At 45.3% G+C, this 121,896-nt stretch overlaps 3 protein-coding genes across 3 annotated transcripts; 2 read left to right on the forward strand and 1 right to left on the reverse strand.

The window, feature by feature from the left end:
- Positions 1-23,231: 23,231 nt before the first annotated feature.
- On the forward strand, positions 23,232-24,881 carry LOC125760103 (neprilysin-like). Its single transcript, XM_049419779.1, has 2 exons — positions 23,232-23,447; positions 23,509-24,881. The coding sequence occupies exon 2, from the start codon at positions 23,527-23,529 to the stop codon at positions 24,808-24,810; it is 1,284 nt and encodes a 427-aa protein (XP_049275736.1). The 5' UTR covers positions 23,232-23,447; positions 23,509-23,526; the 3' UTR covers positions 24,811-24,881.
- Positions 24,882-47,600: 22,719 nt separating this feature from the next.
- Positions 47,601-48,985, reverse strand: LOC119373130 (elongation factor 1-gamma). Its single transcript, XM_037643185.2, has one exon. It carries the CDS (start codon positions 48,951-48,953, stop codon positions 47,667-47,669), a length of 1,287 nt encoding a protein of 428 aa, XP_037499113.1. The 5' UTR covers positions 48,954-48,985; the 3' UTR covers positions 47,601-47,666.
- Positions 48,986-49,203: 218 nt separating this feature from the next.
- LOC119373146 (pyruvate dehydrogenase phosphatase regulatory subunit, mitochondrial) lies at positions 49,204-119,955 on the forward strand. The gene is made up of 19 exons (XM_037643186.1): positions 49,204-49,385; positions 55,442-55,683; positions 58,141-58,271; positions 61,766-61,847; positions 66,375-66,456; positions 67,265-67,346; positions 69,136-69,260; positions 71,282-71,396; positions 75,975-76,124; positions 77,178-77,302; positions 81,989-82,181; positions 85,979-86,146; positions 87,930-88,066; positions 92,000-92,148; positions 98,824-99,031; positions 103,196-103,285; positions 104,878-105,057; positions 105,777-105,971; positions 114,461-119,955. The coding sequence occupies exons 1-19, from the start codon at positions 49,377-49,379 to the stop codon at positions 114,650-114,652; spliced, it is 2,655 nt and encodes an 884-aa protein (XP_037499114.1). The 5' UTR covers positions 49,204-49,376; the 3' UTR covers positions 114,653-119,955.
- The last annotated feature ends 1,941 nt before the right edge of the window (positions 119,956-121,896 follow it).

A 121,896-nucleotide genomic window follows, 5' to 3' on the forward strand; every position in this document is an offset into this window, starting at 1 on the left:
AGGGGTGTTTGTCGGACCCGCGATGACGACGAGAAACAGTCCTTGTATTGCAAGAGCAGGGTTTTGAGCTGGTCTTGTTTGGCCTTCGGAAGGCTTGGGTTGACGTCAAAATCCGGTTCGGGACCTCTATTCGTCGAAGCAGGTTCGGCAGCATCGAAGAGGGCGAAAGCATCGCTGGCGGCTACACATTCGTCGATGTAGGCAACCGTCGTACCGAAGTTGAGGTGCCTATATTCGTGGCTGAAGTTTGTCAGCACTACTTTTGCTTTACCGTCACGCAGCTCGCCTATACCTCGTGCGACGCAAATTTGACGGTTCAGGAGTAGGTGCTGATCGCCCTCGATGACGCCTTCAAGGTTCGCAGGTTTTTCGATGCCGACGGAAATAATGACGCTGGAGCGCGGCGGAATGGTCACCTGCTCTTCTATCACATTCAATGCATGGTTGCCTGGCATCGCGTGGGGCGGGAGCGCTTTGTCTGAGTTCAGTGTTATCGACTCAGACCTCAGGTCGATGACGGCGCCGTGGTCACTTAGGAAGTCCATTCCCAGTATCACATCCCTGGAGCAGTTTTGTAGAATTACAAAGCTCGCAGGATAAGTCCGGTTATTGATGGTGACTCGTGCCGTGCAGACACCAATCGGCGTTATCAGATGGCCTCCAGCGGTCCGGATCACGGGGCCTTCCCAAGCAGTCCTAACTTTCTTCAACTGTGCTGCGAACGGCCCACTGATGACGGAATAGTCGGCTCCAGTATCGACGAGAGCGGTGACGCTGTGGCCGTCGATCAGAACGTCGAGGTCGCTAGTCCGCCGTCTTGCGTTGCGGTTACGTCGCGGCGTCGGGTCACGGCTGCGTCGGTTTGCACCGCTGCTTCCGCGTTGCGTCGTCAGGTCTGCTTCCGGTCGCAAAGTTTCGTCTTCAGGACGTCGTTCGGCGTGCGGCGTGGGCTCGGAACTTCGTCGTTGCGTCGTCGTCGACGGCGGAGGATCTTCAGCATTTCGTCGTTCAGCAACCGCACCTCCATCGGTTGCTGCCCTTAGTTTTCCGGATACGGGCTAGGCGACCGGCCCCGGTTTGGGCCAGTGTGCGGCCGGCGGTGCGGTGACATGTAGCGGCCGGGCGACGGCGAGCGGGAAGGTCGTCGTTCTTGCCACTGTGTTCCGGTGAGGTAGTCGTTGATGTCGCGCGGCCGTTCGCCTGGCTGCGGGCGCGGCGCGTTGACAGCGAATCCGCGTAGTCCCATCTGTCGGTACTGGCAGCGGCGGTACGTGTGGCCGGCCTCTCCGCAGTGGTAGCAGAGCGGGCGGTTGTCGGGGGCACGCCAGACATCGGTCTTCCTCGGGGTGTTGCGCTGGCCGACAGGTGGTCGGTAGGGCGTCGGTGGCGGCGGCGGCGTCTGGCGACGGTACTGCGGCGGTGTGGCGTCTTGGCGGGGGCGTGGAGGAGGAGCATGACGGCGGGCTGCAGCAGCATAGCTAATAGCTTGCGGCTGCGGCGCTGCTAGCTGAGGCGCGCCGAGTGAATGCTGGATCTCCTGGCGCACGACGTCGGCGATGGACTCTACCTGAGGTTGCGACGGAGGTAGAATTTTTCGCAACTCCTCTTGCACGATTGCTCGAATCGTCTCACGCAGGTCGGCGGGTCCTAGGGCTTGAACGTCGGCGTAGCTTGTAGCCGAGAAGCTGCGGTTGTATTGCCGCGTTCGCATCTCAAGCGTTTTCTCGATCGTGGAAGCGTCCGATGCAAATTCAGCGACCGTCTTCGGCGGGTTCCTTATCAATCCAGCGATGAGTTCCTGTTTGACACCCCGCATGAGGAACCTCACTTTCTTCTCTTCGGGCATACTTGGGTCGGTGTGTCGAAACAGGCGATTCATCTCTTCCGTGTAGATGGCAATATTTTCATTGGGCAGCTGCACACGGGTCTCCAGCATAGTCGCGGCCCGTTCCTTGCAGACCACGCTCGTGAACGTGCTTAGGAACGTCGTCCGAAAGAGATCCCATGTTTGTAGGGCGGATTCTCGGTTCTCGAACCACGTCCTCGCGGCGTCTTCTAGGTAGAAGTATACGTGGCGCAGCTTGTCCTCGCAGTTCCAGTTATTAAATGTTGAGACCCTTTCAAAGGTCTCGAGCCAAGTCTCGGGGTCTTCACATGGCGAACCACGGAACGTCGGCGGCTCCATGGGTGGCTGCATCACGATCGCCGTAGGGGGCACTGCGTCAGTCATCGTCTCGGCGGTGGATGTGACGGTCTTCGGCTGCCTGGCGTTTTCGGGAAGGAGCCCGTACTCTGGTTGTAGTCCCTTCTGCCGGCGGCTGGTTCGAGGATTCGGGTTGTCCTTAGAGTCGTCTTCTTCGCGGCTTGGGCTTGGGTCAGCGCTCCGCGGTGGTGTCCGGATCATGAAGCAGCACCTCCACCAGATGTCACGTGGTCGTGACGTCGACGAAGACAGCAGTCGGCGTTTGCAGAATGAAACTGTTTATTTGGCCGAACTTGTGGCCGGGAAAATGAGAACTAGAACTACAGCAATACCCGCTGTACAATGATAGCGGCGAACAGGGCGTCGGCCGTCGATCAACTGACAAGCAGTCAAGCGCGTCGGCTTTTATACAGGCGCTATCGAACTTTCCAGCGATATCGCTGGTGGCGGCGTTATCTCTCGACAAAGCTGGAACATTCTCGTGCGGCGCGCAATCTTAACAGATTGTTACAAAACAATCGCGAAGCTTCCTACACATCACGGCGAGGCCTGCGCAGCGCGTTGCCCACAATCTTTGTGGGTGAAGCTTACACTCATGAAATATAAGACTCGCGGCAATATCCAATGAATGAAACGGCCGCGAACGCACCATGAGCGTGGCATGTAAATCATGCCGTACATGGCATACATGTCATGATTTTAATGTTATTACTTCTAATTTGTGTTCGGCATATAGTCACATCGCACCATACAAGTTTTGGTATCTATCAAACTAGCGAAACGGCTGCGAGCGCACCCTGAGCGTGGAATGTTAGTCATGCCGTACATGACATGCATTTTATGATTTTGATATTACTACCTGTCATTTATGTTCATCATGCAGAAATGTCACGCCATACGAATTTTGGCGCATATTCATTTAATGACATGGCCGCGAGCGCCCCAACGCCGTGTCTTGTAAATCATGCTGTACATGACATATATATCATGACTTGCGCGTTACGACCAGTCAATTATGTTCGTCATACACTCTTGTCACGCCTTACCAATTTTGGTATACATTTAATTAACGAAACGGCAGGGAGAGGACAAGACCGTGGCATGTAAATGATACCGTTCATGATATGCATGTCAAGATTTTGACCTTATTACCTGTCATTGATGTTCGTCATGCAGTCATGTGATGCCACACCACTTTTGGTGCACATCCCGTTAACGAAACGGTCAAGAGAGCACAAAGTCTTAGGTGGCTAGATAGATAGATAGATAGATAGATAGATAGATAGATAGATAGATAGATAGATAGATAGATAGATAGATAGATAGATAGATAGATAGATAGATAGATAGATAGATAGATAGATAGATAGATAGATAGATAGATAGATAGATACCATTATGAGGATGACCATGATTACTAAATAAATATAGATGTCTGTGCTATTATTAAAACGCTACAACGCCATTTCGGATACTTTTCGTTTGACAGCACTGAACACTAGGTTGCATATAATTAATAGATAGTAATTAATCTTGATTACTAATCAAGGATAAAAATGAGCAGTAGAAATCCATTATATGAAATTATGATCTATCGTCTGATCGTAACTATATACCTTGAAATACCATCTATACAATACATGTGCTTCTACACTATGAGCTTGCGCCCATAAATTTCAAATAAATTGTTAGATTCTTTATTATTATTTATTACTATTACCAATTTCCTATCGTCAGCGTGATAATGTGCATCGCATCTGCAGATTTTTCTGAGTTTTAACGTGATCAACATGCACTTTCTCATCAATTTAGCGACAGGCATTTTTCTACCCCTGTAGGGCTGCTTTCCCGCAGTAGAATTCAGAAAAACTCTTCGGGAAAAAAATCCAGCCAGCGCAATCATACCAAACTGCAAGCACATGGAAGGGTTGTCGTACTGTACATGCCACTAGAGTGCAATTAGCGAATAGATGATCGTTGCGCTACAATTAACTTTTGAAAAATCACCCCATGCATTTTCAGCGGATCCACGAAAGTGTCTCGGGAAAAACATCCAGCCGGCGAATTCAAACTAATCGCGATGTACAGCATAAGAACGTTGTCAGCGTTAAGTCCCTTAAGTGCAATTTGCGAAAATTAAGGCATTCTTCAGTAATCAATTTTTAAAGAACGCTCTCCATAGCGTTACGCCGAGCGCTTCCCCTTAGGGTCGACTTTGCCGCAGTACTCTATGTCCCAGATTGCTGGACATGTATACAGTCTCGTTGGACATGCTGTCTCGGTTGGACATTCAGACTCGTTGGACATTCAGTCTCGCCGGTCACATGACCCATTGGACATTCCGTATGGTTCGATATTCAGGCTCTGCCGACGAGGGCCTCGCCCCTCTCGCTCTGTTGTTGTTGGGCTGCTCTCAAGGTGGTTTTAGCTGCTTACGCCAGGACTGCTTTTCTTTTTCCTGAGCTTAACTCATACCGAAGCACCAACACCGTTTCATTCTTTATCGCGCTCGGGGCCCCGATTTGAAAACTGCGCCATGCAGAGAACATCAGTGCGCTGCCAGCGTCACCAAAGCTTGAGCGCACGTGGTCTTAGGCGCTCCCCCGCTGTGGGGCGGTAGTTTCTTTCGATTTTAGGTGGGCGTTTCGAAGTGACGCTAAAATTGGTCGCAATTAACGACGTTAGCATTAATTACACGATACGTTAGACCATTTACGATTCAATTTCGGCATTTCCAGGCACACGGCTACAAACTTCCTTCTAGCCTTCACCAACCTGCCTACAAGTTTCATCTCCTCCTCGCCACCCAATTCTCCAGATAACACGTGGATAATGTCAGCTCTAAGCGTTGAGCCTATCAGGATTTCGCGCTTTTGGCAACACGTTGTTGCCTCCGCTAGCACAGTCGAAAACGCATAGAACCAAGTCAAATCAGCGATCGCGCACAATATTCATGTAAGACGAGGCAGAACGGGTGTGCGACTACATGAGAAGGCGTGGTGGGAGATAATTCACTACTGATATCCCTCCTGTATGGATGAGTCGAGAGCCTCAGGACGTCAAGTGAACAGACTGCTGGCGTCACGAATTGTGCCCCCCCCCCCCCCAAAAAAAAAGGGGGGAACGCAGGGAGAGAGTAACGCTCTCGCTCCTTGTATTTTCAGAGGCTGTTTAGGGTCCCTTTAACATAAGGATAACACCCGTCAGTAACGGATACAACTTCCCCACTGGAGCCACTTTACTTCCACGCAGCAATGACGATGGTAGCAATGTTTTTGTAAAACCCATCATTTCAACTTCGCTGGTAATCTCTTGCAGCATTCAACTCCTCACCCGTCCTTCCAATTGTTCCATCTTCATATGCGTCTTGCTTTCTCATGGCTTTCCACGCTGTCGCCTTTTTCCACCGTAGAAAAAATTAGTTACATTAACTGAGTTTCCCTGTCCATTGTCATGTCATACTGTCTCACATCTTTGCATACACGTGACTAACTAGGCTAGCATCACATTCTTTGTTTTATCTTGAAAACTTATTTCCCCAAGAACTGACTGCAGTCCAGCACCTTCACTTTGGCCCTTCCTTTCGACATTTGACTGTGGACAATATCACCCGCGTATGCTATGTCCCAAGGAAGTTCTGCCCAATAAGGCTTCGTCGGAACATCCATATTTATTTAACGAGCTTACTTCCAAACTTTCAGATCTCTGCTGGTTCTAATAATTTTAAATCGGCGATTTCGATCTTGAAGCTCCTCGGCCACTAGACGAGACGGTTTCAGTGCGACGTGCTGCCAAGGCTTACAGCCAGGAGTGAGTGCACGCTGGCGCGCTTTCTTTGCTAACCGCCACAGCAAAGGATATATGCAAGAAGGCTACAAAAATCTAGCTTTTATACAAAGAATCTACAAAAAGTACACACAGCTAAGCGCAAGAGGCAGCGCATAGGCGCTCAAAGAAGCGAGCTGGCGCGCACAGGTGAGCGTACGAGAGCTTAATTTCTGTGCATGTGATGCCTCCTGCACAGATGATAACACATCTAGCTAAATTATCAATTTTCTTTCATTACGCCAGTTAATATTCGTGAAAGTTTGGTGAAAGGTGAGCTAAGTTCACAAGTCTGTGAGGTGGGGCTGTGACTACTTAGAACCACGGTGTAAGTATATTCTTACACCGTGCTTAGAACCCACGCAAGCACTATATGCGGGTGTTTGTACCATATGCAAGGAACACACGACGCGATGCCGTCGGTATATAGATTTAGAGATCAATAAATAATTTGGGGGGTTTTAAGTCCCAAAACCACGTAGATTTAGGGGAGATTTTACGGGAAATCGCACTTGCCACAATCAGACGCGTGCCGACGCGTTCGCCAGCGCTTCATTGCATGCGACGATGTGTCGTATATATTGGAATGACTATACTATAGTTTACTAGCAGTTTTGCATTGACGAGCTGATGGCACTCTAACAGCGCGCATTTCGAGAAAATGGTGCGCTCAGAATGCGCATCTGCGCAGCTAAAGGAAAATGGAGAAATCTAAGTGCGACGTAAAGAGCAGAGAAGTTATACGAAAGTGCAGGCGATTTCCAAAATCGCGTCGTCTTCCGAAGGCCTCAGCTTAGAGCGGCGGTCGCGCGTTTGCTCCGCGTTTTTTATGGCCCACATAAATGACGACTTGAGTCGCCTTTGAGAGCGGATCCTTTTGTCGAGCCCCTGCGTGCGTCTCAGGGTATCCATTCCTACCACTTTATTACGGAGTACACGCTCCGCCCTCCTCTTCTGCACCGCCGTCCACCATTTTCCCTTTTCGATACGGCGTATTACAGATGCATGACACGAGAATCTACGGGCCCGGCTGCCATCTTATACCACGTTCATTACTTATTTAGGCGCAGGCACCGCGGAACGCGAAGTGCCTCTAATGCGTATTTATACCCGCGAGTCGTTCTCCGTAGGGACTACTAAAAAAGTTATGGCGCCGGGAGAGCGCGCGTGCCTTAAATTTGCACGGCATTCCCTCCTACGTGCCCTCGCCGGGGAGTGCATTAAGGGAGGAGGATTTTTAAGCCACCCACTCCTTCGTATTTACGGCGGGAGGGCTCCAACTTGTGGCCCGCAGTCGTCGCTGTCGTTGAAAAGGATTGGAGCGCGTGCTTTGCCTGTCGACCAACTGAAACAAAAACGCGACGCCACACGGCTCCCTCGTTTGTTCAGCTCGACACGATACATGTGCGGTCACTGCGATGTACATTTCTTGACCGCAGCGTTTCTCTCTCATTCGATCCTTTTTGTTTTTCCTGCATAATTCACTGTATGCTGTCGCTTCACCAAGCTCTGCCGACAGCGCAAAAATTTTACGCCGTTTTCCTTATGTCCCATTACAGACTACGGTAACTCATGCCCCAACCCCTAATCTCATACCTATAAATATTCATCTTCTATTCTTTGCTCATCGAACACACACTGCGCGCCACATTCATCATTCTGAAGCTGAATATATGCGGTGATTTTCAGCGTTTCAATTAAGTACAAACATGTCCGAAATGGCGCGCAGTAATTTATTAGAGTACGACCCTTTTAATTTTAAGCGGCAGCGGAATGGAAAGTATGATCAATATACTGCGTCAGCGACGCGTCGCTCGCAGGAAATTTCATCTCGCGTTAACGTCTATAGTCCAGCAAGCAGCAGGGTGATTTTCCAGTCCATTAGTAATTCTGCTCTTTAAATTCACGCGCGCGGAGCCGCCGCAGAAAACCTCGTCCGGCACAGTGTACTTCGTGAAGCGCGGTTCCATAATATATTGCCCGGGGAGGGAGAGATGTCGATATATTCATGTGCCTCTTGTTAATGTCGGGTGCAATTTTGATGGACTGCCATTCCATATGCACTGCGCTCGGATTCAATGACTGTCTATATGCACGGTTTCTTTATAATAACGAGTGATTCAGGAGTTATTTAGAACGTCTTGAACCGAAAATTGAGAGCAATAATGCTCCTGGTTGCATATGTATATATGCATCAGCTTTCGAAGCTCGGTAACCTCGTCCACGTTCGTTTTTTTTTCCCTATCTTATTTTGAACATTACGAACAAGTGCAGCGGCTTCAAAAGGAAGGAAAATGTGTGAATATGCGAAACTGATCGCCATGGCTGGTGAAAGATATGCACTGAACAAAAGCTTTTCGCCACGTGTTGCCCATAAAGCAAGGGAAAAAAATACCGACTGAGAGCACTGCATGCGATCACCGACGTCAACCGATCGATATCCAAGCGGTTATTCAGTGGTGCGACCACGTAAAAAGGAATGGTTTCGCGCCTTGAGACTTTCTGTTCTTCAACGGCACGTTCATAACATGAAGCATATTCTCGGTAAGTTTGTCTTCTAGGAAAGCTTATTTTTTAGGTTTTCTCTTCTTTTTTTAAGCCTTTTCATTGATTATTTAGAGCTCCAATAGCGTGGGACGTTAATATTCAAAGGCCCTGACAGACATCACCATACGTTTTTAAGTTTTTCCCCTTCTGTTAACGAAAGCGTAATCGCACGCTGTTGAAAGATTTAAGCGCTGCGCACCGTTTAGTTTTGTTTGTAGTCGTTGATTCGCCTTCGATTGGAACATTACTTGTCTGCCGTGTCGTGCGACGTAGTATGCAGTATAGAAAGCTTATGACTGTATAAGAGCAGTATATAGCAGCTACAACCGAATGTTAACTGTTTCGTGATCCGTGCTGACGTACCCCCCCCCCCCCGACCCCTTGTGAAAAAAGCGGTAAAAATGTTTTTCTATCACATAAAAAAGATAAGTCGTGGTAAAGGCATCGCGTTGACGTATCCCATCGTTTTTTTTTGTGTTTTTTTTTTGGCATAGGACTGGCGCTAGCTCCTCTACGCTATATCTGCAATCAGTTGGAATCGATAAAGCACTTTTTCTTTTTAAATCTGCAGGCGTTGCTTCAGAAAAAAAAGAAGCAAGTCCTGGAAATTCTTCGTAATAATGTGTCATGCTTATGTTGTCCGGTTGTACCTTTCCTTGAATCTACCCTCTGGGCTACAGCCATGGGAACTTTCTTCGATGCATCTGTTAACGGTTACCTATGATAACCTCTGACAAACCAAAACGTACCGTGTTAATGTCCTACCATTTTAATTGATTTTTATTGCATCTCATTTTCCTTAGTCTTTTTAAAACTCTACAACTTGAATTCTAAATACAGGTACTAAAAATGTTCATAATTTGTTAATACCATTTGTTAGTATTTCCTTTTTGCGTCCTCTCATGTTTGTTAGTATTCGTTGATACAAGGCCGGTGATAGAAGGCCGTTGATACAAGGCCGACTACTTTCGCAAAAATTCCTTTATTTTACTTTTAGTGTTACGTTCCCCCTACCACCTGATTTCTGGCCACCACGCTAAATGGGTTTGTGCCATTTTTTTCGAGAACATCATAAGCATCACTTACCGGGCAAGAAACTACCTCCTCTTAATTTTTATTTATACAGGTCTGGTCTGGTGTCATCTCCTCTATGCTTTTACTGTCAAGAACCTGAAAACATCGATCACTTTTTACTTACTTGCCGTCATTCCACTAGCCACAGGAAAAAAAAAACATTTCGAAATGTTATTCAGAAACTTAAGAATTACTCTTAACTCTGAAAATATTCTTTCCCTTGGGGCATCTTCTCTGGGCCACAGCAAAAGGAACGTCTGCTTAGCCGTATGCGAATTTCTTAGGGACACAAGAAGAATTCCTTGTTAATTATTCCCACTCAAAATTTGGCACATCGGACTTCCTCTCGCTAATTGATTATATTACATATTATTGGTCTATTCCTATTTTTACTGGTACACAAACTAATAAGCCTTCTGTTAAGGTGTTTAATAGACAGCACTCAACGACAATGAGTAATGGCGACAGTCACGGCAAGGCACGAACTCCCTGCGCGAGCGGCGTTCTTTCTTCAAGCAGCCAAAGAGGATGACCCACTAGAAGGCGCTGGAGAGGGTAACCCATTACCATGTCCCAAGGCTTCTCTACAATTACCCCGGGTACGAAAAGGGAGCCGTCCGGCGACCTAACAGCTCGTCACTATGAGTGGGTCATAGTAGGCCTTGAGGCGCTCCACGTTGGCAATGTCGAGCCCTCGACGGCGCATGTCCGAAGCTGGTTCGATGGGTTCGATCAAGTAGTTGACCGGGGATGTGCGCTCGACGACCCGGTATGGGCCTTCGTATTTCGGCAGCAGTTTTGAAGAAAGGCCACTTGCAGTGGTAGGGACCGAGAGCCATACGAGCGCTCCAGGAAGGAACGTGGGTTCAGAAGTGGTGGTGCCATCGCGAATGCTCTTCTGCAGCTCTTGTTCCTGCGTCGTAAATGTCTTGGCAAGCTCGCGACACTCTTCAGCGAGCCTGGCTGTGTCAGAAATAGGCGCACACTCAGATGAATCCGGCTTGTATGGAAGTATCGTGTCGATGGTGTGCGACGGGTGCCTTCCGTACAGTAAGAACGGTGAAAGACCAGTAGTGCTCTGAGGGGCGGTGTTATAGGCGTAGGTGACGAAGGGCAGAATGGCATCCCAATTGGTGTGATCGGCGGCGACGTACATTGACAGCATGTCGCCGAGCGTGCGGTTAAAGCGTTCGGTTAGGCCATTCGTCTGCGGGTGGTAAGCAGTAGTTTTGCGGTGAACAGCATGGCACTCTTTCAGAATGGCTTCCACGACTTCCGATAAGAAGACACGGCCTCGGTCGCTGAGAAGCTCTTGGGGTGGACCGTGACGCAGTATGAATCGATGTAGTAGGAAGGAGGCAACATCGCGCGCTGTAGCCGCTGGGAGGGCGGCGGTTTCGGTGTATCGCGTTAGATGGTCAACAGCGACGATGGCCCAGCGGTTACCAGCCGAACTCAGAGGAAGTGGTCCATACAAATCGATGCCCACGCGCCCGAACGGACGGTTAGGGCAAGGTAATGGTTGTAGACCTGCTGGCGACACGTGCGTTGCAGGTTTTCGGCGTTGGCAATCGAGGCAGGCGCGAACGAACTTCTGCACGTAGCGGTACATCCCACGCCAGAAGTATCGTTGTCGAATGCGGTGGTAAGTTTTGGATACCCCAGAGTGCGCGCATTGCGGGTCGGAGTGGAAGGCCTCGCATATATCAGAACGCAGACTGCGGGGTATCACTAGTAGCCACTGGCGGCCGTCGGCGTTGTAATTGCGTCGGTGCAGGAGGTCGTCACGAACGGCGAAATGGTGGGCTTGACGACGTAACGCGCGAGTGGATGGTGTTGCCGTCGGATCAGTGAGCAAGTCGATCAGCGAGGTGATCCATTTATCCTTGCGCTGTTCGGTAGCGATGGTGTGAACGCTGATTGAAGCAACAGCTATGTGAGATACTGAGCAGGGGGCATTGTCGTCAGGCAAGGGAGAGCGCGAGAGGGCGTCGGCGTCAGCATGCTGGCGTCCGTTGCGGTACAGCACGCGGATGTCGTAGTCCTGCAGGCGAAGTGCCCAGCGGGCGAGACGGCCTGAGGGATCCTTCAATGACGACAGCCAGCATAGTGCATGATGGTCGGTGACGACATCAAACGGGCGACCATACAAATAAGGTCGAAACTTTGTAAGGGCCCATATGATCGCCAGGCACTCTTTTTCCGTGACTGAGTAATTGGTCTCGGCTCTGGTAAGCGTACGGCTTGCGTATGCCACGACATATTCGGGGAACCCTGGTTTGCGTTGCGCAAGGACAGCGCCGAGACCTACGCCGCTGGCGTCCGTGTGTACCTCCGTAGGGGCCGTAGGGTCGTAGTGACGTAGTATGGGAGGAGACGTCAACAAACGAGGGAGCTTTGCGAACGCGTCGTCACACTCGGACGACCACGAATTTAGGGGTCCGTTACTTCCAAGGAGCTTCGTCAGCGGCGATATGATGGTGGCAAAGTTTCGTATGAAGCGTCGAAAGTATGAACACAGTCCGACGAAACCGCGCAGTTCTTTGACGGACGTAGGTTTGGGAAATTCGGCCACGGCCCGAAGCTTGGCCGGATCGGGAAGGATTCCGTCTTTGGACACGACGTAGCCGAGGATTGTCAGCTGCCGTGCCGCAAATCGGCACTTCTTCAGATTCACTTGGAGGCCGGCATTGCTCAAACGTGTCAAAACATGCCGCAGACGTTGGAGATGCGTGGAGAAGTCCGGAGCGAAGACGACGACGTCGTCCAGGTAACACAGGCACGTGTGCCATTACAAGTTACGCAGAACGGTGTCCATCATGCGCTCGAAGGTCGCGGGCACATTACACAGACCGAACGGCATGACGTTGAACTCGTACAAGCCGTCGGGCGTGACAAAGGCTGTCTTTGGTCGAGCGTCATCAGCCATGGGTACTTGCCAGTACCCCGAGCGCAAATCGAGAGATGAAAAGAATCCTGCTCCTTGGAGGCTGTCAATCGCGTCGTCGATTCGCGGCAGTGGATAAACATCCTTGCGGGTGACCTTGTTGAGCCGTCGGTAGTCCACACAGAACCGCACAGAACCGTCCTTCTTCGTAACGAGAACAACAGGAGACGCCCATGGGCTGTCGGAGGGCCGAATTACATCGCGTCGAAGCATATCGTCCACTTGCTCGTTAATTACCCGGCGTTCTGTGGGAGACACGCGATATGGACGTTGCCGCAGTGGTGGTTGGGCGCCAGTGTCGATGCGATGCGTAACAGCGGACGTGCGGCCGAGGGAAGTTTGCCCGACATCGAAAGAATGACGAAATTCATCCAACAAGCACAGAAGCTGCGAACGCTGGACCGACGTAAGGTTGTCAGCAATGGAGGGACCAAATACATCAGTAGGTGACGAATCAGACGTGGAAACAGCACTGATGGTGCGGGAACTGGTACAGTGCGAGTCATCGGGTGCGTCCAGAACTTGTGCGTCTTCAACGGGTTCCACTTTGCCGAGACATTCCCCTCGAACCAACGTAACAATGCACGGGGATGGGTTGGTAACAAAAATAGTGGTGCTGCCCTGAGTGACTCGCACGGTCGCAAAAGGTACCAGCAACCCTTTCCTAGTGCAGACACGGGCAGATGGCGAAAGGAGTGCAGTGGTGTCGGAGAGACCGGCGCAGTAGACCGACACAGCCGTTGACGAGTTTGGAGGCACTTTCGTATCGTCTTGGACGAGGATCTTGCTCATTGCCGATGGACTGTCTGTCGGCGTCAAATGTGAGAACGGTGAGAGTTCGATTTCGGCTGGTGCGCAACGAATTACGGCGTCGTGGCGGGAGAGGAAATCCCATCCCAAGATGACGTCGTGAGAGCATGCCGCAATTATGATGAACTCGACGTCGTACAGAACGTCCTGAATGACGACGCGAGCAGTGCATACTGCTGTGGGATGAATACTCTGTGAGCTCGCGGTACAAAGGGACATCCCAGAAAGTGGCGTCATCACTTTTCGAAGTAAGCGGCAAAGTTTTGCGTCCATAACGGATACAGCGGCTCCAGTATCGATAAGGGCCGATGCGCGAACACCGTCCACAAGCACGTCGATTACATTCGATGGACTTCGCTGAGGGCTTTCACAGTTCGATAGCGTCGCAGCCCTTGCCTCCTGGACTGCGACGACTAGTTTCCCTGCTCTCGTGCGACCGAACGAGGCCGCATGGGTGACAGTGACCGACGTCGGGGAGACGGAGAGCGGCGAGTAGCTGGAGGTGGGCGTGACGTCGGCGACATAGGTGGAGGTGGGTCGTAGAATGCACGGCTTGACTGGCTGGTGACAGGTGACGCGACTCGAGGCGGCTGCACGCGTTGACAATAACGTGCCACGTGACCGGCGTAACCGCAAGCAAAGCAGATGGGCCGGTTGTCGGGGGTGCGCCATCGGTTCGCCGGGGTAGGTCCCGCCCATGTCGCAGTACGTGATTGACGAGTCGGCTGCTGAAATGACTGCATAGTGGGCTGCAGTCGGGGCCGAGGGATGGCGTCAGCGTATGTAGCCGGCACACCCGCCTCAAAGAACGGAGGTCTAGCGGCGGCTTCGGCGTAACTCATTGGGGCAGCCGCAGGAATTACTTGGGGCGTCCTGGCGACAACTTGAGCGTAACTCTGAGGCGCAGGAGCCGGAGGTTGCGGGTGGTACTTAGGCATGACCTCCGCAATTTCCTGCTCAATCGCTCGGCGGAGAGGAGGAAGAAGGGTGGTCGACGACTGTTGAACGTGCGGCGGGTGGGCAAAGGCGAGGAGGGAGATCTGGCGTGCAATTTCCTCGCGCACGAATGACTTGACTTCTGCCAGCAACGCGGCCTGGTCAGATATTGCCACCAAGCCAGCAAGCTCTGCGTCGCGTGATGGGGAGCGACGGGTCATCGAACGTTGCCGGCGGAGCTCCTCGTAGCTCTGGCACAGTGTTATGACCTCGGCCACGGTGGAAGGGTTTTTAGCGAGCAACATGGTGAAGGCATCGTCGTCAATGCCCTTCATAATGTTCCGGATCTTGTCAGACTCGGACATGGTGCCGTTGGCTTTCTTACACAAGTCCAGGACGTCTTCGATATAACTGGTGAAAGATTCACCGGCCTGCTGAGATCGCTCACGTAAGCGCTGTTCGGATTGCAGCTTACGAACTGCTGGGCGGCCAAAAACGCTGATGACGGCGGTCTTGAAATCGGCCCAAGTCGCAAAATCGGACGCGTGGTTGTTGTACCACAAGCTTGCTACGCCCGCGAGGTAGAACACCAAGTTGCTTAACTTGCCTTCTTCGTCCCATTTGTTGGGGATGCTGACGCGCTCGTAAATTGCGAGGCAGTCCTCCACGTCGGTGCTATCGGCGCCAGTGAAGATAGGTGGGTCGCGTATACGGGGGACACCGGGACATGTGCTCGTTGCGAGAGGAGGCGTTTGCTGGGCGGCGTCTTGAGGCATGGTAGATGGCAAGGTACGGGATCGGAGCTCCAGGGGCATTGAATGGGAGCAGAGCACTCTCCACCAAATTGTTAAGGTGTTTAATAGACAGCACTCAACGACAATGAGTAATGGCGACAGTCACGGCAAGGCACGAACTCCCTGCGCGAGCGGCGTTCTTTCTTCAAGCAGCCAAAGAGGATGACCCACTAGAAGGCGCTGGAGAGGGTAACCCATTACCATGTCCCAAGGCTTCTCTACACTTCAATTTTTCTATATACCCTATACGACCGATTCGTTCCTTTTCCTTCGTCTAAATTCTAAATTTCTTCACCTATATTAACCGCCGGTTTCATGGCCAATCCCCCGTAGTGGGTAAGAGCCAAGAATCGAAGGTCAAGCAAGCAAACTGTGCTGCCAGGTGTAAACAATCAGCGGCAGCGTCTCGCAGCCAACCTCCTCCTCTTGTCTGTGCCCTACATAGGCCACACCGTTTCGCGAACAAGTATGAGTGCCTGCTTGCAAGCCGCGAACGGGCCTCAGAGTGCGAGCCCAGCGAGCGAAGAAGAATTGAGCAGCCAGGGCAAGACCGAGACCGACAGTGAGTCATCGTCGCAGCAGTCCGACGGGAGCGCTGCGGCTGAGGCGCCAACCAACGCCGCGGCGCCCACGGCCGCCGAAGACATCCAGGTTCGCAAGCGGCTGTGCAACTGGACGGCCCTCTGCTGGGAAACGGCCATATTTCTGTTCGCCTTCCTGCTCGGCTCGGTGGTGATCACTACCTTCGTGTGGGTAGCGATGCCGAACGCACCTTCCCTGCTTCTCGCTTTGTGGAACACGGCGCTGCCGGGCAGGTCGATCCAGGAGGCGCCGACAACGACCAGTGACGGCACGGAGCCGGTCGACGCAGCCGTGCCGTGGGGTCCGTGCGCGTCGGCCGCTTGCCTCGAGCAGTCGCGGCTGCTGCTTCGCCAGCTCAACGGAAGTGTGGACCCGTGTGACGATTTCTACGAGTACGTGTGCCGCAACTGGGCGCAGGCACATCCGCTGCAGCCGGGCCAGGTGGGCGTCTCGGTGGACGACCTGATGCTGGAGACGTACACCAACACGCTCGTCACCGCCATCCGAAACGACCGCGAAGGCTTCGCCAACGTGCGCCGCTTTTTCGACGAGTGCCTGGAGCCCGGCGAGCGCCTCTACTACGAGCTCATGAGCCTGCTCCAGAAGACGGTTGGTCTCAGCGGATGGAACACCACTGCCATCAGCAAAATGGGTGCCGCACAGCTCTCGCAGGTGCTGGGCGCCATGCAAAGGTACCTGGCCATTGACGTCATCTTCCGACTTACCAAGGTTTGTGCAACTTCCCTGTGGGTGTATGTTTTATAGACACTACTGTATATATGCACCGTTCAGGAACCTATTAAAGACCAACAGCAGCAAAACATCACGCTGTCTATCTTTGTTACTAGTAAGTAGCATACACCACTCAAGGAATCTTAGCAAAACTGCAGATCTGGTACTTGCACAGTTTTCTTGTTAGCAGCCTTCAAAGTGCACCTAAGCAGACAACGTGGTGCAGCTGGTGGCTAATCGCTACGACGTGTAATAACAAGACACGCCGCTTCAGAGATGATTTAGCGTCCCTTTATCATGGAGGTCAGGTCGAGGAGCGTATGACGTCTTGTCTCCGCCCAAGTAGAAATGGGCTCAGAATTTCTCGCGCACTCAGGGCATCATTTGTTTCAGCTCTGTTTCCTATTTCTTCTTCAGTGTGCCCATGCCGACACCGCGCTATGTGTAGGCATGGCCACTGAAGGCGCATATATATATATATATATATATATATATATATATATATATATATATATATATATATATATATATATATATATATATATGATGCCTTATTGGCAAAGTTGCGGCCGGGGACCGCCCTTCGTGAGAGCACACATCATGTAGGCCCAATGCCCATACGAAGGCCGGTCCCCGGCCGCAGCGTTGGCAATAAAGCATCGTTTTTCGTTTGTTCCTCCGCTTCACTTGAGCACCTATAACACTACTGAATATATATATAGCTGAAGGAGTGGTTGCCTTTGGTTGCCGTAGGAGTAGAAGTATGAGAGGTGGCACTTCAAGAAGACTTCGTTTATTTAGTCAACGTTTCGGTCAGAGCCTGACCTTTATCCAGGTCAGGTTTTATTGATAACGGTCAGGTGGTTCTGACCGAAACGTTGAATAAATCAACGAAGTCTTCTTGAAGTGCCGCCTCTCATATATATATATATATGATGCGGGGTAGCAGTCTATGCACTGCCACCACCAGGAAGATCCCGACACCAACAGCGACGCCTTGGAAGAACCAGCTGACCTTCGGCGTAGTCGGCGGCAATTAGGCCTACCACCCCAATTCGGCCCTCTTCCAGAACACTCTAGAAACATGGCAAGCGCGACTTGGCAAGCCAGACGGAACAGACCACGGTCCCGTCTGCCCCATGGCCTTTCAACGCCCTGCGAACCCCAAAACCCTTCCATGGGGACGCATACGAAGACGTTGAAGACTGGCTGGACCAATACGATCGAGTCGCCGTCGCCAACGAATGGGACGAGCATCGGAAGCTCCGGTATGTTTACTTCTATCTGGAGGATTCGGCGCGCATTTGGTTTGAGAACCATGAAGCTGCTTTGACAACCTGGCCGGAGTTTTGTACTCAGCTGCGGAACACGTATGGAAGTCCCGACCGGAAAGAGCAAGCAGAACGTCTCCTCAATTCCAGGAATCAAAGACCAAACGAAAGCGTTGCCATGTTCGTTGAGGAGATGTCTCGGCTGTTCCGGCGAGCTGATCCCGCAATGGCAGAAGACAAGAAGGTACGCTTCCTGATGCGGGGCGTAAAAGAGCAGCTGTTTGCAGGACTTGTGCGCAACCCACCAGCTACTGTGGCGGAATTCCTCCGTGAAGCCACAACGATGGAGCGAATGCTAAGACAGCGGTCTTCTCAGTATGAGCGGCCGAACAACCTTTCATGTCTGTCATCGGCTTTGGCAACACCGGACGTCGCGACCATCAGGGACCTCGCGGAGCTAGTGCGCAGCATCGTACGCGAGGAGCTGCAAAAGTTTCGCACTGTGTCTCACCAGCCCCAAGTGGCTGCTCTAACGGACGTAGTCCGCGAAGAGGTACGGCAGCTGGTACAACCGTTGGTGGCGCCTCCAACCGAAGCTCCTCTCCTAACGTACGCGGAAGCTTTGCGCACTCCTGCGCCGGCTGTCAGCTATTCCCCCCGACCTTCGACCTTGCAGACGCCGCAGTACTTCTCGGGCCCCCCGCATGACCAGAACCCGCGACTTAATGTGCGGAAATCTAGTGTGTGGCGCGCCCCCGACAATCGGCCCCTTTGCTACCATTGTGGTGAGCCAGGACACTTGTACCGTGAGTGTTCGTACCGACACATGGGCCTCCCTGGCTTTCGGCCAGATGCTCGTCGACCCCGTGATGGTGAACGGCCCCGCGCTATTGCCGAGTACTTGGCAAGCCATCAGTCGCCAGGTCTTCAGCGACGCCAATCCCGCTCTCCGTCTCCTCGACGTTCTACATCCCCGGGTCAACACTCCACCTTCGACGTTGTTGCGGGACGATCGCCGAGGTCCCCTAGCCCACGCCGGGGAAACTAGGAGCAGTGGCCTCCGGGGGTGGGACCGCTGCTGCACGATCGTTAAAACATCCTCCTCCGACTCGTCCGCCGACATCCGCCGATACCTTCCCGCCGACACCCCCCATTGACGACAAACGCGTTTCTGCTGACATTTCCATTCTTATCGACAACCATCCAGTAACTGCTCTGGTCGACACTGGCGCCGATTATTCTGTTATCAGCTCTGAACTCGTTGCTGAACTAAGGAAGGTTACGACTCCTTGGGGGCATGGACCAAACCTCCGGACAGCAGGAGGTCACCTCTTGACACCGATCGGGAGATGCACCGCCACGCTGCAAATCCGTGAGTCGACATTCATCGCTTCGTTCATCGTGTTGCGCGAATGTTCCCGGAAAGTTATCCTTGGCATGGATTTTCTCCGCGAGCACGGAGCTGTTATTGATCTTCGAGACTTACTCATAACGTTTGCGGACGGCCATGTCCCGAAACCAAGGGATACCAATGTGCAGAGGACAGTGCTTCGCATTGTCGACGACGCCGTCACACTTCCGCCGCGAACTAGTATGTTCGTGACTGTACAGAGCGACACAGATCATGGCAGTAGCGGTATCGCCGAAGCAAACCTGTCGGTGCTCTTGGCTCGGCAAATCTGCGTTGCCCGCGGCATAGTCCAAATCCAACGTGGGATGACTGAGCTCTTGCTTACGAATTTCAGCGGCGAATACCAACATTTGACCAAGCGGACGGCCGTCGCTCACTTCGAAGCGATTGACCATGAAGCATGTTCAACGATTGCTCCGATTTCCGCAGCCGTCAAAGGTGACACCTCGGTGGCTAATACAGTCGATGTCAATCCGAAGCTGTCATGCGCGCAGAAGGAGCAAATCCGCTGTATGCTACACATGTTTAGTGACTGTTTTGCGTCTACATCCAAAATAAAGCAAACCCCGACCGTGAAGCACCGCATTATAACGGACCCTGCTGAACGACCAGTACGCCAGCACGCCTACCGAGTGTCACAAAAGGAACAAGAGGTTATACGTTCTCAGGTGAAGCAGATGCTCGACGACGACATAATCCAACCCTCGACCAGTCCATGGGCGTCCCCCGTCGTACTGGTAAAGAAGAAGGACGGCACTCTTCGATTTTGCGTCGATTACCGGAAGCTCAACAAAGTGACGAAGAAAGACGTTTACCCTCTTCCACGCATCGACGACTCACTGGATCGCCTTCGACATGCACGATATTTCTCCTCCATGGATTTACGTAGCGGCTACTGGCAGATCGAAGTCGATGAACGCGACCGCGAAAAGACAGCCTTCATAACTCCTGATGGTCTGTACGAATTTAAAGTGCTGCCATTCGGCCTGTGTTCTGCTCCCGCTACATTCCAAAGAATGATGGATACAGTACTGTCAGGTCTTAAGTGGGAATCATGCCTTGTTTACTTAGACGACGTTGTTATCTTTTCACAAACGTTTGAGCAGCACTTGCAGCGGCTCCGATCTGTCTTTGTCGCAATTCGTACGGCAGGCCTATCACTGAAACCAGAGAAATGTCATTTTGGTTACGATGAACTAAAGTTCCTAGGCCACCTTGTTAGCCACGATGGTATTCGGCCGGACCCAGAAAAGACATTGGCTGTCGCTGCATTCCCACCACCTGCCAACAAACGTGACGTGCGTCGATTTTTAGGCCTCTGCGCATACTACCGACGTTTTGTGCAAAATTTTTCAAACATAGCCGAACCTCTGACCCGTCTGACAAAAGATGATGTTCCCTTTGTGTGGGGCCCTGAGCAAACACGCGCCTTCGCCGAACTTCAGCAGCGCCTTCAGACTCAGCCCTTACTCGGACACTTCGATGAAGATGCCGACACTGAACTGCACACAGATGCCAGTAACATCGGCCTTGGTGCAGTCCTCGTCCAGTGGCAAGACGGCGTTGAACGTGCTATTGCTTATGCTAGCAGGACTTTATCATCAGCGGAGGCGAATTACTCAACCACGGAAAAGGAATGTCTAGCTGTTGTCTGGGCAATAGCAAAGTTTCGACCGTACCTGTATGGCCGCCCGTTCAGAGTTGTTACAGATCACCATGCCCTCTGCTGGCTGGCCAATCTCAAAGACCCTTCAGGACGTCTGGCCAGGTGGAGCTTACGCCTTCAAGAATTCGACTTGACAATCGTTTACAAGTCTGGACGGAAGCACACTGACGCGGATTGCCTTTCACGCGCTCCCCTTACAACGACGTCAAGTGATGACGACATCGACGGTCGTTTTCTTTGCGCTATCAGTGCATCTGACTTGGCTCAACAGCAGAAGAACGATTCCGAGCTTCGACAACTTATCGAATATCTCGAAGGCCGCAGTCCGCAGCCTCCACTAGCATTCGCGCGCTCGCAATCGTCGTTTTGTGTTCGCAGCAATATCCTTTATAAAAAGAACTTCAACCCTTACGCGACTCAACACCTGCTCGTCGTTCCCTCAGCGCTACGAGCGGACGTCTTATCTGCCTGTCACGATGAGCCTTCGTCCGGCCACTTGGGATTCACGCGTACCTTGGCTCGGATTCGCCAACACTACTACTGGCCTAAGCTCTCGCAGGACGTGAAGCATTATGTAAAAACGTGTCGCGAATGTCAGCGCCGTAAAGCGCCACCTCTGCGCCCAGCCGGTTTTCTTAAGCCTGTTGCTCCTCCAACAAAACCGTTCCATCAAATTGGCATGGACCTGCTCGGACCTTTCCCCAAGTCTCACGAGGGAAACCGCTGGATTGTAGTCGCCACTGATTACATGACGCGATACTGCGAAACGAAAGCATTACAACGAGGCACTGCCAGTGAGATTGCTCACTTCTTCATGAAGAACATCGTTCTCCGCCATGGAGCACCCGCAGTAGTAATAACCGATCGTGGAACAGCTTTCACCGCACAGATGATGCAAAACGTCCTGCAGCTTAGTGGCACAACTCATCGGAAAACTACCGCATACCACCCACAAAGCAACGGCCTTACAGAGAGACTCAACAAAACGATCGCGGACATGCTATCCATGTACGTTGACCGAGACCACAAAAACTGGGATGATATCCTGCCCTACATCACGTTCGCTTATAACACCGCCGTTCAAGAAACTACTGGGTTCACACCGTTCCGGTTGCTTCACGGCAGGGAGGCCACAACAATGCTCGATGCCATGCTTCTACCCGACAGGTACGACATTAGTGTCGATACGAACGAATTCATCCGACTCGCGGACGCCGCTCGCAAGCTTGCATTCGAGCGGATCAATAACCAGCAACGCATCGACTCCCAGCGGTACAATGCTCGTCATCGCGAGGTTATTTACCAACCGGGTGATCAAGTATGGCTGTGGATCCCCATTCGCCAACGGGGCCGGTCGGAAAAGTTATTGCACCGCTATTTTGGTCCCTATAGAGTTCTCCGTCGCCTCAGCGAAGTCAACTACGAAGTTGTTCTTGAAGAGACAGCTCATCGATCCCGTCGTTCCAAGCAGACAGACATCGTCCACGTTTCAAGGATGAAACCATTTTACCAACGTTGACTATTCGTCAGACTCTCTTGTGTAACCTTGTGAGCACTTCGTCACCGTTACGTCGTGTGTCCTGGTGATTGTGTGTGTGTGTGCTTTTTTTTCTGTTTCTCGTAATCTTGATGTGGCATCGGGACGATGCTCTCCAAAAGGGGGGGTCATGCCACGAGTAAAGATCGCCTAGCACTGTTCTTAGCAGGCTTGTATGTGCCGCTGTCGAAAAGATGATGAGGACGAGCTCGTGGAAAAGACGATGAGGTCGTTGTGCCAGTGATCGGACCAGCCTGACGTTCTGCTGTACTGCTAGTTACAGGTTCCCGTTACAGCATCACGTGACAATATATATATATATATATATATATATATATATATATATATATATATATATATATATATATATATATATATATATATATATATATATATATATATTAAGACCGTTTAATAAATTACACACTTTACGCATAGCGCTTAAATCGGTCTTTGATTCCTAGGTTATAACATATCGTCATAACCGTTTCAAGGCCTTATAGGGTCGTGAGTTTAAGTTTTTCGGTAATACATTATTCCTAGTCGCAGTCGTCATGAGCTATGTGACGTCACTGTTTATTTTGCAGACTATAAGTTACTTAAGTATGTTTATTAGTAACAATGGTACACATGTAATTGTGGTATGGACGCAATTACGAACATCAAATTTTTGTATCGAAGACGAAAGGAGTAGCAGACTGTTCGATTCGTTTCGGAACATTCGCAAGGCCAGTGTGTGAAGGTATAAGTGTAATCAACTATGGCCATATGCACAGCACACCGATTAAAGAACTAAGCTGACGATCTTGCACAGAAGCAGACATACGAACACACATTTTTAACACTACAAGAGCAGTTCTTGCCAGCAGGAGGCCGAATGGCTTGTGGAGGAAAGTAGCATTTGCGTGTGCTAATTCGCTGCCACCTGATTCTTTGCAGGTCGAAGCGGCCACTGGGAACGGTACACTACTAGTTATTCAGCAGCCTACTACGGTCCTTGTTCGTTCCAAGCAAGGCACTCAGGAAGAGCAACTCACTAGACAGTACTTCCAGTCGCTGCTGGCGTACTTCCGAAGAAGCTTTAAAACTGACGTCTTGAAATTAGAGAAGCGGTTAGCCAACTTTTTCAGGCGCCGCGAGGATGATAATTTCGACAGATGCCCGACTTTACAGGTGTCTCAACTGCCGGTCATGCAACGGATTGAATGGCTTTCCCTTTTACGCACGGCATTTGGAGACGACAGTATCAGTAAGTCGACTCCAGTGGTACTTGGTGCGCCGGAGTATGTGTTTGGACTCGCCGTCGAAGACGCTTTGCCATCGTCTCGAGAATTGGTTCACTACATGCTCTTTCGCCTTGCACTTCTTCTGCTACCATTGAATTCTGACAGCCGCGTAAGGGATAGCTTTGGTTCCATTGGTTATGCGAGCTTTCCAGAACTTCACCGCCCTCTTCGTCAAACAAAGGCTTGCCTTAGAATTCTCGACCGTTTTGAACCCAATATACCTCTATATTTATCACGGGGCTTCTCGGAGAGCGTCCTTGGTGGTCGAAAGTTCATCCTGTGGCTTCTAGCTCGGCTTCGGGACGTCTTCCGCGATCACGTACTCGGAATTCACTCGTTCAGTAACACCCTCCGAGGCCGCCTCGTTACGGGACTCGACGCAATCGAATGGGAGCCACTGTTCCCGACCACGCTTTTGAACGACTCAGTACGAGTCCAGTACGCTCGCGAGGCCTACCAGAATAGCAGCGTGTCTGCGTCCTCCACTATGCATCAGTGGCTAACAAGCTCGTCGCAACGCAGGCTTCCGTGGACGTGGCGGGGTGGCTTTCTGAGTAGCGAACCCAAGCTGTCTTATCCATACCAGAGACTAGAAATACCGCCGGCCACGTTCAGCCTGAATGTCTACAACGACACGACGACCGGGGCCCTTCAAATCGCCAGGATCGGGCCCCGGATCTATGGCCGTCTCTTCGATGTGCTGCATTCGTGGACGCTTGCGTTCGACCAGGGACGTAGACACCAGCGCAAGTTTGTAAGAAGTTTCGCCAGCGCGCGCAGCTGCCTCGCGCAGGACTACGACCACATGTCCTGGCTACGCAAAACCCCGGGCCCTAGGAATGGGAGCTGGCCACTGCAGGACCTGTGGGACGGGCTGGCCGTACCGCTAGCGTACGAGGCTTTCATCTTTTACTTGCGCAAGACAGACACATCGCTGCGCATGGGCGCCAACAAAAAGGACGTACTGGACGCGCCACGGCTCTTCTTTGTGTACTACGCTTCCAGCCTCTGTGAGAACTTCACACCCAGGCTGATGCGTTGGAACGCTGCCAACGGGCTCAAGAGCCCAGCCTGGTTCCGCGTCAACGGGCCTCTGCGCAACACGCCGCAGTTTGCCGAAGCTTTCCGCTGCAGACCGAAGTCTTTTATGAACCCTGCACGAAAGTGTCTTAAAACTGGCCTGAACTAGCATGTGCCCTGCGCCGCGCTGCAATCCCACGCATGACTCCTATTGGTACTCTTGAATACCAATGCAACTATCGTGCTTTACTACTCCGAATGCCTGTTTCTGTATCTGCAATAAAGTGTTATGTGTGATTCGGCACTTGTGTGGTGTTTCGCTGGATATGAAGCTACTTGGAGCACCTTGCGAAGTTCAGGAAGACTTAGGCAAACCATTAGATATTCCAAGAGAAATTGTTAAAGCTACACTGAGGATTACAGTTTTGTGATAGCAAGTTGTTGACCTTTACTGACAGAGGATATGGCGTTTGCGCTGCTGAGCATGAGGTCGCGGGTTCGATACTGACCGCAATGGTCGCATTCTGACGCACATGACTCTCTTAGTCCCGTTTCTCGCGCTGTTTCTTCCTTCACAGAACATCACAAGGAGAGGAGATCGTGGCTATGGCTCGCAAGACTTCAGAATTTTAATCGAATAACTATCGAGAAGCTATCACTGGCAAAGGAAAAAAAAACAGCCTTTGAAACAAAAAAATTCACAGCGTATCCACGGGTGAATGATGAAGAGCTTGGGCGAAGCTCCTGAAGCAATCATGGTTACACCGTGAAATCTTCAGTGCTTTCGCCCAGCAGTAATCAAAGCGATAGCCAAGTACATCATCAAAGACGTGACAAACACTGTATATATTTATACAAGAAATTTTATTAATCGTAAGTGGTAGCTAGACGTGGCTTCCGTTCCTCCTTCATTATAACCGCTTTATGGTCGGTGAAGTGATGGATCGGTGATGGGTCGTAGTGGGATGTTTGCAAAGACAAAGCAGTGGGCAGTTTGCAAAGGTGGCTTCCGTTCCCCCTTCATTATAACGGCTTTATGGTCGGTGAAGTAATGGATCGGTGATGGACCGTAGTGGGATGTTTGCAAAGACGAAGTAGTGGGCAGTTTGCAAAGGATCGGTGATGGGTCGTAGTGGGATGTTTGCAAAGACGAAGTAGTGGGCAGTTTGCAAAGGTGGTTACGCCGGACAACGGGGACGTGACAAGGTTAGACTAAAAGGAGCTTCGCCCCTAAAATAAAACTTACAGGGTCCCTTATGCATTCACATAAGACGACTTGAAGGCGATAGCCATCTTCTTTTTCTTCTTAGTCGATGTATTGATCCTGCCGCGCCACCCTCCGAAGGCTTTCTTCACCTAATGTGGTTCTGCACTGCCTCCGTGATCGGCCCATTCTTGACCAAGCTACGATGTCATGTGATGACGTCATCATGTGACGTTACGGCACAGTGACGTCATAAATTTTGCCAATCTATGACGTCATGTGGTGTCGTCATCAGGTGATGATGATTTTTTGCGTCACTTGTGTTGTCCCCGACGCCGCTGGACGCCGACGCGGGTCGCCGACGGAGAATTTTCGCGTTTGATGAGACATCTAAGGCTTTCGCCTTAATAATTCACTTCTTACTCGACGGAGAAGGCCATCCAGTGTGGCTATTTTATCATCATCATCATCATCGTCGTCATCATCATCATCATCATCATCGGAGCTTGAGCGGACACGGGAGTAGCTGCACACTGTATAGTTGGTGTTGTGGCTGATGGCGATGATGAAATACAGCTCAGCCCTTTGTGATGGGTTGACAGCTTTCAACCACGCTTAGTCGTTGGTTTGCCATGGTGCTACCGACAGTGACCGCTCTCTAAAGTGTATGTGTGTGGGGGGGGGGGCGGAGAGGGGGCAGCGCCAACCTTGCACCGCCCACCCTGGGTAGAAACGCTTATGAGGAGCATAACTTAGGTTTCACCTACCATACGTAACGTCTTGCCCAAGCCATATGCGTCCACATTTCTTGATACTTTGGCATTGTAATAGAACATGTTCAATAGTTTCTGCGCAGTTTAAACACAATGGGCACGAGTCAACTTCATCTTTTTTTTATTCAAATCGCCTCTCAGGCTCCTACATTGGAGCATTGTGTGAGGGGGGGGGGGGGAGGATTACATAAGTAGGGGTAACAATAACAAGAGGAATGTCTGACCTGTCTTGTACAGCTGTACACTGCCGTCTTAAACCTTTCAGGCGCCACCTATGAAGAACCGTCTGTAAATGCGTCGAATTGACACAACATTATTTCAAGGCACTCGATATTCTATTGCAACAAAAATAATTTCACAATAGATTGATTTATGTCTTTTATAGTAACTAATCCAAATTAAGTTCTGATTAAATATTTATCTGAATCCATTCATGTTGTGTTTTCGCATATACAGAATCAAATCTCAGGCCAGAAATATGCTGTAAATTCGTTTTTAGTTTTGTTCATTTTGAGAAAAGAGAAACTGTACTTTTGGCATGGCTCGAGGGAAGCGCCACGTCATTCATGTTGTGTTGTGTTTCACACTATCACTCGTAATCAGTATCACTCGTCGACCATGGTAGTGCCTTCAGAAAAGTGATCATGTGCAACAGTACACCGCGAAATGAAGTTAAGTGAAGACAGATTTATTAGGCAGGAGGTTCACTTCATCCAAACCGCAGTGTATCTTGCTCTTTCTTAGCCCCTAGTCGACACAACTAGAAAAACAAGTTGTGCACACAATTGTGTACATAGCGTCTGAAAGGGTTAAATTATCGTAAAATGTTTCCCTTCTGATCTCTCTCTCTCTTTCCCTCTTTTGCTGCTATCGAATGCTGTTTCTGCAACCTGTTTCGGGTTGCTGTAGGTGCTGATAATGATCGTTACAGGCATCTCCTATGAAATGGGGTGGCAGCAGGGTCGTATATATAGCCAGAAATTTTTTTCAGGGGGGGGGGGTTCAACCATACTTTATGTATGTGCGTACATGCGTTTGTATGTGTGCGTGTATATATACGCAAGCAAAATTGCAAATTTTCGGGGAAGGGGGTTTGGAGCCCCCATCCCGCCTCCGCCCCCTTAGTTACGCCCCTGGGCAGCAGCAAATAGTCACCTACAGCCTGCCAGCAGCAACCATAGCGCCATCGGTCGCAGTGCCGCCGAAACACCGGAAAGTTGGGTCCCTTTCCCCTCACCATCGAGCGGCCGCTCTGCGATTCAAACGAACGCGGGAACGTCGCTTTGGCAAGAACGGTGTAGCCTTGAGTGTTTCGGAAACAGAAGAGTTACTTATACTATATAGGAATATACTTACGATTACGGCGGCAAATTTCGAAGGAACTAACATGTGCCGACCAAGTATTGTGCACGTGAATAGTTCCTTAAATGCCACACACTTCCCGACAGTTCTTGTTGATGTGGTCATCTCTCAATTAATGTATGGCGCAGAATAACTATGTGAACGTATTGACGATGCCTGTGTTCTGGCACACGACCTCGCCAGCTTGTTTCTGACATGCATGTGCGTGCGCGCAACGCTCCCTTTATATCCTTAAGGCCAAGTAACAGCGCATCTTAATCAAGGAGCCCCATGTACAGCCGCCCAAATCTTTAACTAGCGAGCGCTCAACAACGCTCTGGAGGATGGAATCAGGACAAGCTCATTTAACGTAGTTCACGATTATGTTGTGCACTTTCCTGCCCTGTTGAAGTCGTCGTGGGAGCTGCGCCGTAAGTTTTGTCTTACAGGCCATGGGCATGTCCATCAAGTCGCTAAAAACCGTATGTCCGTCGAGGTGGTTCTCTTTTTATGAAGCTGTAGAAGATATTTTGGACTACTGGCGCGCAATCTTGTCTTTCTTTAGGAGCGACGAAGCCAAGGGAACGAAGTGTGAGAAGCTCAAGAGTCTTATTTCATCGCATGAGGCTGCGCACGACTTGCTCGTTGAATGAGGTTTCTGAAGACCAATTCGTGTGCCGTGCTCTCAATCATTACGGAACTTGAGGCAGAAAGTGCCCTGGTACACCAAGTTTATCCCATACTAGGGGTCAGGGGCGTAGCCAGAAATTTTTTTCGGTGGGGGGGGGGGGGGGTTCAACCATACTTTAAGTATGTTCGTGCGTTCGTTTGTATGTGTGCATGTATATATACGCTAGCAAAACTGAAAAATTTCGGGGGGGGGGGGGGGGTTTGAAACCCCCCCCCCTTGGCTACGCCCCTGCTAGGGGTTTGTTTGGACGCACTCATCAGTCAATGGCGTGATCCAACCGAGGTTTTCGCATCAGATGGCACAAGTCTGTTGGACCTCCTTGACGAGACTGACCGTTTAACAACTGTCGCAGACTTTCGCGGATACTACGCTGCTGTCGCCGAAAAGTGGAGACAGACATCTGAGAGGAACCTGTGTGATCAACTCCAGTACACCAAAAAGCCGGCAGATCCCACGCATTGTGGGAATCGATGTAATGCGAAGCAGCCAGCAAAGAGCTGCATACATCGTCTTGTATGTCATTGTGGAAAATGCGTGTCATGGTTTTCATGTTAACTCCTATTATTTATGTTCGTCACACAGTGACGTCGCGGAAGACCAATTCCGGGGTAGATCAAGCTAGCGAAACGGCCACCAGCGCGCCATGAGCGTGGCACGTAAGTCATGCTGTACATGACATGCGTGTCATGATTTTCATGATAACTCGTGTTATTTATGTTCGTCGCACGGTCACGTCGCAAGATACCAATTTTGGTGTATATCAATCTAGCGAAACGGCCGCCAGCGCCCCATGAGCGTGGCACGTAAGTCATGCTGTACATGACATGCGTTTCATGATTTTCATGATAACTCGTGTTATTTATGTTCGTCACACGGTCACGTCGTAAGAGACCAATATTGGTGTATATCAAGCTAGCGAAACGGCCGCCAGCGCCCCGTGAGCGTGGCACGTAAGTCATGCTGTACATGACATGCGTGTCATGATTTTCATGATAACGCGTGTTATTTATGTTCGTCACACGGTCACGTCGCAAGATACCAATTTTGGTGTGTATCAATCTAGCGAAACGGCCGCCAGCGCCCCATGAGCGTGGCACGTAGGTCATGCTGTGCATGACATGCGTGTCATGATTTTCATGATAACTCGTGTTATTTATGTTCGTCACACGGTCACGTCGTAAGAGACCAATATTGGTGTATATCAAGCTAGCGAAACGGCCGCCAGCGCACCATGAGCGTGGCACGTAAGTCATGCTGTACATGACATGCGTGTCATGATTTTCATGATAACTCGTGTTATTTATGTTCGTCACACGGTCACGTCGGAAGAGACCAATATTGGTGTATATCAAGCTAGCGAAACGGCCGCCAGCGCCCCATGAGCGTGGCACGTAAGTCATGCTGTACATGACATGCGTGTCATGATTTTCATGATAACTCGTGTTATTTATGTTCTTCACACGGTCACGTCGCAAGATACAAATTTCGGTGCATATCAATCTAGCGAAACGGCCGCCAGCGCCCCATGAGCGTGGCACGTAAGTCATGCTGTACATGACAATCGTGTCATGATCTTCATGATAACTCGTGTTATTTATGTTCGTCACACGGTCACGTCGCAAGATACCAATTTCGGTGCATATCAATCTAGCGAAACGGCCGCCAGCGCCCCATGAGCGTGGCACGTAAGTCATGCTGTACATGACATGCGTGTCATGATTTTCATGATAATTCGTGTTATTTATGTTCGTCACACGGTCACGTCGCAAGATACCAATTTTGGTGCATATAAAGCTAGCGAAACGGCCGCCAGCGCCCCATGAGCGTGGCACGTAAGTCATGCTGTACATGACATGCGTGTCATGGTTTTCATGATAACTCGTGTTATTTATGTTCTTCACACGGTCACGGCACAAGATACCAATTTCGGTGCATATCAATCTAGCGAAACGGCCGCCAGCGCCCCATGAGCGTGGCACGTAAGTCATGCTGTACATGACATGCGTGTCATGATTTTCATGATAACTCGTGTTATTTATGTTCGTCACACGGTCACGTCACAAGATACCAATTTCGGTGCATATCAATCTAGCGAAACGGCCGCCAGCGCCCCATGAGCGTGGCACGTAAGTCATGCTGTACATGACATGCGTGTCATGATTTTCATGATAACTCGTGTTATTTATGTTCGTCACACGGTCACGTCGCAAGATACTAATTTTGGTGTATATAAAGCTAGCGAAACGGCCGCCAGCGCCCCATGAGCGTGGCACGTAAGTCATGCTGTACATGACATACGTGTCATGATTTTCATGATAACTCGTGTTATTTATGTTCTTCACACGGTCACGTCACGAGATACCAATTTCGGTGCATATCAATCTAGCGAAACGGCCGCCAGCGCCCCATGAGCGTGGCACGTAAGTCATGCTGTACATGACATGCGTGTCATGATTTTCATGATAACTCGTGTTATTTATGTTCGTCACACGGTCACGTCGCAAGATACCAATTTTGGTGTATATAAAGCTAGCGAAACGGCCGCCAGCGCACCATGAGCGTGGCACGTAAGTCATGCTGTACATGACATGCGTGTCATGATTTTCATGTTAACTCGTGTTATTTATGTTCGTCACCCAGTCACGTCACAAGATACCAATTTTGGTGTATATCAAGCTAGCGAAACGGCCGCCAGTGCACCATGAGCGTAGCATGTAAATCATGCTGTACATGACATTCGTGTCATGATTTTCATGTTATGACTTGTCATTTATGTTCGTCATACAGTCATGTTACGCCATACCAATTTTGGTGCACATTCGATTAACCAAGCGACCAGGAGAGCACAAAGTCGTAGGCGGCTAGATAGATAGATAGATAGATAGATAGATAGATAGATAGATAGATAGATAGATAGATAGATAGATAGATAGATAGATAGATAGATAGATAGATAGATAGATAGATAGATAGATAGATACGGTCAAAGTCGCAGAAGTTCGCTAAGAAATGCTTCGCATTTAAAAATCGTTTTGGTACTGTGTTCAAACTGTGAATCCGAATGTGAAGCATGAGCCGCCCTGCGCGTTCGAAGCCTATGCGCCTATTTTTCAATTAATGCTTCTTGAGACTGACGACATGAGCAAGCTCCTGAGTGATTTTGCGAACTATCAGTGCTATGAAATATGTAACATTGTTGAACCCGTGTCGTTTTGGTGACTTCACAATGTCCAGTGGCCAGTGCTTTCTCGCTGCGCGCTGCGTCTTCTGGCACTGCCTGTTTCTAGCGCTAACGTTGAAAGGGCCTTTTCAAAGCTGAAAGTCGTCAATCGCCGGGAGCGCGCTTCGATCACTGACATCAACCTCGCAAAGTATGCTTGCCTGTTTTACAATAAGCTTTAAGCGTAAGGTTGTTATACGCACAGTACAGGTGTTATGTGTTCAAGTATTTCGCTTATGCGTATATTTTTGTGCATTCAAACCTTCTAGAAAAAAATGTGCTTCGTGTGTTTTGATGTTTTAATATTCAGGTATGAATTGATCTAAGACTTAGGGGTTTCAAGAATAATGCAACACTCCGAATTTCGGAGAATTGGGGATTTACGAGAAATAAAAATAAACTCCGATAAACGCCGAATTTCAGCCAAAAATATAAACTCCGATAAACACCCACAAATTTTCAAGAAAAATAAACACCGAAAACACGGAGCTCTACCAATGGCGTGGCCAATGGCAGTGACGCCGTAAGCATCATTTTTGTCGAGAGAAGAGGAAGCGGTTTTTAGCTGACTTTGAGAATTTATTGTAAATCCCAGGCCGCGTGCCGCGCTGTAACCTTTGGCTCCCGTGTTCTCGGGAACCTCGACTACCGATCGGCACCGTTTCTGACCACGCTGAAAAAAAGTGCTGCAGGCAGGGTCGTAACTAGGGGGGGGGGGGGGGGGCGGGGGGAGGCTAAGGCGGTTGTGACACCTGCCGAAATATTTTCATGCTTTAACTTTTCGGGTGGCACTAAAATACTTTCACGCCTTCACAGCGACCACCAGTTGCCAAAGTTAGCTGTTCGGCACACAACCCCCCCCCCCCCGAAAAAAAATTCTTGGGTACGGCCCTGGTTGCAGGACCCCTTTAAAGTGTAATTGGATGTGGACAGGAGAATCAAAAGCGCTGCGCGTCCAGGACGCTTTGCACTCATCGACAATAGAAATCAGATATTCGACGAACTGTCTGTGTTATCTAGAATTAGGAATGGACGGTGACTCGGCAATATTGACGGCTCGGACTTCGTCATCACCGAGAATCGATTGCGAAAATGACTAGAATTTATGCTTCAATCATAGCAGCTGTGATATCGAGCACACTAATTTTTATTGTCGCCACAAGGCTGGTACTTCTAGTACTTTTAAAGGGACCGACAACTGGTCACAACGTGTGACTAGATCCTGTTAAACATGAAAAGACAGTAAAATATAGTGACAGATTCTAGCATCTTTTTCGCGTTGTCAGTAGAATTTATATTTTTAAATCGTGTTTAAAAGTAACAAAAAACCGGTATGTCGCGCAGCCTAGCGGAAGAGCCTTGAAGCTGGATTACGGAGTCTATCACATTTTGCAGTACGTAGTCACGTAGTCTCATGCTGTCATGCGCGCCATAATCCTGAAGATTAGAGTATGTATATTATTATCTATCCCGGCTCTATTTTGTGCTGCTTACGAGGTAAAAGGAGTTGCACGGTGAGAAGCGGTGCTGCTTTCGCGGTAACCAGTGGAAAATGTCGAGCCGCGGCGCATGCGCGCGGAGTGCACGCATGCGCAGCAAACTTCAGCAGCAGACATTTTAGTACAGGTTAAACAGGTTACATTTTAGTAGCGTTAAAGAGCTCGTCTCGCAGAAATTCCGGTGTCGGCGTCGGCGGCGGTGTCGTAGGTTGTGGGCGAGAAATGGGCGCTGTCCGTGAGCGAAAATTCGATACAGATGCAAATAAATAAATAATAAAAATGTCCGGCGCCGGTGAGAAGCGCACCCAGGCATTCTGCGTGGCGAAAACGTGTTCTACCACGGAGGCACGCCAGTGCCTGAAACTGTTTCGTAAAAAAAAAAAAACGCTATAAGAATGCCATGTAGTCGGAGGAGTCTCCTTAGCGCATCTAATATTGCACGGCAGAATCGTAGGATCGCAGCAGGCGTCAAAACAAGTTAATTGCGCAACGAGTGGGCAGTTTAAAGCTAGTAGCTACCCACCATTACAAAGTGTGCAGTTGCGCAGGTGAGCGTGGCGCCTTACGGACGTGTGGTGGGTACTTCGCCAATTTCCAAAATGAAGAATTGTGGCGTATTTCGCAACTGTACATCCAGTAGGCATTCTAGCGCAGTTTGAGACGGCCAATGCTACGCGCACAAACGACGTTCCTGTTCATGCGGCGCGGCTGAAGGCGATGCGCGCGGGACCCGATCACGCTATCGCGTTCTGTACTCCTGGAGGCGAAGCTCAAGCGTCCTCAAAGTTTTTACACGATAAACTGCGAGTGCGTGTACCGTAGTGTTGCCTGTACAGTGTGCACTGAATGTCTAGCTGAAAGGTACGATTGTGCATTCGCTCCTAGTATATTTTACCATTGCCGTGGCTGCATGTGCGCTTCGCGTAGTATATATGCACGAGCCTACTAAAAGTATACCGTTTTATTGGAGATCTCATAGGTCCTAATGGAAACGGTGGAGGTTCTTGTTTCGCATATTCTTGTTAACTTTCGTTTACGGCTCAATCTTTGTGAAGTGGTGATGCACATTACACACTTGTGTATCGTGCAAAGCTGTAAAATTAGGCAGCAAACACGTCAGAGGCATGAGATACAGTGAAGTAACCGCGCAACAGATTATGTAATACGATGGCTAATGGTTAAAATTCATTATGTTCAATGCCATGAAACTGCTGGATGAGTTATGATCAATACCGTAAAGGAGAACTCAGCTTTAATTCACTGCATGGTATTTCCTGACCTCAACCGAAACCACGTTAGAGAACTTTTTTTTTTTTTTCGTCTCCGATGGGAATTTGGTGGCGTGGCTGGGAGTCTAAACCGCGACCTCGCGCTTAGCGGCTTAACACCATGAAGAAGCCGATATTGTGTACCGTTTAAAACTGCAGTGTCAGGACAATTAAGCACCTTCACGACTATGCTATGCAATTTTTTTTCTCTGAACTCCAGCCGTTAAGTGAAGTGCCCATCGTTTGCACACCGTAAAAATGCGCAGATAGTTCGCTTTTGAAAAGTTAATAAATAAATAAATAAATAAATAAATAAATAAATAAATAAATAAATAAATAAATAAATAAATAAGTGGCTGTGCTAATCTACAACGATGTATTGTTACAAAATCACGACATATTACCTAACAGAATGGTGTATTCAATGGGCAATGACACTTCTTCGCTAATTGCGCCAGTAAAAAAGTACGGTTAAATTCTAAGCAAATTGCTAAATGCTGCAACTTCTGAAAATAGCAATTTGCAGAAATTTCTGTCGAAGCAATGCAGATATAGTACACACAGCTCCTAGGCAGGCAGATCCGGCCGGCTGAACATTTTTTCGCCATCCAGCACTTGCTCCGAGAGCGGGGCGTGCGGGCGTGGCAATCGCAGTGACTTGACGCAACAATAATTGCAAGCATACTTCATCGTACTTTGTTGTACGCTCTTTCCGGCGTAAATAGTGTAAATATGCATGTTCAAATGAGGTGCTAGATATCAGCAGTGGCGTAAATCTTGGGGGGGGGGGGGGGGGGGGGGCGGGTCAGGAAGGTCCTGACCCCTCTTGCGTTCAGGCTGTGGGAATCGAGCGCGCCCTCCCCTTTGGCGCCTCGTTCCCCAGCTAGCGCGTGTTGGCCCCGCGCGGCTCGAGCGCCGGGGACCGCCGTTAATCGGCAGCGCCAGGCCTCTTTGTCTGGTGCGAGCCATGCGTCGGCTTCCCGCTAGCGCGTGTGTTGGCCCCGCACGGCTCGAGCGCCGGGGACCGCCGTTAATCGGCAGTATGGCGCACTGACCTCCATTAAAAAGGCTGGACCATAGAGTTTCTTACAATAATACCTAGAGGGGAATCTGGCGCTAGTGTCTACGCGGGCTCCTTGAGACGCGCTTCAACCACCATGGGAATGATGGGAAGTACAGGCTTCGGATTTGCTTCGGATGGATTAGGTTCTTGAGATTCGCAACGGTTGTTTGCCGAGTGTAAAACAAAGTGATATGAAGTTAATTCCAATTAAAACTTGCTTCATTCTTTTGTACGTAAAACTTCTTGCAAAAAGTTTGCGTGATCGTGAGATGGAACTGAAACCTGGACAAATTCAACCACCAGGGTATGCATTGCTCTGCAATTGTGTTCCAGATTTGGCATCACCAAATAATGAATTATTTTTGTACAACACTTGAAAAGAAACACGCTTGTTTTTACCTCGAAAGTACTCATTATCTATTTGTGGAAATAACAGTACTGTATTGAGTGAGAAACACTTAACGTATTGTCTGCTGCGATGCCAGGTGCGTCTGTTCAAGTGGTCTGCCTCCAACGCATCTCTCGTTTTGTTGTGAAGTCGAGTCTAAGGAGCGCGACGGTGCGTCTACTTAGCTTCGCCGTCGTTTTGCAGCTGATTTGAACGAGTTTTGGTAAGACGCGCTTATCAAACAAACGTGAACTCGATGCAGTTTGCTGCACTGACATGGGACGCTACATCTGTGCGCAGCGGTGAGTGCACGACGCTTTGCTAAAACTGTCAAATACAACCTGTAAAGCTGCAGCGTCGCAGCAAAGCAAGAGATCTAGCGGACTTCAGTATCTTTGAACAACAAAGGCGCTGCTTGAATGCTTTGAAACGCACCCCACTACCCACGCCTCGCGAAGAAGGAAACTGAAACTGTAGAAGAAGATCCGTAGAAAGTTCGCTAGCTAACGCTATCCAATCCGAAGCCTGTACTTCCCATCATTCCCATGGTGGTTGAACGATCGCAGCGCCAGTTTCCTCTCTAGGGTATTGTATGAAACTCTATGGGCTGGACGGCGCATCCCCGCTCTACGAGGCGGGCGCTTGTGAAGCCACCGGAAAGTCCCCTGTTTGTCCCGGAAGCTGGCGTCTTCTGTCCGTCTCAGTCGCGCAATTCAAGTATTCTCGGGTGGCAGCTGTTGTTATGATCGTTTTTCTTTTTTATTTTTTCAAAGTCTGTGATTACGCCTCACTTTAGACGCCGACGAACGCTACACGAAAGATGACGAACGCCGTGCCGACGCCGTCCGAATACGGCGGAGCGCGGCAGCGTACAAAATGCGTAAAAAGTAATGCAACATTGAGGTACTTAGCGTGAAATGTATTTCCTGGCGACTTTTCTGGTCTATTCGTACAGTTTACTGCGCTACAGGCAGGTATTTCTTTAAAAAAGAAGAGAAAAACTCTCTTCCGGGACAAAAACAGTGGCTTCCGGTGGCTTCACGCCCGCGTGCTCGATGCGCCATCCAGCTCCTCCTAGTGGAGATCAGTGGTATGGCGACGACGGCGATAGCGCCAGGCCTCTTTGTCTGGTGCGAGCCATGCGTCAGCTTCCCGGAGCGCGGGCACGCGTCCGGGCATGCCTCGACATGCTCACATGCTCACGCCACCAAGCTAGCTTACGTCACTGCGCAACGCCTGTCCTCATTGGCCGCCAGTGACAACCCCCTTCCCCCTTGTGCTCGCTTCTGTCTGGTGCGGGCTTTCCCGCTTTCCCGCGAGAGATGCACTCAGGCCGGCGCGAGAGGTTGACGCGCTGCTCTGGCAGGTGGCTTCTCGTCAGTGCGCTCGACTGCTGCCCTTTGTGTGATGGTCGTAGCGACGCCGGCAAGCGTACTCCTTGCGGAGTTCCCTTTACGGCCTGCAAGCCCGTGACTGTCGTACTGTGCTGCATCTTGGGTTAATAAACCCGTGTTGTTTGTTGACATCCTGCTTCGAGTGCCTTTTCTGCGCCGTGCCGGAGTCGACGAACCCGGCCGTAGCGTCTTTGTTCGCTGCGGCAGTGGAGAACGTCGCGTCCCTTGCCGGTCGCCTCGTAGGGTAAGCGTCTCGCAAACCTATCTCCACATAACTGGCGCCCAACTTGGTTTCGGCATGGCAGCGGAGCAATCCCTCTCGAGGCGCTCGTTCCTGCTCGATCCCGTGGCGACGGACTTGATCTCGTTCGATGCGGACGACGCCGGCAGCACGAGGTAAGCTCGCCTTAGCGGCCCTCGGCTTTCGGCCACCGGGAGAGATCCCGTCTTGGGGCCTCCTTTGTTGATGACCGCTCGAATGTGGACTACAGTCCTAGCCTAGCCAGTTTCGGGTTTTCTCAGCTGTTCGAGACACACGCGGAGTACGTGCTTTCGGGCCCCTCCAATGCGTCGTCTCCGCTCGCTGGCCTTCCTTTTTTAGCAGCGCAGCTGAGTGACCAAACCGCCGCACCGGAACGTCCCTTCCTAGGCCACATGGTGCTGGCGTTCACACGCTCGCTGGCCCGTCGTTGTCACGAGCGCAGGGGCGGCGCCAGGATTTTTTTACTGGGGGGGCACCCACGACAAGTGGGTGCCTTCAGGGGGGCAGGGAGGCTGGGAACATATGCATTGTATTTTGACTATGCTTGCTCTTGGGGGGGCAGGCGGAAATTTTGGGGGGGCTAGAGCCCCCCCAAACCCCCCACTGGCGCCGCCCCTGCACGAGCGTAAAGGGTTGACAGTGTCGTCCGCGAGCCAGCTCGCATAGGCGACACCGTCGCCGCGTTTTCCGACGATCATTTTCCTCATGCGCGCCTTGGCGACGCTTTCGGCAAATGTGAGCCACCGTGCTCCGTTGTCGATTCGTTTGCCTGTCGCATGAGGCATCATGCATCCGTCCGTGCGGAAACCCTTCTTCTCTGTGCCGTTTATTGGCCCCTTTGGGTATGGCGTGCATGGCGGAGAACAGGCGCACGACCCTACAACGGCGGCGCCTGCCTTGGAGCAATTAGCGCTGCACACAACTGCGGCACGGCTCCAGGCAAAACATTGCCTTCCATCTCGCGAGCAGAACCGCTGTTTCGTGCGGCGCTTCGCGGTTGGTTGTGCGCTGGGAGAATCGCGCGCGCCGACAGCGCTTTGTGCATCTCCCTGGTCTTTCGCTGCCCGTGATTCTCGGTCGCGTCTTTCTCGCGCGCACGGGTATCGTGAATGACTTCCCAAGCGGTGGCTACGAGGTCGTCCCTTTCGGCGCCCTACAACCACTTGCAACCCTCGCAGTGGCTACCGCTGCCTTTTAAGTTCGGCACGCGGTGGCTACTCGAAACGCCACTCGAGATTTCGCTCGCCGGAAGCTTGTCTGCTATGTCGATGGAGTGCCATTGGTGGAGGAAACGAACCCCATGGCGCTAGTCTGGCTTAAGCGCTTGCGCGAGCCCTCGGGCCGCCTCGCGCGCTGGGCGTTGACTTTGCAGCGGTACAACTTCGTTGTGCGCTACCGGAAAGGGAGTTCAAACGTCGTGGCTCACGCCTTGCCGCGTGCCCCCGTTTCGGTGTGACACTTGTGTTCGCCACTCCCGAGAGCAATCGCATCGAGTAGACTCCGGGGCCTCTGGCTCCAGTGGGTCGAAAGGCGCGAACCCCGACGGCGAAGTGACTGTCCGAGTCGATCGCCTCGGGTGAGCACGTCACGTCAGCTGGTATCCTCTTAAGCAGAGAAGAGACACCAAAGGCACAGCAGTGCGATCCGTTTCGGGCTCCAAGAGCCGTGCTCCCAAGGAGCGGGCGCGTATTGACAGTCTGGTATTGCTGTCGGCGCCGTGTGCCGTTTACGCAGTCTGGTATTGCTGCGGGCACGTTGGATTCGCATCTGTTTGTCGCCGGTGGAGTTCTCCTGCGCTCCATATCCCACCGGAGGAAGCTCCCAAGGAGTCTTTCAAGGTGGGGGTACCCCGCAGTCTCGGGAAAGCCACCCTCGGCTATTTCCTCGACTCGCGGTTGGCCGGACATGCGAGTGGCCGTAAGACTTTCTAAAAGTTGTGCCGCTCTGCTACCTGGCCAGGCATTAAACGTGACGCTCTTCACTCCTCGTGTGACAATGCGTGCAGTCTCGTGCGGGCAAACCCCCGGGCTCATGCAGCCGCCCTCAAACCCTTTCGTTGCCCGCAGCAACGACTTGGGAGGGGGGGAGGCGGTCACCGAACCGCAGGAAAACCGTGAGAAGGCTGGCTCCAAGCCACGCCATCGGTACAACCTGCGGAAACGCACCTAAGCAACCTTTCTCCCACTGACAGGTAGCTGGACTTTATTCCATACCATGACAGTGAATGGAAAATAATCGCTAAGGTGCGGCGGCACACGTCTGGAAGTGGTAGAAGGCCCTCTTGGCTGAAAATACCCTCTGACGTGTTGTCCAAGCCATAACCTGGCAAGCGCCCCCTTTTGCTGCTCAGCACTGTCAGGCAGGCACCCTTTTTGGCAAGCTGGCTATGCCGGGGGCACTCCTGTCCACTCCGGCTTAGCCCTGTCGTCCCCCTGCGCCTGGCTCAACCGTGCCGCCAGCCTGTTGCTGAACCTGATGGTCTGCTGTTCCCTGGTCCTTCCTGCGGGGGCCTGGTTCCTGCCTTCTGGCCTGCAGACACCACCACCCTGCCTAACCCACCTGGCAGCTTCGGCAGCCGCCCTCGGTGGCTGGTCCGCCCACTCAAGCTTTGGCCCAGGCCCGAGCGTGGTCGCTCCGGCTTCCGTTCCTGGCTGCCTGCTGTTCCGGCCTGCCGTACCTGTGAGGCTCCCGTCCCAGCGACTTTCGGCGGTTGGCTGCCGCACGCATCTGGCAGCCACGCCTCGTACGTTCCCGGCTGCCAACCTCTCCAGTCCGGCGAACTTCAAGCGGGCTGGCTGCCCGCCCTTGTGCAGTCTTCCCCGTTCCTCCTGGGCTGCGGACCTTCTTACGGCAGTGGGCTCTCCCTTGTGGTGGAACTTTCGGTGGAACTTTTGTGTGGCCATGGCCGACCTATGGACTTGTACCTCCGGGAAGACGACACCCCCCTGTTGGACTTTGCCCCGTTGGCCAGCCCCCTTGCGGCTGAGCTGACCTTGCCACTTGGCCTCGGACAGCCTCTTTCACAGGCTGGCCTCGGTCTTTAGGAGGGGGGAATGTGGGAATCGAGCGCGCCCTCCCCTTTGGCGCCTCGTTCCCCAGCTAGCGCGTGTGTTGGCCCCGCGCGGCTCGAGCGCCGGGGACCGCCGTTAATCGGCAGCGCCAGGCCTCTTTGTCTGGTGCGAGCCATGCGTCGGCTTCCCGGCGCGCGGGCACGCGCCCGGGCATGCCTTGACATGCTCACGCCACCATGCTAGCTTACGTCACTGCGCAACGCCTGTCCTCATTGGCCGCCAGTGACGACCCCCTTCCCCCTTGAGCTCGGTTCTGTCTGGCGCGGGCTTGCCCGGGGGAGATGCTCTCAGGCTGGCACGAGAGGTTGACGCGCTGCTCTAGCAGGCGGCTTCTCGTTCGTGTGCTCGACTGCTGCCCTTTGTGTGATAGTCGTAGCGCCGCTGGCAAGCGTACTCGATCGGTCTTGCGGAGTTCCCTTTACGGCCTGCAAGCCCGTGACTGTCGTACTGTGCTGCATCTTGGGTTAATAAACCCGTTTGTTGACATCCTGCTTCGAGTGCCTTTTCTGCGCCGTGCCGGAGTCGACGAACCCGGCCGTAGCGTCTTTGTTCGCTGCGGCAGTGGAGAACGTCGCGTCCCTTGCCGGTCGCCTCGTAGGGTAAGCGTCTCGCAAACCTATCTCCACAAGGCTGAGGGGGGGGGGGGGGGGGGGGACAGCTGAAGATAAACACGATCTGTACCTTTACGAGTTATAAGAAAAAAACTGCTAGTATTTTCATTTGATGGTTTAATTAACCGGAATGACATATTAGCTAGAAATATGCTAGAGCCTACCTATGAGTGTCACTTAGAAACTAACTTCGCCATGCAACGTACGCTTATGCTATTGGCTACTTAGTGCTGTTTTCCCTGGCCCGACGCCCATGCTTTTTTTTTGCTTTATATCAAAGCACGATTGTAATTTTTATATATATCAACAATAAAACCTATATTTATAACAGCAAAATGGCCGCCATGGCAAGATGTGTGCCCCCCTTTGTGATTTTTCTGGATTTACGCCACTGATTATCAGGCCTCAAGCTCGTAGTGGCTGGATGGAAGCCGTGCGTCCGAAGCCGTGGTAGTGGCTTCGGAATCCACGCACCGAGACCCCCGTTCGCAGTGGCGTAGCCAGGGGGTGGCACACCGGGCCCGTGCCTGACCCCCTCCGATTTTTTTTTTTTTTTTTGCCATGGCATACAGAGCACAAAATGGCACTCGATCACATCTGCCTGCCCAACCCCCACTTCAGATCAAGGAGATACACCCCCCCCCCCCCTCGCGAAAAATTTCTGCCTACACCCCTGCGCGTTCGCAACAATGCCGACATGCAGTTGCTGCCGAAGATTCGGAGGTTAATACTCCTTTTCAATAATCGCCGTGGTTGCTTATAGCAGCTATGGTGTGTCGTTGACTCCTTGTCATGCGGCCGCCTGAAAAAATATAAAAAAATCACACATGCGTGTACTTAGATATAATTGCGCTTTAAAGGAACCCCGAATGGATCCGGAGTCGCCCAGTACGGTGTGCCTCATAATCATACTGTAAATATATATGGCACGTAAAACCCCACATTATCTTGCTTGCGCATGATTACATTCTTTTCATTAAAACCAATTACAAGTTTCTTCATTGCGGACTTCATTTTTTTTTTCGCAGTTCTTCACAGCTTCTTTCTATTTTTCGATAGTTTTGAATGTCCCTTATTTTTATCTTGATCCGTTTTCCCATTTGGCCTTTGGTGTTCGAGCACATCATGCTTTACGGTTTCTTGCATCCATCGTTGATCGGGAAAACTTGCTTGATATTTACGTAAAGGCGTCGTTCATGTACATGCAGTCTTCTTTGCTCAGCACCACAGAAAGGTGAGCTAGTTGGTACGGACTCGCGATAACAGAAGTCGGCGTGCAGACACGGATACAGGCGAAGAGATCAGAACAGCACAAAGGCCAGCACAAGTGCTTCTTTGATCCTGTCCTGCATAGAGCTTTACGTCTGTTCGTGAGCACTGCGCCGAATTCCTCCGCTCCTCGCCAAATTATATGCAGTCTTAATTATTTCGTTTGAGTCATTTAAGTGTGCCTTAAACGACGCGCGATATGTGAAATAGGGTGGGTCACATGTGCGATGGCAAACAGGCCGAGAACGAGTAATCTCTAACCTTCGTCTCTGACATCGAGAAGAGTCAGCGGTGTCTCGAGCGCCGTCATCTAATAAAAGGGGGCAGCGTTTACATGCATTATGATACCTACGTAAACATAGGCTTTTTTTTTTTTAAGCAATACAGAATTTTCAGAAATCACCCTCCAGCATTATTGTAGCTCTTGAAGGGGCGGATATTACTTGCACGAAGAGCCGAAATAGACAATTGACCAAACAATTGAAAACCAATTAACTTTGTGAATTAATGACCGTTCGGTGCATATTGTATTTGACGAATTTTAGTCCGCGAATTTGCAAGACACATTTATTTGAAATTAAAACTGAGTGTAGCGCCAATTTCGAGATACATGCGCCATCAAACTTGCGGTGAAGATGTACCGAAGCTCACGTTCACGTATGAAAGAAACCGCCGGTCGTTTTGTGCATTGAACAAAAATAACGGGAACGCCCATGTATTTCGTGGAGCACTTTGGGAATTAATATCTCGAAACTGGTGCCACACTGAAGATTCGTACAAAGTGGATATACCTAGTAAACTTATCTCAACATACTTGCCACATGCGTAACGTATAGTTCATTTATATCCTCGAGTGCTCTCTCTGTAAAATACAACTGTTTGTCGAGACGGAAACACCCTTTAGATATCGGTGAATTAAATAAACAGGCTGCAGAATGTTTGTAAATAACTGGACATATAGAACTGGCGAAATGAACAAAGCCGTACGCTGTTAGCTGGAATTGATAGTACGATGTTGGCCAAATAAATTTAGAAAATTCGGTCACATTTACTTTCCCACAAAATTAGTGTCCCAGACGTGGCGCTTGCACATCACAGATTTCGCTGATAAAATTTGTGCCTTTTTCTTGTGCTACATGGAGTATTGTCGCAAAACATTTTTGCTCGAAAAAAATTTTGACGATCATGACGCCCCCTCGAAGTTCGCTTGTATTTGTTTAGCTGTGCCTAATACAAAAATGTGTATAAAATCTGTTTTTGTGTGTTGAGCTTCTAAATCGCGCTTGCGCTATCGCAGAGGTTCTGTTTAGTTGTCCTATTCATTAATTCTGAAATTTTTATGTTTCACTACCAGTTACGTATCTTCAAAAACTACAAAAACCTTCAATGTTCGTGATTTTTTTCTGAGCTATCTGGAACTCTCCCTAACCAATATTACTAATAGCATGATTTTCAGAAAAGTGTATTTCAATACAAAAATGTTTAGGGGTAAAATAAACTTCAAATATTCCCGAAAAAAATTATGAAGTTCGAGAAAATATGCGATTTGTTGCTTGTTTGACCGTATTTTTCATACTGATGCCGTCCAAGTAAAAATCCTCGTCATGCGGCGTTTGATAAAAGACTTTATCGTTAAGTAATGCAGAAAGTCTAATCAAATCATTTTTTGTTTTAAGGAAGAAAATAGTTTTTTTAATTTCGCCCTCCGAACGCATTTCATTTTGTTGCCACTTCGCCGCAAAGCATGTGGTCGCCCTTACAGCTGACACTCGTCACAGGCAGCGGCAAGATGCGAGATGTATGTCAGTGGCTCGTGAGTGGTCGAAAGTCTCGCCCTCCGAACGCATTTCATTTTGTTGCCACTTCCCCGCAAAGCATGTGGTCGCCCTTACAGCTGACACTCGTCACAGGCAGCGGCAAGATGCGAGATGTATGTCAGTGGCTCGTGAGTGGTCGAAAGTCTTGTCGCGTTGACGTCAGGGCGACGAGTAATGAACTCGCGTTACAATGTGAGCTTGCTTGGCGGGCCCAATGGGAAGTATGGACGCCCGAGAGCAGCCTATGGCGTCGTTGGCAAAATGTGCTAGAGGGCCGTGTGTACAACACGTATACCCAGAGAAACAAGTGTATACAATGTGCATTATTTCTTTCAGTATGTGTATGCTAGTTGTGTAGAAAGGAATAATAATTTTGAATTTTTCTTGCGAGAACACTCCACAACATGAAAGCAAAAACTAGCGTCCATTCAACTTGTAGTGTAGAGCTCAGGCCCGTAGCCAGGAATTTTTTTCGGGGGGGGGGGGGGGGCACTTGCTGAAAGCCTTGACTATTTGAGAAAAACGCCTATTTTCATTATTTATTTTCGGTAAAACACCATGTATCACAAAAATTTCGCCCCCCCCCCCCCCCCCCCCCCCCCCTGGCTACGGGCCTGGTAGAGCTACAAAGGCTAATGATTTAGGCTTCCAAATGTAGCTTGATGCTATGAGCTGGGCGTACGCAAATTTTTCTCCAGCTGGCTTACACGCAATTGATTTGCTATATCTGCAAGAATGTTGGATATTTAATGTCTGATATACTTGGGAAGTGCATATTCATCTCTTTGAAAAGTATTCTTCATGTAAAACATTGTGAAACAAATGAAAGAATACTGTTGCAATACCCCATACTGACGACGAGAGCAAGCGCTTACATGTTCATCCAACTTGCATCATAGGTCAACATACTCTCTTCGCCTCCTCCACTTTTGTGGTTAGGGGAGAGTCAGCAAAGCGCATACATACACACAGGTAAGCAAGGCTGTTGCTGCCTCGACGAAGACAAGTCCACTTGTCGAAACGTTGGCTCCAGCAACATTACCTCTTCAGTGATTTCTCATCGCTTCTACCTTCCATCTTCCTTTGAACTTCTGTCTTGGCCCAATCAAAAGTGCTTCAAGAGCAACGAGATGCATTTTAAGTATCATTATATCCATCACTACTTTTCTTTTTGATACACTAGCCTGTCATGCAAAGCCGAGCACAAAGCACTTGGATATGTAGCAGTTCGAACTATGGCATCATTACACCAAGAAGCTCAGTAAAATGTGACTAGCAGCACAAATAAGCCTGCCATTATTTAGGATGGATGTGGTGTATTTTGGGAAGTGCATGTATACTTGCAGCGTGTGAACACTTTGCAGAAAACTCAACGGTTCACATATTTAGATAGATTCTGATACAGTAAGTGTATACTCCTTTGCATGTATAAAAAAAAAAACATCTGATTTTCATTAGTTTATGGAAGAGTACCCATTTAAAAGAGCACTTTCCTACTTTGATTTCATACTAAATTATATTCACCACACTGCGTTGTTTTTGGTGCCTGCAGCCTATTACTTACAATCGGCCCAAAACGTTCTGCTTATGTTTTACAATAAGGTAAGTTAAAAAGTGAAGGTAACAAGTGTGCAGGAGGCAAGTCCACAATAGCCAATAGCCTTTCATGTAAAATACTTTCACAGTTTATGCACCATGTGACTGCATAAGTATGCAAGCAAGCTTCGTCAAAAAGTACTACAAGGTGCAGTTTTCTGCCATGCAGGGGCATTTCATACAGGCTTGACAAGTCACATGCATGCAATAAATGCCACCACGATTCACGGGGCTAAGCATGCAATAAGTGAACTGCCGAAGCACAACTAGCTTGTGGTCTGTGGAGAAAAAAAAATGCTCATTCAAGTCTGTCCAAAAATTTGTGCTCATATTGCAGCATGCATGCAACAGATTTATTTATTTATTCACATATTTTGTCCTCTGCTTTGAAAAGCTACCTCCATTGAGTTTCTCGATTATGGGCACTTCGTTAAAACTAAATGGACAATCATATGAGCACTGCATTTGTACCATAAAGTAAAATCACCATAAAAAAACTGCATTCAGATGCCAAAGGCAGCACAAACAAGTTGTCAGCTTCATAACAGAGAGTTTTTGAGTAGGGGCCCCAAAGCCTTTTGCACATGCTCACATTGGGTCAAGCAGGAGCTAAGAGTTTTCAAATAGGGTCTGCAGCGCTTTGGACACTCCGCCTATTCTAGTCTTGGCCAAGAGCATTCGCTTTAGTGGGTGCCGTCATGTTTGCTTGAAGCAAAGCTTTGGGGATACTGCTAAATTCGAGAATAGCGTACCCCCCCCCCCCCCGCCCAATGCAAAACCCAAACGCTGTTTGGGTCTCGCGCATGCGCAGTGGCCTCGACGCTATTTCTTTGGGGCCCCTATTAGAAAACTCCCCAATGTTAACAAGTCACCCAAGAGGCACACTACCAAAAACTCATTAGAGTACATCTATAAAAAGCAGGAGTGAAGTTCCAAAAGGCACTTACCTTCAGGTTTGATGTAGCCACTGCTGTCAAGCATGCATGCGAGTTGCAAAGTCAGATATCCACACTCTGCAGCACCACAACATGCCTACTGTACATAATGTCGCAGCATCCTTAATAGTTAACACTAATATTTTAGAAGACATGGTTAAACTTGGTTACATAACGAAAAGTCATGGACTAACTGCAGACAATGGTCAGACTGCAAAAAGATATTCACAAATAATTTGAAGTTAAGTTTCATTGAAACCTGTCTGGGCAGGAGAATCAATGGCAGGAAGTTGAAAATTGGACACCAATACAAAAAAATTAGACATTTTCAATGTACTGTCAAATTTTTTTGTGGTCGGCATCCAATTTCGTACTTGCCAACTGTGCAAAGCTAATGACAGAAATACATCGGCTGAAAAATTATAATGCATTAAAGGCATGCTACACTGATCATGCACTGCAGCAGCACATGTGGTACTACATCAGCTGTTGCAGAGCATGTATAAGAGTTAAGACAACAGTGAGAATTTTGGCGTGGTTTATTGTGACAACTCATGCAAACAAAAGAGCCTTGAGACATCTGCAGGCAGACACAAGCTCAGCATCATATGTGTGCCAGAGGCTCACTTGAAGATTTTGCCTTGGTTGAACTTCTTGCCACCAAAGTCTCCATCCCACTTGAAGTATTCATCAACAAGCTTCTTTGTCTCCGGTGCATCAGCATCCAGCTTCTTCCAGTCGTATGACTCGTAGTCGACTTGCCAGTCTTCTGAAAGTTTGAACGCCAATTCGTGTCCCCTCCAAACCCATATGCCAGAAATGCTACTGTTGTTGTCTTCGCCAAAGAGAATGACACTGGCAAATGCGTGCTTCCGCATCTTGTCCAGGCGCTGGAACATTCCCGAAATCAAGTTGCAGCTCATGAATACCTGAGTAAGCTCATCAGGGTACTTGTACTCACTGTACCAGATGCTGTAGTGCTCCTTGTCAAATTTCTCCCAGAAGTATGGGACGGAGACTGTTTCACTCTCATTCGAGTAGCAGCGTTTGAAATCATCCATGTTGAAAGTGCCTTTGGGGAATACCTCGAAAGGATCTTTCTTCGGAGGTTCTGCTAAAGCCGGTTCCAAATCGTCTTCTGGCTCAGGGGCGGCTTTGGGTTTGGGCTCCTCTTTCGGCTTTGCTTCCTTCTTTTCAGTTTTTTTGGTTGCTGCCGCACCCTTTCCAGCCTTGCCTTGGATCTCCGCGTAGAGGTTGGCGTCAAACTGGGCCATCTTCTGACACAACTGGACCTCTCCCAGAACAGCCTGGAACTCGGGCTGGTGTGCAAGAGTGTCGAACCATCGGTTGACGTTTGCATACGGGGCGCGGAAGGCGGGCTCCAGCACTAGCTTGTACAGCGGCAAGAGCGCCGTGAAAACTGCTATGTCAGCAAGAGAGATGCGCTCACCCACGAGGTAGGTCTTCGACAGCAGGTGCGTGTTGAGGTACGACAGGATTTTCTTCACGTCTTCCTTGGCGCGCTCCGTAGCCTGCTTGTTGTACTGGATGGCGCCGAGGCATGGGAACACCCACGTGCAAGCTGGCGGCAGAATTTCGCAGTCGGCGAAACTGAGAAACTGGACAACTTGCGCCTGCTCCAGCAGGTTCTTGCCGCGAAGCTGGTCGTTCGACACGTAAAAGGCGATGGCATTGCTTTCGGTGATTACTTGCCCGTCGGACGTCTCAAATGCCGGTACCTTGCCGAGCGGGAACTTCTCGAGAAAGCTCTGGGAGCTGTTGGTGACACCGAATACAAAGTCTGGAGCGTCGCAGCATACTTTCAGCTTGAACTGGCTGTATTTTGCAGCGATAAGAATTTTGTGGGCCCGGAAATTGTCCTTCCACGTGTACAAGGTACCGGCTGCCATCTTGACCAGCGTCGAAAAGGAGAGAAACGGGCACAATGAGCTCAAAGGAAACTTTGGTGTCCCTCTCGCGAATAGTATGCGTACCACTTAGTACAAGGAAAAAAGCAAGCCGGCTTGCAGTCACTAAACTGCACAGCAATAAATGCAAAATATCAATTTTTTTGTTATTTAACATTTTTGTTGTTTTTTAACACTTTTGAATAGCTTGGTTATAGCAGTTATAGGCAATAATTTCAGCAGCAGCGCTATCGACATAGCTTCAAAAGGCGCACAGCGGCGGCGCGCTGCGTTTTGCGGTGGTTTTCTTGGTATCCAGTGGTGTCAAATCATCTATTTGAAATATGAACATGACTACAGTTACCCGCGGAAGATGTGAATGACAACGTTCGCATCTAAAACACCCTTCAGCTCCGGCTGACTGGCATGGCGTCAGTAAGTGGTCAAGGACGGCATCATTGCCATTGTCGTGCTTTCAGTTTCAGTTCTCGGCGCGCAGCAAGATTCTGGTATATAATCTTGTGTAATGTATTAAAGTGATATATCTCTAAGTGATCTGACGTAATTACCTGTGGGTCATGTTCTTAACAATTAGCAAATGTCTGAGTGTTTATCGCGGCCTCTGTCAGAGAAACTATCTGCGATGCTGCTTTGGGGCTTTGGCCTCTCGTTGATCTTTCAGTGCACAAAGCGAAACAAACGCATCGCGGGACCGCGCAGACACATGACAGTGTCCACAGTGTCCATTCACTTGTTTTTCTCGGCTTGCTTTCCCAAGCACCGGGGTCGTAGACACCGTAGGTGTCTAGTTCGTAATTGATACCGGATAGACAGAGTACAGTTGTACAGCTTTACAGCCCTTAACAGCCAGTTTAAAGTATATATATTTTTAGAATGCGTTGTCGGATGCCGTTGTCGCTATTGTTATAGAGCGCGTTGCCGCTACAGGCTAGTCGCCACTACTTGTGCTTCTTGCAATGCAATTAGCTGTCACTTATCCCTTTCGACAATAATGCCGACGTACGCCAGGCGCGCCTCAACACTTGCCAAGGTAAACAGAGATGTCGTGCCGTATTGTTTCGCGTGAGCAATCGCTGACTACAGCGACTCTCTTCGCTACACATAAAGTCGCATAGGAAATACTCGTAGTGTCCCCTGCGTGCAGTAGCGACAGTGTATATATATATATATATATATATATATATATATATATATATATATATATATAATCTTTTTTATAGCCTGCATACTTTTCTATCACATCACCGCAGGTTCGCAACGCGCTCACTAGTAACCTAATTGCATAAATTTTATTCTTAATACAACTTTATGGAACATGGTTATAATGGAATGTTGAAGGGAATCGTCATAACTAATACAAATATTTAGGTTAGCTGACACCCACACATTACATCAAATACCATATATTTTCTCATTTCTAAGGTAACACTAATTACAGAGGTCACTCTGCTTCACAATCTTAAGTCAAATCACTATCAGTCCTGTCTTCATTTAATACCACTCTGAGTTAGACAAATGAATATTAGAGGTTATTGTAAATAATAGAGAACTGCTCTCAAATGTCTTGGGCTCAACTGCTATGATAGTAGAGGAACAAGGGATCAGCATGTCGACAGATGTGAGGTATACGGTATTGCACTTGCTGAAGAAGAAAAGTGATATTGTTTTGTCATGCATTGTTGCAAGCATGATACAACTTCTGAAGTAATGAACTGAAATAAATTCAAGATTCCTTGAAGTCAACCATTCCTTTTGACTGACTGAAAATTGTTGAGCAGGAGATTTATGCTACAAGCACTTACTGAGAGGCATGTGTTCCCTTGCAACAATCAAAGCTGCCCAGCACCAGATATTTCAGGAGAGTCTTCACATGGATTCTTTTGCTTGCCTGGTGATTCCAATAAGTGCTTCTATCCCTTACATATTCAATAGAAGCAGATATTTGACAACTTTGAACAGCAAATTGTGGGTATTGGGCTTGCTGCGTCTCATCTGTAGTTAAAGCAAGGATGACAGAGGCTTCAAATTGCAACAAACAACAATTTATTTAAAACGACGACTCGTACGGCAGGGTTGGCCCTGGGACACGGGGTAGCGAGGCGAAGACTATGATCTCGGGTAACAGCAATCGGCCAGTGCGGGTGGCAGCGTCTGTCCTTCTTGGCAGCCAAGGCACCTTTCCCCTGGGCAGCGCGCAGGTTGCCCCTTTTAAATCTTGCAGGTGGGCCACGCACACCGCCACTGCGCAGCATGTAGCGCTATCTTGAAATAGCCGGTGCGCGTGGTTCCCACAGAATTTACGAGTCAAATAGCCGCAACTGCTTGATTTGTACTAGAAATGTCAAGTGAGAAAGAAAACCGATGCTTACCAATATGAAAAAGTATTTTAAATCTTGGAGTCTCTGGCCCCTCCACGGGAGCCTTGTTCACATTGCTTTCACTGTGGACGAGGGCTCCCGTGTGGTAAGCAGAAAAGCTGTGATGTTATATCCATTTAATATACATATTACACGAAGCACCTCCATAGATCAGGTTAAGGTTTTCGAAGTTTGGTTCTGACATTGTGCAGCAGTTTGTATAAGAATAGACTCCAGATAAAGGAAATCACTGAAACTTCCTTCACTTGTGGCAACATGTGGGCTGTCCCAGCCTATCATAGCCTGTTTTTACATATGTTCTACTTTTACCAGAGACTGTTTTATTTTTCACTGCGATTGTTTGCTACCTGACAAGATTTGGTTGGACTCATGACTTCAGATATTCAGACACCACATTATAAAAGTCTAGTTATGGGTTTCCACATTTTAAGATGGCCATGTCGACCACATTAATGGGTATACATGCGGAATTTTAATTTCCACCTCATGGTTCAACTTGGTTATGATATAGTAGGGCACAGCATAAAATAAAGCTTTGCCATACCACTCGATAAAGTGCCACATGGAGAAACAGGTAAATTGAATTAATTATATGATGTCTAATTTCAGGTTCACTTTATACATATGGCAATTTTGAAATGTCGAAACCTATAACTACATTTTTAGGATAATGTCTTTGAGCTTTCTGATATGAACATGTGCCGTCACATTTGTAACTAAGAAGGTAATTCATGCAGTTAGATTTTTAGATGACCCGCCACGGAGGTCTAGTGGTTATGGTGTTCGAATGGTGACACAAAGGTCACGGGATCGAATCCTAGCCACGGCGGTCTCATTTTCGATGGAGGCAAAAATGCTTGAGGCCTGTTTACCTAGATTTAGGTGCACGTTAAGGAACTCCAGGCTGTTGAAATTTACGGAGCCCTCCACTGCGGCGTCTCTCATAATCATATTGTGATTTTGGGATGTTAAACCCGAACAATTATTATTATATTAGAGTTTTAGAGGGTGGGTGGGTTCGTTTCTCTTGCAAATGATTACTACCTGAGCAGAAGATTGACCTGTTGTTATGTGATTTCCATAAATGTAGGTGTTTGGAAGATTTTTTAAAATGGTAAGCAGTATTGCAGATTGCCAGTGCATTAAAAAGATGCTCAGAAGTGCACCAGTGGTAATTATATTCGTAATTTGCTGAGCTGATTAAGTCACACATGGTGGCCCATTAGGAACAGGTAGATCATCGTATCTTATCCAAGCCTGTCTTCCATTTCTTATGTAAAAGTTAGCAACACTGCTGCCATGTTTTCTAAGATTATTATGCGTCGCCAAGGAACATGTGATGATGCAAGTGACAGAAGATAAAATTTGTTTTGTCTGGAACTTGTCCTGTGGCACCACAGGCATGCAGTCGCACAGCAACCATACAAGGCATGTCCTGCAGGCTGCTGGCACTGCATAGTGTAACCAACCTTGCATCACCTTTTACAGTATATTGCAGCACGGCCCAACAATCTTCACTGCCTAAACATGGGTCACAGAACTTTACGGGGTCCACTATTATGAAAGGAAACTTGGCCTAAACTTTTTCTTGTTAGACTTGTCAGTATGCAACTGACTGTGCCCTGTATAAAGGGGGGGGGGGAGAGGAATTGCATATTTTGCTTCACCACTTTTGTCTGTGGGGTGACAAGCACTTACCTTACCTGGCAAATGCACCTGTGGATGTAATAATAAGCTTTTTGTAAAACAGTTAAATGTTGCGCTTTCAGGCAGGGAAAACAGTGCTGGCAAGGTGCCTATCAATGCTGTCTTTTTATAAGTATAACAATGTTTGAGAACATGGGAATATTTTGAAAAGACTTGTTTGCTCTGCACAAAAGAGCTGGGAAGAAAAAGGCTGCTAAAGATTGAGTAGAACAGATATACCACAACACTTTTACCCTAGCCAGTACATCTGATGGAAAAAGGTATATCATAAGATATATATAGCTTGGTGCACTTTTGGCTGTGAAAATACCAAGAGGTGACCCAGCCTACTATTCCCTAGGGCTCTGTTATATCCCCACCTTTCTGTTGGTTTTACTCATTATTGTTAATCATGTTTCATATAAATACAAGTGGAATTGCAAAAAGAAGGGTGACAAAAAGAAAGAATAATTATTCATTTCTTTTTTAGGTATAGTTCATTGCCCTTAAATAGCTTGCCCAAGTTGCTTGGCATCTTGTGGTCAAGGAAGCACAGCAAAATGATGTACACAATGAACACTCAAATGCTTGCAGTAACCCTGTCGATATGGTCATGAAGTGAAAAATTCAATTTTATTCTTTTTTTTTTACTAAATGGGTGTAAATCATACTTTATCTTTTGCACATTCACTTCCTACCCAATAAGTGTGCCATGGCGTAACAGAATTTGACAGCGCTCGGTGAACACTGAGTGCTGTGGGTTACAGTTCAAAAAGCAAAATTGAGCGTACCTCCAGGTCCTTATCACACTTTACCGTACTGAAAATGAACTTTCTTGTGTTTTATAATGTACTTATAATGTCATGCTAGTGAAGCTACAAGCAGCATATGAAACACTTCTAATACATTTTACTGTTCAGTATGCATGCAGTAATATGATCGTCAACAAACAGCGCAGGAGCGGTCAGCGGACTAGCCTAATCTTAAACCTTGCTCCAATAATACGTTCCTCGGTCGTGACGTTTTTGCTTCACTAGTTATGTGATCAAATTTACATGGCAATCAATGCAATACCCAGAACTTGGCTCTTCTCCAACTACATACAATCTAACAATGTCACAATCACATGTGCCCTGCTGTACTGCTGCTTCACCATATATAGATTACGAAAGTTGCAAATAAGATGCTGTTTATCGAGAACAAATTGTGATCGTCCAGTGACGCATGCGAGTGCCACATAATGTTCCCCACTGGGTCCAAGATGACACTTTACGTCGTCGTCAGGAGTGTAGCCAGGGAATAGTGCACCGAAAATGTGCCCCCAACCATCCCCTTCTTTTGAAACTTCTAAATTCTGTCCACCGTAGCACACTTCGCATAAAACAATGCAACACAACGCTTACCTCCCCAGGCCCCACCATCCATTCCACAGTTGATGTAACTGCTGCTGCTTAAATGGGGCAGCTGTTGCAACTACTGATTGCATTTGCTGTTGGCAAGTGTGGCATGCTAGCATAAGTCGGCAAAAAATGTAGAGCTCACTCAAAGTCACTCATGGAATATGGTTTGCCCTTAGGGCTCACTCGGACTGAGACTCACCAAAATTTTGCTCAACCACACCCACTCGGACACAGACTCGCTAAAATTTTTCTGAACCGGACTCACTTGGACGCAAACTCACCTCATTATTACTCAGTCTGACTCAAACTCACGGCTCGTTATGAGTCTGAGTGAGTCCGTTAGCATATAATTAGCTTTTTCGACAGTCAACACACTTTAACACCAATATCTCGCATAATCGGTGCTCTTCGATACGCATTTTGATTTCGTACCTTCATGAGTTATCAGCGATTCCAATCCAGAATGGGCATTTTTATTGAAAGATATGACTCACACGAGATATTTTTATCAAGAACTTCCATTGAAAAATTTTGTGGAGGGGGGGGTAAAGGCATGCCTCTGATTAATAAATATTGAGCTGGTTTATGAACGCTAGTGCGTTGAAGTATCTGTGAGTAGAAGTGAGTACCATTGTGAGCCGTCATAAGGCTGATAGTAATGCTGAAGTTGAGTAGTTATTACCATAGGTCAGCCAAAAAATTTTGGAGCTCACTCACACTCAGACTCACCAAAATTTTCCTAAACTGGACTCACTCGGACTCAGACTCACTAAAATTTGTCTCACCCGAACTCACTTGGACTCAAACTCACCAAAATATTACTCACCCTGACTCACTCAGACTCACGGCTCGGCCTGAGTCTGAGTGAGTCGACTCATGAGTGAAATTGCCGACCTATGCATGCTAGTAGACCTTGCTGTAATTGCTAGAAGTGATATCCACATGTTTTTACAGTATTTGTGCCTGGTGTTGTGTTTAGGAGACGATGCACTTTTCTCCTGTGCAGGTCAGATCTGCAAGGCTGCCCTTGCGGCTCATAGACCTTTGCAGAACCAAACAGCATGGTTGTCTCACCAGCTTGCGGCTTGAGAGTGCTGCACAGGTGGCTGAAAACACAACCATTCCTTTGGAGCTTCCTGGCGAAGCTCGTGTGGTCATCTGTGGAGGTGGTGTTGTAGGCTGCTCAGTGGCATATCATTTGGCTAGAGACCATAGCCTCACTGACGTCGTTCTTCTTGAGAAAGGAGTGTAAGCACCATCTTGCTTTGACTATAACAATCTCATTTTATCAGCAGCCCCTAACCCTGAAACAAAGTCTTTGTAAATCTCTCAACATTTGTGTTCAACCTATGGGTACTGTGGATAATGCTAAAAAAAAGAAAATATGTAACTGTCACACACCTATTGTGGACATGCACGGGTCTACAATTAAGCCGTCGCCGTCACCTACGTGCAACAGGCCTCAGGCCTGGCCGACCACCCGACCTTGACCGCTGGATTAGTGGACCTCACCACCGCTCGTTACTGGACTTCATACACGAAGCAAATTTATATGTGTATTTCTGAATAAATATTATGCCTAAGGGCAGACTTTCGAAAAAAAAAGAATATCTTACTTAGTATTTAGTGTTTATTTAGCTGGATACTCTCTGTCATGTTTGGCTTGCTTCCATCTAGAAATAGAAGTGGCTGGAAGCAACATAAAGATGTGAATTCATTTAGAGGAGATTCATTCACTGAGAGCATGTATTGATTTGAGAAGAAGTACAGCTAGGCGATAATTCGTTTGGATTAACAGCAAGTAGACCTAGACAGGTTATTTAATACATAGAACAGTGAATCATTGAATCATTGGTTTTCAAAAGCATGAATAAGTGGGTGCCAGAAGAAGAGAAATGTATTTGCATTTTGCAAGGAAATATGTGGAGTAATGAGACAAAAAGTTTTGCATGCATGGGATGGGTCAGCGCCTCCTCTATTTTTCAGTGCCTGGGCGAAGGAGCGGAGCGCAATGGGAACTGACCATCGGCGTTAATGCGGCTTTTAGCCGCCGGGCACTGCTACCGTAGTAGACCTGCCGTCGTGCCGTCGCTCACGGAAACGAATGCCGTTGCTGCATTCGAAGCAGCTGTATGGTTCAGTTTTCGGCTGTATTCGCGTTGTTTAAAGTATAATGAAAACTTGTAAACTGGAATCATGAAGCACTTGTCGTTCTGGGCAACCAGCCAATTTGAAAGGCGTGTGTCTTTCGTGGCTATTTGATCGAGATGCTCGCGCGTCGTCTTCTAGCCCGGTACAGAGAGCGCATGCCAGTGACGCGCGGAAATTGTTTTGTCACCATTACGTTCGCTTGACTGAGAGTCGGTGTTTGACTGTCTGTAAGTTGATTTTCGAAAGCAGCATTTGCCAAGAGCTAATACTGAAAGCTTGGGCATCATAAGTTCCTTCCCCGATGCTGCTACCGTCTCAGTGGTGTAGCACACTACACGCTGTAAAATAACCACGTTAGGCGCAGAAATATCTCGGAGGGAGGCAGGGAATGTTCAATACATTGACTGGAAGAAAAAGAAGAAGATGGCTTTCGCCTTTCAGTCGTCTTAGATGAATGCATATGGGACACTGTGAGATTTGTTCTCTTTATCAATAAAGGGAAATAAGAAAAGACAATCGTAATTTCTTTCAGTTCAATTTGCAGAGTGGAACACAGCAGTATGACATACTAAGGCATCGGGGCAGTTGCAATAGCCCGAAATAGAAAATAAAACGCGAATACTATCAAACTCGAGTACAAGTATCGAACCGGCAGCATGCACAACCTGACAGACTGCCTGCGGAATACCTACAGCGGGGATGGAAAGACACGCGAACATGCGGCATCTGTGTTCTTTGCTGTTTCGCATCTATTTTCAAGTGGGTATAGCCTGGATGATTGATGAAAAGACGACGTCATCCATGACACAATAAAAGACCATCTAGCACCTTTTTATTGCCACCACGGTTAGAGCGTGATGAAAACAGCGCGCCGCTATGTTCGCGTTTCTTTCCATCCCCCTGTACCTGTGAAAGCCTGCAAGAAGCACAAATGCAATTAAACTCAGATGCAAGCACGAATTCGTGAGCTTCATGATACGCGCGGCCGTTCAGCGCCAGCTTCCCGTAGTCTACTTGCACAGCGCCACCACGCGGCAGCGACGAGGGGACGTGGAGCGCGCGCGCGACGGCCCGAGGAGAGCGTTCGCCCAGGCACTGAAAAATAGAGGAGGCGCTGGATGGGTTCAGCCTTCACAGATCTGTGGTCATTGGAAATCTATGGAACAGTTTTTTTGTCCTGCATTGCAGCGTAATCTGCTGCTGCTGCGAAATACTTTACTGCTACTGCTGTCTTTTACTACTGCTACTAATAATAACACCAAAGATGAAGACATTTCTGCTCCATTTTGCAATACTCACTCAGATGTTGATTGCCTGTGGTAAATGTGATGACAGATCTAGTGAATGTCCACAAAGTATAGCCACAAATGGCACAATATACCATAAATGGCACAAAGTATTATGTGTCTGTGTGGAGACGCACACTTACTATACTTTGTGCCATTTGTGGCATATGTGTGTGTGTGGACACGCACGGGCCCAGACGCATGCGCACACACATGCTATACTTTGTTGTCTAAGATTTGTTATGTATACTTTGCTCTTGCTACCTAGGATTGGAGGTGGCTCAACTAAGCATGGTGCTGGGCTCCTGGGGCAGCTGAAGGCCACAACAATAGAGTGCAGAGTTTCGAAGTACAGCATTCAGCTGTACAAAGACTTTGAAAACAGAGGCTTTGACACAGGTGGGTGTCTTGAGCACGTTTTCAGCTCTATATTAGTATATGCCTTGTTTTTTTTTCTTTTTTAAAAAATTTTTTGCTAACAAAATTTTCAAAAATCACCTGTGGCATGTAGTAATATTTTTTTCCTGATCTAGATTACTCTCAGAAGTGGACATGATTTGCAGAAAAGATCAGCATGAATATTTTAGTAACTGACCAAGTTTTACTAAATAAAGTTTAATCTAATTCTGTTTCTACATATATGGTAATTGATAAATCATATTCGGTGTCGTCAAAAGTCATGTGTGTTGTGTATTTCAAATGTGTCCTAATGCCAGTTTCAGACCACCACGATGGTCTAGTGATTATGGTGCTCGACTGCTGACCCGCAGGTCGCGGGATCGAATCCCGGCCGCGGCGGCTGCATTTTCGATGGAGGCAAAAATGCTTGAGGCCTGTGTACTTAGATTTAGGTGCTTGTTAAAGAACCCCAGATGGTCAAAATTTCCGGAGCCATCTACTACGGCGTCTCTCATAATCAAATTGTGGTTTTGGGACGTTAAACCCCAACAATTATTAACATTAGTGCCAGTTCCAGATATGTGTTCCTAAATTTTGTAGCAAAATGGTGGTTTGGTACATTTTGAGCTACAGTGCATAAAAGGGCATTTGTTCGAAAAGTAAGCGAGAAGAGTGCATTTTAACCATAATCTTGACAGTGATGATCTGAAAACTAATACTAGTATGAAATTTATTCCAAGCGGATATGCCTTGCGAAGTGACCTGCCTTAAAGGGGCCCTGCGACACAAATTAAAGGTGTGGTGACAGAAAATTTGTGAGCCTCTGTTTTTTGCTCTTAATCAATGGCTACTGACTCGCTAATAGCGGCAACGACACTCATTTGCCCCAGCGCGAGACAAACGTTTAATTATATGCTCATATGTTATGACCGAAGGCAGTTTCGATTTCGAAGAGCACTCCGCGGCCCGTTGATGTAGTCGGCCTACTCGTTAAGAAATACTATCAGGTGACCGCAAGAGCAAGTGACAGTCACTGGCCAGCTTCTGCCATGTTGTCAGCGCTGCTGTTTCGTCTGCTATGTTGAGCATGGTGTCGAGCGTTGGGAGTGCTTATTTCCTCGATCATCAAACTATGTTGCTTATCTAGTGCGGTGATGAACAAAAGAGCGGGTAGGAGTGTAAAAGTCAGTCAGAAAAGCTCGATTCACTTTGCGAATCTCGCTGGTAGCTGCGATTTTGGTTTTGTCGTCGTCGTCCAACTGAGGACGTTTTCCGTGAGGCTTGGAGTAGCCACAGCATTAGACGTGCTGAAACATTTTGGCTCCGATCATTGGTAAAGTAGCAGGTTGAGAAGTGACATTGGCGCTCTGTAACAGTGTTTATGCGTAACATGCAAGTGACGTGATGTACGCTTTACTGACTTGTATTTATATTGGGCAACGCCGTGTTTTCAAGGCATACCAATCCCACGTACGCACGTCGGACGGCTGAAGCAATCCGTCCACTACGCAACATGATCCCTGCAGTAGAGAGCTTTAGTTTATCTGTAGACTTCCTAACATTTGTGGATACCTAGTTACCGGAGCTGTTGACGGCTGCAGCAGTAGCAGCAGCTGCGGAGCCCGTAGCGACGTCTTGTGTCGTTTTATCCAACTACAATAACTTTTTTTCTGTTTTCTCCATCGCGTTGCTGTTCTTGTCGAGAAAAAAAGCTATGAGAATACTGTGAGTTTCTAATTATCTCACTGCTAATGCTATACACAGAGTCAGTGAGCGGGTAAGTCGCTGCAATGTTATTTTGTAGGTCTCTGGTTAGGCTATGCATCATCAGGTGTCGCTACCAGTGTTGTCCGTCTCGTACACGCCTCCGGTAACCTGGCCAGAACTCATGACGGACGTTGTTTACAAAAAGGCCCCGCTCGATGACATCATCGCTTTTTGCTTCTATTTCAGATTCGGCACTTTCACGAACTTCAAAACTCAATCAAAATACTTTTTAGGCTGCATTTGTGGCTGATATTATCCAGATGGTAGTATGATTCAACAGTCAAATTGTGTCCGAATCTTTGTGTCACCACTCCTTTAGGCGTGTAGTTTTCATCGCTCCTTCTCGAACTGTGAAATACACCGATATCGTTGCGCGAGTGGCAACGCCAAAACAAAGCTGTTATAATTGTATTTCAATGGAGAAACCACATTGTTTTTGGACTAGAGCAACACACAACGGCTATTTTTGTGATCGGAAGTGACGCTTCATCACGTGGGAGTGACGACGTTGGCCGTGCGTTTTTATTGGTTTGACCCGACAAATCACATAATATTCATGTGGTCACAAATAGGCCACACTATTGTGTGCTAAAAGTTATAAAAGCACTCTTTATACTTCCTCAGATACAAAAAGATTTCTGTTTTTAAATGTGAAGATTTGAAAACAATTGCGAAACGATGCTAGGAGCGCTGCACAACATCCACCACGTGGCGAGTCGTCCGGTATGTCTCTGTAAGAGGTGCGCGCTGATTGGAACTGGCCTTTGACGCCAGTAGGAGACTGAAATGCAAAAGGGAACGTTTTTTTCTTGTCGCCTGCTGGGGTTTTGAAGTTTTGAGGCTAATAACTTCCGTTACCGTGCACCGGTTTCGATAATTCTTTTTGCATTCATCTCAGTATGCAGCACTACATGCACTCCAGTGCTGCAGAATGCAGACAAAAAAGCATTGCAGGGCCCCTTTAAGTTGTGCTTTTTAATATGTATGCTAATGTGGTTAGGTAAAAAGTTGAATAGCAAAGTTTCATTAATTACCCATTTATGAATTTTTATTTCCTGTGTAAGTTACATAATGCTTCTTTAAGTAATCATATTCAATGTGGGAATCTGATATATGCCATGGGTGATATTAAAAAATTCTGCTAACATTAAAACTCCATGTTTATGGACGGTAGGAAACTAAGTTAATGTTTTAAACTTATAATATATGGCTCTATATTTTACCAAGGATTTCTTAGTTTAGTTTTGAAACTGCAAAGAACCATTAGTATATCATGTATTTCCTCGACTCTTTCATTACGCATTGACTTTCACTCCCTTGAATTTCATCTCTAACTAAATCTTGGCCGTATTCAGAGTTTCGTATTCCAAAGATTTTAAAAAAGGAAAAGCATGTTCATATGCGATAGCATCCATACTCTTCTTCTTTCTTTCTTTCTTTTTTCTTCTTGGAATTTGTTTTTAGGCAATGCTGGTGTAGTATTCTAACAACCAGCAACATGCCCTGTGCTCTATTTTTATTTTTATTTTTTGCCTTTTCTTCACTTTCACATACACAGTGAGTGAAAATTCTTAATTAAGAAAGTGCAAGTTTTTCAACAACTTTTAGTTTTTTTTACTGACTTGAAACTTGGCTTATTTCATTCAAAGGTTCTTTTTAAAGGAGTGCTTCATGTTGTGAGGGGTAAGACTAGATGATAGTGTGACAACAGTGTTTTTCATCTTCAGGATGGAACCAGTGTGGAAGTCTTCTTCTTGCTCGCACAAAAGACCGCCTCTTTTACTTCAAGAGACTAGCAGCAATGGCAACGTAAGTGGAAAATTTACTGTAAAAAGTGCATTGACAGACTGTTGTATTGCTTTTGTATAGCAAGTGGCAACATTAACCTAAAGGGGGTGGTTGACGGTAGTGTATGACACTCGATTGTCTTCTTCATGTTTGCATCACTGCCTGCCTTTTGTGCTATTCACTTACTAAAGCAACATTCCATCGAGTTATGGTATTCTGTGACTGCATGCATTAGTACATGTAACCATACTGTTGTTATGTTATTGAAGGGCAGCACAGCTACAGAGCTCTCGATCCTTGTAATTTAATCATGCACTACATTGATCATTAGTTGCCCTGTGTTTGTGTGGTGAAAAATTTTGAATTAGCCAAAAAGAGGGCTTGAATTACAGTATTCATTACGGTATCGGAAAATCTTGGCAACATATATGTCGCTAGCTTCCTTCCAGTGTAAACTGTTGTGTAAAAGAATACGCTTAAAAAGGCTACTACACTCGGCGACAACTTTTCTTGACAGCACTGTGGAAGCTACGCAACCGAAAAGCATGCCTGCTACCGCGTCAAAAAATAGTACTTAAGTTTACTGATAATTTCCTCGTTTACCTTACTGAAATAAATATTGCTTTATTTATTATGAGACTCAAACAGTTGTGGGAAGTCGTAGGTACAATACAGTTATTGTTCACTGTGCAAGAATGCCTTCCTTTTCTTTCCGTTTCTTAGACAGCACCACCTTTTCAGCATGCCCGTTTTCCAAAGTAAACATGGCGTCCATGACGCAACGGATCAGTGCGGCCTCGAACGTGCTGTTTAGTTCTCCAAGAAAAGTATATTTGTAATATGACACTAAAATTATGCACACTGAACAATTGAAATGTTTCTCCCATTCACATTTTTCATGTATATAATTTTCTAAACCCATTAACTATGCGAGCGAGCAAAACAGAAATCAGCCGCAAGCTGCCGTACTACTTGCGGAGCAACACGAATATGTGGAGGCTCCGCCTCCGTAGCCTGCGCTCCACTGTCAAGATAAGTTGTCGCCGAGTATAGACAACTTGTTGCTCACAACTGTGACCACGATAAAAGTTAAGTAATTCAGACCTATCAGTTGCTTAGTAACTACTTTTCACACAGATGTAGCTAATTTCTGTACATGCTTACCTGTTATTTGTTGTTTCTTCCATTTGCCTGTAACAGTTACATTTTGCTTTGCTTCCTAGTGATTGCTGCTTACTTGCATTTACTGTATCCTCAATTAGTGACCTTAGAAAATAAGCTGTAATTACAAAATTGAAGTTGGTCAAGTACTAAAGCTACTAGCATTTACCAAATATCTCAGACAAACAGAAGCATTTAGATATCCCTTGCCAAAAATATGCATTGCAACACGTGAGCAGTCCATGTATTATTTTCCCTCCAAGAGCCTTTCTTGTGCAACCCATCACAGTAGCTCAATTGCCATGGCATTTTGCTGCTTAGCGCAAGGTGAGGAGTTTGATCCCAACCACCATGGCCCCATCCCGGGGAGGGCAGGGAGGGCAGGGAGGGCGGGGAGGTGAATTGCAAAAATATTCATGTATCGTGCACATTAAAGAATTCTGGGTGGTCCAGATTAGTCTGGGACCCTCTGCTGTGACATTCCTCATAAACACATCAAGGTTTTCACACCTAAAATTCCAAAATTCGGTCTTCCCTTAGAAGTTGAGAAAGTGCGTAAAATTAACAGTGACAAGGGAGGACATTTTGCAGATGCTCATTAACCTTGCACACCAGCTGACAAAACTACTTAGAAGACCATTGTGTGCTATGTCACATTTTAATGACAAGTGTTTTGAAATTTGTGCTTATCTCATGATGTACTACTAAATTAACACATCCTCAGCATTTGCTGGCTTCAGTTGAGTGGTGATTACCTTGTACAGAATTCCATCTCTCTCCTTGAAACGTTAGTTTCAGCCTCCACTTGAGTGAAAATCAACGTCTTAAAGCAAGTAAACTAATTACTTTGCCTTGTCTGGTAGGATCAGCCCACTGTTCCCTGCACAAGGGCTTAGAAATCATTTGTACAGTGTCTTTCTTGGCTGTGTTCCACATCCTTCTGTCTACTGGCCGTGGTTTTTCGATTTTCAGGAAGATTGCATCCAGAACGAATGATCATTAAGATCACCAGCCACGAGATATCATGATTGTGCACAACTCGTGCACCCTCTTGCCTTCGTGCTGGTGTTAGATAATTCTGCACATAATTTTCAGGGATGCCGCTGTGCACTTCCTCTTCTCTCACTGTTGCACTATGCATTGAAGAGGAGGTGTCACAAGGTTATAATTTATGTTAGCTCTCCATTTGTCGCATGACATATCAGGGCCAATGTGCAGGTGAAGACAAGTGCATGCTGTTACCGCATTGCAAAATCATGCTGATTACACACAAGGTGCACTGGAATGGTACTCAAGGATTGCCAGCGTGCATCTCTTATGACTTAATAGCTACGTGTGTAGCTGCTACGGCTGGTATGTGAATGAGGTCATTTGAGCAGAGATGCTGGAAAGGTTTCTTGGGAAGACCTCCTTCACCTTGCTTCCACATTTGGAGCATTCAGTTGAGGCTTTGAAGGGGGAGGAGCATGCCGCATGCACACATGTACACATAGGCGTGCACAGGGTTCCCCTTCAGAGGGGGCGAAGGTTCGTCGCAGCACCCCCCCCTCCCTAATTATGTCACTGTATGGCGCTGACATGGCACCCCCCCCCCCCCCCCGAGTCGCAGCGCCCCCCTCTCTACTATGTCAATGTGTGAGGCTGACTTTGCGCTCCCCCCTCATAGGTCAATAGGGGGTGCGGCCGCCCCCCCTGACCCCCCTGTGCACACGCCTATGCATGTACATATAATGCGATGCCGTCACGTGGAACTCATATCCGCATTTTGTTTTTTATTTCTTCCAACTGGGTTCTTTTCAAATTATAACTGGTGACCTGACATGAAAAACGTTGTTCAATACAATTGTTTGATACAAAAATTTTTGTTCAATACAAAAACAGACTCAGTACAATCCTTGGGTTTTATGTGCCAAAGTCATTGTCTGTTATGAGGCACGCCTTTGTTGGAGACTATATAAAGATAGAATTTGACCTAATGGGTGTAAATGCAACTGAAGCTAGGTAACATGGGCACTTTCTTTTATTTTATCCCCCATTTAAATGTGACTGCCATGGCAAGAATAAGACCTGCGACCTCAAGCTTCATAGTGTAACGCCATAGCTATTTAAACTATTGCAGCGGGTCATGAAATTGCTGTAGATGCTTTCTTTTACAACAGAACACGCAAAGTTCACAGTACTATGGTGTTTTTATTGCTATATTTGATATACATACTGTTCAAAGTTGTATTGTTTTAAGTGGACTCTACTGTGTCGCTACTTGGTGCTGAAACATGGAATGCATGGAGTGTGTTCGGAGTGTATTCCCAGCCCGATTTAAGCTTCCTCGAATGCTCACAAAATGCAGTGGAAATATTGACTATTTGAGGCTGCAAGCAACCTTGCATTACCATTTGAGCAGCATAGCTCTGCCGTGAGGAACATTGAGTGTATGACATATTGTCAGAAATGTTCTTTGTTTTTAACAGACATCAGGTATAATATGCATGCCTCAACTTTTGCATGCGTTGCACAGCTACAGAAATGCTGTGTAGAGGTTAACAAAAGTTCATTAAGCACCTTAATGTGGCCTCTCAAACAGCCAGGGCCCATTGAGTATTGACTCTCGCAGCTGCTAGTAAATTTGTTTGCCGCACAGCCACGCCACGTCTTGAAACTGCTTTGGAAAAAGACCATGTGCAGGTGTGGTGTCGATGCAACGTCAATTGTGCTTGCAGTGCTGGCTATCTAATTTTATCACAGAGCAGTAAACATTACATATGTACTCCTGTGACACAGGTTTCATGCCGGGTTAACGTAAACCGTGGTTCCAGTGTTGGCTCTGCTTTTATAGAAGTCTAATAAACATTACTTTGTATTCCTATGATTCAGCAAGTTATATTCAAGCGTTGCTCCACCCCGGAGGAATACGCTAACCAAAATTACGTATGATATTCACATCATCGCACCGTAAAGTGCACTTCGTTTCGATAATACTGACATCTGTACTCTAAAGTGAGTGCTGACGTTGCGTCAGACCATAATTTACCCTTTAAACACCAGTGTAGTCGACGTGCCTGGTAAAGCCAGGACGTGCACACTACTACTATGCTTACAAAAATACTTTGAGCCACCTTGTGACGCTTGGCTCAAAGCCAAAAAATGCAGCATAGGCAACTACTTGCTGATTTCTTCGCATGAAACCAATTCTCACAAGGCGTGGGATCTGCCGAATTTTTTGTTGTTGCTGTTACCATCTGTTATCATCGTTGCCAAGAACTGCTGAAACATTGCTATCTGCATGCTCTCTGTAGTGTAAACACTTTTTGCAACTGTATTTTTTTGACACATGGTACACCACACAGTAATGTGTTATCCTTTTGTACGTTGTTGTTGTCTATGTTTTAGGTCACTAAACCTTGAGTGCCATTTGCTGTCTCCAGCAGAGGCACAGTCAAAGGCTCCAGATATCACAACTGACTTGTTAGAAGTAAGTGACCTTGTTAACCTCTTTGCTTGGTACTCAAGTTGCATTGCAAGAAGTATTGTGTATTTATTGGCGAAAAAAGTGGGAAGCGTGCTTATAAGACGTTCCTTATGCATGTGGTAAGTTTGAAGTTTTTGGTGCTCGCTCATGTAACACTTCTCACCTTTAAACTTTTTTATTTATATTTAAATACTAGTAACTATCAAGAGAAACAAGTTACATACTGTCATGCTAGAGTTGACATTGTTCAATAAAATTTGTTGCTGGGCTAGTTGGTGCATAGTTAAAATACAAGACGGTGGCGCAAAATGGGACAAGGACGAAACAGGTATACGTCTCTTCTTCCTGTTTCGTCCTTGTCCCATTTTGCGCCACTGTCTTATATTTTGACATTGTTTAATCGGGCCATGAAAAAGAGTTTGCTTTTCAATGGAAACAATTTTCTTTTTTTGTCTTATTGTTCTGAAACAACGAAAGCTGTGCTCTATTAAAAGATTCACTGATAACGTCTCTGTAATTCATGATATACCATATTCCGTGATATTTGCTGTGGCTGCTGTGGCTTTCATTTTTTTTAGATGTTCCTTCCTTTGAGACTTGAATAAGCTTTTTATGTATGGTTCACCTTTTAAGAATAATGTCGAAATGTCAACAACATTGACTCAGTCTTGGTCTGTATTACTCTGGAAGTGATTGCAGGAAGAGATTTTTATGGAAGTAATGAGACACATGAATTGTATTGCATTAGTTTGTAGAAATGTGAACCTTATGATATCGTCAGATCTTGAAGTGTTACACGTCTCTCTTGCAGGGCGCTCTATGGGTGCCTGGTGATGGCGTGGCAGACCCTTCGCTTGTCTGCAAAGTACTTGCTGAACAAGCATCTGAGATGGGTACGATGCGACTTTGATGTTTTGAACATAACTTTCCGATTTCCTTTTTCCCACTCTACTCACACATACATGCCAGAACCTATTACACAAAAATTTATGCAGAATTTAAGGCTTTTAAACCACTTATATTTAGCAGTTCACTGTTTTCAGGTCAGGGATTTTGGTTATCTGCAGTGCACCTGCTTTCAGCTTCAGCTGGACTGTAGCTAAGTTTGACTTTGGGCAGCTGCAGCAGGATAAATATTAGCAGACTGAGGGCAGATGGAATTGTGAATCCCTTCATCAAATATCAATCTCTCTATTGATGTGCATGCTTGGTTGCAGAAAGCCAGCATAATTCAGATAATGGAAAATATCTTTCAGGTTTTCACAGCTTCATTTTCTGTGGCTGCAGTTGTTAATAACAGATACGCACATTAAGAAGCGAGAAAAAGCTCGGAGGCACCATAAGATATTATAAGGTCCCTTACTAGGTTTGGGCATTGCGAACAAACAAGTATGGGCATATTTCACATGGTGGCGATCATGTTTGCAAAGTGTAAAACAGCTGGGTGGTTCTCATCTATGAGGGGCCTCCTTCGCCTCCTCAGACTGCATGCCATAGCAGCCCTAATTAGCAGCGGCATCTTGTTCTAGAAATTTGATGCAGTCCTGGAATGAACATTGCACAAAGTTCAATATTTTGCTCGCAGCAGTGACAGACATTTTTTTGTCACCGCACAGGTAGTACGGCTTGACACCCATCACCCTTCTAACACCTGGGCAAATGGGAAACCTACACCTCTGTACGACAGTGAGACCTAAGCTAAAACAAATTATATTTAAAGCACCATTCACTGCCTTCTATTACCATTACCCTATCGTCTGTCCACACACAGGTGCATGCACCTCCAAGTGTACAGTACCCTTCCCAGAAGTATGTCTGTTGTGTGTGATACTTACATTTAATTTTCAAGTAAGTTGCTAGGGATTTCTGTAAAGTATGCTTACCAACATAGACACAAAAAGGGATTATAGTGATAACACGAACGCTGACTGTCGACTGAAAGGTGGCACAATGGCAGAAAAAACGAAAAATGCAAAACTTATCTGTACATGCTTAAGGGAAGGCGATGCCAACATCTCAGTTCTGGACAGATGTGGGCACTCGCAAAAAATTAGTTTTTAAGTGTTAGAAGGGTAATTTTAAGGGCTCATTTTTCTTTACAATATTAATGAGAACTAGCAGAAAATAATGGCAAGGAAAGTAGAGGGGATGTTATTTGTAGTAATTATGATATAAACGTGAAGAAAGTAAAGTGGACGAAAAGATGACTTGCCGCTGGCAGGGACCGTACCTGCAACCTTCAAAGGTTGCGGGTTCAGTCTCTGCCAGTGTCAAGTTATCTTTTCGCCCACTTTACTTTCTTCACATCTATATCATAAATACTACGAAAATTGCAGGTTCTGTCTCTGCCAGCGGCAAGTTATCTTTTCGTCCACTTTAATTTCTTCACATTTATATCATAATTACTGCAAATAACATCCCCTGTACTTTCCTTGGCATTATTGTCTGTTAGTTCTCATTAATATTTAAGTGTTGCAGTTATTCTGTATTTAACATAAACGAAGGCTGACTTTAACTGCTATTAATGACTTGCCGAGCCTCCACCGTAGAGCAACCTTATTTGGTCTTATGTCTCAACAAAACTATTGTTTTTGCAAATTTTAGAGCAGGCTTGTAGTCTTGACAGTGCTCTGATGTTTATGCTGATAGCTAACTACGCACTAATATTTTGTTCTGTTGCAGGCATTAAAATTGTGGAAGGTTGCTCAGTTGAAAAAGTCACTGCACATGGCCGCCAGAATATACATGATGTGGAAACCAACTGGGGAACTATACGCTGTGAATATTTTGTGAACTCAGCTGGATATGTGAGTACTGTTGTCAGTATTCAGCTTTTATTCACTGTCTGTGTGGCTGAAGATATAGCTTACTCTAAGACAAGCTACTTGGGCCACGGAGTAACCTGTAAAGCACCTTTGAAGAGTATCAATGCAAAACCTTTGTCACACTTTTTTTGCCTTAATAGATTGCAACCTTCTTCTTCATCACTTTATGGGGCCTTAATTCTTAATGCGTTCAGGAAATTATTACAATTGCATCATCTTGTAATTTGACTGCTTCATGATGCATGCCACGCGGAGCCGAGTCTTGGGAATTTTTAGCCAACTTCCTCATTAAATTAGAGAAATAAAAGGAACTACTGATGTGCACATGAATCAGCCTGGTGTAATGGTCACTGGCCACATTCATTGTGACTACCTTCCCAAAAGCTGAGTGTGCCAGGAATTTTGTGGGGTGATGGTGGGATACTGTATTTAAAAGTAATAGCAAGTATAGGTTGCTCTTCATTATATGCCAGTGTTCATGTCTAATTTTCCATATTCTGATGCCTCATCTTTCTAAAGCTTAACTCTTTGAGGGCTGCATTTTTTCGAAAAAAACTTTCCCAGGTGGTCAAATTACTTTATTGTGGATTTTTAATGCACACAATGTAAAGTCGGGACAAAATTGTAAAAAAAATTAGGAAGGGTATTTTGGTGTCAGCATCACTCAGAATTGCAAAATGTTCAATAGTATTTCAGTGTGCGGTATGCCTTGAAACACGGGTCTATGCACAGCACCTTATCGCAGTCAGCGCACGTAAAACAAAAGCAAAATCATAGTTGTAAAAGTCATCGCTGTTGGTGTCAGGAGAACGGGCAGTTCATTCGGCCATATCACCGCTTTACCATGCATCTAAAGAACTCGAAGGAAATTCAGTAAACAAGGAAAGCGAGAATATCTCATGAGTGCCGGTGACAAACAATGAAAGAGCATTGCCAATGTAGATGAAAATCAACTTCTGCCACCCCTTCAAGCGAGTGCCGATAAAGATAAAAATCAAGTTTCGGTGCCACCGCTGCGATCACACGGCGAAACCAAAATCGCGAAAGGGCGTTGCCTTAAGCCGCACGATGCGCTGAAGCTAGAAATCAGTTCTCTTTATCTCCGCAAGAAGCTAGCACAATCAAATTTCACGCTTCTTGTAAGTCCTAGGAGGTGGCAGCACCTCGCAGTGGGCAAGCATCATCATTATGGCGCGAAATTTCAAATGGACGGTCGGAACCGTACCTGTACGGCAAAGACCTCGCGGGACGGAAAACCGCCACTGTACATGTACGGCAAAAACCCTCAAAGCATTAATATGAAGAAGTTGGTATAGAGATTGCACTGGTAGTATTTTCACATGTCCAGCAAGCATCGTGTGCCTTTTGGGTTGCCGCGTTGGTATATGCACCGAGCCACAGTATAACCGGTGCTGCAGAATTGCTATATGTGCCAAACCACACTTTAATCAGCACTTCAACATTAGTAGTATTCTACTGACTCTCCTCAATGTCTGGCTCCTCCCCATCTCCCTCATGTCTTTTGTGTACTAATTGAAGTGATTGTTTCCTTTATCACTGTATAAAATAGTATTCTTTATTTGGACATGTATGAGAGTTCACCTCCTCCTACTTTGGATAGCATCACCACTCTCATTCCGGCTTATAATAAATGAATCGACAATAATTCTTTTGTGCATTTGTTGTTAGAGCACTTCATTATCCAATGTACTTTTCGTGCTTTGCGAGGAGCATATGTGCACAGCTAATATGATCATGTGTTGGGGCTGTTGAGTTGATCACCCTGACATTGGTGAGATTACCTGTATGGTATTGGCACTATTGTTAATGCTCTTCGAAAATTGGAGGATCTTGAATTTTAATAAAATTAAACTTAATGAACACCACAAGTAAGTATGCCTTGTGTTAAAAGCTGCTGAATTAGTGTACATCATACATGACAATTGTTTAGCGTCGAATCTGGATGACTGGTTATTGTTGTATGTATTCCTATCTTACAATAGTTTGGCCGGCACCTCGGTAAAATGAGCATACCTGAAGTTAAGGTTCCTCTGTACCCATGTGAGCACCACTTCCTCCACACCTTACCTGTGGAAGGCATGGATCCTGACATGCCTGGTAAGTGTTGTGACATGGCATAGTAATCCTCTGAGATATTGTTCCTGGCTATAGAGACAGATTTTCTAAAACTATGCAGCATTATTACAGTCTCTTAAAGCATCTTTATAAGCAGGCTAAGTTACAAGAATTCCCGAACAGTTTTGGTGGAGTAATAAAATGGGCATTGAAATAACATGGTTCAAGATAATACAGTGGTCTAGCTATGTGTAACTTTGATGGATCAACACATCGAAAGAACCAGATGCTCAGAAATGAATTTACCCTTCTGTTACTGGCATGTAACAGATCAAGTATGTAGAGCAAAACCTAACTTATACTATTGAACAATGGGACAGCATGCCATAGCTGTGAGCAAAATCATGGTAGGAATCAGCATATGTCACAAGAAAGAAATGCAATGTTAAAAAATGCAAAAATTGGGGGACGCTTAAGCTTCGCCTTTAAGAGTTGAACGCGATAGCGATATTCTGTTCCTAGTGCGCAGTTCCAACACTACGAGTGTTTAACAGAATGCCCGCACTAAGGTGTGTGCCTTATGTAATGGGTAGCATGCTTTAAACCAGGAGCTATTATGCACGAGAAACTTTTTCGAAGTTGCGATGCACCCACTACGTGGTCTTAAGGGAATACTCGCAGTAATATGTGCCTTTTGTAATGGGCGGTTGGCTTTAAACCACCAAGTCGTTATGATATTGACATGGTGTGACGCCCGATGGCAATGTACGCTTGTACCACGCAATATTACTCCGATATTACATCTCGTACTTTGACACCTGTATACAGGACGCATATTTTTGGGAAGCAGGAAAGTTACTTTTAGTGCAGCTCCAAGGAGTGGCGTGGCTGTGTGGTAGAACACCTGCTTGACACGCAGACGGCCTGGGTTCGATTCTCACTCGGACCCAACATTTTTATTATTTATTTTATTTGCAGCTTTTTCGATTTTTCGGTCACGGACAAGATGATGATTTTTCGCTCACAACCAACGGCCCCGACGCCGACGGTGGAATTTCTGCGATACGAGCTCTCTAACGCTATCGCGTTAATAGGAACATAAAACAAGCAAGCTGGAGAGGTGACAGACCCACAGTGCAGAGCGTAATGGACTTCCACAGACTTAACTTTGGTACATTATACTTGTTGGTTGTTTTAATTGAAACCAAAGGTTCTGGTCTGTTTTCACACATGTATACAAGAGCCAGAATTGGTTATTTTGATATTGAAATTGGCCCTTGCCATATATTTTGAACGTGACTTGCCAGCCTTCACATGCCTAATTCCAATGATGACCACAGTCATGACTCCAATGGCTGCAGCATTTGTCTTGGTGGCACTAAGGGCCAGTGGTTGGATCTAAGATATGTGATCTCCCACTAGAAATTCCACTTTTCAGCCTGCGCTTGACAGAGTTTCAAGAGAAAATGGCAGCTCATAATGATTGATTACTCTGTTTGATTTAGCAAGCGCCATAAATTGGCTTTGAAAACTGCCTGCATGTTGCATTGAGATATGAAGCTTGGTTGTCAAACCAAGGGGCCATGAACCCCGTAAAGCTGCTGCTGTGCAGTTTTTTGTTCCTTGCCCTTGCATTTTCTTTGTTGTTTGCTGTAAAGAAAAAAGGGAAATGCAAAATAAACTTGAAACTTCAAGCTGAAACTGTGTTCATGGTATTGGCAACAGCGTATTGTCAGTGCCAGAATCATCACCATTCTCATTACAAGGTGACAACAGGGCAAGTTTCTGTTCGCGTTGGCAGTCATCAGTGCACTGCTTTCGTTTTGAAAACTCATTCATGAGGCAGTTATTTTATGTGCTACTCCTAATGCAGCAGCAATGAAACTGTCACATGCTTTTTTCATCTTGGAGGCTTTAACAGTCTGGCAAAGTATAGGATGTGGGCCAACATCGTCATGGTTGTGGAATCATAAAAAAAATCGCAACTTCACCGCAATGGCAAAGCAGTGAATATGGTGGCAACAAATTGGAATGTTACAAGAACTGAGGCTACCAGCTAGCTCCTTTAGGATCCGATCTGGCATAACTCAACAAAACGGTGGTGTTAGGGAACACGGCCGCTGCAGCGAGCAAAGTGACCTTCGTGTTCTCTATCACTTAAGCGTAAAGTAAGTGGTGAAAGCACAGGATATGCAAAGGTATGAGCAGTCTCCTGATCTCTGTAAAGATAGTGTGCATGCCATCATGTGCTGCCGCTCTCGTTTCATCAAAGTTAGCAGTTCCTGCCTGAGCGACACAGGTCAATGTCACACAGGCCCCCTTCTGGCACCCCTTCATGCGCCTTAGTGCGATGTAGACGGCCGGTGCATTTGATTTCTGCTTAAACTGCTACCGTTGGCAGTCCACACATGCTTTCACACGCACATAGAACATGCGAGGCGTGGGGTGATGTTATCAATTTGAACTTTGCATGGGACATGATGGTGACGGTAAAAATGTGCCTTGAGTGTCCATATAATCGCTATCGCAATAAAAATTTGTAACATTTAATGCAGGGAACCGTACCGCAAAGGATGACTCCATTGGATGAAAAGTTTCGAATTTGACTATGATGGCATTGAATGAAAAAAATTTCTACTAACTAAGATGTATCCTGCAAACATGCTTTTTTTTTACGATTGCCAGAATTGGAGGCATGCAACTTCTTTTTTAAATTGTAAAATTGGGTTTACATTAGATTTGGATATTAATTCCTTTTTTTCTTTGAACCATAAAAGCTGAATGCACATTAGATTTAGGGTTCCATAGAACTAGTCAAGTACTCCTCTAATAACACAGCAATGTTTCAAGATTTTTTTCACTCTTTTCTTTAAGTTCAATGCGCCAGTTAATTTAATAAATTTTCATCAGTGTCATCAAAGTTTAATTAGGTGAGGTCAACTATAATAAAGTTGTGTTTCATGCATTTGTTTTGCGCTGATTACGGAATTTCGCTTTGCAACAAATGTGTCCGTAGACTGAGCAGTCATTCGGTAGCTTGTTCCAAATTTTCATAAAAGATGGGAAGAAAATGTGCATGAAAGAGTAGGTCTGATACATAGAATGTGACTTAATTTGGATGAGTGCTGATGGGGTAGCTTTACATAGTCTCCCTTGTTGTTAGTGATGCAATTGCAATAAAGAAGTTGCTATAGCATCTTTATAACTTCATAAATGATGCTATAGCAACATTTACTATCTTTTGTTTTTGTTTGTTTTCTTGCTTAGCAAATCTTGAACTGACTGAATTGGCGGCTTGACATTGTTTGAATTGCGATGTGATTTATTAAATAGACTGCACAGAGTATTAGTACTATTTTTCAATTGTTACCGTGATCCTAAAAGTAGAGGGCCTTGTGGACTGTCTATGATTTGATGACAGTACTGCTGCATTTGCACTAGCCATTGCTAGTTTTCTATGAAGATGACTTATCTGGGACCAGGATACCTTTTGGTGCTACTAATATGTGAAACACATTGATGCGCCGGTAATTGTTGTCCGTGAGTATTTGAAAGATTCTGTCTGCGGCAGAGCTGACCCCATCAGCTTGTTGGTAAAAATACATGTTCTTTCTTTTTATGCACATACTGTATGCTGCCTTGCTGATATCAATTTTAATTTCACATTGTGTACTGTACTGTAAATAAAGCAGTCATTTTCATACAGCCCTAATGTTATTTCTGGTTCAACCTGAAATTTGATACAATAAACACATCATAAACAGGGCTGGGCCAAACACCAGCCCCTGTGGAACACCTCAGAAAACATGGCAGGCAGTAATGATGGGACAACATACACGAGTAAAGATCCACTGTGGACCAAGTTGAATGAAAACAAACTTGGACTGCTTAGAGCTCTCACACTAGGAATCTTATTTTGATACAACATAGTGCATTTGGATATACTTTTACCTATAATTTGAAATGTTCGCTCTTATCCTTGATGTAACATTTCTGTCTATTGTGGCATTTCTAGAAATGAATGTTCTGCTCCAAGGCCCTCTCTATGGAATGCATGTGCTAGTATGTGCACATAATGCAGTGTTCAATTCCCTGTGTCAAGTTGTCTTTTCATCAGTTCCGTTTTCGGTCTTGTTTCTTCACATGGATTAAAATGTGCCGTTATTTACCCTTAAGCTTTCCTTGGCTTTATTTTCTGTTAAGTTCATGGGGTCTGACTTAAAAAAAAGAGATTGCTATGACATTCCCACATACTATGTAGTTGTAACTGAAGGCATTTAAGCCTCTCAGTTCTTTTTTTCTTACCCTTGTGTTCTGTAACTTCGTCCATAGAGTCTCAGAAAATAAAATTGTCCTTTTATAGGGGATTGAATAAGCTAAAACAGTAGAAGAAGGGCATTTAATGTCGGAATTCTGCGGGATGTAAAAAGTAATCTTTTGTGTAGTGTGATTTTTTTCATTGAAGTAGATGCATGCATATCTTAAAACAGCAAAAGTGTACTATTGATATTTGCAGAAGCAGGATAATTTTGAGTGGCCTTTGATAGTCTAGGTGAAGCTAGAATGCTGTAGTAGGAATTTTTCTGTAATTAAAGGTCTTTTTATCTGGTGTTTATGCAGTGATTCATGACTGTGATGGCCACTTTTACTTGAGAGCGCATGAAGGAGCATATCTTGCTGGTGGCTTTGAACCACAATGTAAGCCAGCTGATCTGAGCATCCTTCCATCTGGAGAACTGGGAACACTTCCAGAAGACTGGGATCAGTTCTGTAAGCTGTTTGATCTTATCTTCTTTTTTGCAATTTTCCGTTAGCCATTCACTGATCCCAATTTGCATTAATCTTCATGCTTGACACTTATCTAGGCAATATTTGTAGCTTACATTTCCTGAGAGACATGTCCCAATCATGCTGACGCTTCTGACACATGACTTGGTCTTGATATACATGATGCACAGAAGATTTTTGCATTGAGTGTGTTTGAGTGTGTAGCGAACCATGATGAACTCCACATGCCTCAAAGTTCATCTGATGGGCATAGAAACCAATAAAAAAGGGTTACAGTTGCCTGATGCTCAAAGTCCAACTTGAGAACTGACTGAATAATTTAGTTTGATTATGCAGTACCTCATTTTATTTGAGACAGTGCATTCAATTTATGAAGGAGTTTTTTTTTTAATTTCATGGTAAGAAGTGCTTACGGTCGAGTATACTATCGGCGTCAAATGAAATGCGAACAGCGGCAAGCATTAGCAATAGTATTGTGTGCGCCGTCCAGTCATCACCATGGACAGGTGCGCGCATACGCAGTGCTGCCAAACCGGATGTGTGCACTTGTCAATGGTGATAACTGGACAGTGCGCGCTATAGCATTGCTAATGCTTGCCACTGTTCACGTTTCATTTGACGCCGATAGTAGATACATATGTGAAATTCTTTAATTTTTTGCATTGAGTAATTGTTAGTTACTAGTGTTTTTCTTGGAATTAATATTAAAGTATTAATACATTAAATGCTTAGAAAAACTTGATCTTGGTGCAGTAATGTGTAATTATTATTTATATATAATATTGAAATTATAGATGTGCTAATCAGACACATACTTGTGATTTGGGAAGTGCAGAGCTTGTATAATTTGTATAATAGGGGTAACCTGCCTTGGAATATTCAATGAAGTCATATTAGTCATATGAAAGCTTTCATTTTTAGTTGCTGGCTCTGCTTTATTCACAGTATTTAAATTAGCATTGAAGAGTACTGATATGCATGTTGGGATTTCAGGAAAGAAAAGCCTGATTTTGTTCTCTTGCTTTGTTTTAAAAGATGTCCTGTTGAAGGAAATTCTTTTTCGCTTTCCAAAACTGGGAAACGTGGCAGTGGACAGACTTTATAATTGCCCTGAAAGCTTTACACCCGATTGTCGTTGGATCATAGGAGAAGCTCCTGAGGTGAGCTGTGTAAATTTCTATTCACCATGTTAAGATGGCCTTCTGAGTGGGTTTGTTATCAACTTTTCTTCCTTTCTTTATGCTAGGTATTTCATTATCTGATGTCACATAGTAATATGAAGCAGAGCTATATAACGTCTCTGTGTGCAGAATGGACATTTAATACCATGACTTGCATTCTTTATCATCACTGTCTGTGTTTTAAGCTAATGCTTGCTAATAAAAATGCATGGACACCTGGTCATCTTGTGAGATAACTAGAGACCGGATTTTAAGCAAATGCCTATTTCGTTCCTTGCACTCCTATCACTCCACTTTGATATATGAGCATGAATTGGAGGTTAACCCTGTAAAACCCAGTGTTTTTATAGTGCCTATGAATGCCTATTTTGGCGTTTGTGCCTAAATGCTTACAAATGCCTTTAAATGCCTATTTTCAATACTGGCGCCTATATGAACACTATTTAGCCTCAGGTTTTGCTTTCGGGGGCAGTTTGAGGCCATTATTCATGTTACCGGGCAACATTGTTCAGAACTCTGTGGGGTTCAACATAGCCCTGTATTTCAACCAACTCCTGGAATACAACCGCTAGCAGCAGTGAAATGGGATGCACCGGCCAGAATATGCGACCGTGCTGACGTGGCGCGAGCGGTTGGCGAATGTGAAGCCATGGAGAGACGTCAGGTGATATAAGAGTGAACAACAAAAGAAGAAAAATGTAACGTGCAAGTGGCTTTTGTTTTGCTTTATAATTTACTTTTTAAAGTGTTCACTGCCTTGGGAGAAATTGGCTCTGCGCGATTAGACCCGGCCAATAGGAGGCATCCGTCCCTTCTGGTCCTTTAGCAGTCTGGCTATCTGCTCCTGCTCTGCCCTTTTGAGCCATGCCGAAAAGAAAGACACCCAGGAGTGTGTTGATTCAACAGTGGACACTTGACTCGCCATGCTACGGAATAAACGGAGACTCTGTGTTCTGCGAACTGTGCGGGACACAGGACAGTTGCTCGGCTATGTTCAACAGTTGGCACCTTTGTGCCATCATAATGATATTTTTTGTTTTCCTGTCGCAGATACAAGTCGGGCACGTCTTCATTTGAAATGGTTTGCGTTTATGTAAAAATTTATTGTGCCTATATTTACGATGTTGGAGGCCTAAAACGTGGTTTTGCCTGCCTATTTATGGTGCCTGAAACACGCTTTTTTAATGCCTGAACATCCGGCCTCTAGATATAACTAAGCAACCTTAAGCATATCATTATGGCCTTGGTAGTGATTAGCCAGGCCGCAAAGCATTATGGAGAAGAAGTGTTAGCACTAACGTGCTACAAGTAACGGTGTTTCTAGTAACATGTTAACCTGCCATGTTGGTCTAGTGGTTATGGTGCTTGACTGCTGACCCGAAGGTTGTGAGATTGAATCCCGGCCGCGGCGGCCGCATTTTCGGTGGAGGCGAAAATGCTTGAGGCCCGTGTACTTAGATTTAAGTACACGTTAAAGAACGCCAGGTGGTCAAAATTTCCGGAGCCCTCCACTACAGGTTCCCTCATAATCATATCGTGGTTTTGGAACGTTAAATCCCAACAGTTATACTATATTACTAGTAATGCGTTTAGTAACGTCAGAGTCCTTCAATGCCCATTTGGTCATGAAACTCCACTGTCATGCGATGGGAGAGCTTCGTACACTACTCAAAAATGCCCTGCTCCTCAGAGGGCATCGTTCGCGCCATTCCTGTATTGAAATGCTCATGCAGCGCGAGATGAGCTGCTGGATATGATGTGTTTGAGTTAGCGAAAACATTGTCTCAGGACGATGATGCCTAACGTGTTGCGTGCCGGGGTGCCGTTCCGGCTACAAGGGAATGACCAAAAAAGTGTCGTTATTTTCTCTACCGTTAGGCAAGCAGCAGCACAAGAAATGGAAGCGGGCCATACCGCGGCAGGAAAGTCGCAATTTTAATTTTGAGTCGAAGTATACCCGTGTGTGCACGAACTATGCAAAATACCTACTCTCGATTGTTTTGATCTGGTAAGGTGCAGCCAGAAGGATTCTGATACCGCTCACAGTTTAACAGAAATTGAACTGCTGTGGTGGCCGAAGCATTTGGTGCTATGCGCAACCTGGCACAACCGAGAGATTGCGCTCACTTGCGGGTGCTTGCGGGCAAAAGGGCACGTAACAGCTCGTATTTTTGCCTCTCTTTACAAGTGGCACCACTGGCGCTTTGTTGCGAATGCACAGTGTTTAATGTCATGCAAATGTTAAAAAGCTAGACCTATTGTAGTGTTGAGACGAAAGGCGCTCACCCATCCACGGTGGCCGCATTTCAATGGGGGCAAGATGCAACAACACATTTAGGTGCTTGTAAAAGGACCCTAGGTGGCAAAAATCAGAAGTCCCCCGCTACGACATTCCTCGTACTCATATTATGGTATTGGTTTGTAAACCCCGAATTGTATTTTTTCGGCTTATACCACCGCAAGCTGCATGTTTTGAGCTACTTCTTTTTTTTCTCCCGGGCGTCATTTCCAGACAGAAAACGCATTGAGGGAGGTATTTCTGCATGCTGAATGTTAAAAGTAAATGCGTTAAAGTAAAGCGACCGTTGTGGAAGTTTAGAAAGCTAGAACACCAAGGCTGTCCCATGCACCACCACAGCGGTAACAGCATCTGCGTGCCCTCTCATGCATAGCTGTGCCTCTAGCGGCGGCTGCTGGCTCCATGTAAAACTGAGGCAGCAGTTTCGTGACTATTAAAAACATTGAAGGGCTCTGGTGACGTGTTGCTTTTTTTGGTAATTTAGTAACATACTCGTTACCATTTTGAAACTGTAATGCTCAATGTGCTTAGTTGCCATTTTTCGGTAACATGAGGTGTCATGTTACTAGTTATTTTCTATTCCAATTATCCTAGGAGTTTTACACAAAACTTATACACATCTTATAGGCGCTGCCTTCTCAGAGCTCGCTCCGACATTCTTTTGTCGCAGCGGTCAGCCCACCAAGCATTGACAAAGTGACCCCATGTGGGGTCGCTTTGTTGTGTGGGGCAAATTGTGGGGCAAATTGTGACTTGAAGCTACTTGTGTATAATTCTGACTACCAGTGGCAAGGGTAGGGCCTCACCGCTCATAACTTGACAAGTGCTGTGTAGTCCACCATATGAGGCCCACATGGAGCAACTGTATGGACATGCTTTCGTAGAAATGAATTTCTGCAGGTTATTGCTTTGTATCTGCAACTAAGGCTACATTCTGGTTAATAAATTCCTGAGCGAAACAAGCTGACCTTGAGTAACTTCACATAAACACTTTAAATTTTTGTGGTATTAATACAGGTTAAGGTGAAAAAAAAGTTGTTTATCTGTGCAGATATATTTTTCTTCCAGAGCTATGCCATTTGAGCATCTCTTTATTGCAACAAAATTTGCATATCTATTTTGTTAGTAGAAGCACGTCGTCATAATTACTGTAAATTTTTTTAGAGTTCAGTGATGTTTTGCGGAGAGTGTTGATGATTAAATTTCATATTGGTTTAATGTCATTTTTGCTCATTTTTGTAATGAGGAAAATGGTTTTCACCATGTGCCACAGAGTTGGAAGTCATCACATGTAACTCTACAGGCAACTTTAGGCCACTATACTACTATAAGGCTACTATAAGGTACAGCACATTTGTGCAAAATATTCTCGTTAAATCAATGTTTCGGATAAAATCATTGTTTGGACTAGAAGTTTTATGTGAAATGTACTTAGGAACTTTATAAAATTGTTATTGTGGGTTGCTGCAGTGAAGGTGCGCTGGTTAAAATTCCTGATCATGGAGTAATTGCAGAAGTAACGGGCATTTTTTCTTTTTGTGTGGCGGTAATGGTAATGCATTTCCTTCTCTTTGTAGGTAATATAGGGCGGTAACATGTTTCTTTTATTTTAGTGTATGTTTCTATATGCCTTTTGTTTTTGTTTGTTTTCTTGCTTAGCAAACCTCCCCTCATCATAAGAATAGCCGTTTTGCTATTGCAAAAGTGTAAGGTGCTTAAACAGCCTAACAATGCCCTTTAGTGTCCCTTTAAGTAAGATCTGTTGTACAGGAGCTTCCTGTTCAATCTCTGCACTGAGATGGGGAAAGGTAGCACAGTACATCAGTCACATTAGATGCACAAAGTCTTCGTATTTGAAACTCTGTTAAGAACATGACCCCACCACGGTGGCTTAGTGGTTATGGTGCTCGACTGCTGACCCAAAGGTCACGGGATTGAATCCCGGCCGCAGCGGCCACATTTCGATGCAGGCGAAATGGCCGAGGCCCATGTGCCTAGATTTAGGTGCACGTTAAAGAACACCAGATGGTCAAAATTTCCGGAGCCCTCCACTGCGGCGTCCCTCATAATCATATTGTGGTTTTGGGATGTAAAACCCCAAGAATTGAATGGAACTATTGATAAGAACATTGTTATTGTAGTACTTCATTGATTGCTAGCACGGGTAGATACAGGATTTTTCCGAAAGTGGGTGGGCCATGGGGGTGTCAGTTTATGGGAAGTAGGGAGTCCGCCTATGGGGAGGACCTCATAGGTTCCCTTCTTGATATACGTTAAGAAATTAAGGTGTGCGGTCAGGACATATGAACCCCCTCTGGGTGCTCCCGTGATTGCTAATTATCAATGCTATTTATACTTCCTTATAGGCAAAGAACTATTTTGTGGCCTCTGGAATGAAGTCTGTTGGCATTGAGGCTGCTGGTGGCTTGGGTGAAGTCACAGCTGAATGGATTGCAAAAGGAGAGCCGAAGCTTGACTTATGGGACATTGACATACGGAGGTTCATTGGGATCCATAATAATGCTCATTTTCTTCGAGATCGAATGACGGAGGCACCAGGTACGTTCTTCATTAGTCAAGGCTGCTTGCACTGTATTGTGTTTCTTCATTGCTGGGGTAATACCAAAACATAAATGGCTGAAGAAGGATTGTTTTCGTTGTTTGGTACAGTTAGGTAGATGTTTATTTTTATCTTGAAGCATGTTTGTATTGTATTACTTGACAGAAAAAAAAGCCTGTTGATTTGTTTATTGTTGGAGAAATGAACAAGTTTATCTTGACAACATTTGTGCAATAACACAGGGACAAAGAAGAGCAACACAAGTACGAGTGCTTTCTAACAACTGGTTTAGTTTTTCGAAAACATTTTCTTAGGTACCCACAGGTCTGCGCAGTCCAGACAACATAATTCATCAGTAGTGCATATAGCACAGCCTGTGAGAACATGCCCTATAAATACGAAGAAAGGAGCGAAATTTTCTTTTCCAGCAATGCAACAGATGATGGCTAATGCAATGTTTTTCAATACAGAGAGCTTCCACTATCTCCCTCGAAGTTTGATTGCGATGCTTAGATATAATAGCAGTACTGCTAAAACAGGGTGTGCATGCGCACTCCTGACAACGCATTGCCAAATGTGTACTAGGTCGTCATTTCAGACTGGACATGTGTCCCCTTAGTCTCTTGTTTACACATCTGCCAGTCTGCCCTAGGTACACATGACCACACGTCATAGGAAAATTGTACACTGCATTCTTCATACATTTAACAAATTGGTGCTTACGTATATTAATACTGAATTCTATGTAGTATTAAACATAATACGATGGTGCCATGTGCGTTACTAGATACAAAAGCGTCTTATGCTCGGGGCAGTGTCCGTTCTGCGGCGTCCACACCCATACTGCGCATGCGCCAACTCTCCCCCCTCTCCTCGCGCTCACGCGAGGAGGTGGCGTGAACGCTGCCTCCGCTTCGTTTCTCCTCTCCCGTTTCTCTCTCTTTGCCACAGCTGTGCGCTCGTATATAGTGCGGCGTGCGCTCACTCCTGTTGCACTCTCCTTCGCAACGGCGCTATACACACTTGCGAACCTGAATGTAAACGGCAACGCCAGCAAGCGTTGCACTGTGCTTCGCAACAGCACTATGGACGCTCGCGAAGCTGAACGTAAACGCCAACGCCGGCAAGCGAATTTCAAAGCTGCGAGGCTGCAAAAGTGTGCGTTCGCTGTGCTTCCGTCATTCTCTCTCTGTGCAACGGTGTGCGAAACGCCATGAACAATATCAACGTCAGCGCTAGTTGCAGCGGCAGCGCCACCGCTGCGGAGCAGAGGAAGGCTCAGGAAGCCGAACATAAACGTCAGCATCGGCAAGCGGTAATTCAAACGCCTCGACAACCACTGCCTCATAAGTCACATAAGAGAAACGGAAACTCGATGCGCACCCCCTGCGATGCTTTCGCATCCCACCATGGTTGCCCATAGGGGGAGATTAAATGTAATTTTTGATTAATTATATTGTGTGGATTGCTCAGATCTGTGGGTACTTAAGCAAACGTTTCCGAAAAATAAACCAGTTGTTAGAAAGCGCTAGTCCTTGTGTTGCTCTTCTCTGTCCCTTTGTTATTGCGCAGATGTTGTCAAGATGAATTTATTCCAACTAGGCCAACTCGCAGTATTAAATAAATTGGTTTCTGGCAACATGCTTTAAAGGGGTCCTGAAGCACCCTTCCTGCTTGGTGAAAAAATACCTACTGCGGAAAACAGAATCTGCTGTGAACAGTTCAGCAAAATCTTGTAGCTGTGTGCGGCAAGGAGAGTTTAGAAGGGCAGTTGCCATTGTCTCAAGCGCCCTCTCCCTCTTCAGAAGGCTGGCACCAGCTCTGTGTCCTCGACCGAGAGACAGTTACTGTGTCACTCCCCCACCTTTCTATTTTCCATTTTCCATCAAGAACCTCTTCTCATCATAAAGCAGATTGTTACTATTGGCTGATAGCTGACATAAATCAAGAGTACCATTGGGATCATATGCGCTTCTTACGACGGGGTGCCGCCATGTTCCAGTGCCGCGCTCTATAGTGTGCTCATATTTGCAGTAGCAGCACTAGTGTACACCAGAATGACACTGCAAACAAATGATCGCATTTCATTACAAGCGCACACATAGCTTCTCTCCCCCATGTCACCTTTCCCTGTGTTAACTTCCCGTGTTCTAGTTGGGATGAAAGAAGGGAAAAGTCACACGGTTCCTTATGAATTCGCCTAAGACAACTCGAAGGTGAAAGCCATTTTCTTCTTTTGTTTCTTTTGAGTCAATTGCATTTTGTACAATACCAAAAAGCCACTCTTACCATGAGTAGTGGCATAGTCAGCCAGAACAAAACCCAGAAATCAAGATGAGTGGTGACTTTGCTTTGAAGTTCCTGCACCAGCTTGCTGTGATGTCATGAATTTTGATGGCATCTGCTCGGTCCTTGTTAAAAATGAACTTACCAAGCTTAGAAATACCTTGAAATCGATAACACCAAGCTGATGTACTAGCACTAGGGTTCTGGTGCAGAATTCAAGATATGAAACTTTTATTATCATTTTCCTTTACCATGCCATACACTACCTTAAAATTAGCAGGCATTGAGTGCTGGAAGAATAGCTGACCAGTATAAACTGATTTAGTCTTCCTCTGTAGTGTCCCTTTAAGTGACATGTTCTTGCTTGGCTCTCCATTTTGCATATACTGTGAACTGGGCTCCAAAAGCGTAACTCTGCAGGTGTTTTGAGGCACAAAAATAAAGTAATGATTGTGATGATGATACCAAAAGTTCTTGAGGGCAGAAAACAACCAAATATTGCACATTGTTTTCCTAAGTAAAGGCACAGTAACGTCAGACCTTCTTATTCTTTTTTTTTTCTGGAAAGGCATATGGGCAGGCGTTTTGATGATCTCATGATTTATCAGTTTTTGCAGACCCGTTTAGGCGAAATTGACAGATGTCAAATTTATGCTTGCATTGGATGGTGTCGGCATAAGAATGACATAATCAGGAATGCGTATCCTTGGAAGGCCGGGCATTTTGGTCTTTTCTTTCATTTTCGCCATGGCGGCTGCATTTTCGATGGAGGTGAAAATGTTTGAGGCCCATGTACTTAGATTTAGGTGCACGTTAAAGAACCCCAGGTGGTCGAAATTTCTGGAGCCCTCCACTACGGCGTCGCTCATAATCATATCGTGGTTTTGGGACGTTAAACCCCAGATATTATTATTATTACTATTATTTCTTTCATTTTCTTCCTCCATACTATTCAATTGTCTTTCATGTTAAAGCACTTTAAAAATCTTACTCAGATCAAGGATAATTCTTTTTCATTAGATAAATTCTTGTCTTTTCACTACTTACACCTGTGCTTCCTCCACAAATTTTGTTAATCGCTGACAGCCACACACCTAATGGATAGCAGCAAGATGGTAAGTTGGGCCACTTGGATCACGTTTATAATTGAAAATTTTGTTGAAGCGCACCAAAAAACAGACGGACAAAAGAGGCTGACAAGGACAGCGCTTGCAAGCGCTGTCCTTGTCAGCCTCTTCTGTTCGTCTGTTTTTTGGTGCGCTTCAACAAAATTTTCAGTTATGAACCTAATGGATAGGTTGTTCATACCAAGCAAAATGCATGCCTCGTCACTCACTTATTAATGCATATAATTTGCTTTGTTGTACAAGTCTAGTAAAATAATTGATACTCATACCTACTTTGTTTTGCCTGCCCTGAGTTTGTTTCTCGTGTAAATAGGCTTCAGTATACGCTTTTAAACAGCTTATGTGTGTTCACAGTTTCCTGCCATTTTTTTATATCTGTGCAGGCATGCATTACAAGCTGTGTTATCCTTTTGTGGAATTTCAAACTGGCCGAGAGCTGCGTATGTCACCCATATATCCTCGTCTCAAACTGGCTGGAGCTGTTTTTGGACAAACAATGGGTTATGAAAGGCCCCACTATTACACATCTAGTGATCCAAACATTCTGACAGGTGAGCAGCCGAAGCTTTGCCAGAAATGTAATCCACATGCTGTTCATGTACAAAATTATGTGCAAGTCATTACTTATGTTACCTCTTGCCTTTGAAAAGATATATTTGTCCTAAAGTAATTATGCATTTTCTTTAAACCCCGATGAACTTCACAGCATTTGGAAGATTTTATTTTGTCTGGAATGAAAAATAATCATCATGCCTTAAAATTAGGCAAGCTAACAGGCAAGCACAGTCATCTGTGTTAACTTCAGTAATATTTAGCCCACATAAATGAAATTTGGTTTCTACTGTACTTAACAGGATGTGTTGTAGCATGAAAGATGGGTCAGACAAGCAAGGTGCAATACGGACGTAGTGCTGTACTCACAACTGAATTTATTACAGAATGAGTACACACAAGAGAGAGAAATAGTGATAACACTACCATATGGCATCTTTAAAGTTGATATTGTTGCGTTACAACGACAGCAAAGTTTTACTAACATACTGCATGCCATTACTAGAATGAACAAAGTATGATTCTACGATATTCCCTGTACTTGTGTTGTGATAATGATAGAGTACACATAAACGCATTTTAATAGAGTAGTGTATACCCCCACATGGGGTGCAGTGCCAGATGTGAGTAAGTAATCCAAAGTGTACAGGTGCTCACTGAATAGTTCGGAATGCTGGACAGGAAGCCGCTTGCCAGCGGTGTATGCTGGTGGGAAAATAGGGCCATGGTCTGCGTGTGCACAGTCTTCCTAGCCAGCAAGCCTCACTCCCTAGTCCATCTAGACTGGCGTTTCCTTGTGCCAAAAGGTGACCTTAGTGCTGTGGTTAGGGGGCCTGGGTGGATGGAGGCTGTGACCCGCTGTGTGTGTGCGTGCGTGCGCATTGCATCATTAGCGCATGTGTGTGTGTGCATTTGTGTGCTTGGATGCCTTCTGTCTTTTGTTATAATGGGCGTCGTTTATCACTGCGATAGCGCTTTCCTGACTGATCAGTATATTTATGCCATGCGACTGTTACACCGTTAAAAGTCACATAATGCTAGCCTTTTGGCGCAAAGCAACGCCATTCTAGATGCACTAGGGTGCGAGGCTTGCTTGCCTAGGATACTGCGCATGTGCAGATATTATGTAGCTGTATTTTTCCACCGGTGTGCTCTGCCGGTAAGTGGCCACCTGTCCGGCATTCTGAATTATTCTGTGAGACTTGTATACTTTATTCAATCATATTTTGACATGCATGTGAGTCAGACCTCATTGTTACTGTACCAGGATGAAATTACCTTCTCAGATTCCATATCATGGTGTTATCACTGTTTCCCTTATATCTACTCATTATATTTCTTGTGCGCATACAATATTAATTTCTTCCAATGAACGTTAATTGTGAGCGTTACACTTTGTCTTAACTTCTTCAATAAGCCAATGTTTTCTCATGTTAAGTAACAGTTTACATCGTGAACATTGTAAGGACAATTCATGCATGCATAAGGGAATGAACTTTTAAGTATGCTTCTGGTTGCAGCTTGTATTGCTTTAAAGGCTTTTTGTGTTGATAATATGATGACTTTGTGACATAATGGGGTTTGCTTTAATGTCTCAGTCTCACTTGATGCTCTGAAAGAGCAATTATTGGCAATAATGTAATCATTTGAGTGTTTCGAGAACTGTTACATTAGATATTTTAAGCAGTTTCAAGGTGCTGTACCCAAGTTCGTCTGCGCTTTCTTTCTTCTTTCTTTCTTATTATTATTTAGTTATTTTTTTGCACTTGTACTCTGCTGTAGGAACGGACCTGCCTTCAGCCAAAGTTGATGTATATGGAAAGCCGCCATGGTTTGATGCAGTGAAATCTGAGTATGAAGCCTGTCGAGAAAGGGTTGCTCTTCTGGACTATTCCTCTTTCACCAAATTGGAAGTTTGGGTATGTGTACCATATAGTGAGTGATTGGAGGGCTCTTACAAAAGTTTTGTAGGATTTCCAGCAGTTGGGTACTGTCTTAGCTATTATGCTAGGATTGTACAGTTAGCAGAATAGGTAGTGTAGTAGGCTTGGGCTAATGTAATGTTGTAGCTACCCTGTAAATTTTTCCAGCTTAAGTAAGCCATAACCGGGACTGCCACTTGAACGCATCCTAAACTGTGTTAGTATTTTGTTTAACTTGTAGAGTCCTGGAGAAATAATATCTCTTCTTTCACTCAGCCATCCATTCCTAAGCATTTGGGAAATGCTAGAGGATTCAAGAATTTTCGGTGAGATTTACCCTTAAAGGGGCCCTGCAACGCCTTTCTAAGTAATCGTCTAATGACTTCATTAAAGGGGTACTGACACGAATATTTTCAGTTCCCGTTTTTTTGCACCAAATGAAAGGTCAAGTCCTCAAGAGCCTAGGAAAGGTAGTGCTAAGCGCGAATGCGCCCTGCAAAAGTAATTACAGTATGTTTTTAAAAGCTAGTTTCGGTTCCTACTGTACCCTGACGTCACAACACGGTATGAGCTTCTTGTCACGTGCTCGCACAATATATAGTGACGTTTCCACGGCTGCTCCGCACCGTGGCTCCGTTGGTGACGCACAAGCGGCCATTTTGGTAGCTTTGATGACGCACAGGCGGCCATCTTCCAAGTTTTGGTACCTAATGTCATCACAACTAGCCGGACTGCTGCGTGAAGTCACCAGAATATGTACTGTAGCCTGACGTCAAGCTAGTGTCGATGTCAGTAAGTGCGCCATGGAAAAATTGACTTTGATATCAAATTAAAATATCTTATCAGCATTTGCTGAGCTTCACACTTGCTCAGAGCCGTCTCTGCATACAGGAGATTTGTATGGCAGAGTAAACTCGCCTTCGAAAAAACGTGTCAGTACCCCTTTAAAGGAGTTCATTGCCTCACGAATCGACTGCCACAAAAATTTTTAGAATCCTTCAAGTATGACCGGAGTTACAGGGATTTGCTGCACGCTTTAAGCGCTTTCTCTCTCCTTTCGTACCAATAAGTGCGCTGAAAGCTACGCAGGGAGGGGGATGACAAGGGGGCAAGAAGATGTGTCCCTTCGTCAACGCGCGTCATGACCTTGAGCACTTTTTTTTTCATTTTTTCTCCGAACGTGCGGCTAACTTTCAGTATGATTGCACACGGGTACACGGGAACATGGTGGCGTCTCGCCATGGCCACGGTAACTATCCAGCTCACGATGCTCAAATCAGCCAAGGGCCGTGGACTTTGGGTATATGGCACAGTAATTGGGGTATATGGCATCATTTGTAGAAAGAAGAGGGAGCGATTTCTAGCTGACTTTGAGAATTAATTGTAAATTCCAGGCCGTGTGCTGCGCTATAAGGCTTGGCTCGCGTCTTCTCAGGAGCCTCGCTTGCTGATCGGCAGTGTTTTCTGACGATGCTGAAAATGTGCTGCAGGGACCCCTTTAAACAGTGCAGTGCCCAAACAGAGTACTACTGACATTAGCGCTGACAGTGGGGCAAGTTCGTGAGGGTTCATCATTATGAAATGGCACAATGAAAAGAAACGCAACACTGATGTCCTCATGTCTTCTTCATCGTCAATGTTGCGTGTCTTTTCATTGTGCCATTTCATAATCATGTACTATTGACATAAAAGCCTTGTCTCTCACTCTTCCTGCTTAGTTAGGTACGGTCTATTAACTCCACAATTATGGTATAAAGCCTTGATTTCTCGCGTGCACTGTAAGTTATTATAGTTGGATCAGCTTTTTAATGTGAACTGATGAAAATGCACGCCATAGCGTGGTTTTTGACGTGAAGCAGGAGAATGGTTTCATCATGAAAACTGGGGGTGGTGGTCACATGGTACCACCAACCATTGATGCATGCACCCATGCTGTGACTGTTCCAGTGAAAACTGAGGGCACTGAGCACTTGAAGGGATAAAAGAGCAGAGGATGTGAGAGGGACCCCTTTGTTCTCAGAGTGCTGACAGCAGTGGACTAGGCTTAACTCTTTCCATACTGCTCCCATAGGGCATCGGTAGCCCGCTATTGATGGTTTGAATTGCCGCTTTCCGAGACATACCGCGCCGTTCATGGACACACTGCGCCATCCGTCTGAAAGGAGAGCAATATTTTTCTTTTTTGTGTAGTTTTTTTTCCTGTGTGGCTTTGATTTTTTATTGCATTTCAAAGTGGCGCCATCATCTAAGTGGAAAGCGAAAAATGGCTGCCACCAGATGCAGCGCGCGTGCACACTTTGAAGGGTCACAGATGTCGGCATTTCGATGTGTTTGTGGCTGATTTTATTGATTTAAGGAGAAGCAGCGAGTCTGAGGTACTGCGTTTTGGTCGGACTTTGAGAGCAATGACGATGCAAACCAGCCCGGAACATTGGTCAGCTTCATTTTCTGCTTTGGGCCGTCTCAGTTTGCATTTGAGCACCAGTCTGCCAGGATGGAAACTTATAGAAACTGTAAGGAATGCAAGTGCATCAAGAAAACCAAGCAGAAAACAAAGGTTTACTGCAAGAAATGCGACGTTACGCTATGCTTTACGTCGAAGGAACTGCTTTGCCGTATGGCACACCCAATTGTATTGCTTACAGTAAGCTTTTTGTCGGGAGAGTCCTGTTCAATGAAAAAGTTTGAATTTTTCAGGGATGGTGCCTATTAGATGACAGTACATTGTGTATAGCTCATAATTCCTGTTATATTTTTTTCTTAGCAGATAGAGGCGTGTCTTTACAAACTATGTTCAATTTTGTCCTGTAGTCTTGAATCTGTCAATTTATATCGCTCGCATAACATACATCTCGTTAATGAAACTTATATGCATAAAAAGTTCATTCATTCTGCTTTTTGTTGATGCGTTAATTAAAATATTAGGTGCGGTAGTTCCTTCAGAAAAAAAGATCCAGTGTAATCTACAAAAAACACCTATTTTCCCTGCGGTACGGAAAGAGTTAATCCTTGTTGAGGGCAGAGAAGCACAGAATGAAGTAGGATGAAACAGCTACTTTGGTTGCATGTAGCTGGTTTTCATCAGCATGGTGATTATGTGGCCTGCAACCAGTGCACTGGGTTCAGTAAGGTATGCATGATTGGCATGATACCATGTGACCACCACCTTCAACTCTATTGATATAACCTGTTTATTCACATTTGAAACTGCGCTGTACATCATGCGTGCTTTGTGATGGACACATGAAATTTAAAATAGTTTCATGAAATGATAACATTTAAGTAGTATTGATTTGCCATGCACTGGAGAAACTTGGGCCTAATTTTTCTGTATAATTATGGTGTCAACAGCTCCCTATAAAACAGAAAGAGTGAGACACAGTCTTTGTGTTAGTGCCTCGTCAATGCTTGCACAACTCATGCCAGGAGTGAACGTGAGGTTCAGTTTGATGATATACTTTCTGCAACACCAAATGATTGCATGAAAGAAGCACATATTTATTAGCATGTCTTAAAAGCATTGTTACAGTTAATCGGGGTTGATTGGCTGTTCTTTTCAGAATTTTTTTAGCAAAATATTTGTATGTTCTGTTGATTTGGCAGTTTTAAAGCTCTAGTTCAATGTTGATTTAATTCAACTTCAATTCGATTTCTCATAACTGCAGGTGACTGTAATAGAAAGCCCCAGCACATTGCAGTTTTATGGATCACTGATTGGGTGATCTCACATGGCAGCCTTGTTTATGGAACTGTGTCACTGGTCACTCCTTTGGTTACAGTAAACTGGGTATAGAAGTTCTTGTAAGCTTACCTTGAATTTTCAAAAAAATAATTTAGGATATGTTTCTACATTTGCAAGTGAACTGTATCTTTCACATGTCAACTTTGACAACTTGTTATAACCATGTTGAATGCTTTTCCTTTGCACAGTCTCCTGGTAGTGAGGTGGTTGATCTGCTGCAATACTTGTGTTCAAATGATATTGATATCCCCGTGGGAAGCATTGTTAACACTGGTATGCAAAACCATTGGGGTGGCTATGAAAATGACTGCAGCCTTGTGAGGCTCGAGAAAAACAGGTGTGTCTTTTTATTTGGAAACAACCATTTTAATTACTTTCTAAATTTATGTCATGCCTTTCAAGGTGTTGACACATAGCGAAATGCATATGGTGATGGCTTGTTCACCATAGAGCAGCATAGCAGCATATGGTGAGATGGCTTGTGCACCATAGAGCACCATAGCATCAGAGTGGAAGCCTGCTAGCATGAGCACTTTTATTATTTGGTGAGGCTGTCGCATGTGTTATGGGCCTTCTCACCACTCAACACAGTTTTTCACAACTAGTTGTAATGGAGTTTCTACTTTTACTGTGGCAGCAGTTAGAAGCTCAAGACTGTGTTCATCCAACCGTCTGTCCTCCCATTAGTTTCGTTGCACTGTTGTCATCATTGTGCTGCTATTGTTATCGTTACGTTGCTGTGTTGCCAGCTGTGTTGGTGAGGGTGAGGAGGTGCCAATCATGCCACCTCCTCACCATGTAATGAAGAAAGATGTAACTTTGCACCCTCCTCTACTGGGTATCAAATTCATGCCACTGCAGCTAAACACAGTTCGGAGATGTGCTGATTAATGAGAATTTGTGTGCCTTTTATGCCTGGCAATTCATGTAGGATTTAGCATCTGTGAGACAGGCTTTGAGAGTGGTGGCATCTATTCATATATTTTGGAAGCAACAGCTGGTGTTTGATGCAGCATTCGTTCACAGCACAACTTCTTAGTGTAGTAGTCATCTGTAGAAATCCTGCTGGAGTGGTTTGGCTCGTTCAAGATGGCTATTCACTGTTTCGCATGTTAGTCATCGAAGTTGTCTTGCTACCATTTTCACGATTGTTGTTATGTCTGTCATTAGTGGTCTGCCATTGTCCAGTGGTCACTGTCGTTGTGCTACTATTGTCATCGCATTTGTCGTAGTTTCATGTAGTTTAAACTTAATAGAGTTTGCACAGGAATGCCACTCTTTAGCGCAGTATTGCATGTAGAGAAAAACTGGAGGAGTAACTGCTGTCACAGTAAATGATTTTAGAGCCAGAGCAACTGCTGCAGTCTGCTTATTTTTGTTCCCTGCGGGTGATTTAATGTCTACTTTGCATACTGTTTTCCACTAACCCTCAGCCTGTTGACCATTGCCTGTGCTTCTATAATCATTGCACGTTTTGACCTAGAGCTGGAGTATTACTTTGGTAAAGGTTATTTTTCCCTTGTTGATACCTATGAACGATTTCTTGAGGTGCAGTTGAGACTCTGCATTGTTCTTGCTTTTGTGTCACCATAAAGCATGGCATCATAATTAGGTATTTAATGCAACATTTTTTTGTATTGTGCCTTATTTTAGAATGCTTCAATTCATGAGTAACAACAGGAACATACAGGGTGTTTTTTTTTTTCAGACAATGCAGATTTTTTATAAAAATGCAATGATAGTCAGGCACCTGTCGTCTTCGCAAACAAACTCTATGTTGAGGCGGAAATATCTTGCTGTGCCTAAAGTTGCATTTGAAATGATTAGCAAAAACTTGTAAATTAACTTTTAATTATTAACTTGAGGACAGTTGTTTATATGGAAAAGTTGTAGGATGTGACAATTTATGGCATACTCATCTTTTAGAAACCCCAAAAACTGCACATAATTTGAAGTATTGCCGTATTTATTCGAATCTAAGCCGATGTTTTTTTCGAAAAAACGATGTGCGAAAGTGGGGGGGTCGGCTTAGATTCGAGTACAATGATTAAGTTTCTTTTTTTCCTGGCCTTGGGAATTTCGGGGGTCGGCTTAGAATCGGGGCCGGCCTAGAGTCGAGTAAATACGGTAATCATTGAAACTCAAGGCCCCAATCGAGACGACATAGAAACTAAGGGCGCTGGGCTCACAGGAAATGTTGCCACTGTTGCATGTGACGCATGATGAACTTTAAAAAAAGGCTTGTAGCAGAGAATCCGTTCAGGAAAAATGGCAAGTCGTTTCAAATGCACAAGTCGACCGCTTGTTATTTGGGTTTGGTGTGTAGTGCTTATCTGTTTCTTTCTTGAATTCTAAATAAGCGGAAAGAACTTTTTCGCTTGTCTGCTAGAAGATGCGCCACAGTGGCTGCCACAGTTTTACACTGTAAAGTAAAAAAAAAAAGTGGGAATTGTGGTCTTATCGGGTACAGCGTGAATCAGATACACACGAAACATCAAGCACAGCGAAAAAGAGATGACTTGCCATTTTTCCTGCCCAGATTCTGGGGCCAGTGCCCTTTTTTTTTTTCAAAGTTTGTTACGTGAAGTTCCAATGTGATGTAACACAGCGGCGGCATTTCCCGTGCACCTAGCATGCTCACTTTCAATGTTGCCCAGATCTGCACCATCAATTTCAATTAGTATTAATATCTCAAATTACGTGGGTTTTCTGGGATTTCTAAAAAATGCGTATGCCCCAAATTGTCACGCCGTACAACTTTTCCATATAAACAATGGTCCTGAAGTAAATAACTAGAAACTTAATTAACAAGGTTTTGTTAACTACCCATTTCAATGTAACTTTAGGTGCAGCAAGTATTTCCACCTTGACGTAGAGTTTGTGCACGAAAATGACAGGTGCCTGAGTGTCATAGAATTTTTATAAAACATCTGTCTAAAAACATTGCCTAAAAAAACACTTTATATCTACAGTTGATTATCCAGTGACTACCATGTATGGCCGCTCATTTTTTTTTAACTTGAACGCGTGACCGCTGACCGCCGAGTCAATAACCGCCGTATAATGGAGCACAGCAGCAAAATGAATGAGAATATGCGCATGCGCGTAATGAGCAGTCCTGTGCAGCTGTCTTCTGCTAGGCTGTTCCGGGAGCCAAACACCACCCCCACTTCTTTTGAGCACCGTTATTGCCATCCTTTTTTCTTTTCTGAATGCTGCCATCAAGTTAGAAAGAAAAGGTCAAGTGGTCGTACGTGAGACGGATGGGATGAGATATACACCCACAGATTATACTACGTGTGTAGTATCAGCATTTTTTCCCCCTGTGGTTCACGCAGCACTTTCCAGAGGCAAAAAAATTACACCATCTCCCACTAAAGGGGACCATGAGGCGATGCGAAGCCGGAGCACTTGCACGATCGCGTTCCGTTGGCGTTCCTTGGGCATGCTACCGACCTTGGGCATGCTACTGACCTTGCGTCGTGGAACGCGAAGAGGAACACTACGCACGTCGTGTCTTCCCTCTAGCCTGGCCGTTAATTCTCACAGGGTGAGCGGGGAACGCGGTCGACAGGCACGCGAGAGGGAAGCAGCGTAAGAGAGGAGAGAGGGGGGGAGGGGACGTACATGCGCTGGCGCTCATCGCGGCGCTGCATAGGAGAGAATTTCGGCATGTCGAGCCCGCATTTCAGAGGAGTCAGCTGAAGCAAGCGCTGGACAACACGCGCAGCGCTCTACCGGCTTGAAGGAGAGGAGACTAGAGGAGGAGAGTAGCGCATGCACCGCGAGAGCAGAAGCGAGAACGCAGAAGAAGCGCAGGCACGTGCTGGGAGAGAAGTGGAGAGAGTAACGCACAGCTGTTGGAGAGAGGGAAGGAGGAGAGTTGCGCATGCGTAGTGTGAGTGCGGACAAGCAGGTCGCGGGACATACCCCGAGCAAGAGATGCTTCGCATCTAAAAAGATATGTGCCACTGCAAGCCAAAAACAGGACAAAAAAGCAAGGACAAAAAATTAGGTGGGATTGGGTTCGTTTCCCATAACAGCCTGGCAGACGAAAGCTGCACTGGACTGTTCAATGCCCGCATGCACGTATTCTTGTTCATTTCGCTGCTGCGCTCCGTCATATGGCGCCTATCAACTTGGCAGTCGACACTCGTACGTTCAGGTTAAAAACATGGGTGGCTGTACAGACATGGAAATAAGAGGTAAGTGTAACTTGAAAATATAGCTTTGCAAGTGCAGGTAATCTGGAAAAACTACTAAGAGGAAAGATGCACACTAGATATGAGAGAGCTTTCAATCAAAATGGAATGACTATCACTTTTTCAAGAATTACCAAAGACAAGCAAAAATGTGCCACTGTGAAATCGTGTTTTCTGCCGCTATTTTGTGTGTTTTTGTTTTTTGGGTTTTCATCATTACTGCTTTCCTGAAGAGCACTGGTGCAAGACACTTTCTCTTGGTCGTTGTCATCCCTTCTGATGTTTTTTGTGCGAGTCTTGCTAGTAGTAGATTGTTTCACTTGTCTGCCTTAAAGCACAGCATGTTCCTTGCATTTTTCTCTTCCATTGCACTGTTTTTATGTATTAGTTGTTTCGAGTTGTGTACCCACTCCTGCTCAGTACACCAAAATACAGGAAGAAGTGCATACTAGCGCTGGTCAGTTTTGGTGACTGTGCTATTGTGCAGCCTTTCCCTTAAGCATTGTGTGCCCTTATCTGATAAACACTCTTGAATGCTTTTAATCTATAAATAGTCTGCTCTTGCCTACTGCACATAAAGTGCCATGTTATACGAAGAGGAGAGTGACATATTGTAGGCCATGCTAACAGTCCCGCAAACTTGATAAACACGCAGCGGGCCCAGATTGGTTGAATTTGACAGCTAACTTCGGTAATCACTTAGCACGGCATGTTTTCCTGTATTGTGTTGTCTTGAACATGTAATTGTCTACTATACTGACTAGAGCTTGACATGGGGTGTAGGTTGTACTCATAGAAGAACGACTAACACACCTAAGCTGGTGCAGTTCTGCAGACAACTTTTATTCTAACTGACTTACATGTGTTTTTCACTTACGGTGGACTCTCAGTAAACGGAAATCTTTAAACGGAACTGCTGCTTAAATGGAACAACTGCCTTTAGTATGATTGGTTTCATACCTGAATGTTTCAACCCAGTTCATCTCTCAGTAAACGGAACTCTTGTTAAACGGAACATATTCTTTTGGTCCCTTCAAGTTCCGTTTAATGAGAGTCTACTGTACTTGTCAATGTGTTGTGCACATAAGTACCTTCTACAATGTTGAGGGTGCTGTATGACATTGCAGGGTGTGCTCAGTTTTGCAAAAACATGGTAAAAGCAACCAAGTGTAAACATTTCTACAGAGCACTCAATTTGTGTGAGAATGACATTTCTCTTTGGCCTTTGCTGTTGCATGTGGCACATGATAATTCCACTAAAACACGCAGTCATTTGTCTGTTAAAGGGTTCTTGAATCACCTTTTTTCGAAGCATCAGAAATGCTTTGGAATGAGTGAAAATTGATCCCAGAAATATATTACTAATAGAAGAAGACAATAAGGTGTAGTATGAGTGGGCTACAAGAGCAGTGTTTACCTTTCTCATTCGTACTGAGTGTCCTCCATTTTGAGAAAGAGGGGCAGTGCCAGTGGCTCCTTTCTGTAAGGGTCTGCTTGCTGACTTCAGCTGAAAGCTGCTGGGGACTACCCCATGCCCGGTTTAAAGAGAGGGCATTACAACTTTCTATTTCGCTTGAAAACTCCACACGACCGCGATGGTGTTACAGTGGTTGAGGTGCTCGGCTGCTGAACCGAAAGACGTGGGTTCAATCCTGGCTGCATTAGTCATATTTCGACGGAGGCGAAATGCTAGAGGCCTTTCCACTGTGTGTTTTTAGTGCACATCAAGAACCCCAAGTGGTCAAAATTTCCGCAGCCCTCCACTACAGCATGCCTCATAATCATATTGTGGTTTTAACATGTAAAACCCCAGAATTGTTAAATTCCACACACAGTGGACAGCTACAAAATTTGACTGAGAAGTTCACTTCCACCTTCTATCCGCAGTATGCTTTTTCTCTCGTCAAAACTTGAAGGGCTCGTGAACCACCCCTTGGGCTTGGTGAGAAAACACATCTTGCGGATAGCAGATACTGCTATGAACATCTCAGCCAAATCTTGCCGTCGTGCGGGGCAAGAAGAGTTTACCAGCAGAGCGTGAAGCTACCATTTTCTGAGGCTCCCTCTTTTCATACAGGGGCCCGTCCTCACTCGCATCGGAGCTGCCAGCGCTCGCTCTGTGACTTCAAACAGTGGGTAGCATGCTATTTGCCAATAGCCGACATAAAACAAGAGCAGCATTTGGATCAGATGCACTTCTTGCAATGGTGTGCCGGCGCTGCATTCCATAATCTGCTAACATTATATAATAAGCCACACTTGCGCACTTATGAATCACCATGGCAAAGAGCGATCACATTTCATCAAGCGTGCACAAGGTCATGACGCACGCTGATGTAACTTCTTTCCCCCATGTCACGCCTCCCTACTTAGCTTCCAGTGCGCTCGTCGCGACGAGAGACGAGAGAAAGTGCTTAAAGCGTGCGACAACCCCGGGAAACTCGACTTGTTCTTGATGGATTCAAGAAACTTTTGCGGCAATTGATTCGTGAGGCAATAAACTCCGATACTGAGGTAATTTGATAATTGCTTGGAAAAGTGGTTCATGACCCCCCTGAGGGTGCTTCAGGGCCCTTTAACCTTCGCCATCCTTGCATTGTAGACAGTACCTTTAAAAGTTTAATATGTCTCTTTGTCCTTTGATGTCCTAGTCTCATTTGGCTGTAATGTTATGATCAAGTGGCAGACTTGCATGTGGAATTACCTTTTTTTTTTTTTTTTGACAGCCCAGGTATAGACTTTCTGCCTTGTAATTTATCTTGAAGCACAGCATGCAGGGTCTGATTTATTGTACGTTCTCCTCTGGGCAGGTACATGATAGTGGCACCTACCAAGCAGCAGATGCGCTGCCAGACATGGATTCGTCGCCATGTGCCCTATGACAGCCCTATTGTCGTTGCTGATGTCACTTCTATGTACACTGCCATCTGCATCATGGGCCAGCGAGCACCAAACCTCATGTCAGAACTTACTGACACTTCGTTAACATCCAAAGACTTTCCACTGTTCACATGGAAAGTGAGTGTTGTACCTTGTAGCTGCGTAACACTCCTGCATGCATGCATCTTTAGAAGTAAAGCTTTGTAAAAAGAAGAAATAAGTAGGGGTGTGCGAATATTCGAAATTTCGAATATTTTTCGAATAGTGTTTGCTATTCGATTCGATTCGGACTGGAATTTTACTATTCGAACTATTCGAACTTCCCAAAAACAAATACAGTCAACGTCTGATTGAAAGTGACCCCTTCAGATTTTTAATATGCTTCACCTCATTACACTCCCGCATTGCGGCAAAGCTACCTTTCAAGCTCCGTTATGGTCGAACTTGGCCAAAAGACAGTCAACGTCTGATTTGAAGTGGTCCCTAGATTTTCAATACGCTTCACCTCATCACACCCCCGTATTGCGGCAAAGCTACCTTTCAAGCTCCGCTACGGTCGCAAATGTATTAACTCAAGAAAACGCTGGTTCCAACATGGAGATGAAAGATGTGGCAGAGGTGGGGGCTCAATTAATGCTGTTTTGGACCTGAAATTTGGGCAGGAAGTCCGAAAAATCGGACGCCGAAGCTTTGTAGCATCCAAAATTTCAGATGTTCTTATATATCAACGTCTACGAGGCAGATTTGGAACCCCGGACTTGAAGGGAGCACACCCTTGTCTGCCACATCAGTTGGGCTTCCACAGAAATTGAAAGAGGAGGAGAGGCTGAGGAAATGGCATCTTTGCCTATCACGTGTAAAGTGTTGTCGGCAACACTTTGGTTGCACCAAATCATGTACATAAATACGATTCGGCCTCTACATTGCTTCATTCTTGATAAGACAACTATTAAACACCACCCCGCTAGCGCTTCATCAACCTAGCAAAAAGAAACACTTTCATGTTGCTGTCTCATTAGGGACACTTACGGATTCTCTGCAACTTTTTTCTGTAAATTTCACTTCGAAGTATTCGAAAAATGTTTGAGAAATATTCGAAAATTATTCGAAAATTATTCGATTCAATTCGCACTCAATCTTTATTATTCGAATTTGCTTCGCACCCAAAATTTTGCTATTCGCACAGCTCTAGAAATAAGAGAATGAAAGTAGGGTGCTATGTTTTAAACTAGAGGTGTGTGAATATTAGTACTAATCTTAAATACAAATCAAGTAGTTGTTGCTCTTCTGTTTGTATTTGATTAAGAAATTAACTGTCTAAAATTTCTGAATACGTATGTTTTTGTTAAAAAAAAAAGGGATCATGCAATTACTGAAGAATTTGCTTCTCATACAGCTTTTTCGCTTTACTGGATAAAAATTTTCTAACCGTATTCGATGCGTGCAACTGATAACGTAGAGAGGCCTAATTTTATTTTTTCGAACAGACTATACAAAAACTTTATTATTCAACTTGTTAAGAAATGGGAAACTATCCAATATTGCAGTTGTCTTTTAGAATATGGTATTTGTATTCAATTTGATTAGGAAGTTCCACTTTTCAAACACTCCTATTTAAACTTTTTAAAATCAGAACAGTGCTGCTTCATCAGAATGTATGCTGCTTAGGAGAAATGCATGTATATATACAGGGTGTCCCAGCTATCACGCAGCACGATTTAAAAAAAGAGGAACGGCGTTATGCGAATCAAACCTACAGCATATTGTTCCTAGTACACTAGAGTAGCCACTGCTATTTTTTTCGTTAATGAGGTTTAATTAATTAGTCATAATTATATTTCTAACTCAACAAGTACTCGCCTAATTGTCAAAATGTCAATGAGGCGTATGTAGGCATGTTCAAATGGCATCTAACTGCGCTACTTTCAACAACGTGCTAATTGCGCGCTCATTTTTTCCGCTTGATCAAGAAAGCCCGCGAAATATGAAAAGTGACACGTGACTAGAGTGTTGCGCGCATCGGGAACCAGCGCCCTCAAACAGGCTCCCTATGAGGCAGACAGTATCAAGGAAAAAATGCAGAAAGAAAAAAAAAACCGTATCGCCCTATCTGCCACTCCCCGGCCTAGAAACGCACCGCTTGGTTTTACAGAGTCAGGCCGTAATCGGAACACCTGCCGCGTTATCAATGAGAACAGTCGGCCGTGAGATATGGATGATTGCGGCGTACTATCGAACGGATTGATTTCCAGCGAAATTGCACACATATCGCTGGCGCCCGACCTATACCCTTGCCAAAATGCGAAACGTTGTCTTTCACAACAAGCAACAGGCAAAGCAGTTGTTTGCAGTAAGCTTATTTGAGGGCGCTGGTTTCCTTTGCGGGTGGGAGCGTAGTCACGTGTTATTTTTCATAATTAGCGGGCTTTCTTTATCAGCTGGAAAAAATGAGCGCGCAATTAGCACGTTGTTGAAAGTAGCGCAGTTAGATGCCATTTGAACATGCCTACATACACCTCATTGACATTTTGACAATTAGGCGAGTACTTGTTGAGTTAGAAATATAATTATGACTAATTAATTAAACCTCATTAACGAAAAAAATTGCGGTGGCTACTCTAGTGTACTAGGAACAATATGCTGTAGGTTTGATTCGGGTAACGCCGTTCCTCTTTTTTTAAATCGTGCTGCGTGATAGCTGGGACACCCTATATACTGAAGAAGCTTTTCCAATAGGCCAAACATACTTAAGAAGAGAAGAGACACAACTAAGCAGTTATCTTAATTTTATTTGCCAATGGTTTTGACCGGTGGGCTTGTCTTCGCCATAAGCCCTGACGAAGACCGGTCCACCGGTCGAAACCGTTGGCAAATAAAATTAAGATAACCGCTTAGTTGTGTCTATTCTCTTCCTTTATATATATATATATATATATATATATATATATATATATATATATATATATATATATATATATATATATATATATGTGTGTGTGTAGTTATTAATAGGCTTGTGTGAATGTTCCAGCACTTCGAATATTAGAATGAATATTACAGTATCCTACGCCTAGATTCAAATATAAATTATTGCTAATTTCGAAGAATTCGAAATGAATGAATAGGTGTAAACTAGTCTGCATGTAACCCCTCTGTAAAGGTGGTTTCACTGCAATGGAGGGGTGCTGTACCGTGAATACACCTTTCCTGGGAAAAACCGCACTGCCTCGAAGCTCCTTTTCAAGGCTAAATGAACACCCGAAGGTCGCGGGATCGAATCCCGGCCGCGGTGGCTGCATTTTCGGTGGAGGCAAAAATGTTTGAGGCCCGTGTACTTATATTTAAGTGCACATTAAAGAACCCCAGGTGGTCGAAATTTACGGAGCCCTCCACTACGGCGTCTCTCATAATCATACCATGGTTTTGGGACGTTAAACCCCAGATATTGTTATTATTAGTTAAATGAACATATTACCCTCACATCGATTTATAATTTTTTTAAATTTAAAAGCTTGTATGCTCTAAGTATAGTAAATTTTAAAAGCTAACATATTTTGCAGGTTATCACTTGCATTCTACTGAAAGTCAAATCCTGCTACTATTCGAAGTTGGTTTCACTTCCTTTGAACCAAAAAGAAGGATGTTCTCACATGCCTTGTTTCAATTTTTTTAAATATTGTGCAGGTTAGTTGGGTCATTACAAATATACACATTTTCCTTTACAATATGTGATAGATGCTATTTGAATTTGATTCAAAATTATTCGACCGAATCACTATTCACTTCGAATTCCTTCGAACCTAAAATTTACTGTTTGCACAAGCCTAGTTATTAACCATTGATATGCTTCTCTATGTTATGCCCTTATGAGTTCAAACAGATCTCTTAAAAAATTCTCAAAAGTGCATAGTGCAGCTTGGGTTGTTCATAACTTGAATGACATTACTTGCATGACAAGCAGTGGTGTCAAGGAAGATAATTAAAAGTACTCACGAATGAGCTTTTCAATCTTTCATTTTTAGGACATGTTTTCCAGTTGTAAAACTCAAGCCGAGAAGCGGAGAAATCATGCCTGTTTTACTCATGCCAGCACTTGTACGCAGAAATGTACGAGTGCTGGCTGTGACCTTCATTCTGGGTTGAATTCACCGAAAAAGGGAATTAATTGTAGCCAAATGAATGGAAGTCTACTGTGGTTGCTGTGGTTACAAGTGCCAACATTACAGTATTAGTGCGATGCGCTGTTACATGTACAGTTATGTACGTTATGATTATTATATATATATATATAATATTTTCCAGGAGCTGGACTTAGGTTTGGCCAGTGGCATCAAAGTTTTTCACATGACTCACACTGGAGACAGAGGATGGGTCTTGTACATACCTAATGAGGTATGGAATGTGCATTCAATCTGCACTTCAACGTCCGCCAGTTCTCTTGTGGCATTATTTATGGTGCTTTTAAATGCTCCCCCTAATTATGTCTACTTCATGTGCTTTAAAAATCTTCAAGGCACAGGTGCACTGCCAGCCATTAAAACTGAATTTTGGCAAATACATAGTGCAAAACGATATATTTTTATAAGATTGATACCCTGCAACTATGTTTATTACTAATACACATGTGCATTTTAAGCTCTTGCCTAACCAAGGCACATTGTGCGCTCTTCACAGAAGAGCTCCATGAAAGAATACAGGAGCAGTAAAAAACAACACAGTGTACTAATTCAAATTGCAAATTTCTGTGCTCATTAGCTATTTCTTTAGATACAACCATGTTGAAAAGCCAGGCAATTTTGTTGTTGCTTGATTGGAGCAGGCTTGGTTTGATTGTGTACAAGACCTTCAAAAAACAAAAGACAAAGCACAATAACCAAATAAATTTGTAGGGATATATACACACTTTTTCAAATTAGATAATGCATTGACCTTCTGCTACTGTTCCTACCCTAATTATATGTAATTGTTAGGCATGTGCGAATATTTGAGCACTTCGAATATTCGAATGAATATTACAGTATTCAAATTCACTTCGACGCGAATTTAAATTGAAATGAACAAATAGACACATATAAAGCGCATGTAACCCTCTGTAAAGGTGGTTTCGCTGATGCGGAGGGGTGCTATATCGTGAATACACCTTTCCAGAGGAAACCACGTTGCCGCGAAGCCCTACTTCAAGGTTAAATGAACATATTTGGTTCATCAAATCGATTCATCATTTTTTAAGTTTAAAGGCTTGCTATATCGGCTTATATGTTCTAAGTATAGTAAATTTTAAAACGTGTTTTACAGGTTATCACTTGCGTTCTTCCGAAAGTCAAATCCTGTTACTATTCAAAGTTGCTTCCACTTCCCTTTGAACCAAAAAGAATGACATTTGCACATGCCTTGTTTCAATTTTAAAAAACATAAGGCAGGTTATAGTTGGGTCATGACAAATATGCTCATTTTTTTAATAATATGTGAAATATACTATTCGAATTCGATTCGAAATTATTCGACCAAACCACTACTCGCTTCGAACCTAAAATTTACTATTTGCACATGCCTAATAATTGTGTTTTTACTGTCAAAGTGAAAGACTCCGGTACTATTCACTTTTGCTGGGGCTATTGACATAATACCATGTACTACCACATTTCCTGTGCCTTGTTCACTTGCTGCATAATTTTTTTTTTTTTCAAGTGTATTCTGTTGAGTGTATTCCTTTCTGGTTCATAGTAATGCAGTACCTTTCTGATAGATACGGCTATAATTGATGGACTATGCTTCACTGATTTAGCATTTACTTAATTATACCTCAGTACATCTAAAACAATAAAAATGAATGCTTGTAATTTTTTAAGATTACATAGGAGTTAATAAGCACAATAGTTTGACTTATCAACAATGTGTGATGTTAAGGAGCTTGTCAATTTCAGAAGTTGGTCATGATAATAAACCCTTTTTTTTTCTATTTCTTTACATTATTTTTTTTTCAGTATGCTCTTCATGTATATGATAGAATCCTTGAAGTGGGTCAGAAGTATGGAATTCAGCATGCTGGTTACTTTGCGATGAGGACGCTTCGCATTGAGAAGTTTTTTGCCTTCTGGGGAAAGGACCTGGATTGCACAACAACACCATTTGAGTGTGGACGAGCCTTCAGGGTGAAGTTTGATGTACGAAATTTGGAATTTCATTTTTGAGTGTCATCATGTTGTATTGGTGTAATAGTAGCGCAAAAAAGACGAGGACAAGAAAGTGAACACCACAAGCGCTTGTGGTGTTCACTTTCTTGTCCTCGTCTTTTTTGCGCTACTATTACACCATTATGAATCAGTACCAACTAGCTCGCCTTTCCGTTTTGCATCATGTTGTACTTATTTTACGATGCCTTAATAGCAGATGGGTTAAAAAAAAAATAGAAAATGGGGATGGAAGTGAGGAGGTAGAGTAGATGATTGCTAAAATTGACTGGAAACATGGTTGACCGCATTGGTATCGTGCTGTTAATAAACATGAAATACAAGTTGTGTTTATACCCATTGTAACTGGTTCTTACTTTATTTTCCAACCTAAACTACGTGTGAGTTTTGAGCATTACTTAACTTCACATTGTACTAGAATCACAGTAACAATTCGTTTTGCAATGTTGATACATTAAAAATATTTTCATGATCCTGTTAAAATTTGTGTTACTTAAATCGCTTATGTGTGCACAAGCTTTTAAGTATCGAAGCAATTTTTATCATTGCACAATCATAGCTTTACTGTAAATAATTGAAAATGATTGCTTTTAGCTGTTGGGCCATTTTCAAGGAAAATGATCGAACATTGAAATCCTCTCATTGCTTGGGCTCTTGTGACAGTAGTGCTTTGTTTATTGATTTTTTATTAGAAAGACTTTCTTGGCAAGGAAGCTCTGTTGCAGCAGAAGAAAGCAGGTGTGACGCGAAGGTATGTGCAACTGCTGCTTAAGGATCACGACCCTGACTATGATCCATGGCCTTGGGGTGGAGAGCCCATCTTGTTTGAGGACCGCTGCATTGGAATGACATCCACTACCTGTTATGGATTTACACTTGGCGGACAGGTACCAGCCTTTGATCACATTTCCAATGGAATGCTAGATTTCACTGTGTTATCGTATGCTACAAAGACCAAAAGTAGCATCAAAGAATGTGTCATGCTATGTGCTGTAGTCTAGCTTGATTTTGTCAAGTGCAGATACTTATCATTTTTACAATCTATTACGTAGCTTAATTGGCAACGGATGGCTTCAAAATATGGTACTTTAGTTCACAAAGCTTCAAATTTTAGTGGTAACCGCTGGAAATTTCTCATTATTAATGTTTATAAGGCTGTTGCATAGGATGTTTGTAGCTGAAACATTCAGCTACAAACATTATTAGTGTGTGGTAGCTGAAGCACGCTTCACTAAATGTTTTTCTGGGCATCTGAATGGTATAAAATGGCAGTCCATATGACCAAACAGCCCTCTTTCTATGTATAGTTGTGCATTTCTGCACCAGTTAGCATGTAAAATGGAAGAAATGGTGCAATTTTCACCTTGTGCTTTCAGGGTGTTTAGATTTGATCTAAACATTTTTACTGTAGAGAAATGGTTTGTTCAGTCTTTCACATGCCCTTGCTGTTCCATAGCAACAGATGTAGTGAACAAGTTATGCAAGTTTGGGAATGGTGCATGTAAATGCATGGTGCCACTAGTAATGTTTGCTGTTCCTCCGATGCAGTAGTGGAACTGTTAATGTGTTTGGGTAACTGGGGTAACTGCTGGACATAGTTGCCAAGGGCATTGGGCCGGTTCATTCGAAACGAGCACTCACTCATCATGGATAGACAAATATGGTTCCACATGCTGCCTGTTTTCCTTTTTTGTCCCATTACTGGTGTTGTCTGACTGCCCTCATGTTCCATGGGGCACAATCTATTTTTGCACTTGAGCTGCAGTGTCGCAAGGGGCATCACCTGACAACTTATTTTGCGACCTCTACATTTTAGCTGCATTTCTTATTGAAAAGCACAGCTTCAAACTTGTCCGATTCTTAAAAAGAGTGAAATCTGTAAACAAAAATAATGAACTGCCCATAATTAATCATTAAGTGCTTGATCTACGTTTCTCTAATATGGGCACTTTCAAAGACCATTGAAATGCACAAGCCACATTGGCTTTTTTGTTCCAGATTGGGGAATTGGGTAGACAGACTTCATCGGGCTTTTAAGGTTTTTATGGTCCTTAAAATGTGTGCATAAAGTGGTGTTACATTAATTCAGCCTTATTAGGATACACAAACTCGTTTTATTTGTGTATTTGTACTAAACAATTATCAGCTTTTATTTAGTTTTATTTAAAATAAAAGTCAAATATTACCACAAACATATGTTATGATGGAAGTCAGTATTTTTGCTTGGGCAGTAGGCAGTGTACAAACAAGTTGAGCTGCCACTAGACACTGAAACAAACAGTTTGCATCACTGCTTGTACTTAAAAAACTCATCCAAGTGTTTATCGAGCTTCCACGGCACTTCTCAGTGAATCTCAATCTGCCTCAACCATGCAGTTGCTCTCGATGACTATGCAGTGGTCCCAGTGAGCTCATCTTTTAAGAAAGGCCACATAATGAGCTCTTGTTTTTTTGGGCCTCATGGGTTCCACATGGGTTCCACATGGTTCTGATTGCTGAATAGGTAGCTATAGGGACGCAGTATACATTGCCTATAGACAGACGTGCATAGGCAAGCAGCGGAATGTACGTCAGCACACGATGAACGTTGAAGAGAGAACATGACCTTTATTTTGCGTGTATAGTGCCACGTGGTGTGGGCACTGTAAGCGGGAGCGCACTGAGCGCACTATTTGGAGTTCGTGTCGCTGTTAGTGGGAGCGTGGTCGTGCCGCTACAAGGCTGTGACCCGGGCATGCTATACGTTGCCTATAGACAGATGCGCATAGGCGAGCAGCGGAATGTACGTCAGCACATGATGAGCGCTGAAGAGAGAACATGATATTTATTATGAGCGGAAAAACGGCGCTAAAAAGATGGTTCAACCAGCCCAAATGCATACCCTACTGCAGATGATCCTTATTTCGCGTGTATAGCGCCACGTGGTGCGGGCGCTGTAAACTGGAGCGCACTGAGCGCACTGCTCGGAGTTTGTGTCGCTGTAAGTGGGAGCGAGGTCATGCCGCTACAGTAGCCAACATAAGAACATGTAATATGGAGAGAATTGAGCCTGTCGTTAAGAGTGGAGAAAGCCTAAAAGTAATGAAAGCTAGGCACAGGCAGAAATTGGATGTATATGTCAAGAGACAAGGAAGGCAATGGCACTGAAAATATGAATAACTGAGACACTGGTCTTCTGGAACAAAATATCAGCAAAAAATCTACTTTTACAGTGAAAGCTTTTATGAGACCACAACAACAGCCATTTTTGGTGCCATAGTTGTCCTTCGCCATCACCGGTGTCTGTAACTGTTATTGCACGAAATAAGAAAAAAATATCAGGGATGGAACGGAGTTCGAACCTGGGCTCTCTGCTTGGCAGCCCAGTGTTCTACCACAGAGCCATGCCGATGCTTGAAACTCCTTTGCAAAAAGGCCCTATACAGGCTTCATATGGGGAAGGAACCACATTAACATATGTGATATAGCGTCGTGGAAGAGTAAAATAACAACCAGATGTCACACAACGCTAATTCTGTAACCAGGTGTCACACAATGCGAATTGCATAACGATTGGGTTGTTGAATGCTTCCAACCCATTACAAAGGGCTCTGCCATAATTCTTCATCGTCATCACACACCAGCATCAACAAAGTGCACATAATGCCTTACAGGTGTTTAGCGGGTACCACGGTTCTCCACAGAATGACGAAAAATGGCATAGTGGCTGCTTCCCTACTTCACAAAAATTATAGTGATTTATAGCGTAGTGGGTACCTCGCAAGTGCACTTGTATTGGTTACCAGGGAAGTCTATAAGGCCCCCATGATCCAGCTGGGAGGCTCGACCCCCCCCCCCCCACCCCGGAATGCTTCGTGGGGGCAGAGTCCCCCTGGTGCCGCCCCGGGATATTTTTTAAGAGCTTGGCTTAGGTCCCCGTCCATTAACAACAGACTGTTGGCCATCCTGTCTGGCAGCTATTTCACAGGGGGCTGTTTATGCCCGCTTCTTTTTCATTTTAGGCTTTTGAAATTCTGATCATGGGCCACTGAAAACTCAAACATTCGGTCGGAAATGCCCCTCATACGGATTTGTGTGTGCAGAATATGTTGTGTGGATGAGCAGCTGAAGTGACCGCTTAAGCTATGACAAGTTGAGATGTCTTGAACCACGTAGCGACTGGTTTTCAGAACACAAAAATGATACTGAGAATACAAGGTAGCCCCGACACAGTCAGTCAGTGAATGCTTTTGCACAGACCTGCTCTCCAATAAAAATAGGGTAATTTCTTGGTTGTCTACAAATGGGTACCCTTCGACATGCATGCCTATAAAAGTACTGAGAAAAGATGGTATGCATTTTTGATTTATCAGCAACTCAAATACTCTCCCAGGAAACAAAATTTGGAGGAAAAACTCGTAATCCCAGCTTCGCACAAGGCGTAGTGGTAGCAAATTGTATTTGCTACTTTCTGAGAATTATTTTTGGCCACCTGAAATTGTATTTACTGGCATAGTTAAAGCTTCCTGTGCGAGCATTAGCCGACCCTCTCCTGTCTGGTGAATGTTTTAACAAAGTAAAGCATGCCAATAAAAAAATTCGGCAGATCCTGCGCATTGTGGGAATCGATTTTTCACGATGCAGTTAGCAAGTAGCAGCCTATTGGTCCTTGTCGAGTCTCCCACTGTCAAGTCTCCCACTACTGATCCCCATAATGACATCGCAGTGTCGAAACCTGAGAGACTAAATTTATATTACATAACTTAATTTGGAAGTCGAACTCTCTCTCTCTCTCTCTCTCTCTCTCTCTCTATATATATATATATATATATATATATATATATATATGGGGTGAGTGAGAGAGAGATGTGGAAGGGCAAGTCGGGGGTCCCACCCCCTCTGGAAAAATGAAAACTCTCCGTCTATGCCCCAAGAGATTTTACAACGGGCTCTAGTAATGCCGCTCTGCCAGCTTTCGCTGTGACTGTGCCGCGCTTTCCGCGCAGGCCTGTTTTTTTTTTAACATTTTTTTTTTATAATCTAGACGTCCGAGACAATCTGTTTCTCAATAATAATGCTTTCTGATGAATACTTATTTTGTTATTATGCTCTGAAGTCAGCTTCATTATCGTTTTCGCTCGCAGATGCCCCTCCCCCCACCCACCCCCATCCCAGAAAGAGGTGCTTTTCTTTTATGTGCTGGGCTGTTGCCCATGTTGTCTTTTGATGTAATAGTCGGGTTTCAATGATTCTTGTTGCAGTTGAAAACTTCCTACTCACAATAAAACTAATAAATTATAATACAGTAGAACCCCGCTGTTACGTTCCTCACTGCTGCGTTTTCCCGGCTGTTACGTCGTTTTCCGCCGGTCCCGGCATAGCTCCCATAGGATACAATATATTGGGAACCCCGCTGTTACGTCGTAACTGTCGGACCGTTCCCGTATGATACGTCGCGAAGTGCGCTCGGAGCCGACCGAGTGACTACCAAAGAGAGCCGCCATGGTGCATTTTCACGCAGCTTGGCCTCGTTTGACCGTAATATTAGCCGCATGAGAGGCGCAAGCAACAGAATCTTTCAGTTGATGCAAACAAAAGCATGGCCTTCGAGATTCAAATTGCAAAGATGGCGTCTATGACGTAACTGCTCGCGAAAGCAAGGCCTTCGAGATTGGCATTTACTATTGACAAAAGCATAGCCTTTGAGATTTGTATTGCACAAACATGGCGTGTATGACGTAATTGCTTGCGAAAGCAAGGCCTTCGAGATTGGCATTCACTTCTGCCATCGCGTTGGCGTAGACTCATCATCATCGTTATTTGTCGGAGAGCGGGAGGAGTTCGAGCTGGTTGGAGCTCGCACGGTCGTGCGTGCGGTTCGCGGTCGGACTCGCCGCGCCAGTCGTGATTGCGTGTGCTAAGTTCTTTCATGCCTACAGCTGTTGGTGTTAAAAAAATCACATACGTTGATTACATTTCTGTGGATGAGGCCGTCCTAAGCTCCGCGTTTCTATCCATCAACTAGATCGCGGCTGAGCGCGCCAATTTTCGTGCTGCTCGTAAGAATTGAAATAAAATTCTGTACCACTAAATATCTTGCCGTTTTTCCTGTTTTTCGGCTCTTACGTTTCCCGTCTCTTACGTTTATTTCCTACGGTCCCTTCAAAAACGTATCAGCGGGGTTCTACTGTATCATTGATTAGAAATGTTTTTATTTGGCAATGCAACAGATAAAAATTCTGAGGTTCCCAAGCACCATATTAGACATGGCAATAAGTTTATAACGATAGAGCTAAGATTACAGTGACAGTCTAATTGTGATCTCTGATTGTGTTAGAATATTCCCATATAAATTTTTCTAGAGTATTCAGTGATAAAATTGCAGAAAAATTGGGAAAATTGATTTTTTATGATATATTAAATATCTCAAAAACCGCTTCAGATAAGGAAAAACTGATGGCGTATCTGCTTCTAGCACTTAATTTATAATTGAATATTTTTATAAACACGCGAGTGGCCTGAGAGACGGGGAACATTGGCACACTCGCGAGCCGTGACATAACAAGCAGCTTGCTGCGCGAGCATCTGCATTCTGGCTAGCGACATTCTTCCGTGGTCAGCTGTGCGTGAAATCAAGAAATTTTAGATTTCTTCAGCTTCGCACTGAAATTGAACGATTTGCCATGGCTGAAATTTTGGCAGAAGACGACGGCTTTGCTCCATGAAGCACATGACATCACGGACGCCATGGCAAAATGGCAGTCACCGGCGGTGGGTGGGGTTTATAGCCGGCGACTTCTAGGGCCTGTTTTCCACTGAAATATTCTGTTACAGTCCACTTTTCATATATGTAGCGGCATAATAGACCCTCTACTTTTATTTTTCGCTGAAAACCACAAATTATTGTAGCACAGTGTGACGTTGGGTGAGTTGGTGCATAGCTTAATAAAATATTTGTGGCGCACCTGAGACAAGCAAGAAAACAAGAGAAGACAGGATAGGGCGCCAGACTTTAAACTAGTAGTTTATTTTCCTCACATCACCCAAATATATATGCTTCCCGATATGCGCACAAAGAGGGGGTGCAGCACAAGCAACTATCGCATTGCTCCAATCAGAAAAAAACAGAAAAGAAAAAAACCCTGTCACACAGCGCTATCTAAAAATAGGCATTCATTCTTGTACAGAGATATCGAAGGGACACTGACACATTCATCCCCCTTCTTCTGTATGTGATATGCCTCAAGTACTTCACGTGCTAACGTTTCCCTGCTTCGTCCTATCACACGAGCTTTTCCGAACAGTGGTGCACAGCCACACGAAGCACAATGGAACGGTAGGTGTGAACCGGCGCCATTCTTATTTGATAATATATGCTCCCCTTTTATTTTCTGATTGTGCTATGTGATAGTTGCTTGTGCTGCGCTTCCTCTTTGTGCGCATATCTGGAAACATATATATATTTGGGTGATGTGAGGAAAATGAACTAGTTGAAAGTCTGGTGCCCTATCCTGTCTTCTCTTGTTTTATTGCTTGTTTTATTCCTCAACTCGAATTTCATGGGGTCATGTGTCCCGACTTGTCTCGCTCACTATGTAATGCGGCACAACTAACGGCAGAGCTTGGAAGTGCCTGTGTAGAGGAAGTTGGTGCCCCATGGTCGCCTAGTCCATCCAGCACACTGATCAAGCTGCTACCATAGTAACAAACATGGTGCTGCACTCTTTGCAAATAGCGGAGACGAAAACAATGGGCCGAGGGGAGAAACGTTGACTTCACGAGTGTACAGCACGTACAGAAAGAGGCTGTTCACGAGGTTACACAAGCAAGAATTGAAGCTATCACACACAGAAGTGTATGTGTGCGCATTTCTCCACTTGGAAGCCACAGGTTAAAAAGCAGCCAGTGCTCTTATCATGTCTTGTAGTTCCAGAACTTCTTTCTTTTACGATTGTATATGTTCGCGTAAATGTAAAAAGTGGAACAAGCCATACAAAACAGATCTCAAGCAATGTTTTTTGTTAATAAAGTGATTATGTGCAACTTTTGTTCTTAATGAGTTACAGATGAGCATTTGGTTACGTCTCTTCCATCAGGAATGCTTCTGGCGAGCGCCACTAGGCACTGATGTGGTTGACAGCGATGTAGTGATTTCTTTACGTGATTAAAATACTAAATATTGTGATAGCGATGTTTTTGTCTGTGTGAAAGCACCTTTAAATGGCCCTTAAACAACCCAAAGGTCAAAATTTAGTAGTGTTGCAGTTCTGCACGAGTCTTCAACAAACACTTACCCGCGAGAATTTTTCGAGACGGTGTTGTACTAGCGGAGTAACTTGTGTTTGATAATCCAAAAGACGCCTTCGCTCGTTTCGCTCTTTCCTTCGCTTCGCTCCTTTCGTCGGATCATCTGTCCTCCTGACCAAGGGCTCCTCCTCACTGAGAGAGGAGAACGGCGAGCGCGCGTTTCTGCAAGCAGACAAACTGGTTCTTTTTGTCGATGACATGACCGGACGCGAATGGCGACGTCAAGGCCAATTCTATGGATTCCGAAAGGCCTGGAGAGGATAAGGGATTGTTTCTTGGAATTTGTGGCACGTCCACACCTCGTAGCGTTGCCGCGTTTGGCATTGTTGATCGTGACAGTATTCTGAACACGATGCGTGCGTTTACTGGAAATTATAAAAAATTATCTGAGGTGGTTTAAGGGCCGTTTAAGGGACAAGAACAGAGCAAGAGTGGGTGAAATGCGTGTTAAGGACATCGTAGTTGGAATAAAGAAGACATGGACGTGTGCGGGGCATTTAATGAAGAAGGCAAGATAACCGATTTAAAGGTTACAGATTCCAAGAGAAGGCAGGCGTGGCAGGGGGCAGCAGAAAGTTAGGTGGGCAGATATGAAGAAGCTTGGGGGGATAACGTAGCCGCAGCTAGCATAGGACTGGGTTAATTGGAGAAATATGGAAGAGGCCTTTTTGTCCTCTAGTGGGCGTAGTCAGGCTGATGATTAAGATGATAAATTGATTGTACTATAGTTTACTATTGCACAGCCCTGGCATATAGGAATAAAGTTTTGTATTGCGAATTCACCCACACATCTGATGAGCAGGCAACACTACTTACAGCTCGCTTTCCTAAGTTTTCTTCACATAGAAGCCACAGGAAAGGCAAATTTTCTTGCAGTCTAAACAATTGCATGGGAAGGGCACAGATGCACTAGGCCTTTGTACTACGTGTGTGTTACACCATGTATTATGTGATGATGGGCACAGGTGTGTGCCCACACGTTGCTAGGAAATCAATTTGTGATTTCTGTGCTTTCAAAAACTTTTATGAGCATGTGTACATTTGTAGTACTGTGGCCTGCACATTTGGCAACTTGCTGATGGCCTTGCAGGTCTGCCTGGGCTTTGTGGAAAACAAGGACGAGAATGGTGTGCCACAGGTGCTGACGAATGACTTCATCTTGAAGAATGAGTTTTGTGTCGACATTGCAGGCCATAAGTTTGCAGCTCGAGCCAATATTCATTCACCATCTTTGGCTTATCAGGTGACCACCCCTGACCGACTTTACCTAGCAACTAGATGAAGACCTTTCTTGGATGGGCCATACATGCCAGTTAATGCGTTGGACTGGTATTTGTAGTTAATTAGTACCTGGAGAATGGCTTTTATAACAGCACTATGTACCGATACCCTTTGCTGGTTTTCTCAAAATGCTTGTTGCTGAGAGCGCATACTCTCGGCAGCTTATTTGCAGCATTTCAGTGGATTAAATTGCTTAATTTATTGAGTTGTTACTTTGGAACTTTGCTTAATGATAAAGTAATTATGTCTAGTCATCCTGTCTGAACTTAGAGTTTTGTGGTCCATATAGTGTTTTTGGGAAGGTTGCCTGAACAGGAATAAAGTGCCTCAGACAGGCTGGCCTACAAGTATCTACAGCAACACCACGTGATTTGATGTCACTGGCTGACCTGTTCACAACAAACATGCCAAGGGTGATGAGTTGCCTTTGACGAAGATAGGTCCACCTATCGAAATGTTGGTTAGCCTCTGTCCGAGTCCCTTATTGTTCAGACAACCTGTATATCACATTGTGTTTCCACCCGTCGGTTCCCACCTGTACTTTGGATATAGTGTTTTTGATGCTCTAAGCTCGAAGAACTGTTTTGTTGTGATCTTTTGCTAGAAGGTAAAAAAACAGGGAGTGAGATGTGATGGTGACTCAGCTGTGCATTGATCCAAAAACAGTGTCTATGTATGTGCATGTTTCTGATTGTTGCTGCATCAATATCTTTAAAAAAAAGCAAACTGTCGCTGAATTGAAGTTGATCTGATTTGTTAACATCCATATAGCTTCCTGTGGAAGATGAATATTTATTCTGACTGCTATCTTAACAAAAAGTAGTTAAAAAAGTGCAAACTATGTGTCGCACTCAATGAGCTTTCTTTCAGTATTAAAGAGGCCCTGAAACACCATCTGTATTTCTTTGTATTTGTGTCCTCAAAGGGTCCTAATCAAGGGGCACTATGTGAGGTGTAAAAATCGACAAATTAATACCTTCCTAAGTAATCACAGTAAGGCATCACTATTGGACTCTGTTGCCTTGTGAATCTCCTGCTGAAATTTTTTTTTTAATCCTTCATGTATAAGCAGTGTCAGAGTGTCAGAGCTACAATAGTGGGGAAATGACAAGGTTGTGAGGCCCCGCCTAAATGTTATGTTGGTGCATGCCATGGCCTGCCTTGCTCATTTTCTTTTGTTTTTTCTTTCCAATGTGTTTGCCGCTACTTTCGATTGAGGTGTGTGCGCTGCTCTCTCAATATAAGATGAGAGCTGGGGCTGTCTTGTATCGCTGCGCTCTTGGAGGTACGTCACACAAAGATACCAAGCTGAGAATGTGGTTGTTGGAGCATCTCATGGCAATCCGTGGTGGCCTCGGAATGTACACTGTGCAGCAGAAGCATCTAGATGCAACTGTCATTTGCTAATTGTACAACAGGGCTGAAGTGTGAGCTTGTGCTCATGTGCTTAGGTCTGGTTGCACTGCATGAATATGTTGTGTGTACTAGCTTTGTCTGTGCCGACTTGATTGACAGACAGCAGCCAAATTCAGATTGTGGATTTTAAATTTCTTTCAGTTATTGTACCTCGAAACTTTTACAGTCCGTTCAGCCAAACCTAAGGAGGGCGCAAGCAAAAGTCAATGGACTCGTGAGACACCCGTTAGATTGCTTTGATGTTCTCAGTCGATTGCATTGTTACTTCCTATTACTTCCTATTCCTATTTCCCCTTCGGTCACCTCGACATCACCTCCGGTTCTCCATGATGAGACTTGGTCCCTGAGGAATTAATTTGCATTTAATTCACCTTCAGTTCACTTCAACATTTGATTCACTTGCATACATTATTACTTTAATTTATTTTAATTCAATTTTAATTCACCTTTAATTAACTTTCATTCACATGTGATTCACCTTATGCACTTATTATCACTTGTAAGCACTTGGCTTACACTTATTACGTCAAGCCCTCCTCCCTTCCCCTTGAAGCTTTCTGTACCTCACCTGGTGTTGCACTAACTCCAGGATCAGCCCACCTGACTTTTGGCCCCATTCGTGTTCATGCCGCCAGATGCTGGAACTTCGAGGCTTTTATGTCCGGGGTCGGCGTAGAACTGATCACGTGGCCTTTGGCCTTGAAGTGTGATGAGAGTCAGGCTCGCTAGGAGGGGAAGGGCTGCACCGTGCTGCGAGCGTGTTGCGAGAGGCGAAGGCATGCTGCGAGATGCGAGGGCGAGGGTGGACGATGTCGAGGGGTGAACCTTCGAGAAATGCGCCAAGATGAGGTAATAATGAGGCGCAGTAGAGCGTAAAATAGCGTGTCACTGTCATTGTCAGTGTTCAGGAGTTTGCGCTTTCAGAATGGCGAACATTTCTCATTCTCCCGATGAAGAAGCCACCCGACGGGAGTGTCAGTGAGAGCTGACGCAAGAACGGGCATGCCGTCACCGAGCCAACCGCAATGTTCGTGCAAGGGAAACCGAAGCTAAGCGCCAGCAAAGTGAAGACTTGAAAAACATAGAAGTACGATATAGCTTGATGAATGACGGGCATAAGCTTCGCTGTTTCGACAGTGTTCGCGAAGTGGAGCTGGCTGGATTTTTTTTTTGCTCGTGATCCGTATAACGCTTTCGCCTTGATATTGATATCTGCCAAGGCATATAGTTCATTAGGCGTGGCATGCACAAGGCACGTAGAAGAGAGCTGCCATGCACTGCCAAGCGTGCATGTGGTCTTAGAGACCACAAGTGATAGTCATAAGGTATGTGGCCCCTGGCAGCTTCAATTAGCAGCAGCATTGTGTTTTTTGTGGTAGGCACGGAAGCACAGTGCTGGAATGAACCATGCGTGTATACACTTCCAAGTCCAAAACAATGATGAAATTATTTGTGGTTCCTCCCTCCGTGGGCACAGTCCTATCCCCCTTTCCACCACCCCCCTCCCCCACCTTGGGACAACGAAACGCCTATGCCTCTGATTGCAGACATATACTTTTTTTATTCATTCAACTAAAAATGAGTGACACTACTGTTATTCAGAAATTAAAAAATACTTGTTGTGCCCTCTTGTTACATAGCTGGTAACGATACTGCAAAGGAGAAGGAAAGAGCAGATATATTTTTGGCTGTTTTTGACACAATTTCGTAAATTTTCTGCTGCATGCGATGCAGTAATACTCCACTCGCATGACCGCAGGTGCATCATATGCAGATTGGCTGAAATGTGGCTTGAGATGATTTCGTTTTTCGTTGTTACGTAGTAGTTTGTTTTTGTTATATGTGCAGATCCTGCTTCCTATATGTTGTAGTTAAATAGAGACAGGCATACGGTCCAGGATGCATTTTCCTAAGACAACTAGAAGGCAAAAGCCATCTACTTGTTCTTCATTTTCTTCTCAGTCAATTGTACTTGTACCCCCCCCCCCTTCCCTGCCCAAAAGCTTTCTGCACCCAACTTGGTTTTGCAGTGCCTCAGGGATCGGCCCACTTTTGACCAAGAGACAATGTGATGCGACGTCATCATGTGACGTTCCATTATGCGATGTCATAGTGACGTCATCACATGATGATCATTTTTTTTTGCATCACTCATGTTGACGCTGACGGTGACAGTCACTTTTCACGTTTGTTGAGGCATCTAAGGCTTTCGCCTTAATAAACTGTGGTTGTTAGCGTCATGTCTATTGTACTAACTTCACCCTATCTGAAGCGCTGTTCAATTCTGCTCCAATAATGTACTAAGAAGCTCATTCCGGCACAATTCTTCAGATTGGCAACACTTTCTTTATATGGTCAAAAAGTGTTTCAAGGCCCCTTTTATGTGAGCTGTTCCAACTAGATGTCATCAGTAATTTAAAAATACCAATGTTGGGTTCATACAAGTAGTGATCAGTGTGTTTTGATGGTCATTGTTTGTGTTACAAGTCATGAGTATGTATTTAAAAAATTTTGCAGAGATATTTATTTGAGTTCAATTAGATAATTTTAAAGGGTTCATGAACCACCGCTCAAGCTTGGTTAGAAAACACATCCTGCGGATAGCAGACACTGCTATGAACATCTCAGCCAAATCTTGCAGTCGTGCGCGGCAAGGAGAGCTTACAAGCGGAGCGCGAAGTTGTCATTTTCTCAGGTGCCCTGTTTTCATACAGAGGCCCGTCCTCACTCGCTTCGAAGCTGCTGGCACCCGCTGTTTGACGTCGAACAGCGGGTAGCATGCTATTGGCCAATAGCTCACATAAATCAAGTGTGCCGTTTGGATCTGATGCACTTCTTGCCACGTGCCAGTGGAGTGCTCCATAGTCTGCTAACATTACACAGTGAGCCACTCTTACAAAAATTACAATGGGAGAGCGATTGCTTTTCATCTCGTGCACTCAAGGTCATGATGCGCACTCACGTAACTTCTTCTTCCCCCCCTTTGCCGTGCCATCCCTCCCTGCTTAGCTTCCAGCACACTCGTCTGGGCGAGGGAAGAGAGAAAGCGCTTAAGGCGTGCGGAAAATCTCTGTAATTCTGCTCATTCTAGGCAGATTTTAGAAATTTTTGCGGCAATTGATTCATGAGGCAATAAACTCTGATACTGAGGTCATTCTATGATTACTTGGAAAAGTGGTTCATGACCCCTTTGAGTTACCTTTTCAATAGGGCATCATGCAAGTATAGTGGGGGACCTTGAGAAATTACCAATGTATAACCCTTTAACCCTTTTGAAGAATCAATGTATGTATTTCTTGAAAACCTGCCTTTATTTATTTTGTCTTTTTTTTTTCTAAAAATATGGTACTGTTATACCGCCTTTGTTGAAAGAAAAATACCAAAAGGCATTGTGCATTATTTATTTATGTGCCAAAATTACAAGGCACAAGAAAATGACAAAAAAAATTTTTGGCAGGCTTTTTTATTACATTAGAAGAGAAGAATACAAAATTACTTAGGTCGCTTTAATTTGCTGTTACTGGTCATTTATTGACATCCCCCACAACTTTTGCTTCGATGTCTTATTGATAGGGTGAGTTGACATAAAAGTTTGAGAATAAGTTTAATTGAGTAATATATTTTGCAAAATGGAACATAAAAGATATTCTCGACTAGGATGGACACCGCCTATAAAAATACAATGGATGCTGGTCACACAATGCGTTCCGTTAATTTTTGTTTGGATAACTGGTATAAAAAAATGTATCAACAGCCATAAAGAACACATCTGCTGTATGTTTAGATATTGTTCTTTGATCGGTTTCCGATTGACTGTTGTGCCATGTTCCCATGAAGTACCTAACTGTTCCTGCTTTGCAGAGTGTGAATAAAGTAGTCTTACTTTTATCATTGTGTGAAAAATGTGCCTGTCAAAGTAGCTTTTGTTGCTTCCATTAAGTTGCCATGTGTATTCATATAGTATGTGCTTTGGCCTGTCCTACAGTCATGCCTCATTAATACGAACACTTTGCTTCCCTGTAAAAACTGCCCATAACGTGATTTTCTAAGAACAAGCTTTAATGGAAAGTAAAATTTGTATAATAAGTATTATTGGAATGAAGGACTTTTTGTTTATTGTTGTGTGCAGTAAAATTAGCCTGATGTAAACTTAAATGACAAATAGAAGCAACTTTGTTAGCATAGTGCTGGGCATGAGATTGCAATTTCTATTCCTGGCCACAGCAGCCATGTTTTGACGAGGGCAGAATGAAAAGAATGCATACTTACTCAGTTTTATTTGCTTATGAAAGAGCCCTCCAAATGGCCAAATTAATGCAGTGCCCCTCACTGTGGCATTTTGGCCATTGTAATATCAATTACTCAATCGGTGTAGCGAAGGAGCGTGGGAGGTTCAAATGCCCTCCCCTTACCTCCAACCACCATAAATTTTTGACACCCATGATGTATCAAACACATGCACAGACGCATGCACACAGAGGGGTTACCCGCCACGGTGGTCCAGTGGTTATGGTGCTCGACTGCTGACCCGAAGGTCGCAGGATTAAATTTTGGCCGCAGCCGCATTTCAGTGGAGGCAAAATGCTAGAGGTCCGTGTACTTAAACTTAGGTGCGTGTTAAAGAACATCAGATGGTCGAAATTTCGGGAGCCCTCCACTAGGGCGTCCTTCATAATCAATCATGATTTTGAAGTTTGAAGTTTATTTTACAGTTTTGACAATACATGAGACATGAACTGTCATGGTGCCGAAACAAAAGGCGTGTTAATACACTCCTGACTAGGCTCCTGGCACCAGTGTGTCGGAACGGAACGAAAACCAAAAACGAAAAACAAAAAAAAAAAACGATATTTTTGACTAGAACGAAAACATAACCGAAACTTTATCTATTATTTCGTTCCGGTGTGAAACCAACATTTTTTAAGTAGTTTTTCGGTTCAGGAGAAGACTTGGCAGTCCAGAACAACTGAGATCATGCAAAGTGAGCAGTTCCACATATCTCAGGGTACAGTATTAGTGTGTACCTCAGGCAGGAATTCCATAGCAAAGATATGTTGAAATTGTGCGAAAAACGGAAACAGTGGCAACCAGAGATGTTTGTATTAACGCAAGTGGACTTCTGCGTGCCTGTCATGCAGGCCAGCGTGGAGAGAGCATTGTCGGCGCTGAAGTTCGTTACAGCGAAAGCTGTTATGAGATCACAACAGCCGATTTTGGCGCCATAATTGTCCGCCGCTGCCGGTGTCCATAACTGCTATCGTGTGAAATAAAAAATGAAATGAGAAACAAATTTCTGGGATTGGATGAGATTTTAACCCCCCCTTCTGTGTGGCAGTCGAGTATTCCACCACAGTGCCACGCTGGTGCTTGTAACTCCTTCGCAAAAATACTCTATACAGGCGTCATGTCGGACAAGGAATCACGTTAGCATATGGTATATAGCATGGCAGAAGAGTTAATAACAACCTGGCGTCACACAATGCGAATTGCGCAACGAGTCGGTCGTTGAATGCTTCCAACCCGTTACAAAGAGCTCAGCCATAATTCATCTTCATCAGCCGCAGCACAAAGTGCACATAATGCCTTACAGATGTGTAGCGGTTACCACGATTCTCCAAATGGCGAAAATTGGCATAGTGGGTGCTTCGCTGCTTCAGAAAAATTACGATGATTTATAGCGTAGTGGGTACCTCGCATGTGCGCTTGTATTAGTTGCCCCAAGAGAGCGTACAACGGGCTCTAGAGAGGCCGCTCTTCCAGCTTTCGCTGTGACTGTGCCGTGTGTTCCGCGCAAGCCTGGCGATTTTTTTTATCAGAACAGCGGTCTCT

The sequence above is a fragment of the Rhipicephalus sanguineus genome, chromosome 1 (assembly GCF_013339695.2).
Source record: "Rhipicephalus sanguineus isolate Rsan-2018 chromosome 1, BIME_Rsan_1.4, whole genome shotgun sequence".
Classification (NCBI taxonomy): Eukaryota; Metazoa; Arthropoda; class Arachnida; order Ixodida; family Ixodidae; genus Rhipicephalus; species Rhipicephalus sanguineus.

Bases quoted from the DNA above. Each gene is read 5' to 3' on its own strand.
- LOC125760103 (XM_049419779.1), top strand. From the start codon at position 23,527: ATGCAACGGATTGAATGGCTTTCCCTTTTACGCACGGCATTTGGAGAC.
- LOC119373130 (XM_037643185.2), bottom strand. From the start codon at position 48,953: ATGGCAGCCGGTACCTTGTACACGTGGAAGGACAATTTCCGGGCCCAC.
- LOC119373146 (XM_037643186.1), top strand. The intron at 61,848-66,374 runs GTAAGTGGAAAA...TCTATGTTTTAG, and splicing joins AGACTAGCAGCAATGGCAAC to GTCACTAAACCTTGAGTGCC. The intron at 82,182-85,978 runs GTACGTTCTTCA...ATATCTGTGCAG, and splicing joins TCGAATGACGGAGGCACCAG to GCATGCATTACAAGCTGTGT.